This window comes from Embiotoca jacksoni, unplaced genomic scaffold, assembly GCF_022577435.1.
Source record: "Embiotoca jacksoni isolate LCO1_2020_lvr unplaced genomic scaffold, fEmbJac1.0.p SCAF_113, whole genome shotgun sequence".
Lineage (NCBI taxonomy): Eukaryota > Metazoa > Chordata > Actinopteri > Embiotocidae > Embiotoca > Embiotoca jacksoni.
In genome coordinates this window covers 48,045-176,707 of record NW_027185245.1, presented here as the reverse complement: position 1 = coordinate 176,707, position 128,663 = coordinate 48,045, and the positions used below count along the sequence as shown (strand labels likewise).

The 128,663-nt window shown below is 42.0% G+C and overlaps 16 protein-coding genes and 1 pseudogene across 23 annotated transcripts in view; 7 read left to right on the top strand and 10 right to left on the bottom strand.

The window, feature by feature from the left end:
* LOC138194742 (heparan sulfate glucosamine 3-O-sulfotransferase 6-like) overlaps positions 1-1,903 on the bottom strand; it is a 13,556-nt gene extending 11,653 nt beyond the window's left edge. Inside the window, exon 1 of the mRNA XM_069143699.1 lies at positions 1,072-1,903. Coding sequence (XP_068999800.1) covers positions 1,072-1,601 — 530 coding nt within the window. The 5' untranslated portion in view covers positions 1,602-1,903. The remainder of the gene's footprint in view (positions 1-1,071) is intronic.
* A 9,228-nt stretch (positions 1,904-11,131) lies between these two features.
* LOC138194761 (methionine-R-sulfoxide reductase B1-A-like) lies at positions 11,132-16,369 on the bottom strand (annotated as a pseudogene).
* A 63-nt stretch (positions 16,370-16,432) lies between these two features.
* LOC138194762 (methionine-R-sulfoxide reductase B1-A-like) lies at positions 16,433-19,145 on the bottom strand. Its single transcript, XM_069143727.1, has 4 exons — positions 19,018-19,145; positions 18,231-18,373; positions 17,904-18,018; positions 16,433-17,020 (listed from the first exon to the last, which is right to left on the bottom strand). The coding sequence occupies exons 1-4, from the start codon at positions 19,070-19,072 to the stop codon at positions 17,001-17,003; spliced, it is 333 nt and encodes a 110-aa protein (XP_068999828.1). The 5' UTR covers positions 19,073-19,145; the 3' UTR covers positions 16,433-17,000.
* A 227-nt stretch (positions 19,146-19,372) lies between these two features.
* LOC138194760 (zinc finger protein ZFP2-like) lies at positions 19,373-22,713 on the top strand. Its single transcript, XM_069143725.1, has 2 exons — positions 19,373-19,789; positions 20,294-22,713. The coding sequence occupies exons 1-2, from the start codon at positions 19,606-19,608 to the stop codon at positions 21,490-21,492; spliced, it is 1,383 nt and encodes a 460-aa protein (XP_068999826.1). The 5' UTR covers positions 19,373-19,605; the 3' UTR covers positions 21,493-22,713.
* Positions 22,714-24,262: 1,549 nt separating this feature from the next.
* LOC138194759 (oocyte zinc finger protein XlCOF29) lies at positions 24,263-28,892 on the top strand. Its single transcript, XM_069143724.1, has 3 exons — positions 24,263-24,567; positions 24,893-25,399; positions 26,681-28,892. The coding sequence occupies exons 1-3, from the start codon at positions 24,387-24,389 to the stop codon at positions 27,535-27,537; spliced, it is 1,545 nt and encodes a 514-aa protein (XP_068999825.1). The 5' UTR covers positions 24,263-24,386; the 3' UTR covers positions 27,538-28,892.
* Positions 28,893-30,500: 1,608 nt separating this feature from the next.
* LOC138194754 (testis-expressed protein 2-like) lies at positions 30,501-42,696 on the top strand. The gene is made up of 12 exons (XM_069143720.1): positions 30,501-30,951; positions 34,485-35,819; positions 36,945-37,145; positions 37,575-37,854; positions 38,041-38,222; positions 38,818-39,012; positions 39,670-39,769; positions 40,228-40,360; positions 40,474-40,611; positions 41,388-41,597; positions 41,733-41,853; positions 42,037-42,696. Exons 2-12 carry the CDS (start codon positions 34,611-34,613, stop codon positions 42,181-42,183), a joined length of 2,916 nt encoding a protein of 971 aa, XP_068999821.1. The 5' UTR covers positions 30,501-30,951; positions 34,485-34,610; the 3' UTR covers positions 42,184-42,696.
* A 142-nt stretch (positions 42,697-42,838) lies between these two features.
* On the bottom strand, positions 42,839-47,026 carry LOC138194755 (large ribosomal subunit protein uL3-like). Its single transcript, XM_069143721.1, has 10 exons — positions 46,931-47,026; positions 45,990-46,182; positions 45,403-45,571; positions 45,153-45,288; positions 44,368-44,554; positions 44,109-44,269; positions 43,823-43,924; positions 43,360-43,455; positions 43,106-43,225; positions 42,839-42,947 (listed from the first exon to the last, which is right to left on the bottom strand). Exons 1-10 carry the CDS (start codon positions 46,931-46,933, stop codon positions 42,888-42,890), a joined length of 1,227 nt encoding a protein of 408 aa, XP_068999822.1. The 5' UTR covers positions 46,934-47,026; the 3' UTR covers positions 42,839-42,887.
* A 975-nt stretch (positions 47,027-48,001) lies between these two features.
* ndufb10 (NADH:ubiquinone oxidoreductase subunit B10) lies at positions 48,002-50,549 on the top strand. The gene is made up of 4 exons (XM_069143723.1): positions 48,002-48,241; positions 48,483-48,621; positions 49,781-49,920; positions 50,399-50,549. Exons 1-4 carry the CDS (start codon positions 48,094-48,096, stop codon positions 50,485-50,487), a joined length of 516 nt encoding a protein of 171 aa, XP_068999824.1. The 5' UTR covers positions 48,002-48,093; the 3' UTR covers positions 50,488-50,549.
* A 436-nt stretch (positions 50,550-50,985) lies between these two features.
* rps2 (ribosomal protein S2) lies at positions 50,986-53,261 on the bottom strand. The gene is made up of 7 exons (XM_069143722.1): positions 53,229-53,261; positions 52,801-52,938; positions 52,597-52,686; positions 51,957-52,064; positions 51,523-51,856; positions 51,201-51,292; positions 50,986-51,110 (listed from the first exon to the last, which is right to left on the bottom strand). The coding sequence occupies exons 2-7, from the start codon at positions 52,933-52,935 to the stop codon at positions 51,030-51,032; spliced, it is 840 nt and encodes a 279-aa protein (XP_068999823.1). The 5' UTR covers positions 52,936-52,938; positions 53,229-53,261; the 3' UTR covers positions 50,986-51,029.
* A 1,070-nt stretch (positions 53,262-54,331) lies between these two features.
* rnf151 (ring finger protein 151) lies at positions 54,332-56,710 on the bottom strand. Its single transcript, XM_069143698.1, has 4 exons — positions 56,295-56,710; positions 55,580-55,749; positions 55,401-55,497; positions 54,332-54,924 (listed from the first exon to the last, which is right to left on the bottom strand). Exons 1-4 carry the CDS (start codon positions 56,295-56,297, stop codon positions 54,457-54,459), a joined length of 738 nt encoding a protein of 245 aa, XP_068999799.1. The 5' UTR covers positions 56,298-56,710; the 3' UTR covers positions 54,332-54,456.
* A 165-nt stretch (positions 56,711-56,875) lies between these two features.
* tbl3 (transducin beta like 3) lies at positions 56,876-70,814 on the top strand. Its single transcript, XM_069143719.1, has 23 exons — positions 56,876-57,024; positions 57,148-57,199; positions 57,439-57,534; positions 58,355-58,402; positions 58,541-58,682; positions 58,781-58,865; positions 59,469-59,639; positions 59,773-59,848; positions 59,986-60,082; positions 60,194-60,432; positions 61,313-61,454; positions 61,822-61,880; positions 62,030-62,136; positions 62,290-62,425; positions 64,216-64,455; positions 64,639-64,709; positions 65,005-65,161; positions 66,027-66,085; positions 67,004-67,107; positions 67,776-67,847; positions 68,196-68,354; positions 68,527-68,620; positions 69,320-70,814. Exons 1-23 carry the CDS (start codon positions 56,993-56,995, stop codon positions 69,882-69,884), a joined length of 3,003 nt encoding a protein of 1,000 aa, XP_068999820.1. The 5' UTR covers positions 56,876-56,992; the 3' UTR covers positions 69,885-70,814.
* Positions 70,815-71,040: 226 nt separating this feature from the next.
* On the bottom strand, positions 71,041-74,914 carry noxo1a (NADPH oxidase organizer 1a). The gene is made up of 8 exons (XM_069143716.1): positions 74,802-74,914; positions 74,600-74,680; positions 74,445-74,517; positions 74,177-74,360; positions 73,302-73,477; positions 73,087-73,206; positions 72,807-72,924; positions 71,041-72,153 (listed from the first exon to the last, which is right to left on the bottom strand). The coding sequence occupies exons 1-8, from the start codon at positions 74,865-74,867 to the stop codon at positions 71,481-71,483; spliced, it is 1,491 nt and encodes a 496-aa protein (XP_068999817.1). The 5' UTR covers positions 74,868-74,914; the 3' UTR covers positions 71,041-71,480.
* Positions 74,915-79,313: 4,399 nt separating this feature from the next.
* On the bottom strand, positions 79,314-82,585 carry gid4 (GID complex subunit 4 homolog). 2 transcript variants are annotated; one of them, XM_069143717.1, is made up of 6 exons: positions 81,929-82,585; positions 81,357-81,416; positions 80,434-80,541; positions 79,821-79,922; positions 79,598-79,728; positions 79,314-79,498 (listed from the first exon to the last, which is right to left on the bottom strand). In XM_069143717.1, exons 1-6 carry the CDS (start codon positions 82,151-82,153, stop codon positions 79,435-79,437), a joined length of 690 nt encoding a protein of 229 aa, XP_068999818.1. In that variant the 5' UTR covers positions 82,154-82,585; the 3' UTR covers positions 79,314-79,434. The 2 variants fall into 2 exon arrangements, with proteins under 2 accessions (XP_068999818.1, XP_068999819.1); XM_069143718.1 differs by lacking the exon at positions 81,357-81,416.
* drc3 (dynein regulatory complex subunit 3) lies at positions 82,586-86,925 on the bottom strand. Its single transcript, XM_069143697.1, has 13 exons — positions 86,898-86,925; positions 86,477-86,657; positions 86,263-86,379; positions 85,966-86,132; positions 85,686-85,832; positions 85,381-85,500; positions 85,185-85,297; positions 84,940-85,093; positions 84,676-84,786; positions 84,364-84,449; positions 83,952-84,075; positions 83,258-83,389; positions 82,586-83,140 (listed from the first exon to the last, which is right to left on the bottom strand). Exons 2-13 carry the CDS (start codon positions 86,619-86,621, stop codon positions 83,048-83,050), a joined length of 1,509 nt encoding a protein of 502 aa, XP_068999798.1. The 5' UTR covers positions 86,622-86,657; positions 86,898-86,925; the 3' UTR covers positions 82,586-83,047.
* Positions 86,926-87,437: 512 nt separating this feature from the next.
* On the top strand, positions 87,438-107,455 carry LOC138194749 (target of myb1 like 2 membrane trafficking protein). 5 transcript variants are annotated; one of them, XM_069143710.1, is made up of 16 exons: positions 87,438-87,514; positions 91,866-91,950; positions 93,714-93,792; positions 94,248-94,397; positions 95,357-95,491; positions 95,612-95,773; positions 96,037-96,153; positions 97,028-97,161; positions 97,661-97,703; positions 98,562-98,733; positions 99,331-99,445; positions 100,011-100,086; positions 101,002-101,076; positions 103,881-103,940; positions 104,493-104,529; positions 104,673-107,455. In XM_069143710.1, the coding sequence occupies exons 1-16, from the start codon at positions 87,463-87,465 to the stop codon at positions 104,816-104,818; spliced, it is 1,638 nt and encodes a 545-aa protein (XP_068999811.1). In that variant the 5' UTR covers positions 87,438-87,462; the 3' UTR covers positions 104,819-107,455. The 5 variants fall into 5 exon arrangements, with proteins under 5 accessions (XP_068999811.1, XP_068999813.1, XP_068999812.1 ...); XM_069143712.1 differs by lacking the exon at positions 101,002-101,076; XM_069143711.1 differs by lacking the exon at positions 103,881-103,940.
* Positions 107,456-108,890: 1,435 nt separating this feature from the next.
* On the top strand, positions 108,891-126,347 carry srebf1 (sterol regulatory element binding transcription factor 1). Of its 2 annotated transcripts, none has more exons than XM_069143708.1 (19): positions 108,891-109,333; positions 111,288-111,965; positions 113,364-113,539; positions 113,643-113,780; positions 113,893-114,111; positions 114,330-114,444; positions 114,698-114,855; positions 115,885-116,101; positions 116,281-116,465; positions 117,016-117,277; positions 117,762-117,928; positions 118,755-118,950; positions 119,062-119,170; positions 119,641-119,750; positions 120,606-120,738; positions 120,934-121,099; positions 122,095-122,313; positions 122,988-123,099; positions 124,140-126,347. In XM_069143708.1, the coding sequence occupies exons 1-19, from the start codon at positions 109,228-109,230 to the stop codon at positions 124,358-124,360; spliced, it is 3,687 nt and encodes a 1,228-aa protein (XP_068999809.1). In that variant the 5' UTR covers positions 108,891-109,227; the 3' UTR covers positions 124,361-126,347. The 2 variants fall into 2 exon arrangements, with proteins under 2 accessions (XP_068999809.1, XP_068999810.1); XM_069143709.1 differs by having other exon boundaries at positions 108,892-109,333; positions 118,755-118,923.
* Positions 126,348-126,898: 551 nt separating this feature from the next.
* Positions 126,899-128,663, bottom strand: part of LOC138194747 (retinoic acid-induced protein 1) — a 12,784-nt gene continuing 11,019 nt past the window's right edge. The window contains exon 3 of one of the 2 annotated variants that reach the window (XM_069143707.1): positions 126,899-128,663. This exon is cut by the window's right edge and continues 77 nt beyond it. In XM_069143707.1, the coding sequence (XP_068999808.1) occupies positions 128,632-128,663 (32 nt within the window). In that variant the 3' untranslated portion in view covers positions 126,899-128,631. The other variant, XM_069143706.1, reaches the window with a different exon arrangement.

Genomic DNA, 128,663 nt, shown 5'->3' with positions numbered 1-128,663 from the left:
GTGTCCTTATGTTCCCAGTTAAAACACAGTGAAGAAGGTTACAAAAAAAAAAAAAAAGCCAAGAGAAGATTAAATTACACCTTCGAGGCCATGAAGGATCATCTTGTGATCAAAGTGCTTGTTTATCACTGCTCTTCACCCTGTCAAACCTTCTTCTTTCCCTATGGCATCTTACTTGCTCACCTGGTCCCATAATACTATTGTCTTGTCACACTGCTGGGAGCTCAACTGGGACCATATCCAGAAGCTTGTAGAACATCTGGAGATGATCAGGATCAGCTTCATCCAGAACTAAATCCTTCTTTAGGGCCTGAACTATACCCAAATGATTGCTCTGGTCAGCCTGGTCATCCCAAATCAGCTGCTGTCACTGCAACAGTAGCTGATCAATATTATATTCATGACCTGCAGTCAAGGTCATTATGATCTAACTGTACCACTCAGGTTTATGTCCTTTATATCAACATAATAGTTTAATACATTTGGTCACTATGATGTTTGCACGGCTTCTCCTGCAGAACCATTTACAACAAAGTGGAATTGCTAATACAGGATGTCATGTTGAAGTGTATAAATGGTGTTTAGATGACTGTCAAGATGATGAACTGCTCCTCTGGGACCTCACCGGCCCTTTGATCCACTGCAGCACACAGGGAGAATATTGTCTTATAGCTGATCTGAATACATCAACCAACCAGTGAATGACTTTCCCATTTATTGACAGGAGACATAAGCACATCTGTACTAGGGTGTCAGCAGGGACCCTTTAGCCTGACATCATTTATCATCCTGTATTGGCTGAAATGGCATCCAAAGCTAATTTGCAAAAAAACGTTTCAACTTTTCATATTCCTAGAAGGACTCAAAGCATGTCTGGGGCATTCACCTGTGAATTTATAGGGAGCACATCTGTGTTTATAACAGGTTACAGCTCAAACTGTTGGATTTGTGTGTCTTTTTAAAGTTTAAGCTGTAGAAATCTTTGAAAAGTTTTCATTTTGCTGCCAAAACTTAGCTAAAATCCAACCTTAGTCTGTATGCGTGTCTGTGTGTCTGTGTGTTAGTGTTTACCTGTACCAGTCCAGCCCTTTGTCGTAAAACCTGTCGAAGAAGTGCGGCTCCGCGCCGAACGCCCTCACGTCGGGGTGGATGCGGAGAAACTCCAGCAGTGCGCGAGTTCCTCCTTTCTTCACGCCGATTATAATCGCCTGCGGTAACCTTTTGGTCCCGAAAGTGTTGGACACGGGGATGCCGCTGCTCTGGGCGCTCTCCTTTTCGCTGTCCAGCATTTGCTCAGGCAGCTGTCTCGCTGTGTCCACCTGCTGTGCGTCCGCGGAGGATGTGCCGTTCCGGTGAGACGGTGCGTCGGGGAAGAGACGCGGCGATGGTCGCAGGTCCTCCAGTATGCGGCGACGATCGTCCAAAATGTCATAGTCCCTGTCTACAGCTTGTTGACTGTATAAAGTTCTCGCAGCCGAACCACAGAACCCGGTGAGGCAGTAGAAGAAGTAGGTGAAGATCAGGACCATGGTAAAAAACACCGACACTTTGGATAGCACCTTTCCAAAGTTGAACCTGACTCTGCATCCACCACATCCCATGAGTTGATCTCCTGCTCGATGGCAAAGGGCCAACACGGTGACAGCATGCTTCTTTTTCCTACATGGGTCGAAATCAATACGGTTTAATGTATCCAGAAAAACCTGTTGCGCAAAGGTGAGGCATCACATGGAAAGCTTCTGTCAGCGGCGGGATGACACAGTGGATTTGTCAAAATTGATCTTCATAGTATTTGTCTGAATCTTTCTCAACCAAAAATGTTCTGTAATTATTCTTCATCTAAAAGATTCTGTCATTTAATGTGACTCGTTTTCATGCAGTCAGCTGAGACTTTACAGCCTGTTGTATCTGTGCGCTCTGGGGTCCTTTAATCTCTCACTCAAGGTTTCTCCTCTGCTTCTCCTACGCCCCCTCTTTTCCTTTTTACAAGTCTCCACCCTTCCCTCCTCGTGCTATATGATAAACATGTTTAGTTTCATGTAGTAAAAAAAAAAAATTCAAATAATGTATTTTATTAAGCTTTATGCATTAGCTTAAGAAAACAATTGCTGCCTGTTAAAATTATTTAAAAAAAATATATATATATTTTTGGGGGGCTTTTCTGTGATTTTTAAATTGTGTAAAGAGATTTATTAAAAAAATATAACTACCTTTTGGTGTTTTTTTTGTAACAACACACAAGCTCAGTGACATGAATAACATGGAAAAATACGAGCATTTTATTCTGGAGGGAGTACATCAGTGTTTTACAAATGTAAACTGACTCCACAGAGGAAAATCCTCCTTGCCCCTTTGAACCCATATGATAGATGTCTCAGTCAGCCTATGTGAATAACAGAAGCCCTGAGGACGTCTATCTAAATCCTCTTGTACTCTCCCCGCACCCTGAGAGTCAACACTAAACCTACACGTAGACGACAAGTTTCCCGACACAAACTTGCCAAACAATAGGCCCAAAATCAGAAGGGGTCCCTGCAACTGCCCTGTTTCTGTTCCCATAAATACAGTATCCGAGGTTGAGTGTGTCACCTTCGGGGTTGCACAGGAAGGATCAGTGAAGGGATGTTCCCCCGACTCTGTGAAGCCAGAGCAGGTATAGAGTTTCCTCTGGCACTGAGATGAAGTTCAGACTTTGAACATGACTAACACACCAGGGGTGTCTGTTTGAATGGATGAGAGGATAGAAAAAGAGGGAGGAGAGGTAAAGGGTAGATTATCTGTCTGAAAGAAAGGTGCACACAGTCACACACACTTGCACACTCAGTCCCGGAGCACAGTGTTTCAGACGCAGATAATGAATGCACTTGGCAAACTCACTGTATTGGTGAATTGAGTTTTTTTTTCCATGTCTATTCAGCTCTGTTCCTTAATATCTCCAGAGAAAAATAAGATTGCTAAAAAATACTAAAGGAAAAGTTTGAAAGTTTTTTGAATTATACTTATTTGATATTTGCCAAAAACTCAGAAGAGACTCCCATTACAGAAAAAACACACGAGTTTCCCATGTTTTCCACAAATCAGATGTATAACACATGTTTACCACATGTTGCCACATATGATAACACGGGGAAAATATGTTGAAAAGTTACATGGGCTTCACACATGACATGGGCAAAATACATGTGGACTATCACAAGTGTTGTGGTCACATTTGATCGTATGAGTTTTTGCACATGTGAAATCCATGTTGTTTTTCTATAAGGGTCTTATTTGTGTGGTAAATACGAAGACAGACAACAGACAGCTAGCTTAACACGAGGGCAGGAAAAAGTGGGCTTTGTCCAAAGGTAAAAAAAAAAAAAATCTACCTGCTCGCACTTATTAACTTATGTGTTAAAGTTCCAAATGACATTTCACTGCCAAACATGTCCCAAGCAACAAGTAGTCCTGTACAAATCCCAACTGTGAAATTAGTGTTTATACTCACCAGTTTTAACACATATAGGACTAAAGATGTTAATTAGTGAGCTTTACAGATCTCGAAAGGAGGATTATTGTTGCGTTCACATTGAACTCATTGAGCTCCTGTATACAACCCTATAAGTCGTGCTCACCGTATGCTTGGCGTTCACATTGTTAAGTCGTAAAAACGCAGTTGCTGGGAGAGTGTCGAGAAGCCACGCAGGTTAACAATTTAGCGAGCTGACAGGGGGATAAGTAGTGCAGGACATGCAAAGAGCACAGAGGGAAAAGATGAGACCGTTAGGAAGATCAACATTTTTCCTCAGACGTAGGCTGTTACCTGAGTTATGAAGACAAGCTCTACATTACCGGAATAAGAATATATTAGCTCAACAACCAACTAAAAATGAATTTTCATGGCCTGCACGATTTCCGTAAACGTCAGCAAACACGTCAGTACTTGTGAACTCTGGGCTTGGAGAGAAATTCGGAATGAATACCACACGAGGGGCCCGCTCATACGGACGTAAAGACGACCCCATCTGAACGCAGCATATGTTCCCTTTGGAGAAATTCAGGGTGGCTGCTTCCCCATTTTCAGTCCTTACACTAAGTTAGCTGATCGTTAGGAGCGGCTTTAGCACACTGGAATCCATCTTTTCATCTCTGTGAATGCGCCTATGTCCCAAAAACTTTTCCTTTAAGGAACTTTTTCGCATTACAAAACCTGTGATTGCAGTTTCTGCCGTCTGCTCGTACAAAGGTCTCCATGGCTTCTTACATGACCCAGGCAAATATAGAATAATTACATGTTTAGAAACACAAACAGCTATTGTAAGCTATACCCATTGAAAAAAGAAACCAGCTTGGGATTGAGTTATTCACAGCTCTGGAGATGGCTGTCTGCTGGCTGGCGTCAGATTCAGTCAGAGTGAGGTCAGGATCCAGACTTTGCTTTCATCAGACATTTTATTTGCTTTTTCCCTCATGCTAATTGCTCTAGTTGGAGTTACACTGACAGGTTTGGACCCCGAAATATAAACACGGAGATTAAAGAAACAAACAGTGTTGAGGAAACAAATACGACATGCAAGTTGTGAACTGTGTCTGTATATAGAGGATTGAGGTTGGATAGTATGTCTGTCTATTGATGTGTCTGTGTGCACACATCTCTATCTTTGCTGTGTGCTTAGATTCATGTGTAGGCACTTGTCTATATGCATGTGTGCAGTCCGGACTATATTTCCAACTGTTGTGCCCACAGGTGTGTTCTGGTGCTGCATCCCTGCGTGTACCACAGATAGACATGTCCATAGCCAGAGGCCTGCTGGTGGCGTTTACATGTGTCCGCCATTACAGCAAATTACCAATTCTCCACGGCAGAAGCTGAATGTTCCACTCTCTTTTGGTAATTTCCACTATGAGAAAGAAGCTGTCGCCCATTTGCGATACCCAGCAGAACCCCTTAAAGCCATGACAGATCCAGATGAAACCACCGCACAGGAGATACTCATTAAGCAGCGCAGAGGAATGACTGTAGTTTCCTACAAATGGAGCCTGATGCTTTTTACTGAGTCTGGAATGAATATCAATGAGATATTTACTTACTGCAGATTAAAGATGTACATCAGAGTATTTTCTTACTTAACCTGGATTGGATATGACTGCTAACAAATTCACTTCTCATCTGGATTTCTACGCCTTGATGTATAGACTAAAGGGGCTTATACCAAAAACAAGTCTGATTTTTATATAGTGTTGGCTGAATTGCGGCTCTTTGAAGAAATAACAGATGCCATGCACACTCTTTCCTACATGTAAAATGCTCTGAGCCCTCAGGTAGTGAGGATCACAGAATACAAAAGCAGACAACAAAGCGACTGTGAAGCCCCACCTTCCCAACTTTCATCTGCAAAGCAGGAGTAAAGTCGCTAAGAATGACTGATGGACAAGCAGATGGAACAAAATCGCCCTGATCTCCCCATCCTCACACAATTTTCTGCCCCCACATCTTCCTTTTCTCCGCCCATCCTCCATCCCTAACGTCCCACCGCCTTCACACAGGTGCGTCGGGACTTTTTAGCCTCCAGCAAGAACTTTCAGACTCCCAGACTTGCCCTGCAGCTTTATAGAGACATCACTGAATGGACAAAAAAAAAATCGGAGAGATGTTCGGAGCTTACGCAACACTCTCGACAGCCTTGAAAGCATTAAATAGACCCACATTGTGCCTCGAGTTCAACATGGGAGTACTTTTTATCAGAGGAAGATTTCACTGGTTTTTTATTCCAACTTCAGGGGGATTAGATTTGGACAGTATATAAAACCAGGAGGTTCAATTATGCCACTCATACAAATGTATGGAGATGTGAGGCCACAAATAGCTTTTACATAAACAAAAATGCACGCAAGCCTTCTTGACTTACTGGAAACCAGCTGCACAGAACAATTTTCAATATGTCTTTCATCTTGACAATACAAACTAAAATGCCTTTCCAGGGAGCAAGTCTGTACAAGAACCAGCTTCTTTTTTTTTCTAACTGCTATTTACCTTCTCACTGTGCTCTACTGTAGCAGCAGAATCAGGCAAGCGGGACTCTAAAGAGTACAGAGGGAATTAAACTGAATGACAATCATGTCATCACATAAGCCGCACACCATTTGGGAAATGCCTTCTTTTCTAATCCACAGCTCTGTGGTGAAAAGTGGGATCTGGTGGTTGGCTCCTAAGCAATTTCGGGTGTGTTAGGAAGGGTGGAGGAGCAGGGAGATGGGGGTGTGAGGGTTGCCTGTATGTGTTTGTGTCTAGGAAAGAGAGAGAGAGACAGAAGCAGAGTTAGAAAAGAGATGTTAAAAAAGAGACACGTGTGATTAGTTGAGTGTACAGTTTCATGCCTCCCAGCTCAGTTTGGGGGATTCACAAAATCGTGTGGCTGCAAACCTGACAGATTGTGAACTGCAGCATTTGCCTGAGTGTACAATCTGTTACAGCAAGTGTGTGGACATGCATGCGGAGACTACTGTGCCTTCAGGTTCAAATATATACACATACAGATGTGTGCCTGTGGAGGCCTATTGTCTCAGTGTGCGTGCACATGTACAGCTTGTGGTACCCGACCTCAGCCTGTTGCTTGGTGAAATGCTTGTGGGCTGCTCTGTGTGGCTTCCTTTCACTGAAAGGCCTCGTCGTCTTAAATGTTGATTGCCATGACGTCAGCCCCAAACCTCAGCTCTGCCTTTTATGTGTCTCTGTCACCATCTATATCCGCCCAGTGTGTGAAAAACAACTTTCTTTCCATCGCTGCAATCCACTGACACGGACAGTTGGATTGAACACTGGGCTACTGTTAACAGGCCAGAACCGCCACCCAAATGGAGGCGCTTGCTCATTTTCGCACTCACTCGGCTTGTCCAAAACAATCGAAGGGACTAAAAATGCATGTGAACGAGCAACTGGGTGGATGTGTCGTGATTTAACTGGTGGCTGTGTGTTCATTTATGTTAACAAGTCAACTGTAAATAAAAACACAAACAGTCATCAGATGGGTGTCAACTGACTGTAATTACTGGTGTAAAGCCACAGCAGTTTTTCTCCCTGCTTTCTGGAGTTTCCCATCTTTTTAAAATTCCAAGCTGTCACAGCAACTGTGAGAAAAGAGAGCTGTCATCCTCAAAAAATAAAAATCTTCTGCCCATTGCCTCACTGTCGAGTCAGGTCTGCTGAAATAGTATCACCTGTCCTGTGAGATTGTGAGATCCTGCAGGCCAGAGGGAGTGTGTGTGTGTGTGTGTGTGTGTGTGTGTGTGTGTGTGTGTGTGTGTGTGTGTGTGTGTGTGTGTGTGTGTGTGTGTGTGTCAAAACGTTTCATGCTGCAGAAACAGGAGATAGGCTTCTACCCTGTAGGGCCTGTCTGCGTTTCACAGGAATGCAAAATTGTGCGCGACACAAACAAGCAAACCATCAGCTAGGTGCTGACGGTTGTTTTGGCCAAAGGGGACAGGAGTGTACCAAATATGTGACCCACGGGGGGGGGAGAAGCAGATGGGAGATATGGGGTGTAAAAAAAAAAAAAATGGATATTTAACTTAATAGACTGACATCTTTTTTTTTTTTAGTTGGACTCATTTGGAATCAAATTTTGATTTTTTTTTTGATTTTTTTTTTTTTAATTGCTTTGAAGCACACAGGACTGCAATATTTTTCCACAGTGCAATTTTATCACTAAATCTTTACTTAAAACAAATATATAGAAAATGGCCAAGGAAAAAGATTTAAGACAGCAGTTTAATATTGGGAAATAAGGTTGTTCATTTTCTTCCCAAGACGTACTGTAAATGGACATCACTATTGTGTACGCCAAGTAGCTATACTGTCAGCAGCCAACATAAAGGGGGGAAAATGGACTTCATTTACCTACCAGCCTCAAGTTAGTAAGTAAATAAATACAATTTATTTGTACAGTGCTTTTCACAGACAAACTCACAAAGTGCTTCCCAAAAGAAAACAACATACAACAGAAGAGGTAAGGAAGATTAGGTACCCGACCCAGATTAAAAAGGGTGAAACTAAAAACACAATACACAAAGAAATACTTCAAGTACAGAAGTTCAGCCCCCTAACTCTCACTAAATAATGCACTGTAACTAACTTGTACAAGAGCAGTAAATTCTCAGTTTTACATTTTGGTTTCAAAGATATATTGAGGTTCAGAGGTGGGAGTGGATTTTGTTACCTTTGGACGGAACCGGGTCAGCTTTTTCTCCTTTTCCAGTCTTCATGCTAAGCTGAGCTAACTGTGTGTAGCCCAGAGTCTATCTTAAAGACATGCGAGAGGTATCGATCTCTTTAACTAACTCCAAAATGTTGTGTCACATCAAAATGTCATTTCACAAACAAGCACAGGTTCATAATTTGAAGTCGCCAGTCGAGCAGTCTTCTGTCTTTAACACGCCGCCGCCACACCCACACTTTGTTGTAAAGCTGATAATCACATTGGGTTGTCTGTGAGCCTCATTCCTGTGGGAATGTATTCTGAGACTTTGACCTCTTCTTTTTTAAACCCCCATACCAACACACACACAGAAACCTTCCTCTCCTGCCTGGAGCTCTCATCTGGTCTCACTTTAGGTTTTGAGGTTTGTGTTTTTGGGGACACTACAGAGCTGCTGGTTCAAACGACAGCAGGAAGGCCTTTCTGCGGACTTCCCCAAAATACATTTAAAATTAATTTGGATTCTGTTTTGACCGAGCAATCATTCACTTCCCGCAATAATTATTACAGATACGAACGGAGGAAAACACAGAGTCCTCTCTGTCTCCAGTGTCTGTAGTATTGGCATAACACGGTGTTCTGTGCACACATCCAGGACCCCGACAAGCCAATAAGGAATAAACAATTACTGCAGACGGACGGGCAGGAGAGATTATGGGGGTATTTGTTTTTCTGGCACGAAACTAAGTGCAAATGTGGATAATCGAAGTTCGCCTGTGCCGAATGTTGATTGTGAAGAGATATCAATGATGTATTAAATGATTGTTTTCTGATAAAGCAAGTGATGAATGATAACTCTAGAAAAGTAGTTGGCTCTGATGTTGAGGGCTTTAAGGACTTGCAGTGAAAAGGTAATTGTGTGTCGGTGCGCGTTGCACAACAGATGCTGACGGGCATAAAGCTGGAGAGGTGTGTGGAATTCCCCCCGTTCGTGACACAAAGAGGTTACAGACATGATCCCGCAAACAATCACACACGGTAAACTCTTTTGAAAAGCACAATAATTATTCTTTGGAGTTCAGTACTTCAGAAGCTAGATGAGCTTTAAAGGGAGATATTCGCTTTATGGTGAGTTAAAGGAAGATCAATACGAGTCTCATGTGTGAGCAGAAAATATGAAGCTAAGCCTGTTAGCTTTGCCTCGCACAAAGAGCGTAAACAAGAAAACCTTTCAAACCCAATCCCGCTACATCTAAAGGTCACTCGTTAAATCTTATTTGTTTCTTATTTAACAAAATTAAGAGGAAAAATAAACAACATTTTGCTGTTTTTCTGTGGTTTATGTGCTGAATGACTTTTTTTTTTTTTTTTTGTAAAAAGTTATTTGCTACCTGGCAGTAAATATATAACACCAAGTAAAATGGCAAAGTGGATCTTTTACACTCCGCTTAGATTAAACACACAGATAAAACGTGTTAATTTGTGATCTTTAGATGTGCTGGTTGCTGGATTTAAAAAAAAAATATTGAACAGAAGTAGGCCGTCTCCCCCTGTTTCCAGTTTTTATGGTAAACTAAGCTAAGCTGACTGTTGGTTCATATTCAACAGACCGATATTTCACGGCTCCATTCGTCTCATCTAACTCACTGCCCGAAAGCAAACACGTATTTTTCCCCGAAATGTCAAACTATTGTTTCAGCGCTCACTGCAACACAAAGCCTGCTCTGGCAGATCATCTCTCCCTACAGGCATTTCGTTCTCCTCTCCTTGTTGATCTTTAGTGAAAATATGTATCCTCCTACTTCCTTCAACTTTCACAATATGTACCGAGAAAAGCCGAAGCCAGGACACCTCCTTAACTGTCTCATAATACCGGGAGTGATGCAGATTGTAGGTTTCTGATTGGGTCATAATCACCGAGGAGAATAAAGAGCTCAGGCACCTCTGAATCATTTCTGTGCAGAAGTTAGCAATCAGTATGACCAAGGGAGCAATTTTGACTATTAGGGCCACCCATCTGGGGTCTGCGGGGGAGTTACAGGGTTCACAAGTTCTACACAGACCCACATGTGCGTGAACATTGCAAGCACACACAGATGCTAAGAGAAAAATGTAGGATCAAACAAGGACGGCGTGTGTACAAACATGCTGGCAGTCTTCTTTAACACACACACACACACACACACACGCACGCACACGCACGTATGATCTGGATCTCATGTGAAGCATGCTTGGATTACTAACCAAGATGACAGAGGATGAGCAGCCACAAATTGCAGGGAGCTTGGGATGGTGGGGTGGGTGGGTCGGTGTAGTTTGGGTGGGGGGGTCGGGAGGAAAACTGTCCGTGGCACCGTACGCAGGGAAAGACTGAGGTAATTACTTTCTCCTCCACACTATTCTTCAGCCCCAAAAGATGTTTTTAGCGTGCCATTAAGCTCTCCAGACGTCAAAGGCCTCTGACATTTCTGGACATGCGCTGACACAAAGACGGCATTTTCCACAGTTCATCATTGCTCTGACTATCTGCGAGCCGAGCCTTCTTTTAAATCATTCAGCTTGGAATCCTAAACCCTCCTGATATTTCCATACTCCGAAGACAGAGCGTTTGATAAATGTTTCCTGGCCTCTGGCGCACTTTTATCTCGGGATCCATTTGATCATTTTTACCAGCCTCTGACGCTGAATCTCATACGGCAGGCACAAAGTAGAAGAGAATATCTGTGTGACATGATGAGCGCAGCATTTCCACAATTTCTCCCTGGATTTCTGTGCCCACCTTTGAAGCCCTTCAAAACCCCCCTTGTCGTCTCCGATTGAGGCCAGATAAGAGATGACATGTGGGCGCACAATCAGCCGGTCTTATTCTCCTCTTTTAAACTTTTGCTCTTATCCCTCAGTCAGTCCAGCAAAAAGAAAAAAAAAAAAAAAAAAAAAAAAAAAAGGGACCCCTCTCCCTGATCTGTGCGAACAATACCAGTGCCACACACCTCAAGCATTCCTTTGAAGCTGTAAGCGCAGCCTGTGCTGCTGTCTCGGGGTCCTATCTCCCTGAAACAGATCAGATAGTGAGTGAGTGATGTTTGCAAACACATACACGGCCAGAACCCCTCTGTGTTTTTTTGAAGCTGGCGGTGCTCCGAATCAGGAATGTGATCATGTGATAAAGATGACAATAAAGTGGCAGAAGCTATTGAGATTTCCCGTGTTGTTTATTTTGTCAATGGGAGCCCTCACAGTTGGGATTGCACGGGGCGCTTTTTTAGCTTAAATCCACATTCATTACAATCTCTCACATCTTTACACTGTTGACATTTTGTTGGAGAGAACAGAAGTTTGAGGTTTCCCATTGTTTCTTCCTTAATGTAATTGCATTTTTTTATCACTCCTCATTCCCCTTTTACAGTGTTTATAGCCAATAAGACCCGTCAAAATACGAATTTCAGGCACTCACTCCACATAAAATCTGTTTATACGCTCTGTAAACTTCACATCATTTCATGTTGTGGCGCACTGCCGGGCCTTTCAGGGAGGATGAGTAAAACTATTCTCATTTTGGTTTTCATAAGCCCCGTCTCTCTCAAACACATGCTGTTCTCGCTGAGTTACAACAATGCCCGACCTGGAAAGTCTTGAGTTTCCAAAAGATTCCTTTGATCCATAGCGGAAATCACATTCCTGTGTCATGTATAAAAGCGTTGTTTATTCTTTCATTCATTACACAGAAGGAGACCGACGTTTGGCCAACACATGTACTATACATCTGAAACATGTGGAGAGCAGCCCCTCGGTGTTTGGACGGAGACGTCTTATATAGCGGGCTAACTCGCATACTGCAGATATTACTCCCTGATGAAAGGAAATTTCGATATTTTAGTTAACGTTAAGCATTCAAGAGCTTTATTCCCCTCCAACAAAGCGATCGCAGCTTCTGTGGTGTGTGAAGCGGGGAAACTGGATCACAGATGTTTGCGTGAAGAACCACCTTGATGAACTTGGATATAATGCCATGGCGTGTGGACGCCGAGTGAGACAGGTTTTCCTGTGGCTCAAAACAGAAGCAGGTGCAGCGCCCTTAAACATCCACATCTAAGCAACGGGCTCGTATATGTTACAATTAAAGCAAGATGTCCTCTGAATGAGTCAATGGCACACGCATATGTTTGGTTGAACCTCGAGGCTTGGCCTTCGGAGATGGCAAAGACTTTGGAGTAGTGGTGGTTTTATGTAATTAAGGATCCTGTTTTCTTACAAGTAGGATGAGCCCCAGAGGTCAGTGGAAGAAAAGTCTGTCTCGCGATTCTATCAGCGGATTACCACCTCCTCCTTCCTGTTTGCTTCCTCTCGGCCGTTCAGCTGTGCTCAGATGCCAGCCAGAGAGACTGTTCTCACAGATAGCAAATGTTAATTACAGTCCTATGTTTGGAACAATTTCCCTTTCCTCCCCATCTCTCAGTCTCACATCTGGTTAATCTTTTTGTTTTTGACTCTCTGCTGTTGGGGGATGTCACTCTTCCGCTTATCCTCTTTCCGCCTCTCCCTTTCCCACTTCCGAGGACAGTGTAGGCCAGTCTGTGTGCCAGCTGTGTATTTTTTTTACATTACAGGGAATCAGTGGGGGAAAGTAACTCATTATATTTACTCAAATACTGTTCTTATGTGCAATTTTGAGGTACCTATACTAAACCTGAGTATTTCCATCTGATGTTACTTTCTACTTCCTTTCAGAAAGGAATGCTGCCCTTTCTTCTTCACTTCATTTATTTGATGGCTTTCGTTACTTTTCAGATAAAGAATTGACACAATGGATAATATAACAAGCTTTTAAAATACAACACATTGTTCCAGTGGTTTGGCTTTTGATGTCCTTCAAAAATGAATGTGTAGTCGGGTCACATTTCCCAACTGAGTTGTTAAAAGCTCAATTAAATAGTCATTTTCTCACATGGTTTCATTTCAATGAATGTTCACGAGACAATATCTCACCAAAAATCAAAAACTAAAAAAAAAAAAGTCCAAAAACTTTTTTTTAAATTCTTCTGACAGTAAAACACTTTGAATTGCATAGAGTTCCTCAGTGGTATTGCAGTTTCAGGCACATTGGCCTTATCTTTCCGACCCAGACGCTACGTCCACTTTTATTCACAGTCTATGGTACATACGTGCAGATAGAGGTCTATTTCATTATAGTATAGATTGTGAATATGATAATAAAACCATATCAGTCAGAGGGACCAAACCAGAACTTTTACTTTAATATTTTAACTACATTTTGCTGCTAATATGTAGTTTTACTGAAATAAAATTTGTCATGCAGGACTTTTACATGAAAGGTATTAGTTATCAATGGAGGGCCTCAGGTGAGATCAGAAGAGCATTTGGATTGGACCTGGCAGTTTGAGGGATTTAGACCAGTGAAGTTTGAGCTTGATGATCTACGGTATATAAAGAAACTAAACATCAGTTTGGACAAAACACTGAAAAGAAAAACAACCGTACTATTCTCTAAATACAAGGGGACAATAGCATATTATACCTGCATATCTGCAGCAGCTGCGGCCTCGGATGTGAATTGAGGAGTTTTGATCATACCTTACATACAAAAGCCTCATCACATCAATTCAACAAAATAGTCTTTGCTTTAAATACTTCCGCATTACAATCTATGAATGTTTGCACTTCCTTTCTTAATCCTCTGGCTGACACTGAAGCTTTCATCTCCCCCTCTGATCTTCCAGCCTTTGAAATGAGCAGCTCCACACCTGCTCATCCCAGACACTTAAACAGCATGAGAGCTGTTGAACGTAACCCGCATCCTCGCTTTGTTTAAAATTCCACCACTCAACCGGCCAAGGAGCGCTGCTTATTGAGATATATGGAAAACACAGGACCCCCTAGGTGTGAGCTTTAGTTAGCAGCGTTAGCACATAACCGCCTATGCAGGATCAACTGCTTAAAACGGGCTGTAAACACGAGAGAGACATTTACTGTACTCTTTTTTTCGCAACAATGTCAACTTAATGAAGAAACAAACCAGACATTTCTGTGATAAAACAGACATTTTTTTTGTAGACAGTATTGAATTCAATTACTCAAATAAATCTAATTGAAATTTGATCAACAGCATCAATAGAAATGATCTGTTGTTGTTGGTCATAGGGAGTGAACATTATCTGAATGTAGGGACCTCTGATTCACTCTTATCTGTCCATTCAAAGCAATTAATTATATATTGTGATAATGTACCGTGCGAAGGTTTTAGGCTGTACATGTAAAGTAAGGATTCTTTCAAACGATACCATTAATACTTTTTTAAATTCTCAGTTAACTTCATACAAACCTAAATCAAATCAATATTTTATGTGTCCATCTTTAAAACCGGATCACTGCTCCTCGGTACACTTGCACAGTTTTTTGGAGGAACTTGGCAGGTAGATTGTTTAGAGCATCCGGAAAGACTCATCATCACGGTATTACATGAACCTGAGATCGGGACGAATTTGAGGCCATATCATCTGTTGCAGTGCTCCTTCTTCTGAGGAGAGGTCTTTATGATCCTGGGAGTGCGTTTTGGGTCGTTGTCGTACTGCTAAATGAATTTCGGGACCAATCAGATGCCTCTCCGAACAACAGATACAAATTTAAACAACAAAAAGTGTGTAAAACATTTAGCACGGTGATGTCAATCTCTACTGTCTGCGCAGAGAACAAACTACTTCCACAGTAAAGCAACAGGAGGGCTGCAAATGCAGTTCATGCAAGATTGTTTAAGAGACACAGCACCATCAACTGATGGAATCGTGTAATTACAGATTTGAGGAAGGGCATGAAGTCAGCTGTACAGGATATTTTCCCAGAGGTGGGTTCATTTGACCGTTGTTGTTTGTGTGTGTGTTTATGCTCATCATTTTAAAAAAAAAACCTGTTCAGACCAGTCCTTCCTTCTTGCTGCCCAGCGTGGCCACCGTACATCAGTGCGCGGGAGATCCATTGGGCTTTGTCCCAGAGCACTTCATTCACTGAGGACACCTTTAGCAGCAGGACAGTTTTCCTCTCACGGCTCACTTTCCTGTCCATCGACTCTTTCTGTGGAGAGACGAGAAGCCAAACGGTGGGTTTCAGGTGTGTGATAAGGGTGTAATCTGTCAGCACAGCTGTGTGACGTCCGTTATGCCGGACATACAGAAACCATTCACCTTTAGGGACAAACATCAGTGAGCCGCTGAAGATTCAGAAGCGTGACAGCCCTTCTTTCGGTCCATCGTACAAGAACTCATGGCCCAAACCGTTGCCACACTTCCCGCAACAAACCTGATGAATTTAAACCCAGAAGGTACAGATCAAAACTTTATGCCTAAACATCACATGATCGATAACAAGTTTAGTGTTTAAATTAATCCTGTTTCGTCCAGCTAAATATGTCCTGGCTTATTATAACAAACATACTCACACACTTCCTTCACTACCTTTAAGGGTCCCCATGCTTCAGGGTGTTTAGAGACACTGTCCTCATGGATCGTCTCTGAGAAGGCTGGCCAAGGAGAGGAGTGCTGGAACTTGGACGTGCTGGAAAATAACTCGTGGCCACATTCAGAACACACGTATATACCTGAGGACAAGTAAAGAGACGTGGCCTTTCATTCTAGTGACAGTGTGGGTCTTGTTTTCTACTTCACGTGCAGCCTCTCGCTTTGTTTGCCACTCACCAGGCGCAAAATGATTCATATATTCCTCTCCACCAGAAAAAGAGCAGTATGACATTTCGTCCATGTCAGACGTTTCGTAGAAGTAGGTTTGCTTTGGTTCGTTTGGAAACGTATGTTTACAAAGAGTGAACCCCGGCTTAAGCTGGAAATAACCTGCATGCCCAGATCAAGTGTCAGCAGCTCTGTTGCTCTTGTGTAATGCCTGATCTCATTCCCATTACTTCCACCTAATGGCAGGAATTCACTGAGCAGTACTGTTAATACAATGTCAACTTTCTCACAAGAATATTTGTCAAGCACATTTCACTATAGCATGCACGTCTGCTAACAGTTTTATTAGTTAATATAACTACATAAGGAGCTGTTCTTCTACTGCTTAACATATTCCATTGATATTTTTTTAGGACTTTAGTTCCCTTTACTGAGCCAACAGGCAAAACCTGCCAGCTCAGCGGTAAAAGAAGCTATTATATAAATTCATAAATATTGGGACTGAAATACACATTTTAAACGTTGGCTAATTTAATCAAAATATATGGAGAGAGCACTGAATTTTTTATTTCAAATATATTTATTTGATTCTTAGCGTACCGGTTAATAGGATACATTTACATAAAGCTTTTCAAGAGAGCTGTATATCATATCAGCTTGTTTTTATTTAACAAAAACAGCATATTATAGCCACTTATTTTCGGCATCCAGCACATTAAACCCTGCAGTTCGAGACAATACGTAGTTAAAAACCATAATAATCACTTTTGGAAAAGGTTAATTTATTTTTTTGATTTTGTTGCTGCTTCTTTCTGACGGACTCTCAGTAAGAAAAAGCTCACAGAATCATGAGCAGACAATCTCATATCTCATCATTATTTAGTGTCAATCTGCGTAAAAGTGATAAGAGTGATTGTTGATCAATGAGGTAAAACTGGTCATGGACTATTATTGCATAATAAAGCTGTTGAGACCAGTCGTCCGTTCTTGCTGTCCGGTGAGGCCACCATTCGTCAGAGCCCTGGTGCTCCCACACTGGGCTTTTCCCCAGAACACTTCATTGACTGTCCGCACCTTCAGCAACACAAGAGACTTCTAGTCCAGCAGCACTTCCTCCTGACAGCTCACCTTACTGTCCATCGACCTTACCTGTGGAGAGGGGACAGAGAGAAGGACATGTACAGCAGTTTATATCAAACAAGTGTTTAACATTTGGAACAACCTTTCTGCGGGAATGTTTATATTCTGTTGAGTTCGAAGATGGTATATTCTGCAAGACGGTAATTTGTTCCCGTCTTTGAGGACTGTGGGGGACGCGTTCTTCTCTATGTTGACTGTATTAGTGTGTAGAGAAACAAAACAGAGTCAAATTTCTTTTATGCGTTCATATGTTTGGCCAATAAATCTGATTCTCATAAAACAGAAAGTTGTTGCCATGACAGTAGATGATGCTTTAAGACGTCGCTGCAACGAGAAGCTACAAATTCTGAAATGTGGATCCTTCACACACATCTTCAACCCGACAGCACAGAAGATCTAAACAATCAGGACTATTTTACGGGGGTCAAATCAGCTCATTGTTGAGTCAGAGTGACCGTTTTTTCCCCCAAATTTTAAGAAATTCCCTCGAGGCGTTCCGAAGATATCGCATTCACGACATTTGTTCCCGATTCATTGTTGGGTGAAGATAAAAATACAAGTGTTGAGAATTTTACTAACTCTTCAAATTCATTCAAAAAATATCCTTTTGGCTAATCAACTGGTATTGGCAGAACATCTCTGGAAATATGTGTTTACCCCACTCTACACTTGGCATTATAGAAGAGGGAAACTAAACGTACTGGAAGATACTTTTGTACAGTCAAGTTTTCTAAAGTTAATGGGAACGCGGTAACTGCAATCAAATTGGTATCAATACATTGCTGTGGTCCATATATACAGTACAGCAACTCCAAATATAAACTTCAACAATCTAACAGGGCAGATGCAGTTGTCGTAGCCTTGTTTTGTGATATAAACTGATTGTTTGTACCTTTAGGGATGAACTTCAGGGAGCTGCTGAATATTCAGAAGCGAGACAGCCCCTTGGTTGGTCCATCATTCACAAACTCATGGCCCAGTCCGTTTCCGCACTTCCCACACCGCACCTGGAACAACACAACATGCATCTTTCTCCGAACACAAGTCCTTCGTATAGCTAAATTGATCAACCAGCTATTAAGTTACAGTATGCGATATAAATCCCTTTCATTTGTTTAAACTGATTATTCAAGTTGTGAGCTGGCAGGTGGACAAGAAAATAAACAGCACACACACTGAGCCACACTTTTCTTTTTTTTTTTTAAACTACTGATGGTACCTTGTATGCCCCAGGTCTCTCCTCATGTTTGGACACACTGTCCTCTAGGATGGTCTCTGTGAAGGCTGGCCAGGGTGAGGAGTGCTCATACTTGGAGCAGCTGGAGAACAGCTGGTGATCACACTTGGAGCAGACATAAATCCCTAAGGAGTAAAGGGTGTCATGGTGAGGTGATGAAATACCTGTTTTCATAATTAGGTTTTTCACTATGTAAATCATTTCTGTCACTCTTCCACAGCCCGTCAGGTTAGTCTTGACAAAATATGTTGTGGATATTTTCTGTGGATTGTATTGAAGGTTTTAAAGGAATCCCACGTGTTTTTGTTGTATTATTGTTGATAGATGAATAATTGTTTGAGGATGTGTTTTTATATATATATATATATTTTTAAAGAGATAAAGTATTTGCATTAATTAAGGATTTGTTCTTAAATAGAAACCTTCTCATTTATGTAACTACATCCTGTTGTGTAACCTGAACATGGGTTTCAAAGGTTTACTAGTTAACAGGTTTGTTCATTATCTCCCCGACCGTCGATGTAGTTCTCTGCGACCTTAAGCACAACAAAATACTTTTTTTTTTTTTTTTTTAAAGATTCGTATAGCCTACAAAAGATTGAAGCGGACAATTCAGGACTATCGACATCAAGTTTGAAAAGTTATGTGCGCTCGGTAGTTAGCAAACCGCGGCTAGCCGGTTATCACCAACTTCTGCCGGACACGCGTTAAAACAGCAAAAAGTTATTCGGAAATATCAAATGGAAGCACCGAAGAGTCATATAAGTACCTAGTTTAAAATGGTCTTTGAAGGCCTCTCCACCGAAGAAGGAACAAAACGACATTTCTTTCAGGGTAAAGTGCTGAATCTGCCTCTGTTTACAGACGAGCGGAAACACTCCGCCGTGAACGGCAAGACTTCCGGTTTAAGTGTCTGAGCTTCAAAATAATATATATACATATATAATACATTTATACACATATATATACATATATATATTTAGCCAAACGTTTGACGAAGATCCCACAAATTAATACATTACCTCATCATGTAACACCAAGGTTTAGTTTAGTTTTCAAATTATTTTAGTAGAAATGTAGCTCTTTATAAAAAAAATAAAAAAATAAAAATAAAAAAATAAAAAAATTCATTTATGATATACATCCTTCTCTTTATGCTTTATTTGAGGTGGCTTGGCTGTTGTAAAATACTTGTCCCATCTCGATTCGGACTTCACGCTTTTATTCTGAACAATTCCAACCGGAAGTCGTTTTTATAGTTTCTTTTTGTTGCTGGCAGATCCCAGCTGCGTTAGCCGAGTTTTGTCTCCCCGTTATCTGGCTTTCATTGCTGATGTTTGTCCCTCTCTCCTGAGACATGGACGCCACGATGTTCCAGCTGAGGTCCTTTGTCCACCAGCGGCTGTACGCGGCAGCGGAGGAGATCCTCGGAGAGGTGGAGAAAACCATAACTTTAGCTCTGCATGAAGCCGAAGTTAGTCGATCAAAAGAGGAGGTTGAAAGTCTGCGGCAGCAACTGGGCCTCCCGCGAAATCAATCAGGTTTGTGACGCCGCTTTTACTGTGGTGCACGGTGGCATTTTGGTGTCCGTACTGGTGGCAGCTTACACGCTTTTCTCTGCGGGTGTCGGACGATTCAGCCAACTGCAGTAACTGCACGCCGATTTATTTATTTTTTACATCTATAAGTGTACACAAAACGTAGCAGGTACGCGGTGATGGTAATGTGTGCTCGATGGTCTTAATTGTTTGACATCTCATACTCACCCTGACAGCTATGGATGTTGCTCACGCATGCGCACACGCAAACAATCCCCTCGCACCAAGCAGTGGCTGCTGCAGAAGTTGCAGAGATATTTTTTAATACGTTACAGAATAGTGAGGAGCAGTTTTCCGGAACGTCTCTGAAGGATAGCTGGGACAGAGCGCCATGGTAGATTTGTATTTGTCCCATTTCATACTCGGCACTTGTATTTACTTCAATTTTCATTGGAAAATTAAACATGACAGGCTGCTGGGTAACTTTTGTGAATATCTCTTTTGTAGCTGCACAACCTCCAATGACCAGCCACAGCCTGGAGCATGAAGACAAATCTGACACTCCACCGCTGCCGGAGAACCAAGGACCATCAACACCGGAGGAGTCCAACTTCAGTCAGAGTCCTGAGGTCCCCGGACCCTCTGAATCCAGCACAGATCTGGACAATAAGAACTGGAACTATTGCTCGGGAGAGACCGATTTCAAGATGGCCCAGATAAAAGAGGAGCAGGAGGAACTTGAAGATGAGAGTCAAACACCTGAGAGTGTTGTTCCTTTCCCTGAAAATGTGAAAAGAGAGCAAGATCAGTCGGAGACACAAACACCACATGAAATGCAGCTGGTTTCCTCAGACCGCTCTGCGGCTCCAAGTGAAAACAGCGACAGTGATGGGGAGATGGGGAACAGCACAGGAGAACAGACCAATATGATGAGACGGAACGAAAACATGTTGCGTGAACAAAGTGGCGAGGACAACGAGAACGGCCAAGCAGCGTTGCCATTTGAGAATTGTTCCGTTAAAGGACAAAAGGACCGTAGTTTTTGCCATTTCTGTGGCAAGGGATTTCAGTACATTGGCTCTTTGATGAAGCACATAAAAACACATGAGAGCAAAACTGACTGTAGCTATTGTGGGATTACACACCAGTCTGCAAAGGAGCTGATAACACATTTGAAACGTTGTCACAGCAAAGCCTATTTTTGTGACATTTGCGGCAAGACATTTGCCAGTACCCGCTGTCTCCGGCTGCATGAAAGAATACACACGGGCATAAAAGAGTTTGTGTGTCAAGAATGTGGCAAAACATTTTACCGTAAAGAGCATCTCATAGTCCATGTGAGGACCCACTCTGGGGAGAAACCATATCACTGTGATATTTGTGGAAAAGCTTTCAGTCAGAGCCAAAATCTTACAATTCACAAAAGAAGCCACTCGGGGGAGAGACCGTACCATTGCGGCCTGTGTGGCAAACTTTTTAACACAAGCAGTCACCTCAAAACGCACATGAGATACCACTCTGGAGAAAAACCGTACCCATGTGACATCTGCGGTAAACGCTTTCGCCAGAGTGGACAGATGACCAGACACAGGACCACGCATACAGGAGAGAGGCCTTATGCCTGCAATGTTTGTGGGATGAGATACAGGTTTGCACCGAATCTTAAGGTGCACTTGCAAACTCATGAAAAGGCAGCAACTGAATGAAAACTTATTGTAAGTCGCTTTGGATAAAAGCATCAGCTCAATGAAATGCAATGTAAAACGGTGACATTTACCAGACAGGCCTTCTCAGAACATGTTTGCTTGAGTTAAGTTTACTTGCGTGGCAGAATTCTTCTCTGTGTCCCACCTGTTGGCCATTATTGGTTTCATCCGCAAATCATATACTGTATGTTTTAACATTGCTGAAAGTATAAGTTGTTAGGTTGATTTGATACATTTCAGGTAGCTGCTGGTGTCGGGACACACCGAGACAGTATGGAAACCATAGATTTGTGTATATTTGAGACGAGTAATCTCACAGTAAAGTTGTTCAGTTTCCTTTAAATTGAAGTTGGACAGAGCTGACATGACAATATGGTGAAGTCATTAAAGGGATAGTTTGGATTGTTTGAAGTGGAACTGCAAGTACTTAATCCATAGTGTTTATTACCTGCAGTAGATAGGGTTTGGCACATTCCCAGTTTGGAGAAGCAGCCAGCTGTACAGGCATGGAAGCACGTGGAACATTGAACAGCATGTTCCACTGTGGATGGAGTACAACTTTACTTTGCCGTCAGACAGCCTTTTTTGATGAGGAACTGAGGCCCTTATATCCGTCTGTACTCTCTTTGAAGCCACCAGACTCCTTTGACAAAAACAGTCATTTTTACTCTGCAGGACTCGGGGAGTTACTGGTCTACCGCTGCCTTGATGAGGTGGTTTGTTTGTGTTATTGTGTGACTTTGATGGTGTTTTAACGTTTTATCTCCTAATTCAAACAAAAGCTGCAGTCACGCAACAAGACAAACAAACAAACTAACCAATCAAAGCGACGGTAGACCAGCAACTCCTGTGTTCTGCAAGGTAAAATTCATGTTTCCATCATTATTGCACAAACACATCTTTGACAAAGTAAATGCCCTGTTGTAAAGTTTTTATAAGTTTCTTTTATTTTGAAGGATTGTTGGAACAGACCCTTTTTGGCTGTTATAAAAACATCCAGTCTGGATATGTTCATAAATCCATGTAAGTTTCTGTTCTATATTTTCGGCTGTGTAAGTGTGTTGGTATACACCAACTCTGTATATTTATCTCCATAGGTGCAGCATCTCTACAGCTGTTTTTAGATCTCTGTATTTTTGTATATTGCTTGTGTAACGTCTCAATGGGGTGAGACCAACTTTCCACATGGTGGACAATAAAGTTTAATCTCCTGTTATATAACATTACAGTGGTCTGCAAATGGTTTTAAGGCTGTGGCCGCCAGGTAAGAATTAAAAACACAGTCCAAACATCTCATTCATAAAGCTACTTAAGTTTATGAACGATGTGTATTTTCACAGTGCATAGGTAGTAAGAATGTGCGCTCTTCTTGCCCACGTTATGGCCTCACAAAATACCTAGAATGATGATGAATTTGGAAGGTATCAAGCCCTTTAACGATAAATTTTTTTTTTTAAACAGTGTTTTTGTTTAGTTTTTTGTTGAATAAATATTTTAAACTGAGTCTTGAAATCTTGAAATTTTGAATTTAAAATAAGTAAATACAAATTAAATGTTCTGAAAATTTAGCGAAACCAAAATTAGCATTCAACAACTATTATTCCCGTGAGGCATGGACAGTTCTTCTTCAGCTAATACTCATGGGATATGCTAAATGCTACTAAAATAAGTTTTTTTTAAATGGGATGTCATTATTTTTTACAAATATATACCGTTACCATGGATACAGTGAGACTGGCCTGTGAACAGAAATACTTCCTGTTTGAGTATCTTACCTTCAAAATAATCTGATGAAAGTGGTGTGCTGCTTTTTATATTTTAGATATTTAATCATAACATTTTACTAAATTGTCTAACGTATGGGAATATGTAGCACAGCACATGATTCCTCCAATGTCACAAATCTTAATTTTTTTTGTAACTGAACAGAAGTTCTACTCTGGCCTGTGGAGTTCCTCAAGGAGCTTTTCTTGGACCAGTTTTTATTTTCTACTTACATGTTCCTTTTAAGGCATATTTCTTGTCCGTTTGGCTGTTTCTTATCATTGCTATGCCGATGACATCCATCTGTTTGCATTAGTAACAGCTGCTAAACCTTCAAATCTGTACATTTCACAAGATCGTCTTACTGAGATTATTTCAACCATTTAAATCAGAACAAAACTAACATCTATCAGAGTTATTTCAGTGTAGTAGCAGAGAAGTCTGTGGCAGTATTGTATTACTGAAACATGAAGTTGTTAATTAAATTTAGTTCCCCCCCACACACATTGTATGTAAATAAGTACGAGAAAAGATTAGAAACACCTCTCAGTATAATGTAGTCCAGGAAACACTTCTTAACTAAATATAAATAGTTAATTGAATATAAACATTTCCTGCAATGTAAACAAAAACTGAACATTATAAACTTTGTGAAAAAAACACAGCATAAAGTACTGGCCAATGGATGTATTTTAACATATTCTATTCAGTTTAAAAAACATTTTATTACAGTATATTCATAAAATGTAATCATAATTCAGCATTTTAGATCTACAGAAACAGTGGGTTGATTTTTTTTTTGATATTGTAAAACTTGCACTTCTATTGCCCTGTTTTACCCTACTTCTGTTTGTAAGTCTTTTAGCAATAATGCAGTTTATATTTCCGCTGTTTTATTTCTAATATCCATCATTCTTTTCTTTTTTTTAAATTTCCTCCAGCTCTATGCAAATTGACACTTTTATTCTGAACGACTCAAACCGGAAGTGATATCATGGTTTCTTACGGATCGCACGCTGAGAGTATGGCAGGTTTCAGCCGAGTTCGCTGAGCTTGCCCTCACGTTCATCCACACAGACTGCGTCTAAATACAAGTGTTGTCACTGATGTCTGTCCCTCTCTCCTGAGACATGGACGCCATCATTTTGCAGCTGAGGTCGTTTGTCCACCAGCGGCTGTACGCGGCAGCAGAAGAGATCCTCGGAGAGGTGGAGAAAACCATAACATCAGCGTACCAAGCCGAAGTTAGTCGAGCTGGAGAGCAGGGTGAAAGTCTTCGACACCAGCTGGACCTCTTGCAAAATAAATCAGGTTTGTGATGATGCTTTTAATGTGTTGGACGGTGGCTGAGAAGTACCTGGAGCCTTACCTTGATGGTGCTCCCTGCTCACGCGTGCGCACACAATCCCCTACCAAGCTGTGGGGAGCTCTGCTGCTGTAGTAGTAGAACTATTTTTTAAATACTTTATAGAAAGAAGTGAGGAGCAATTTTCCAGAAACTGTCAAAAAAAAAAAAAAAGGAGCTAACACCTATGTAGATTTTGATTCATATTGCATATCCAGAATTTAAAGTTACTCCCATTTTCATTGAAAATGAAACATTACGCCGTTGGGTAACTGAATATTTATTTTGCAGCTCCACAACTTCCACTGACCGACAGCAACATGGAGCATGAAGAAGAACGTGACACCCCACTGCTGCCGGACAACCAAGAACCCTTAACATCAGTGGAGTTTAACTTCAGCCAGAGTCCTGAGGTCCAAGGACTCTCTGAATCCAGCACAGATCTGGACTATAAAAACTGGAGCTACTGCACGAGTGAAACAGATTTTAAGATGGAACAGGAGATAAAAGTGGAGCAGGAGAACTTTGGAGATGAGAGTCAAACACCTGAGAATGTTTTCCCTTCTGAAATTGTAAAAAGTGAGCAAGAGCAGCCAGAGAAACGAGAACCTTGTGAAATGCTGCCGGTTTATTCAGATTGCTCTGCAGCGGGGGAGGAGATTCTCGGAGAAGTGGAGAAAACCATAAGGTTTTGCTTGTACGAAGCCCACGGTCAGCTCGCTATAGAAAATTTAGAAAAGCCGGCCAGTCCTCATCAAACACGAAACACTCTGCATCAGATACTGGGCTTGTTTCTTGGTAAGTCTACTTTTACTATCTTGTGTGAGAAGAAGTTGAAGTGCACGTTATTTTAAAGAATAGTCACTCGTCCAGTCTCCCTAGTGACCTGGTCTAGGTCAGACTCTTTCCTTGAACTACCACCATTTTGAACTACTGTTTTAAAATGAAAACATGTTGGTGGACGTAGCCTTCGACCCTTGTCGCCTTGTGTCTGTGGTGGAAATGCACTTCGAGGAAGGAAGAGGTCCTCGACAGGTTCTTATTCTGTGGGGCACATTTCTGTAGTGAAAACACAGAAATCAGCAGATACTGTGTACAGTACCCATTACAAAAACTGTTAATTTATGTAAATATATTACCTTATAACTAGGAGAGGAAGATGTGGCGCTAAAATAATATCAAAATATTTCAGGGTACTTCTGCTATAACGATACTCTTGACAATAAAACACTGGAAAATAATTTATTATGATTTAAGAGCATATAATTGTGATGAAATAGGTTGTTTTGCTTTATGTGTCCGAACGAACATTACATTTTCCTTCACATATTCAGTAATAGCCAACATATTTTTGTAGCTCATTGCTCATCTAATCTTCTGTAACCAAACCACCTCCCCACTCGACTGATGTCACTCCCCGTTTTGGAACTAACTCCTCCATCATGGCGACTTCAGACTTGCCGTGTGTGAGTAACGCATGTCCCAATATTATCGTGAACGATACAACATAACTCCGACTTAAAGGGTCCCACATTTAAGACTTTTCCGCAGTTTTAATTTTAGCTTTGATTTCCATCAGAAGATATTTTAGTATAACATCTTGTTTCTCAAGCTTCTCTCTGGAGCATTTTTGTGTCCATGTCTTCGAGGCACATTGATATCAATGACCGTCTCTTCTGATTGGCGCATTATTTCTCTGAGTGACACTCCCCAAGGCCAACCACAGGTTTTCTTCGGCCTTGTGCGACCGCTGTGTTTGCCTCCTCATAAAACGTTGGGGAGCGAGCCGTGCTGAGGTCAGACATATGACACGAGTGACATCACAAACGGCTTATTAAAACACAGTTACTAAATACGGGCGGTGAGCTTTTTTTCCGTGGACTGAGGTTTTTTTTGACACTTTGACAGTATTTATAGAGCATCTAAACCTGCTTTTACATGACATTACATTTAACAATCATCCAAAGTGTTGGATATTGTCTTCCTGTTAAACAACTCATTTACTGATTGACTCATTGTTCCAGCGCTAGTACAAAGTCACGTATTAAGTCAAATTTGCCTCCACTTCTGTTGCTACAGAACCTCCACTGAGCAGCAGTGCTGTCACTGGAGAGCAGGTGCTGCAGGAGACCTCAACACAACCCTCAATACAAGAAGAGTCTAACTTCGGGAGTGAGGTGGAGGTCCCGGCTCCCTTTAAATCCAGTGCAGTTAATAATGGGAACTACTTTACCGACATGAAGATGATGGAGATAAAAGAGGAGCAGGATGAGAGTCAAACACGGCAGGTGATTGCTCCTTCTCCTGAAGAAGATCCGCCGGAGACACCAGTGTCTTATGAATCACATGCAGCTTCTACAGACTACTCTGTGACTCAGAGTGAAAACAATGACAGCGATAACGAGCGGGTGCCGAGTGAAGGAGCACAAATGAAAACGAGTACGCAGACAAATGAGACTGTATTGAATCCTCTGAGTGATTCTGGAATCGCTGCAAACAAACACTTTGTTTATGATGTTTGTGGCAAGAAGTTTGCCAACCTTGGTTTTCTGCAATCACACGGCAAGATTAAAGAATTTAAATGTCAAGACTGTGGAAAAATTTTCTTACGGAAACAGAATCTCAATTTGCACAAGAGGATTCATTCAGGGGAGAAACCGTATCACTGTGATGTCTGTGGAAAAGCATTCACTCAGAGGCAGAACCTGACGGTTCATAAAAGATCACACACGGGAGAGAGACCTTTCAGCTGTGATCTGTGTGGGAGGCCCTTTCAGACTCGTGGTCACCTCAAAACACACATGAAAAGGTTTTCAGGAGAAAAACCTTACTCCTGTGACATGTGCGGGGCATTTTTTTGCCTGAACAGACTGCTGATTCAACACAAAATGGCACACAGAGCAGGAATCCTGGAAAAACCCTTCACAACTTCATGAGAGTGCCGTGGACTAGACCTTCAACGCTGGATGTACAGTCACACAAAGACTACTTTTAATTGAGTCAAGCTTTAACTGGAGGCTCCAAACCAGTTTATTGTTCTTTATTTGTGATCCAAACCCATTCCACATACAGTAGATCATCCTATCGAGTCAAATAAAACAGCCCAGTGAGATGTGCACATAGATTATTTTTTTATATCTAAGATTGTAAATGGCCTTAATCATGGTCCAGCCTTCTTAAATGGATTGTTCTTTATTATGGTTGTCGTAAAAAAGTGATCGATTTTTCAGTGGCTTTTTCAAAAACTGCTATGAAATTTGTAAAGTTTTATGAGAGTTTTTCTCAGTAAAATTAAAAGAATTGGTGAAAATTGCAAGTCTACCTAATGAGGTAAAAATCATATATAATCACCTCCTGTGATAATAAGCGTATTACACATCACAGAAAATAGCTGGAAATATTTTAGTTTCTTTATTGTTGTAACTTAAAGGAAAAATAGGCTCAAATTTTCAAAAAGATTCCTGACTCATAAAAGTGACAGCTTTAGAAAACAACCACTTACTGCAGTATAGAATACATGCAATACATGGGCTATATAGTGTTTTAAATGATCTTAAATGAAAATCAAATCAGCACATAATGTATGCACAAATAGTGCCAAACTGCAAAATACAACTGTATGGGTTTGTTAAATTGCAAGAGTTTTCTCTTGCAATTTAACACATACTGAATAATTACTGATGCAGGGAAGTGCGACAATTGGTGATACCCGGTCACTTCCTGTTTTGTTGTTTTTCCCAGTCAACCGGCATGTGGTTTGTTTTGATGACGACAGGTTGAAGAGCCTTGCTGACTAGATGAGATGCTATTCTTTTTCATTAAGCATTTTTGTTTAGAAAGATGTACGTTGTGTCGTAGTGCCTTCCGCAGAGCTTCTGCTAAGTGTCTTTATTGCAGAGATATTGCGGGAATTTTGCAAAATTGCAAGTCCCGAATTTGTATTTATTTTTGTGATCATAAAATTCTGGCGATAATTTGTTTTGTGTAAGGCCAAGTGTACATTTTTTTAATATTTCACATTAAGGGAAAAAGACTTAGCTCTCTACTAGATATTGTCATTAATAAGGTAAGTAATGGACTATTAAATGTTGAATTTCATTGCTTGAATATGAACAGTATTTCATTTTCAGATGTGTATGACTCAATATTTTAGAATTGTGGAACACCAATTGAGGACCACATGTCTGGAGTGCTGTATGGTGACAATGTTAAAAAAAAAAAAAAGGTCATATTTTGTATTTGTTTCTCTTTGTAGTTCTTACATTTGTTTACCAATAAAACTTTTGAGAACCTTCAATTAAAGAGTTGGGCCATCATTGAGCCAGGGATGCTGCGAACATTAAAGAATAGTTCTAGTAATTTCAGATGAGGTTCATTATGTTGTTTATGTTTAACCTGCACAATACCTCAAGAGATCAGCTGCACTCACTCAGCAATATAAAAGGTTTTCTCCTGTATGATGACAGCATTTTCATAAAATGAAAGTTGACTCAATAGAAATTCAGTTGAGTTCCTTCACATTTAGAGCATAGCAAGGGAAGAAAAATTTGTTCTTCTGTAGTTTTTCCAACAGATGGCAGCAGACACACCAAAGTCATTTTTCACGAGTCTGAAGGGTTCAGGATGACCACAGCTGCCTCCATCATTAGCTGATACTGAAAGTCCTTTACTTCACATCCATTAACATGTATGTAACAACACTGTTACACACCTTACCACCTTCACACTAGCACCAGTCTTCAATTAGCCATCATGCTTTGGGACCCCTAATGTCAACAGTATTAAAGTAAATACTGGAGGACTCACGTGACTGAAACAGAGAAAATGGTTTATCCGTCTAGATCTGGATTACTTGTAATGGCATCAACCTCTTTAATGTAACACTAACTCGTTTTTTATCATTTGCTCTACAGGACACCTAGCACAGTGTATTAGTCTTATGTGAGAGTTGATATTTGAAACCCAAATAATAGAAACTATCAAGCTAAAATACAACTTCATCAATCTTTGTATTTAAGAATTGAAATCATGCTGGTACATTATAAAGCTAACATTTTTTGGGTTTCTTGGAATTCAAGCATATAAGCATGTTAATAACATTTTCCATGTTTGAAAGTCAGGTTATTTCCTCCATTCGATGGAGGACACAAACTAAGTACCTATATTTTCCTAAGTTTAAGTATAATTTTGAAGTAGTACTTTACTTGAGTGTTTTCGTTGAATTCTACTTTATACTTCCTCTCCACTACACACTGATGCTTCAGTATCAATAATCTAATGTGAGTGAATGGGACCAAACTGGAACTTTTACTTTAATACTTTAACCTTAATGTAGTGCTAATACTTCTGTGCTTAGGATTTTTCATGCAGGGCTTTTAGTCTACTTGGTATGGAGTATTTTTAGATTGCCATATTATACTTTTATTAAAGTAAATCAGAATATTTCTTCCACGCCTGCTTCCCTGCTGCTTTAATGGTCCTGGTTGAAAAGAGCAGGAAGCAAAAGCAATCACACTATTTATTCCTTTTTATTCTGGTACAATTGATCTTAATATGATAATAATCAAGTTATTTAGAGAACGTTAAGTGTTAATGAAGCGACACATCATGTTGATCCCTCAAGAAATGAGTAACATTTGAAAATAATTCAATGAGACTACATTTCCGTACCCTATACTTATCTCAGGTTTGAGTAGGTTATTTGCCAACAGTCTGTAAAAAATATTCCTATTTTTAAAACCGAGGCTTTTGAACAGTAGCCCTGACCTGACTTTTCCAGGTCATGAAATTACATAAGTCTGCGTAGAGGACTGCGGTGTCGGATGGGGGAGTGGAGCTCAGTCTGTATTTTGACGCTGAGCGCGCAGAGCAAAGAGGAGGAGTCGCTCCGTCAACTGTTGGCCTCTCAGATCTTAATCTGGATTAGAGTTTGGTCCAGTCTGCAACCAGGACACCAGTAATCACATTATTCTGTGGTTGTTGGATAGATGCCTTCTGACACGGGGAGAGGAAGCGGCGATGTCAAACGGTGGCGAGGTTACTGGCGCGTTTATCTCAAAGCGTAATTCTTGTTTAAAAGAAGCGATTCATATTTTTTAAGGAGTTTTTTTTGCACCGAAAACGGGATATAATTTAAAAACAGTTGAATTAAATTTTGCCGCCAGCGGTCGGTGGATGGCGTGCATCTCTGTGTGCAGCACACCACACTCTGCAGCATCCAGACTGATCACTGCAGCCTGCGCTTGAAGCACATTTCTGCAAAAACCGATGCCTTCGTTACTCTGAATCTCACCCAATCTCTGCTATTGATATCACAGATGTTTGAATCTGGTCAAACATGCCAGATTCAGGTAAGTACTGCTTCTTCTTTTTTTTTTTTGCACTTGCTGATTGCACCAAATACTCGGTTAAAGTGCATCAGTCCGTGTCGTTTCAAAAAATCTGACTTGAGAAATGTTCTACAGGTGAAGACAGAAAGATCTCAGACTGACAATTTGGTGTAGTTTGAGATGTTTTACCTCATGGGCAAAAAAGTTAAAGAACAATAAAGGGGGCTTTTTTGAGTGCTGGGAAGATGGTAAACAAACTCTGAAGATATCATCTTAAGGACTTGCTTAAATGTAGTTCAGCTCTATTAACACTGACCATGTGATCCCCAGACAAGCACACAGCCCAGTGCCAAATGTGTCAGTCATCAGGGTTAATAGTTTGAGGATTGTGCACAGGCATGCCATGGAAATAAACATCCTGCCCTTGTGTCTCTCTCTGTGTGTGTGTGTGTGTGTGTGTGTGTGTGTGTGTGTGTGTGTGTGTGTGTGTGAGAGAGAGAGAGAGAGAGAGAGAGAGATGCCAGGTTGCAGGGACAGTCCTGACATGATCCCAGACAAATAGGTTGTCATAAATGTCCTCTTACACAGAAAATAAATAACATTTTGTCTCCTTTTTTTTGTATCCAATTGTGCTCTTTAATCCGGGATTGAAAGCCCAAGAGGAGGACAGAGCAGGAAATACATGATATTTTGAAAGAATTCAAAACCGTGATGACATAAGGGATGAAAGTAGGACTTTGTTTTGTTGCATTCATTTGTCCCTCTCCATTTTAATCCATTTTAACTGATATTGTCTATAGCATAGCCATAGCAAGCAAATGCACAGGATTTGAGAGGAATGTCACTTTCCCCTGTGCCAGTTTTAGCCTTAAAATAAAGCTGACAGTTTGTCAGGAACCTTGCGTTTTGTTTAGGTCTCTAACTCCTCCAGTCATTAAAATGTCTGGTATAGGCAGCAATATCGCTAGCACACTTGTTAATTTTTTCCTTTATATAATGACCAGAAGTCATTTGTGGTGTTTCAACCAGCCATTTAGTTTTGTCTGGTATTATTAACCCACAACTTTCTCATGTAAAGCCTTGTACTTACACATGAATATCAAAAACGATGTCTCCTAGAGCTGAAGCATGTATGGAATTAATTGTTTAGCTGACTGACATAAATTATTCTGCAACTGTTTTGATAAGCCACTAATCATTTTGGTAATATTATACATAATACCCAACATTCTTTGTGTCTTTTCAAATGTGAGCATTTATCATTTTTATTCATTGTATATGATTGTAAAGTACTTCTCTCTGGGTTTTGCACCATTGGTTAACCCAAACAAGACACTTAAAAACTATACTCTGCTTTTTCCCTTTTTTTTTGTGCTATTTTCTGACATGTCATAGATGATAAATCAATTACCAGTGGAGAACATAATCAGCAAACTACTCAACAATGACATGTCCCAGTCCGAATGTGACTTTTTAGCATCGAAACGCTGTTTGAAAGTGTCAGTATTAAGTACGCTTTATTTGGATCAGATTGCACCCCTGTTTTCTGTCGATTATTTGTCTCCTACACTTTCACTGTGACTAACAGAAGGGTCTATTTTTACAGAGCCTAGTATGGAGCAAGTGTTTTAACCAATTTAAATTCTTCCATTACTAAATGTCCACTTCCAACGGACAAACATAGAGGTCCAGGCTTGTCCAGGCCTGTGTCAGTCCTCTGATGGTTACATTTCCCCCACTTACTTGTGCAGAAATTCATCCACAGTCGTGACTGGAAAGCTGCCAAACCCCTGCTGACTCCCATCTTCTACCGAGCAGTAAAGGTTTTCCTCTCCCTGTCAGCATGAACTGATCCAAATTGACTCCCAAGTATAAATTGATCAGGGTAATGCAGGGCTGTCTGGAGCAGCTTAAGCACTGGTGGAGCGGCACTTTTGATTAATTAGATTTGACAAACAGCCCAGCAGGTTGGTGCAAAAATTAATATCAATCTGTACGAACAGTGTGCAGAGCAGTGGAGCGATAAGGTTGGAGCCAAAAGCAGGTTAAATCATGTGAGCAACTTGGTAATAAATTGCTTTCAGACCCTGAAAATAGTTTTTTATCCAGGTTAACGACAAACATTTTTTATTCATTCAGGTCAATGACAAAAAAGTTCTTCCTTCTAGTTCTTCCTAATATTTGTCAGTTTGTTTATGCTGCGCTTCTCTGTCAGTGTAAACACTTTGTATTGTTACCATTCATGACCCCACATTATTTTCGTATGTGAGAGCTAGCACAAGTGAATGACATGCGTAGCCAAAAATGTATCAGAAAGTGTGTTTTAAAATGTAATTTGTGCACCAAATGTCATAATTTCCTGTCATAGAGGCTTCTTACATAGTGAGGTTTTATACAGCGAGGATTACAGGTAATCCATTCCTGTCCGGATCATTCAGAAGCTGTTTTGATTATTGATTAATTAAGCCGTGCAGTCTGTCTAACATGATACATGACTGTAAGGTGCGGTCAGGCTTGTTATAGATCTATATGCTCTGAAAGCCCTGATTTTCTGAGGGAGTATCTGTTATGCTTTTGAAGGCCTAATGGATAGCAGTTGAAAAAAAAAAGCTTGTTTTCTCTGTAACATTAACGACATAGAGAAGCTTTAGCCTTGCGTATTCTAAGAGGAGATCAAGGACTGATTCATAATTACATTTTTATTACATGTTGCTCACAATGTGTGAATGTGAAAAATAAATAAGAAAGTAATTAAAAACCAGGTTGTAAGTCTTGGTTTCAAAATAAGATCTGAGTGTTTGGAGTGATTGAAGCTGTAGAAACAATAAAGTGACAGCATGTGTTCACTTTGATTATCACACTAGCAGATGCAATCGCAGTTGTTTTCGCTTCAGTCACAGCGTTGGTAGACATGACTTTCAAAAGGGTAAGCTTGTGACTCAAGAGTTACTGTTTTAACTTCTAGAACCACTTGGGAGAATTTTGGCAGAAGATGTGAACAGTCTCCAGTGTCTGCAGGCAAGGTGGCAATTAAACTGTACAAACCACAAGAAGTGGGGACTGTTGTTGTAATGGGCATCTTTCAGGGTTCCCTAAATTAAGATTAATGTGTCCAGTTGGTATGAAACCGATCAAGATTAATGGACTGGATCATTGCATCTGATTTGGGATGAGCTGTGACAATGTGATAATGACTCCTTTCCAGAAACAAAGCACTCATCCACTCCTGCCCTATCTCAGACTAAGGCTTTATGCAAATTGGCAGCACACGAGTGAAACATAGTTCCCTGTGCGTCTGCAAAGGAGCAGTTAAAGACCAAGCAGAAGGTGCAGAGGGGATTAGAAAGAAAGGCCAAGCAGTGACAGGGGCGAGAGAATTACAAGGTTTTGAAGAAGGGAAACAGAGGATGGAAGCTGAAGGAAGGTCAGAGCATCAGAGGCTTGATGTTAAATGTTTTGCCCGCATTAAAAGTAATGTTGTTTCTATTGATTTAGTGACGGTACTAAAATAACTACATTTTAATGTATTGTTTTGTTTCTCACTGCGGTTTTAGGGTTCAACATGATGGACTACACACTACCTGACAAGGATGTTCAAGGTCTACATGCAGTTACAGAGTCCTCAGTCAGCCCCAGTCGTTTGATCAGATTCTCCTCTTAGCCCCTGGTTGACGGAAATCATGGAGGAGAGCAGGCTCATCTTCAGCCTGGACCGCCATGACGAAGGTCCCTCCGTGGCCTTTTCCAAAGACAAACCACAAACCCGGGATAGTCAGCCTGACCTCAGTTTGGGGATCAATCTGGACCTGAGCCACGGACACCGCTCCCAGCCCCCCTTCCTGCCTCACTCCCCCTCATCCCCGGGCTCTTTAGCTGATCTGTCAGCATCATCAGCAGACCTGCTCGTCACCACCAGCCTCGTCAAATCCTCCTCCACAGACCTAGAGCCGAGGGAGAGCGGCTCCCTACGAGGCAAACCTCTCCTCAGCCTGGTCAAGTCCCTGAGCACCGAGATCTCCCGCCGCGTTGAGCCCGAGGTCAACCTCTCCAAGTCGGACTCCAAGCTGCATTTGCATCCGCGGAAGCAGTTTACACATCCAAAGCTTTCAGAGGCCAGGCCTGAGGCACGGGAGCTGAAAGAGAATGACGACTGGGTATACCCTTCTTCCACAGGCAGCGTGTCTCCCACTGAACCCCGGGGCAGTTCACTGATCGCTGAGCTGGAGGACACACGGAGGAAGTTCTCGGAGGCCATGCAGGATCCCCTGAGCATGCTGAGTAAGATCATGGGGGATGAAAGCTCTGGAAGCCCCAAGCAGGGCAGAACGTCTGGTGCAGGAGACTCACCGGCCTCCCCGAGCAGCTATGGAAGAGATTGGAGCAGTGAAGATTCTGACCTAAAGTGCCGGAGGAGGACGGACATCGAGCACAGGGGGGTGTGTGACTCCCCTCTCGGAAGACTCCAAAAAGATTCACTGATAAAACCCTCCATCTCCACAGAGCTCCACATCCACAGAAGAGACAGCCATTTAGAAATCTGCTCCTACGGGGATGTGATTCAGGTGGTGGAGCTCCAGAACAGATCCAGAGGGACACATCCCAGAACTTACCCCCAGTCTCGAGTCACGGTGCCGGGCTCATCGCTGCCTCTTTACTGGCTAATCCCTGTGGGTCTTCTAGCTTATGGTTTCTTTGTACTGCCCCTTTCTCCCTATGTGACAGTTCTGTCTGTGGGGGTTGCATGTGGATTTGTATTGGGCTTGGTGGTGGTGTTCTTGTTCGCCCCGCGACGTCCAGCTGCCAGATGCAACCAGGACTTTCGTGGCAAATCCAGTACCATGAACATGGATCTGTTGGATGGAAAGTTCATAGATCCAGAAATCTTACAGGTAATAAATGAGTAGAAATTGATGTGCTGCACTTGCTACTTTGTGTCTGTTTTAATCAAATGTCACCACTAGATCTCTGTGCAGTATGCAATTGTTGCAGAGAGCAAGAGGTGTGCTGTTTTTCTGCAATAATATTAACATGCCATAAGTTCTAGTTTCAAATATTCTAATTGGCATCCACATTCTTGAAAAACATGGAAAATGATGGCTCTCACTCTGAGCTGATCTATGCTGGCAGCATAGCTACAGATGGCCGTGTTGGTTGGACCACCATTTGTTCATGACGAAACATCTGCAAATCTAATACAATTCCCATCAGCCTCAGCTGTAGTTTGTGCTAATTTGCAAATGTTAGCGTATAGTAAAATGGTGGTGTTGGTTTATATTATCCCTGTTAAACATTAGCACGTTAGCATTGCCATCGTGAACGTGTTATCATGCTGACATGAGCATTTAACTCGTGTACAGCCTTTCACAGCCATCAGTGTGGTTGTACACGGTTAAGTCTTGCTCTATATGCAGAGAAACCTCTGCAGCTGCTCTAAAGTACATCCTGTTAGCGATTTGGCTAGATGCAAATAAGCTTCAAGCTCTGATGTGGATTTTGCAGGAAGAGAGATCAATACAACAAACAAGAGCAGCCATGTGAGGCACTGGCCAGCACCAAAGAAAGATATTGCTATTAGTGGTGCTTAATGGATTAGTTTTGAGGTAATTGCTGTATAAAGAAAAACTGCCTTCGTGCACAGCAGGCTCAGCATCAAAGAGAGGGTCATTTTGATAATAGCTTTCTCAAAGCACTTCTTGACAGCTGTGCTGAGAGAGTCGGTCAGGCTGTCACAATAAAAGCAGTTTGCCAGAGCAAATAAGGCGAAGCTTAGGAGGATAGAGGAGGTACTAACTGCAGGCTGTTTAGACACTTCCACAGTGTTAAATGAGATAGATATATTCATCCATGGCTCATGTTTCCCCTCCTGCTGAGCTGTATCGTACACCACTCACCTGGATGTTAACACTTACACCCAAACACAGACTCACTACTGTCAATATAGTTAAATTCTAAGAAGAAAATGCGAGACTGTTTTGGCTGCATTTGGATTTATCTCGCTTATTATTTAATTTCAGGGCTGGATGAACGAGACCCACAGCTACAACCCCGAGACTTTCCACCCCTCCATCACACACTCTGTCTATGTCACCCTGGAGGGCAGCCGGCTGCGTCTGGCATACCCACGTGCAAACATCCCCCGGTGGGCGGCTTTCAAAGAGACACCCCATGACGCTGTGTTTCTGCATTCACAAACTTACCAGCTGGCTAACTGCAAGGTCAGTGCAGTCGCAAAAAAAAATAAAGCTCTTATTTCTTTTTCCCAGGCGAGCAGGCATGTCCCTGAGAGAGGCAGAAAAAGGAGAGAGCCAGGGTGACCTCTCACCTGAACCCTCCGCTGTCATCTCTCTGCACCCACTTTGTCATTTAACACGGAGGTGAAAGACCAGAAGGATTACGACTGAAGTGGTGATACACTGAATGAACTTGACCCCTCCTCTATCCCATTGTCACACCGAGGCCGGCTACAGTAGCTTCCAATATTGTAACAATAAAGTGAACACCCAGTCCGATCAATGTGGAAATGGCAGTGCAGTGGTACTGAACTGTCAATACAATTTATGCCAGCTCTTTTGAACGTCATGTACGATGCAAAAACAAAATGACTCGTTCTCTCTGTCATTCCTTAATGCAACCTTTTACCCCAGGTGTCTTTGGTGCCTCCTGGTTTGGCCCGTAAGAGGGTGTGGAACAAGAAGTACCCCATCTGCATCACTCTGGCTGAGGGGGAGGTAGGGGAGGAGAGCCTTGGCGAAGGGCAGGAGGGGGAAGAGAGGGCAGAGAAAGACACAATCTTCGACCACCAGCTTCCTGTCACCCTCTACCTGTTTGGCCGCACAGGAAGAGAAAAGGAGGAGTGGTTCCAGCACTTCCTGTCTGCCTCCAGGGCTGGAGCCCCGAGCAGTGTGAGCGGGGAGGAGAACGAAGGTAAGAAGATGTTGTTTTGAGTGGGAATACTCTTTGTAGACCTCCTTGTGTTAAACAGATAGTAGCTGTTACCTTGATACTGAGAAGTAATCAGTGTAATAAATGCAGAATGTTAGTATTTCTGTCCTTCTTCCTGTTATATTTACCAACTTTCTACTTCCTGACTTTATGTCTATCACATTTTAGAAACCCTAGGTGGTGGAGAGGCTGTTAAGGAAAGCACAGAGGAGCTGCCCGACTTGCCAATGAAAACAAGAACGCTATTGGACTACAGCACCTACATGATTCAACTGATTGGCTCAGAGAGTCTCAGTCCCACCCTCAGCCCCTGCCACAGTGACCAGGGAAGCCCAACAACTAGCAAGAAGGTCAATAATCAACACTGTAATACATCTTTAGATCTGGCATCACACCTCACTGAAGGGGATGTCAACTTTAAATTTGACACCATTATTTCTCTTTCCATTTTCAATTTGAGCTGATATCACAGTGTTGTTTCAGCTCTATTTATGCTCTGCATGCCCTGCTAATTCTCTACACAACTCCCATTGATCAGCACTTGTCAATATCAGCTTCTGTTCCATTGTTCTGCCCTGCGCTGAGACCAGCCTTGTCCAGAATGCTGGCTCAGCTGAACACATCCTTTCTGACTAGACCAAATGTCAATGTTCACAAATATCAGGTATCACCTGGCTGGAAGAATATTAATAGTAACTGACCGCTGCATCTGCAGCATATCTGACTGTGCTGCTAATCCTGGCTTGGTATGTTTGGGATAGGCACCATACGGAGAGACAGTCTGTCCAGGGTGTTTAGAAGAGATGGTGCAGAATCAGCATGAGAGTTCGTGAAAGTTGGGCTTGATTAGAGAAAGCAATTTGTGTCTTGCATCATAATCCCATCAAGTCATGTAATCTCTAAAAAATACTTGTTCAAATATATATGACTCTACTGTTTCTGCAGACTCACACTGAAGAGCATGGCTCTGAAAATGGAACTGATCCTGATGCAGGTACTGGACCAGAGGGATGCTCTGCGGAGGGCCAGCCCACCTGGGTAAACTCCCTGGTGGGCAGGATCTTCTGGGACTTTCTCCGTGAGAAATACTGGACCGACCAGGTGGCACACAAGATCCAGAAGAAACTCAGCAAAATCAAGGCGAGTGTGGATGAGAATGTGTGTGGATTTTGAGGTTGTATTGTCCTTCAGATGATTCACTAAATAATTTATAGCAAACACAATTTATTATTCAAGATTTATCAGATACTGAAGTTCTGCAATAACAAAACAATAATTTATGAACTGGTGTTTTTCATAATGCTCTTCACATCCATCTTCATATTCACACCATCACCATCAGCTTCCGTAGTGTCACAATAACGAATGACATGGCTCCTTTAAGAGCTGGTAACGGTGAGTAAACTGTAGGACAAAGCTCTACAAACTGAGTCTGTGGATGGAACAATACAAACATCAGAGCTGGTTTGTGCACAAGGTCAAAAGACACAACATTGTCCACATCAACACTGCTGCCCTCCTGTCCTCCTCTGTGCGTAGATGAGCACTGAAGGCACCGCAGCCTCTCATTACTCACTTCCTGCGCTGCTCTTTGACACACACCATCCTTTTTACTCTCCTTCACACACACACACACACACATTCTCACACACTGCAGGTTTCTCTGCTCATTTGTTCGAGGTAATGAGCTTCCTCTGTGGGTGTCTCTATTTTACACAGATTAAAGTTGAAGGTTTTTATTACTGACATGATTGCACTGTGTTTACCAATAAAAGGCTCAATTTGTTGTTATTATAGTTGCCATACTTCATGAATGAGCTGACCTTGGCTGATCTAGACATGGGCACCTGCCTTCCCCAGGTCCTGAGCACATCCAAACCCACACTGGACTCCAGAGGTATGGTTGTATTTATATGCCTCTATATGCCGCTTAGATCCAGTTGTTTTATTTACATGGGGAGCAGTCACACGCAAGGTTTACTCAACTGTGTCTACTCATATCTGTCAGTCACACTCCTGCTTTCAGGTCAGGTCATGATCTCATTTGTTTCATTACAGAGTTTGTCATATCCGTCCTTAAAAGCTTTCCATTGTCTCTTACTGAGGCGATTAGCAATCCTCTTAGCTTGGCCTAAGCTCCACCAACAATAACTTGCCAAAGCTATCCTCCGTCAGTCCAATATCCCTTCTGCAACAACACTGTGCCAGACCAGCTCAACAAGAGGTTTTAGCTCAGCCCCTGAACCAAACTCAGGGTTTAGATCAGCATTTATTAATACATATCCTACTGCTCGCTGTTAGCTGTTAGCTTCTCCTTTCTTTCTACTGAACTCCCTCCGCCCCTTTATCTCCAAGGCCTGTGGCTGGAGCTGGAGGTGGTGTACACCGGCTGCCTCCAGATGACCCTAGAGACCAAGATGGACCTGTGTAAGTTGGGTAAAGAGGCAGAGGACGAGGCTCATAGCATTCCAGAGACCCAACAAGTGGGGTGAGGCCCTTTTTAGTTTCACGTTCCTCTGTGGATAAAGAGACACAAGCTTGTATTGGAGTAGAAATGTGTTTGCTATTTGCAGTAATATGTACAACTGATGTGTTTTTCAGCTCTAAGCCAAGGCTGTGTATACTGGCTGATAGTGACGAAGAGTCGTCCAGCGCAGGGTCGTCTGACGAAGAGGAAGTTTTGCCATCTGAGCCGCAGGGGTCTCAGGGAGATAAGAGCACTGTGGGAGCATCTGATGTGTAAATGAACAACTTAATTGGCATTTTCTATTCTATATATTATATTTTCTATGATAAATATGTCATCGATCATCCTGTTAGTGATGTGATGAAACAGCTGATGTTTATAATTTGGACTTGTCCAACACAGGTGTAACTAATGCTGTTAATTCCTGAACCACCGCAATCATGTTAGTTAAAGATGCTTTACTGTAAAGTTTACAGTCAGAACTCCTTTTTGTATTGTCTGGGCCACGGGTTAACATCCGTTTTTATTTTCTGTTTTTTTTGAGAATGAAAAGAAATGTACAGCTAATGTGCCTGATGTCATGTCAATAACATCAAACACAGCTCTTTGAAAGTTTCTCCAGTTACTGGTCACATCTGATGTTACATCACTCATAGGAACACAAAGAACATGCCTGGAAGTTTTATACGTGTGAAAACCAAGGTCTCTCTCAACTGATTTTCAGCAGAAGTATTTCAACTGTCATTGTGAAGGTGTGATGATTTGAGTCTCTATACTTTTTCCAAGTGTACAAAACTGGATGAAACATAATGACCATGCATTTTTACATCTAAACATAATGTATTTTTTTCTTGAACTAGTCTTACATCTGTGAGAACTGGGCATGTAAAGAATTTTAACCAGGGTTGTAGTCACCATACGCTCAATTAACACAGTCCACCATTCGAAATTACAGTGTTTAAAAAAATAACTCACTGCCAGTAACAGCTTGATTTGCAAGCGACAGGCATCTATAATACACGTGATCCCTTGTCCTTGTCCTCCACAGGCACAGTGGAGGCAGCACAAGCAGGAAAATCCTCAGATTTGTGGATAAGATAGCAAAATCTAAATACTTCCAGAAGGCCACAGAGAATGAGTACATCAAGAAGAAGATAGCTGAGGTCTCCAACATGCCGCTGATGCTCAGCGTTGAGGTCCTGGAGCTCTCTGGTACTTTGGCCATCAACATCCCTCCTCCCCCTACAGATAGGATATGGTACAGACCTCCCTTGCTTTCTTTGGTTTTTAATTTCACGCCACTTCTGTCCATGAATTCAGTGCTAATGGAACAGCTTTTTTTCTTCAATTATCTGTTTGTTTTTTTTCTTCACTACCACTCGTTCTCTCTCAGGTACAGTTTCCGGGTGCCTCCTAGGTTAGACCTCCATGTGCGTCCCATGCTGGGGGAGCGAGAGGTCACCTTCACCCATGTCACCGAGTGGATCGAGAAGAAACTGCAGTGCGAGTTCCAGGTCAGTCCACCTGTTTTTCCATATCGCACAGGCATGATGCTCTTGCTCTGAGATGAATAATTCATATATACATACTTTGACAGAGGAGAGGAGTATTGAAAGTGCCATTTTGTATAATTTGAGTGAGATATTACTTTTAATCGTTGCACTAAATAAGTTTTGTTGTCCTTTGCTTTTTAACAGAAAGTATTTGTCATGCCCAACATGGACGATCTATATCTTCCCCTGATGACATCTGGCCTGGAAAACCCGCCTCCCTCCCACCAGTCCTCAATCCATTCCTCATCCCAACAGTCCTCCATGGAGTCTCAGGAGTACTTGTCAGAGTAGTGCCCCCTTGAGGCCACAGATGGGATTGTATTGATGCAAAATAGCCATTTCACAGCTATTATCCTGAATCTCTAAAGAATTCTGCTGCTGCTGCAGCTGGGTACTGGCCTGGTGTTTGTCCTGAGTGTGGACACTTTAACCCTTTGTAGGACAGATGCCTCCTGACGCAACGCTGCACTCAGCAGTGACTTAAAGACTGTGAGAGTGGTGCTCCACCCCCCTACTGTGAAGTTCGATACTTACAGCAGAACTTTTTTTAAATGCTGAAATACTGAAGATGCAAGACTGCAAAACTGCAAAAAAAAATAATGTGAAGTTGATGTCCACTCCGTTTAAGAGAATGCTGTTGGAACAATCTATCCGTCCATTTTTTAATCCGCTGTGCAGGGTTAAAGAAATCAGAAGCTGCAAAACATGGAGATGATAGTATGATGAGCAGTCACATCTGTTCAACGAGTCTCCCATGGTGCATGTTATTTCTGAACTGTGTAAATAACCACATGGATTTTCAGTGGAGAAATAAAACTTGTTTAAAACTTTAAACGTGTTGAATGTAATCTCTAAGCAAACAGGTAGATGATGTAGTTAAAACACAAATCCATAGTTATAGCAATTAAGTATCACCAAAACTAATTTACAGTGAACAACTAGACAGTGTATTTCAAACTTAGTTTAATTATTTTGTAGGAATATAATCCATTCTTTCAGGGCTCCTCTGGCAGAGGCTCTGGCAGTGTCTTCTGGGCATCCTTCTTCAAAGGCCCCTGCAAATAAACCACAGGTCTGAGGTTAACATACTGCAGAATAGCTGCACACTGTGTATGTCAGCACTGGATACATGTAAAATCATATGTATCAGTCATTCTACTTCTCAGTTCCTGGTCATTTTTGTGTAGGCAAACCCAGCTTTTCTCACACTCACCATAAATGCCCTCTTCTCCTGGATAGTTTGGAAGCGGCCATAACCGAATTTGGAAGTGGTGTCGATGAACTTGAGCTCAATGGGCTCCATGGACTTGCGCGATGTGTGCGTGAGCAAAGACTGCAGGGAGGAACACACAAAGAGGCACAAATACACTTCCTACAACTGTGGATTTCACTTTAACAGTAGATCAGATGAGTTGTTAACTCACCACCAACACTCTCTAAAACTAGACTTTCAAAAGGAAAGCGTACCTTTCGAAGGGTGAGGACACGTTTCTTAGTACCGATAACGCAACCTTTCACCATAACAAAGTCGTTGTTCACGTGCCCATAGTGAGGAAAGCCTCCCTACAGGGACAAAACCAAGACAAAAACAATGTAAACAAATAACAATTATGTTATTTCTTTTTATGCAGCCCTTACCTATAATGCATTATACGCGACTTAATACGTTATTGCACAGGTAATAACCACACTTATCTCTGTATTTCTATACAGTAAAAGACAGCACCATGTTGTTAACAACATTATACTAAATTGCTCAAACAACAATGAGTCCAATGTATGTTATAACACTTAATTATGCATTATGAAGGATTAACTCTTAACATGCAAACATTGTGTGTTTTACACTGTCACTGATACATTATAAATATGAGCTTCATAGAAAACATTACTGGAATGTTATGATTTTGTCACATAAAGATGGGAATACCATGGGGGTAATGGTTTTCTGGCTGGTGTCGTAGTTTGTGGTGGCATTGTTCCGGATCACCTTTCCATCTTGGATGTGAACACCCCTACCAATACGGTAGATCTAAAGACACAAGTGGACATGAGACATTGACTTGTAGTTCTATTGAGACCCATAATATTTAGGATAACGATGCTTAAAACCATTTAGGGTACCATTTAAACAACCGAGGAACATTTCTTTCGAAATTTGATCAGATGTACTTTAAAAAAAAAAAAAAAAAAGGTTCTTTTAATTATCAGCTAACCTTCTTGTTGAGCTCAGTGCAGTGGTGATAGCCCTTCTGACCAGCACGAGCTATCGTGTAGGAAACACGTGCAGGATGCCAGGCTCCAATACAAGCCACCTTCCTCAGACCCTTGTGAGTCTTTCTGGGGAGTTTCTTTGTGTGCCAGCGGCTTGTGACACCTATCGGCCCCAAGAACAAAAACAGCCTCAAATGACTGGTTGATATGGTCTGGTTATGCCACAAGTCATTTTTTACAAGCTAGCAGCACATCCCCTACCTTTGAAGCCATGACCCTTGGTGATCCCAATGACGTCAATCATCTCATCCTGGTAGAAGACTGCAGACACGGGCACAGCCTGCTCCAGATGCTCCTTTGCCCAGTCCACCTTGTCTGAGACGCTGCCCCCATTCAGCTGCACCTCCATGATGTGAGCTTTTTTCTGCTTTATGGGCAACAGATGCATCTGCAAACAGACGACAGAAAGAAGTCAACTGAAAGAAATCGAGAAAAACTATGTTGTTTGTTACTGAGGTTCATTTGTATCTTATTTTGGACTCACTATATTTAGATTTATGATTCAGCATGTGATCATGTTTAAACTTTCAATCGTAACATTAGGAAATTGCACAACTCAAATTTTTAAAGGCACATTTTGATGTTGTCTCCTCTGCACAGAGGAAGTCTGATCTTAGCAGCCTGCTAAGACTTCATTTAGTCTCATGCCAACATAAAGGTTTTCCCTTGGCAAAGTCCGGGTGAGCAGCCAGGTTCTGCCCTGAAAATTATTTTTAAACTGCTATTTGAAACTGCCCCCTCCGTGCTCCCCACAGACTGCTGTGGTCACAGTTGTTTGGATATTGGCAGCTAAGAGGTCTGATATTTGAAAGCTTTTCTTTCTGTTGCATGTGGTCAGGTGGATAATTCTGACACCTCTGCCCTTTTGCAAGGGAGGACTCCAGGGAAGGAGATGTGGTGAACAGCTGTCACTCATTAGAGCTGGATTGTGCTTTTTGATGGTGCTTTTATTGTGATTTCACACAGTTAGTGAAATACTGGCCTACCTGGGAGTGAACTATAACCCTGATGACTGAACAGTATTTCTTTATCAGCACAAACTCTTTGTCCAGCTGTTTCTTTCCTGTCTCATGCTGCCACTTCTTACTGTACTTAGTGAAGGCTTTCTTCTTGCTCTTGTACCTGAAACCAAGAAAAACTCGGTTTAAAAATAAGAAACACCGTTGTCAGTACAGCAAAACTGTGAGGGGCTCATTTGGCTGTATATGCAGGAGAACAATGAATAATCACACACACCAATTTTTGTAAAATCTGCGTTTGCACTCATCACTGAGATGCTCAGCAAAGATGGTTTTCAGGGAACGCAAGCCAGAGACAGTTTGAATGTATCCCACAATCCCCACCACGATGACAGGCGGAGTCTCAATAATGGTAACTGCCTCAACTTCTTCTCGCTTTGATTGTTCTGTGGGAGAAAATATGAATCTGCTGAGATAAATGTCAGTATTCTGCACAGCTCAGTGAGGTATAACATTTTAACAGTAGATATGTGTGGCATTGAAACAACACACAGCAGAGAAGGGAAGAAATAGGCAAAAGAAAAAAAAGAGGTGAGAGCAAAGTATATGAGGTTTTAAATTCGAAACATCATGATATTGTTAAGTAATTTCAAATGTGCTTTCGGAAGTTAAACTGCATAAAATTTATACAGAACAGGAGCTATGTAACATCTGACCTCCTAAGACCCCCACAAATCCTTGTATCATTCTCTTTTTATACTTGGTTTAAAGAAATAATGATTACCAAACTGCCACTGAAACACCAAGTAAAAGATTCCCTAAAGCCTCCCATGTATTCATGGGGTAAAGTCCAGTTGTACATACTGAGACCAACGCGGTGCACCTCCCTCAGCGTGTGGGTCATGCCAGCCTTGTATCCCAGGAAGCCTGCGAGGTGGACGGGTTTGCTGGGGTTGTCTTTGGGCCACGTACGAACCCTCCCCCTTTGCTTTTTGCTTCGCTTGTGGGGCAGGAATCCCATGTGCCCATGGCGGGGTGCGTGGAATTTACGGTGAGACTGAAAAAAACACGAGACCCACAGAGTCAGTGAATATTAATGACATTCACGCAATCACGCAGATGTTTCACTGTGGTACATTAATGTCACAAGAACATCCACAGACCATTTGTTTTGGTAGACGGCATAGGTCAACACCTGTCATGAACACGGTGCAGGTGTACATCATGGACCGACAGAGGAGTAGGTAACACAATACATGATGTTCAGATGTGTATACTTTAATACTTTAAAGCAACATGCTTTACACTAACAATGTAAATCTACAGAGACAAATACTTTGTTCCTCAGTGCATGATATGTTGTCATCCATATGGTTTTTGAGCAACTATTCCGAATATTATTTGTCTATTCAAATTCCTCTCATGTTAAAGGTGTAAAGTGAAACAGAAAATTAAAAGGATATGAAGCAGTCAAGTCCCATAATCTTCAGATCTGTTGCCTTCCTTCCCAGGCCATGCCTTTTTACTTTCTTCTTTGATTTCTGTCAGTTTGAACACGATTAGTCCAAATAACAAAAAGGAACGTTGTATAAAGATGGCGTCGCTATTTCGGTATTCCACGTGCTCCCTTTGAAGGCAGCCATTACAAGATTTCAACATGCTTCATTTACTTTTACAAATCCAAATGTCCATATAAAGTGATAAATTACACACGTGCACACATGTAGAAGACAGAAATACACTAAAAGTACACAACGCTGCATCCTTTAAAGCAGAAAAGAACCAAAAACACAAGGATCACTGACCATGTCTGTGCACTGTCCTGGCGAGGGAAAGGAAGAGAGAGGAACCAGTGCTGATGTAGGGGTCAGGCATAAGATGATACACAGAGTAAGGGCTCTAATTTGGTGTTTGGCCCTGTTGAGGAAACGTATTCGCTTTCAAACATGGCAATCGCTGCCAAGTCCTGACAGAAGGTAGGAGGAGGGAAGAGGGTAAAGACAGATGTCTGAGGTGGTGGGGAGGCCCAGCAGAAAGGAACCACACAACCAAGAAAGGAGAGAGAAAGGAGGAAGAAAAGTTTTCATTGCCATGTGGCCAATGTTCACCTGGACTGATATAGTCTTCTCTCTTATAACTCAGACTGGGGCCACACCGTGTTGACGTATTATTACTCTCTGCCACTGTTGTGTGTGTGTGTGTGTGTGTGTGTGTGTGTGTGTGTGTATTTGTGGGTGAACGTTGCTGAATATATCTGCTCTAAATGTATCGGTCATTTTTGAAGTCCCTGTGAAATAAACATCACAGCTGCACCCAAGCCATACCATGGAAATTTGGGATTTCATATTATATGCCAGTTATGTTGTTTCCACATACTGTTGGAGTCATGTGGGGGACTGCTGCTGTTGAACTGTATTTGGTATCACTGAGTGGGAGGGGTTAAATTATAGGAACACCTATCAGTATTACCCTGTACAGTTCAACAGCACCACAAATTACTGGGTCTAAAATGACCATTAAAAAAAAAAAAAAAAAAAAAAAAAATCAACACTATTCAATCAGACTGAATGATGACTAAACAATTTGAATCCTCATGAAGTCTATATTTATTGTGTGCTAAAAAAAAAAAAAAAAAAAAAAAAAACCTCTACGTTACCCCCTACAGCATTTAAATGATATAACAGTTCAACCTATGACCTTTACACTTTCACCTTCCTATTTAAAAACCACCGCATTGGATTAGTTCCGAGTTCCTTGTTAAACGTAATGTTTGTATATAAAGCTCATTTTAAAATAAAGTAAAGAGTTTCTTGAAAAAAAAAATATAATATATATATAAACATAAAATTCGCTGACCTCTAATTCGCCATTGCGCTCTGTGTTCTCTGCGCATGCGCCACCTCGAAAGGAGAGCTGCCGAGGACGAATTGTCGCATTTCTAAACAACTTCAGTCAAAACGAGGCAAACATGCCTGCGGACTACGATAAAGGAGCATACCCGGAGCCTCCCCGGCAGACTCCAGCTGTGGAAAAACAAACCGCACTGCCAAACCCAGCGCTGATTCTGTCTAAAGTCTTCTATTACACCGTGGACCTGCCCGTCACCACATTTAGAGGTAACCCGAGCTAAGCTAGCTCAACAACACGGCTACCAGAAACCGAGGCGGTTATTTAAGCTGCTGCTTCCGCGGGGAGAAAACAAATAAAATAATATGCCATTAAATCAATGACGTAGCTTTGTTTTGTGTCAATAAGTGAGCTGCGTGACTGCTTAGCGAGCTGCTGCTGCAGCCTTTTGAATGGGCTTTTAACCGGGTTGATCTGAGCTCTGAACTTCATGTTTCCTGCTTCTTCCAGATGTTATTGACAGCTTTCGGGTTAACAACAAGATGGTCTACTACCACCAGAAGTTCCGTCGTGTTCCTGACCTGACAGACTGCCAGGAGGGAGATTACCTGTGCTACTACGAGGCAGAGATGCAGTGGAGGAGAGACTAGTGAGTGCGGCGCAAAGACGTGTTCATTCAAACATCTGTGCGCCCAACACACACACACACACACACACACACACACACACACACACACATACATTTCACATACAGTAAATTTAAAACAAAAGCTTCGTGAATTTTGGTGACTGAATTCCCCAAAATCCTAAAAAAAAAATGGGTTTTGTAAGTTTGAACATTTCAGTCAACCCGAACAAGAAAATTAAACTGAATTATTGCCACGAAGTGTTCAAATGTGTTAAAACAACTTCGATCCAAACAACGGGTCAAAAAAAATGTTTCAAACAAATCAAACAAAGAGGAAGAAAAACACAACCGACATAAACAAACATCCTGAACTGTGTAAGTGTACATTTCTGCTGGGGAATAAAACCCGCACAATACAGTGTGTGAAACAGTTTATCCAGACACAGGATGAACTGCCGCAAATCACTGTCAAATAACCTAATGAGACCCGTCTGCTACCGGGAAAAAGTATGACATTTGCAAATTTAATTCACAATACGAGGCCAGCGGTATGTACAAAGTAAACAGTGTTGAAAAAAAAAATCAGTCCATCATAGCGATGCGGTTTAAGTTTTAAAAAAAAGTGAAAACACAAATTTCTTACAATAAATAAAAAAAACAACTGAGATCCATCATTTCCAAAAGGGTTCAGGTCCTTTCCTGCTTCAGTCCACGTTGTAGAGGTGGATCCTGTTCAGGTCTGCAACAATAAGTCGATTTGTCAATTAGTTGACTATATTGAATAATGTGAATTATTTGTTTTAAGGTTGTTGTTGTTTTTTTTTTTGTATAAGCAATTGCAAAAATTGTTTGATTGCAGTTTCTTAATTGTGAATTGCTGCTGGTTCCCTTTGTCCCCTAAGAAAGTGGTTCTCAACTGGATTAGCCTCAGGACCAAGCAGCAGCCAACAGTGACGTCACCCATTCGTTTGTGAACTGACGTTTTAAAGCCTCCAGTTCTTTTTTTTTCCTGCCGCGTGCCTTGTACCCGTCTTTTATTTAAACATCGGTTAGGCGTCAAGCTGACGGTAAAAAAGTCTGTTCTTTAAGGCCTCTGTCTCTCCGATAATAAAAAAAATAAATAAATAAATCTCTCCTTCACAGCTGAGTGTGTCACCCTGTGTTGTCGTCTCCACCTCAGTAAAGTAGATCAGGAGATCGTGAAGGTGATTCAGGAGCGTCTGAGGGCCTGCCAGCAGAGAGAAGGAGCCAGCTACCAGCAGAACTGTGACAAGGACATACAGCAGTTCAGCGAGGTGGCCAAGAACTTCCAGTCGCGCTGTGAGTACTTTGCTGTTTGAAATTGGCCGTGTATCGTGTATTGGCAGTAACGAGTATGTTTTTTTTTTGTTTGTTTTCCAAATCACTTTCATTGATTCGCTCACTAAATGCAGCAGTGTCACAAATTCCTTCTTAGGCTCAAGATCCGTGTCAGTCTGTAGATGTGCATTATTTTACAAATGTAAATCATGCAACAAACTTAATTTGTTGTCGTTGTAATATTAGATACGTATTTTGTATTCAAGTAATAATTTACTAATTGTACATGTAGTTTGTTACGCAAAAACTCAGTGAATGTATCACTTTGAGCCGTTTTCATATAGCAAAAGTATAAACTAGTATGAAGGCAGCAGCTTTGGTTCTGGCAAATCATGATGGGCAATTTTCTGACCTTTTTATACCATTATTTTTTCTACTTCTAATTTAGTTGAACTTTACTTGTGCTCGTCTACCACTAATTGTGTTTCCTTTATTTCAGATGGAGACCTGGGAGCGTACGCCAATGGGAGGAAGTGTTTAGCTAAGCAAAAGGAACGAATGATGGCAGCTCAGGCTCAGAGTGCATGAGAACAGCTCTCCCTATATCCCATGTAATAATTGTAAAATAAAAATGTATGTGTTAAATAGAATCTTTTCCCCCTTTGTTCAGTCACCTCAACCAACCCATCGAAGATGAGTATATGAATGCCCCAAACAACTTCATACTGCAATTTCACCCTCAAGCTAACTTCTAAAGTCACTGATGGATAAATATTTCTGACAATGTACTTAAGATTCTTACCATCTATAAAGTGGTAGTTCTCCCATTAGTGGACAAAGCTGAAAAATTATTTTGTAGGACCCACTCACCAGACAGTTAATTTTTGTATTTATTTATCGTCACTCAATACTGATAAATTAGTGTAACGGGGATTTTACAGTAAACTATATTTTGCCTATTGTAGTCAGTCACAGGGCAAAGCACTCTAATGCCAAGTTATTACTGGAGCTCATCTTAGGCACGTAAACCACAAACGAGTTCCGTCGCGACATTAACACGCGTAACATACTTCAATAGACGGGAGGTGATGTTTCAGAACGTTTATTCAGCGGTTCTCTGTACAAAAGGTTTAGGTGGTAGCGGTCTGGACAGCCTGGCCTCTCTGCACAGACACCCTGGTGTGAGTCTTGGCCAGATGGTCAGTGAACTCCTGGAAGAAGAGCGAGCAGAAAGCCTCGTTACATATATAAAACTTTACATGTTAGAAATCATGACAAACGAGTCCAGGGTTCGTGCTGACCTGGTAGGGAGACTTTGTGAAGACGGTCTCCTTCCACAGATCAGGGGTCAAGTAGCTGTAAGTCTTGGAGATTGCATCGAAGGTGGCCTTGGCTGAGGAGGGAATAAAGAAACATGAGTAGATGCTCTACACGGAGCTTAGCAATGTTGGGCAATGAAAAGGGGAACACGGAAGACCGTATCTGTCGTGCGACACTCGTTTCTTTTTCTCTCCTGATAACGACCACTGCAGAGGTGAAGCTGAGCAGAGCGAGGAGAAAACTAGAGACAGCATTCGGACTGAGAACCCAAGAAGAAAATAATAATAAAAATAAAAAACATACCAAAGTTGCCAAGAGTGGCTGTGCAGCCTCTGGCAGAGGTGTAGCAGTCATCGATACCGGCCATCATGAGCAGCTTCTTGGGCACAGGAGCAGACACGATGCCTGTACCACGGGGGGCCGGGATGAGACGCACCAGGACAGAACCGCAGCGGCCCGTCACCTTGCAGGGCACGGTGTGGGGTTTGCCGATCTTGTTGCCCCAATAGCCCCTCCTGACGGGGACGATGGACAGCTTGGCCAAGATGATGGCACCACGAATGGCAGTAGCCACCTCCTTGGAGCACTTCACGCCCAGACCAACGTGGCCATTGTAGTCACCAATGGCAACAAAGGCCTGCAAACAAAAAAGGTGGAAGCCAATACAGTTAGAACTTAGACATCAGCAGTGCGACAGGATGACGACCAAAAGACCTGTACAGTTAAATCACACTCGCCTTGAACCTGGTGCGCTGACCAGCCCTGGTCTGCTTCTGGACGGGCATGATCTTCAGCACCTCGTCTTTCAGACCAGAACCCAGGAAGAAGTCAATGATCTCAGACTCCTACAGAAAAAACACAAAACAGGTTTGAGCATTTCATTGTTTCGATCAGGGCTGACATTGGCGGGAGACAACAAAACATGTGGCATTATAACATAACGGCAGCACTGGTTGATACAAATTCATGCAGTTTGTACTACACAGGTGTACAAACCTCAGTTTGTCCCTTAAATGCATTCGGATGTGATTCAAATCAGAGACAAAAGGTCTGTTTCTAGCATTGAAAAGCCTAAATTTTGAAGTCAAAGTGTTTGTATTTGTTCTGTCCAACATATTGTTCCTATCAATACCTTCAAAGCCAATAACAATTGTGTCATGCACACTAATATATATATATATATATATATATATATATATATATATATATATAAAAAGGCAACACTTGTCTTCCAAAAAAAATAAAAAATAAAATAAAAAGCCATCTATGCACACAGATGTATTTCTCTCCAACTTTGCTCTCATAAAAAAAAAATTTTTAAACAAGTTTGAGCCTCTTTATATTGTGACCAGTCCAAACAGTCAACAGGCTGCTTACCTTGATGGGCAGAGAGTACAGATAGATCTCCTCCAGGGACTTGATCTTCACGTCCTTAACCAGGCGGCCCAGCTTGGTGACCGGCACCCACTGACAAGAGGAAAGACCATCTCGGTTAAACGCAAAACAAACAAAACAAACAAAAAAAAGCGTTTTATATCAACAATGAGTTACGTTGTTAACACCTGGGAGACGTGAACTCACCTCCTTGTCCTCGGACTTGCCGCCCCGGGCACCACGGCCCCTACCCCGGCCTCTGCCGCGTCCACGGCCCCGGCCGCGGCCGCCAGCACCGAAACCTCCGCGGAAACCTCCTCTACCACCGGCGTCGTCCGCCATTTGCTGCCGGACAAAAACACACGTCAAATTTAAGCGTCAATTTAAAACAAAAGGCTTAAAAATGGCAAACATCCGTTTCACTTGTCTCTCAGGACACGAGCATCGCCGCCATGTTCATTCATATTTTCCTACAATATTGACATTTACATCCATATTTGGGATCAAATGCATGCATAACTTTAAAATATAATGTTTCCCTGCTGTTTCATAAGTAAAACAAATGTGTTCGGCGGTACGATGCTTGAGATAACGAAGGATTTAAAGCGAAGCGAAAACTTCAGCATTCAACTTACGTGATCGATTAAACAGGAAGAAGAACCATGAGCGGTTCCGGCGGAATTTATATGGATGCGGTATCGCGAGACTTCCGCCCCACCACCGAGAAAACACTGCTCACTACTGCCCCTACCGGCAACCTTCTCAATAGAGACCTGTTGGCAAATGTTTACTTTATCTTATGTTTTGATGGACATGCAACATTTATTCTCACGATAAGTTCTAAAAACAAAGAGGTAAACAAAACAATTAATAAAAGACACGAGAAACAGATTTTTTTTTTATTTTATTTTATTTTACCTTGTCACCGATACATTTTGTAATTATATAGCTGCTATGTATTTATTCTGTGTGCAGTCACAGACATACTTGCAGCTCACAGATATATGTCCCTGTTTTGTATCAATTAATAAAATATCTTAAATTTAAGATTAAAAAAAAAACCTTCCCTGCATGGAGGAAGTGGAGAAAAGCACGGAGCATCCTCACTGACCAACATCATCCAGCTCACTTTGTTCAAGTGGAAGATACAACCTGAGACGCCACAGGACAGAGAGCTTCACCACAAAAGGCACACTTCCACAACAGCTTCTTTCCAGCCAACGTCAGACTGCAAATTACATTAAGGCTGGAAGAAAAGACCATATCCCCACTTCAATTACACTACGGACACATCACAACACTTACATTCCTTACAGACTGTTACTTTCGGCTCTTTTTCTGTCTCACTCCCTCATTCATCAGGACTACATTTATCTTTATCATACAGAGTCCCTGTCCACTGTTTTGTGCAATAATTCATTGTAAAATAATTCATTTCTATGTAATATTTATAATATACATGTATTTGTTTTCTTTATGCTGCTGCTCCATAATTTCTTTTCTTTGTCTTTTATTCTTACAAAGCTGACCCAGAGAGACACGTACAAGAATTCCAATCTACTGGTACTGACTCGTACCTGCACGACTGGCGATACATTTTTTGTACCTTAATGTGTTCATCGTCATCATCCATCACTTCCCAGTGAAGATTCACTCTCCACTATCTTCTATTAAGACCAGGTGCCGATATCATATAATGTTAAATGTTTGATTACAAAAGAGATGAAACTGCAGCAAAAATTGTTACAAATTCAATCTTTTTTTATGGAGATACATCTTCAAAACACACACCTTCAAAGAAATGAACACATGCAGAAATTATACACAGCAGTAGCCAAGCAGCACCAGCAACTGACTCCTCGTTCAGCAGTTGCTGTTGCTGCTTGGAGTCCCACTGGAGCTTGCACTGCTCTCCACAAGGTCCTCCTCTTCCACCTCGTGCAGATCGTCCATCACCTCCAGGCTCTCGCAGATGAGTCCTATCTGCCTCTTCATGTGGGCCATGGTGCTCTGCATCCTCCTCATCTTCCTCTGCAGGGCGGTGGCGATAGCCCTGTGGTTCCTCTGTCTGGCTTCGTAGTCCTGCCTCAGCTGCTTGTAGCAGTTGTGCTGAGCCTGGGTGCGGTGGGAGAGGATGGTCCCACAGCCCATATGGCAGGGCTGGCGCCAGTGCTCACAGTGGCGCGCATGGGTCTCCAGGTCCCTGCGGAGGAGCTGCGCCCTGCAGCCCTGGTACGGACAGGGGATGAGTTCGTACAGACAGCTCATGCTGTGGCAATACTGCTCTGAGAGGGGGAAGGTCTCTGCACAACCCCGGATCTCATTCTTACACTGTCAGAGACCATAAAGAGAAAAATTAAGGAATTACATCATTCACATAGATACCAGCAAGGATGGATAGAGTACTGGCAGATTTTTCTCCAGTTAGTTTATTCGAAGTATGAACAAGATTATTTAAGTCATTTATCAAGAAAAATGCCAAATAATTAACTGGGTAGTTAATTAGTTTTAATTGTAGTTTGGGGTTTTGAACTGTTTGCGAAAATATGTAGTCTTCGGTTCTGAGAATATAGTGGTAGGTGTTTTTTTTAATTATTATTTTCCCATGATGTACAGATTAAATGATTAATCAATTAAAAAAGTAATCAATCTGCAAATTAAACATGAAAATACCATTAGCACCCTTTGTTACAAATAGTCACCATGGAAAGGCCGAAGCAACACGACTGTAATTCTTCTAGAGTATCACAGTTAACAAATAAAAGTCTAAGTGAAGACCCAGTTCCAGCTCTATGTCTGTTTCTTACCTTGATCTTCATGCGTCCGATAGATTTGCTCAGCTTGAACATGAGAAAGATCAAGCTCGGGTTAACCGGCTTCCTGCAGCAGGGGCAGGTCTCCTGTCTATAGAGAGCAGTTAACAGTCAGTCTCTAGTCTTTAATTGGAGTGGAGTTTTGTTTATACAGTCACGTTGATCAGAGGTACCTTTTTAGCCACTGCAAGATGCATTTCTTGCAGAAGATGTGGTGGCATGCTGCTCTTACTGGACACCTGAGGACCCCTTGGCATATGGTGCAGATCAGATCATAGTCTGGAGTGTCCACAAACAGCTCCACGTCATAGCCCCCACTCTGTGTCGACACCTCTGGGTCCGCCTGGATGTGGCCAAAATAAAAAACGACTTCATTCTGTTTTTTCATCATCTTGTATTTCACAAGGCCACTATGGATGTGGCAGCAAAGGAGAACAGGCTGTGACCCTTCATGTGCTTAAGTGTGAGCAGTAAATCATTCCTCTACAGCTGCCTACAACCCCTCCACAGTATTTTCAACATAAAGGAAAGACACAACAAAACAGAATTGTTCTGGAAAGTCATATGACCGATCACACGATTACAAAAAGTAGAAACAATCTCTTTGCCAAAATTATTTTTCCACAGAAAAAAACACGAGATAATTACAAAATGTTTACACATGTTTGGCATTATCCTTAATGGCATGTTATTTAATCCAAATATATAATACAAAATACCATGATATTCATATAGAAATATGACCTACTTCAAAGTCCAAGTCAGTTACGCCAAAGATATTAGGTAAATAGCTGTTCACACGTCAAAAATGTATGTTTTTAGTTTGATTACCCGTCCATAAAATTGAAAAATAAACAAACAAATAAAGAGAAGCTGCCGTCTGCTCACCATGTCAATATTCTTTCGTCACCGTGTTTCCATTCCCGGCGCTGCTTTGCTCCATATCGATCCTCTCACATGTCACACACGGAACACACACCCGTGTTATCAATACAACACACACATGAACATTCCTGACAAAACATGAAGGAGGGATCGCGTTTGTGTGTGCGTCAGCCCGGACAAAATGTAAATTATATAAACGCAGGTAAAGAATGGCGCTCATTATGGAGAGCGTCGTTTCCCTGTTGTTCTAGCATCAAACTCAGGCTCCACGGGTCAGACACGGCCTTTTATTCGTGAATAGTTCAAGCAAACCATATTGTTGTGAGCTCTCAGAAAACTTAAAAAAAATAAAATAATAATGCATAGGATTCACTCATTTTACTGAAATAAATTACATTTCTCTAGCATTTTAAATCCCCATAAACTACTCGTTAAAGGGTGTTATTTAATGTCAGTCTATCTGTTTACATGTTGACAATTGAGGTGGGACTGTCCAGTTTTACGCATCGAAAAAAAAAAAAAAAAAACACCCGGCCAATCACAGCTCCGTGCGTTCAGATGACGTAGAATATGTGCGACTCGGCTATCAACATGCGGGGATGGACGTGTTGACCGTAGCCAACGTGTGAGATGAGAAATAAGTAGTTTATATAGCCTGTTGGTGATCAAATATTTAGGTTCCGGCATTTTTAGTGAGCAAGATGGCAAATACTAATCTTCAGTTCAAAACCAAGTGAGTTTGGCAAAGCGCACATGTGGGGCTGCAGCTCTTTGCTAGCTGGCTAACTCAAGCTGGGCTACGGTGTCGTGATGAGGTTTCCCCCAATTAATCGTCATATTTCTCTTCTCTCCTCAGTTATGATGTTCACAGCAAGATCGAGCCGTTTTACAAAGGAGGGAAAGTGCAGGTGCGTTGACGCGTCGGTGTGTCCGCGGAGATTTTCTGCTGTATTGACATAAAATAACGAGATTTGCGAGAAGCAAAATGCCCCTAATTTATTTTTTTTGTCCTGTGCAAGCTCCAAAAACCTACTGGACAAGATCACAGACGACGTCATACATCTGTTTTCACAGACGGAGCGGCACCGACCAACACAACAACTCTCCTCACTTGTCCTTTAACCTCGATATCTGTCTTGTTTTTCAGATCAGCAAAGATGAGAAGTACATCTTTTGCACATGTGGATCTCGTGTCAATGTTTTGGAGATCAGCACGGGGAAGATCGTCCACTGTGTTGAGCACGTGAGTCCCAGAGTTTTATAAAGACTACTTTCCTACAGTTGGATAAAGTTGTGCCCACTGTTTGCTGGATGCGGTGTTAGAAATTGGAATAGTTTATCTTTGCACGTCCAAAGATAAATAACTACCGTGTGCAATATTTTTTAAAGGTCAAATTATAGCTTGTTTGAAACCTAAAAGTTTAAAATTCTGTTTATAACTTGTGATTGTTATTTATTTTTTGCTGTTTGATGTTGAATTTTGTCATTGATGGTAATGTCTGTTTTTATTTTTCATATTTGTGGGTAATGGTGTCACTTACTGCATCTTTACTCTCTTTAAATGAAGAACCGTAAAGGAAATAAATCCTGTACTTTATTGTGCCATGAGCAGTTATTTGATTTTGGTATTCTTCCTGTCCTAATGTAAATAAACTATACTCATATTTATGCTGACTAGGGCTGTCAACGGTCCTTACATTTGAGTTGACAGACTGTAATTGCCATCCAGATAATTGTGATTTACAATTTAATTGTCTTTCTCTGTTATAAACCTAATCATAGTTTAATAATACACTATATGAGGAAGAAGAGCTATTTATTGGTGTTAAAAATTTACATATACAAGTAAAAACGGTATGTTTGCCCTTTAGGCCTCGTAAACAAATATTTCACGTAAAATATGATATTTCTGTTAGTTTCATCAATCTGTTTTTTTTATACAGATAAGTGAAAACTATTCTAACAAATATGCAAAAGGATTGTGATCAGCTCAAATAATCCCAATCAAGTGATTATCTAATAATTGTGTGAAAAATTCATTTTTCCCCAAACTCTGGCTGTAGGATGATCAAGAGGACATCACATCGTTTGCACTCAGCTGTGATGATGAGGTAAGAAAACTCTTGTGGTGACTTCACTCAAACCCTCTTGTGTAACCACAGATGAGCAAACACCAGCATGGTTTCAGTATTTTCAATTATCAGCCTTTGAAACAGCATTCATTGTCTTGGCTTTGTGTCCGTCCACAGATGCTGGTCACAGCCAGCAGAGCTCTGCTGTTGAAGCAGTGGGACTGGAGGCAAGCCAGCTGCACTCGTTCCTGGAGGGCCATTCACACGGTCCCTGTGGCCAGCATGACCTTTGACTCCACCTCTACGCTCCTAGCCACAGGTCAGCTGTGACATGATCAGTATCAGTCAGCATCTACCTGACCTCTGCTACATAGGCATCCTGTGGTTCACAGTGTTTCTCCTCATGTTGTCCTGCAGGTGGTTGTGATGGCACAATAAAGCTCTGGGATGTGGTAAAGCAGTACTGCACTCACAACCTTAAAGGCTCATCTGGTGTTGTACAGTAAGTTCTTGTGTCTCGGAACTACACACAGATTGGAGCTTAAAATCCTTTGTTTCTACATTTCATTTAGCTGATGCTTTTATCCAAAGCGACTTGCAACACACCGATGGTACACCGTCGGTAGCAACTTAGGGTTCAGTGTCTTGCTCAAGGACACTTAGGCATGTGGACGGGAGGAGCTGGGGATTGAACCACCAACCTTCCAATTAGTGTGCAACCCACTCTACCAACTGAGCTACAGCCTCCCTACTTACTTACTAACTAATTAACTAACTACAGTACTTGGTTCTTGGTTTAAAACTTTATACACTCAGCCAGCTACTAAAGTTAGTGAGTCATTCCCGAAAGTGAGGAAAACCAGAGAGACATAAAAATGATGTCTTTAAATTATATGATATAATAGTTTAACAAGCAGACATGTTACAGAACATTTGCAGAGTTTCACATACACTACAAACACCTATATAAAGCACAGACAACGGTATACTTGCCAACAATACTGGTTTTACAGGCAACCAACATCTCAAGTTGATGAAGAAACTGCAGATTTTGTCGTTGAATTTAGTAACAAGGAAGCAAAATAAAGTATTTTTCCTTGTGCAGCTTGGTCCAGTTCCACCCAGACATCAAGCGGCTGCAGCTCTTCTCCTCTTCTCTGGACTGTGGCATTCGGTTGTGGGACCTGCGCTCCAGCCAGTGTGTGTGTGTGCTGCGGAGCCACTACAGCGCGGTCACCTCCCTCAGCTTCAGTCGAGACGGAGGCACCATGGTCAGGTACTGTGAACCCGGCTTCTCGGTAGTGTTTCCAATCAAACTGCTGAAATAGCATTCAGGGTGTATTAGACTTTGTGGTGCTGCGTGATAAAGCTGTGTGTAACTTTGTCCTGATCTTATCTTTTATTTGTAGTTCTGGTAGAGACAAGATCTGTACAGTGTGGGACCTGAAAAGTCGTGAGGCCAAGAGAACTGTTCCGGTCTTCGAGGTGAGACTGTGAAAACTGGAAGATATTGTTGTTGTTGGTTCATGGAAAAACTAAGAATTGTAACATAAATTATTTTTGTAATCTTCATGCGGTATCATCACTGCAGCTTGATTTATGTGTGTGTTGTCTATCTGCAGGCTGTAGAGGGGGTTATTGTTCTGCCTGAGAATAAAGCCTTATCTCAGATTGGAGTGAAGAGCAAGGACTTGCATTTCATCACAGCTGGCAGCAAAGGTTCGACTTTCCCATCGCCTCAAAGATCTAATCTGCGTTGCTGTGCATGAGTTGACTTTGTGGACACCTTTTCGGTATCTCTGTTACTCACATATTCGTCCTTCCCTGTAGGAGTATTGAGGGTGTGGGAGGCCAGCACGGCTCGTTGCATCTACACCCACACCCCCCCCTCCACTCTCAACTCTGTCTCTGAGGACGAGGAGGAGGAGAAAGAGAAAGAGAAGGACGACGACAATCCCCGCACTCTGACTTATCTTTTTCACCTGCCCGCCTCTGCCAGACTGGCCACAGTCACGGCAGAACACAACATACTGCTCTACCAGCTGCCTGGTTTCACCACACAGCAGCAGGTGGGCACCGGAACCAGACATCAGTGCAGTATTTAATAGAGTTAGACTGAAACTGGATGTGTAATGGCGGCAGGATGTTTTAAAGTTGGACAATTCCCTTTCTTATCCAAAAGGACATCAGTGCACTGAAACAGTGAACTTCAGTGGGAATGTAACAATAATTATAAATCATCATTGAACTTGCTGCCGAGGCAAAAAATATGGGGCAGCCTAACATAAGATTTTAGCTCACCTGCCTCAGTTTTTGTACGAACAGAATCAGAGTCCGCTATTCCCCAGGTATATATTGCCCAGACATATATAGACATATAAGACATTAGTAGACATACACACACCTAAAGACATATAGGAGGTACTTCTGAACATTTACAGCTGATGTGCATTTTTGTGTTTTTCATATCGGACAACGTATACGCCGATACTGATATATCTGATGGACCAATGTCGGTCTGGCTCCAATATTTATATCCAGTGCTGATATTTGGAAATGACTTGTTAGACACCTGATAGTATATTCTTCACATGAATTTACATGAAGTATTAATGAGGGAATCTAATTTAAAGCTAACGGTAAATACCCACCTATGTTTTATGCAAGTTTTTTTTTTTTTATGAGGTATGCCTTTATCACCAATGCTCCCTTTGCTGGTGAATTGTAGCTTAATTATCTGGTTAGCAGTTAGCGTTTACTTTAGATTAAAAGTTTTTGATCGAGACATCAGATATGGTACAAGTTGTGACTCTTACATGGGCTTAATCAAATAGAACATTAAGGTCTTTCTCTGCTGGTTGTCCTAAGCTGACGCTCATGTCACTTTGCCGTGTGTACTTATCAGACTTAATGGTCTCTCTCCTCTCGGCTGCTTCTTTTGTCCTCCAGTTTGTGGGCTACAGTGACGAGGTGCTGGACGTGAAGTTCCTGGGTAAAGGCGACAGTCACATCGTGGTGGCCACCAACAGCTGCCAGCTGAAGGTGTTCGAGCTGCTCACCAACAGCTGCCAGATCCTCTACGGACACACGGGTCAGTCACCAGCAGGCGGCAGCACGTGCACGCCTGCACCTTTGTTCATTCATTAAACTGCAGGAAGTTTCTGTGTATTACAATGAGTGTGTGTTTCCCCACGTAGGCAAACATAGAGAATCAAGAGATCAGTCCGTTTTAATAAAATGTATATTAATATTTAACATTACATATTTACATTTACATTTTCAAGTGAAAGTGTAAAGACAGTGTCCATACACCACGGTTGGATCAGGGGAAATGACAGCTTTGAGTCGGGTCTTAGACCACCTGGTTGAGCCAGCTTTGTGTTGTTTAAACGTGCCTTACTGAGCAGGTTGGATCGATGTTTATCTCTGCTATTTTTTTATATGCTTATCTTCCTCAGATACTGTCCTCACACTGGATGTGTTCCAAAAAGGCTCTTTGTTTGCAAGCTGTGCAAAGGTAAGCATTGGAACTGAAAGAGACAGTGTCTATTCATGTAGAGCCGTGGCATGTGGTGCGTCCCAGTGTCAACACATCTATACGATCAAGTATATAAACTGTTAAGACACATTGAAGCCAACAGTAATGTTTGAATGTTGTGTCCACAGGACAGGTCGGTGCGTGTGTGGCAGATGGACAGTGACAGTGGTCAGGCGCGATGTGTGGCGCGGGGCTCCAGCCACACCAATGCTGTGGGCTCCATCTCCTGCTCAAGGTAACACGTCACATTCCTGTAACACACAGGTAAAGGGTTAGGTGGTAAATATGTTTGACGAAAACAGGGGAATTGTTCTTTAGTAAACGGATATTAATAGGTTTGTGTGATTGTGCCCGACTAATGCCTCCCCATGTTTGTGTTTGTGTCCAGGATGAAAGCGTCTTTCCTTGTGACTGGTAGTCAGGACTGTACAGTGAAGGTGTGGGATCTCCCAGAAGACTTTTCCACAACAGGGTCGGACATACACCATCTGACTGCACGTGCCACAGAGAAAGCTCACGATAAGGTACCTGGAAACAAGTTTTTAAATCGATAGCCATTTGAGAAGAGAAGAGTCCAGCACAAAACATTCAATACAATGCAACAGACACAATCAAATAGAACATTTATAAAGGCCCTCATTTACCATCCTTCCCACACATTGTTCCCATTAACCCACAACACCGACACAAAATAAGTAGAATGTAGCTACCACAAAACATATAGTCCATTATTAATAGTAGTAAGACCAATGATTACAGAGATTACAAACAAGCACATTCCTCACACTATTGAAGGGCAGGAAGACATTACAATTAAAAGCAGCAGCACAGTGTTTTAGTAAAAATATGAATACATTATTTAAGGCCTCTTAAGGTGGAATGAATTAATTGTTCTTATGTTAGTGAGCAGATTGTTCCAATTGGAATTTGAAAAATATGAATTTTGGGAACAGAAAAGAAAGGTTGCTGAGTATGTCTGAGAGTATGAGGATATGTATGGTGTTAGATATTCTAATATCAAGATATTCTGGTCACAGTTTAGAAAGAAAGAAGAAACATGCTGCCATTTGTAGCTGATAGCATGCAAGACATGCATATGCATAGTGCGCAAACATATATGCAAACACAAAAATATCTCATGATAGTTGTCGACTGTTCATTAGTGCAGACAATGAGTCGAAGAGCAATTTTTAAATTCCTGCTGAATTGAATTTGCAGTTAAATACAATGAAATATGACAGTAGTTTTTGTCCAAATTTGAGCCCAGAACATCGAGATTGCATGATTGACAGCTTCCTCCTCTTTAAAATCTTGCATGACAAGTTTTTGTGTGACACCCTGATTTGATGAATGGGCTTTGGTCATGCACACTTGTAGCATAAACATTCAAACAAGTAAAACACAGCAGCTAATTGAACACATTTAATCTCTGAAAGCACTTCTACTTAAATTCAAGACACTGCTCTGGAAATCTGCCAGCAAAGAAACAAGTTTTCCTCATCACCAAAAATAGAACGGGAAAAACTGAACTTCTGTTGACACTGGATGAATTTGTTAACCTTCAACGTTTAAAGGAACATCAGGTGTGTTTCAGCTTTTTATCAAATGTTTGTGGTTGCCTCGGTTGTTTTCTTAGATAAAATACAATTCAAAAATTCGGTAAACAAACCGTCAGCTCAAACGGTTTTAGGGAGGATTCTCGCACTCTGACACGCACACAGATACACACACACGCACGCACACACACACGCACACACGCACACACACACGCACACACACACACACACACACACACACACACACACACACACACACACAGGTGAGTCAAGTCTCTGGTGATGTAATTTCTGTGCAATGCGACACTTCTCATAAGGAAGTACATTAAAACTCAGGCCTCTTCTCAGTAAAGGAGCTATTTAAAGTTATAGAGATGATGGGAAGTTACATTTTTACACAGGATTCTTTTCTTTTACACTCACACACTAAATCACACTCACTCACAATGGAACAATTGTCAGTCTGTTCATCAGTAGGTCCTGGTTGCTTAACCTTTTATTTGCTTTATGTTAAACATTCTTTCATCATTTATTTGATGAAACACAATGTAAAGCGTCAGTCACCGCCACGTCAGGTGAGGTGATGCTGGGGGCAGCGTCGTCATTCTCTTGTTACAAATGTGATTTAGATCCTCTCCATCCATCTTTTCTTCATCTCAGTTCTCACTACAATCTCTTTTACTATTGAACGTACTATATTGTGTTAAACTTAAGATTTACTAAAATCTTGCCATCTCCCTCCCCTGCCATTTCTCCAGGATGTAAACAGCGTTGCAGTATCACCCAATGACAAGCTGCTGGCTTCAGGCTCCCAGGACCGCACGGCCAAGCTGTGGTCCCTGACTGGGGAGGGAACCGTGGGCCTGCTGGGGGTGTTTCGGGGCCACCGTCGCGGTGTCTGGGCCGTCTGCTTCTCCCCCGTCGACCAGGTGCTGGCCACCTCCTCAGCAGACGGCACAACCAGGCTGTGGAGCCTGCAAGACTTCAGCTGCCTCAAGGTGGGACACAGGGTTCAGTGTGCATCAGAGTAATGTCTCTCATCAGTTGTGAATTTTGTCTTAACCTGCAGGGGATTTTCTTTGGTGTTGCATACAAATAATTATGTTGAAATGACAACAGAGTAGAAAGGGTTGTTTGTTAAGTTTTTTTTTTCTTTTCTTTTCTTTTCTTCTTCTTTTAAGACGTTCGAGGGCCATGATGCATCAGTTCTAAAGGTCATCTTTGTTAGCCGAGGAACTCAGCTGCTCACCAGGTAACCACAGTTCCTCCTCACGCAAAGCATTTCTCCACAAAGAGAACCGCAAGGACCTATTCCATTCCCACACCATTGCAGATACATTTGAATGCACAAACAGCAGCCTCAAATTGTTTCTTCATCATGTTATCTCAGATGTCTGACTACCATGACACGTTCCTGTGGACTATCACTTGTCTCGCCAGCTCACCAGTATCTAAGATCTACCTACTTCTGACTTTCCGCTCGTGAGTCGCGTGGTGTGTTTAAATAGAACTGTTGTAATTCAACATTTCTTTATCATTTACCTCAGTGGCTCAGACGGTTTAGTGAAGCTGTGGACCATAAAGTCCAACGAGTGCGTGAAGACGCTGGACGCCCACCAGGACAAAGTGTGGGGACTCCACGCCAATCGCAAAGACGACAAGATGGTGACTGGCTCAGCAGACTCGCACATCTCTCTGTGGGTGGTAAGTAGGATCTGAATGATCGTCACCAGTTAAACAGAGCAAATGGTGAGAGGCTTAAGTGGATCAATTAATAATCAATCTACTAAATAGAAAAAAGAAAAAAAATTGCAAAGATATTTTCTTGTCTCGCCATTAGTCTTGCATTCTTTCCTCTTTAACTTGACATAAATGTCCCGGTAGGCTGCAACGAACTCACAAGTTCTCTTTTGATACACGACAGTAAAAATGCTATTCTGGGAAACCAGTCACAAAATCAAAGTCATAAAGGCAAAGTCTATTTGTATTGCACCTTTACGTAATGCAAAAAAAACAAGTGACAAAAACTCGAAACGCAAAGCACAGTCAAAAGCACTCAATAAAAACAGTGAACGCAAACAATTAAAACAGAGAAATCCACTAAAACTGTTAAAGGATTAATGAACAAGCAGTAGGATTTTGATGTTGAAATATTTAATAAAGATTGAAAAAGACCCCAAAAATTGCTGTGACAGGTTAAGGTTGTTTTAAAAGAACTCGACTGGACATTCTGTACACGAGGACACGTACGGTTTTGTTGGCGAACAGCTCAGAGATATTTCACAAACACTGTTGCATCGTCACCTTGGTCAGTATTTGCATCAAATAATTCAGGAAGTCGCGTCAGCTAAATGTTTTTGCTGTCGTGACAGCAAGTGTTGTACCTGCTGAAGTGTCCTTTAGCAAGCTATTTAGTCCAACTGGCTGGTTATTTTTAGCTGACCTTTCACTCTTATTTTTAGCTGACCTCTCACTCTGTTTTTGGTTTAAAAAAAAAAAAAGATTTTTGTCCCTGCGGGGTTCAGTAGATTATCACAGCTAAAGCATGTTGTCTGTTGTGCCCCACTAGGATGTGACTGGAGTGGAGCTGGCAGAGGAGCAGGCCAAACAGGAGGATCAGATACTCAAGTAAGTTACACACAGCATTATCTTATGGATTACAAAGCTTGTTCTAAAGTCACAGAGCAGGCTGCCGTCACTACTCCCTGCATCCTCTATCCTTAGCGTTGGGCTCATAACGCTGCTCGACACGGGAATTGTTACAAGCTGCTAGAATAATACCTTCCCTCTTGTGCAGATAGGCAGTAGTATCATTATAAAATGCAGAATTTAACTGCACAGCAGCTGCTAGTATAAACGACAAAGTCAGCAATTTTGTAACACGTTATCCATGTTGCATTAATCACTCGTGGTCAAGGCTGATGTTGTTGCTTGTTTTCGTCTGGAGATTTTGTCGAAAACATACCGAGTGACAACTTCCATCCCGATGCTGACTCACCAAAACAGTTGGGTGCATTTTTTTGTAGTGTGTGTTAGTGATGACACTGTGGTGTATCAAACAAAAACTCGTTGACATGTTCAATAACATGTTTGTGAAAAATAAAAGATGATGTACATTTCACTTTGTGAAGTCAAAATGCACATAATTGAGTGAAGTTCCGCCGTTGGCCGGCCGAATGAATGCAGCGATTTCCGGTTTAGGTTTCAAATTAAAAGCTCTCTCGCGTTTCATACACAGTCCAGCCATATACTAGGTTTTAACCTGGCCTTTATTTAAAGAAAAAGTCATAGTGCCCCACCGCTGAACTACTTGGAGGCTCTTACAGTTCCTATGATTTATGTAATATTTTGTCAGACCTTATAAACGTGTTGGTATCCAGTTTGGAAACATCATCGAGGACCTACATTTTTATTTGTAATGATTTTGGTCGACTATCCTTTGAGCTAATGAGCAGTAAACACTGATGATTGCTATTTAAATGTTCAACAAGGCATACAGGTGCATGTGTCTGTCTGTGTGTTCACATGTGTCTGTTGTGTCTGAAGGCAGCAGGAGTTGTCCAACCTGCTCCACGAGAAGAAATATCTGAAGGCGCTGGGTCTCGCCATCTCGCTGGACCAGCCTCACACCGTGCTCACTGTTATCAAAGGTACTTTTCACTTGTGGTTATCGTGACTGTCGCCTTGTAAATGTGCCGTCTCTTATTTTGAACGGCTGCTCAAACGAGCATTGATGGATGCACAGGACGGACCCGCAAACAAAAACAAACCCCTGGATTCCACAGTCATGCCCTTTTGTTCACTATGTTTTGTCTTGTTACTGCAAGATGTAAACCATCATAACACAGTGCACTGGGTGGGTCAACACGCATTCAGTCCACAAGTGTCCAACAAAAGGCTGACGCATTCTGGTTTTGTAATACATAATGGAGTGCATTATGCAATGCGAAATGGAATTGATCTCACCCATTCATACTTGCGCTGAATACACTGAAGGCGTGCACACGGGAAGTTCTGCACCCATATCCATTGTAATCCTCATAGACTTGGAAAAGTGATATCAAGGAAAAGCAACTCCTTTGTTTTGGCAGACTATTGCTGGACACTAAAGGTGGATGTTCCTGAGGCCTGATACACTTGTATATTGTAAAATTAAATTTGAAGAGTAACAACAGGCTTGTTTACCAGTAGGTAATACACACTAACACTTAAAAAACAAAGCTGACGTAACAGTTCAAATAGGAGATTTAAATTTGCGGAGTCACTATTACAAGCTTAACATGAACTACTACTGTCCGTCTTGTCTTGTCGCTTCCAGCGATCCGTCAGAGGGAGAACAGCAGCGATCTGTTGGAAAAGACTGTGCTGAAACTGCGACTGGATCAGAAAGGTACCATGTTAAAAAAAAAAAAAAGTCTTGATGTGTGCTCGGTAATCCAAGTGGAAAAAGTTCATCTCATTTATTGGGAAAAATATGTTTCATCCTTGTATATACAACCATAGTTGTATAACAACCAAAACCAGTGTGGCTTAATAACAATGGAACCGGCTATTGATTTCACTCGGAAACACAATATTAGCATCCTCCCCACACAACCCTACGGAAAGAATGTCTGTCAGTGGAGAAATTAAATTGTCTTCTTCCTTCTTTTTCTTTTTCTTTTTCTTTCTTTCTCCCAACCGTTTCCACTATCTGCTGCTCGATAATGGACCCTGTCACGGTTGCGATCCCACACAGAGTCGCTTCTGCGCTACTGTGTCGTGTGGAACACCAACGCCAGGAACTGTCAGGATGCCCAGGCCGTGCTGCAGGTGCTGCTCACACACCTGCCGCCTGAGGAGCTGCTGCAGTACCAGGGAGCCCGGACACACCTGGAGGGACTCATCCCATACACGGGTCAGCCGAGGGCGCGTGTCTGTCAAACTGAGACCAAGAGGACACAGCGTCTCGATATAGCTTTAACTCAAGATTATATGGCCAAATTACACATTGTAAAGGGGCTATTGTGGGGACATGCAAACTGAAGTTTTAACTGATTAAGTGTTTATTCATTGTCTTCTTCCCACAGAGAGACACATGCAGAGGATTGGTCATCTGCTGCAGTCATCCATGTTCCTGAACTACATGTGGCAGAAGATGAGAGTGGCTGGGGCGTCATCTGGGTGAGAGAGCTTAAGCTGCCTCAATACATAAACTGTTTGGTCAACAGCGAGCCACAAAACCACTTCATGGTCAAGTGAGAAAAGTGCAGACGTTCCGCTGTTTAGCTCCCAACGGAAGGATCCGACGGAGATGATGTTATGACAGTTTCGTGTGTTGCTATGGCAATGATGCCACAGAAACAAACTGGTGTGGTTCAATTGTGAACTGTTTAGGGCTGTATATATATGCATAACCTTTATTATCCATAATAAATATATGCAAGATAGCTCTTAAGAGTCTTACACTTGTTTTGGCCTGATTGTTCAAAACCCTGAGCTCAACGAGTGCTGCATTTCCAGTCAGAATCTGTGTGCACTGGTGTCGTGAACAGTAAAACTGATCAATACCTCTTATTGTCTTGCAGTCCTTCAATATCTATGCAGGTGAAACATGACATAAAAAGAATGAGATTACATCACAAAGACTGCAGTTGGATTTCTGTCTCATGGGAATGTACAGTATCGTACATACACAGTTTGACAATGAGCAGCTTTGTCAGCCACATTTTTCCTTCTCTGAATGAAGCGTTGACAGATTACAAAACATTTGACTGTGCAGGTGAAACTGATGCAATGCACAATACTATAATTGATGCCTGGAAACATTCTGTATACACTGTTCAGTTTATGTATCTAATCCATGTTGTCTGTCCTGTTCAGCATGGACCAAGATGAAGAAATGGATACTACACCTCTCGCACACACCCAACCTTTCTTTGTGATTGCCAAGGAGGAAGTAAAGGGCAGCGGTGATGAAAGACGGGACGAAGGCGATGACAGTGATAGCGGACAAGATGAAGATCCAAATCTCTCTGTGAAAGACGAGGAGATCGACGAGGTCAGCGCCTCGAACAAAGTCTCCACCAATGGCAGACGAGCAGAAAACGGGGCGAGCACCAAAACCAACGGCAACCGCCACTCTGACAGCGAGGAGAGTTCGGAAGAGGAAGACCTGGACGAAGACGAGAAGGGTCAAACAACAGTAAAAGTGATGAAACGGCTGCTGGGTTACAATGTCAGAGTTTCGCCAGCTGACAAGGATCAACACACTGAACACAGACGACTGGCGTCTGGAGATAAACACCCAGGAGGGTTTACATTCCTCGGACCATTAGCTGGAGTGACCCTGAGCATGCAGCAGGAGACAGACAGACAGCTGGGAAATGGTGATAATAAGGACAACAGCCGTCTCTGTGAATACCAACTCTCTGCAGCTCAGTACTGAGGACTCAGTACATACCTAAACCAGTTCTTCCATACAGATTTTTGCATAACCATCCTGGTTTCTTCATTCGTTCCCTGGGAAGAAGCTGATAGGAGGGACAGACAGGAGGAAGTAATCGCTGCATATAAATTAGAGCTATGAGTCAAGGCTATCCTCACTCACAACACATGCCACTGTGTAGTTCTGCAATGTCGCCTTGTCCTGATCTACCGGCTCGACCACAACAACGCAGTTTCCTTATGTCATCCCCAAGTTTCCTTGAATAACCATGGAATTCTTTTTCTTATTTTTTATAAATGTTTATGAAATAAAAAAAAACTGTTTGTAATTTAAAAGAGAAGAAGTCTCTTTTTTTTTATAGTGATATGCAGCATTTTTAAATATGAGGTCAAAGCAAGAGTCTTTAAAATGTGACCCATTACTTATTTACAGACTGAGTGGAAACACTGGAAAATTTCCATGTTGGCTGAATGAAGGTTTTGGTCTTTTGATTTCCTCAAACTGTAGGTTAGTAACGCTTCGGTAGGGCACGTGACATGGATTCATTTTCTCAATCCAACCATAGATTGCGGTCATTATAGCAGATGATTCAAAACTTTCCCGTGTCACGCATGCAGGCCCTAGCAGAGGAATTTAGGTAATATATGTATAAACAATATTTTCAGACAAATCAACCAACTTTTTTGTTTTTAAATATCCATCTGCTTTTAACTGGGTAAATTCACACTGCTGTAGACCTGAAACAGCTAATTGATTGATGTAAAATTAATCACTTCTTTTCATAGTCAATTGTAATTTATTATTAATTATTTTCTAGTAAAAATGCCACCCATTACCTCAGCACCAGCTTCTCATTTGCCACAATTTGCTGCCTTACTTTGTCTTCTGTGATTCCAAACTGAGAATTATTAAAGACATTTGAAGATAAAATCTTGGACTCAAGTGAGACAAAATGAGTATTTTTTTTCTGGTATTTTATAGACTTAAAAAAAAGTCACTGACTCATTGAAAACATATTTGCTAAATTTATTGATATAGAAAATAACTCACCTCCTCATAGGATTCCTTATTTCATGACTGAGTGAAAACTAAATTGCTGCATTATTCTTCTAACTTTAGACACGTAAAATAACATTTAGGTGTGAAACAGATGAAATCATTTTGAAAAGTGCTTTTATTTGTTCTCAGATCTTCAGTAACACATCAAGGATTTAAATGTTCAGATTCTGAAGAGTGTACTGTTTATTATACACGTCATATTCTTCAAGTACAGTTCACTGTACATATGTTTTGTCAGGAAATATAACATTCCTAGGATTTACTGTTTCTGCTGTCAAAAGAACAGATGACTCACTCCACGCAGTCTTAAATGCATGCAAGGCACAATACAAGGTTTCCAGTATGGAAAATAACACCAGTTGTAAAGAGGTAAGTTACACATGTCAAGTGTTTCTTGATTAATCAGTGCTACAATCATCAAAAGGGCTACAGTCATCAAAAGGCCTGTACAATGTGTTAATTATAATCTTTGATTTTTTTAAATTTTTTTTTTAATCTTTAATTAAAATAAAGTTATCTTTGTTACTTATAGAAACGTCACCGGCTGGGACGCTGCTCTCTGGCTGCGTTCTTGCGGGTGATAGTGGTACAGCGGCTTAAGATGTCCTGGGTCTGAGGTCTGGGCGGAACCCTGGGTGCCGCGGGCATTTTGAACAGGTTGGGATCGGAGACGCTGTGGATTAGTTTCCCCTCCAGCAGGCTTGTTGGGCTGAGGTGGTTGCTCGCCATGGGCGGAGGCGTGCGGCTGAGGCGCAGCTGCTCGTCGTTGGCGCCGCGGCTCAGGTTGAGGAAGGAGCTCGCCGAGGAGGAGCTGAGGTCATCACTGAAGCTGACGTCGGAGCTGTCGCTTCCGAAGCTTCCCTCGCTGTCCTCTGGCGGGCTCCCGGCGCGTGGTTCCTCCTTTCCATCCATCTCCACCATGATCGTGGGCGGAGGAGCACGCTTTGCGGCGGGAGACGTGGTGACGACGGGCGCAGCAGAGAAAGTGGTCCTCGCAGCAGGGGGGTTGGGTGAGAACGACCTGGCAGGTGCAGCTGCCAATAGGTTTCCTTGGGAGCGGCTGAATTTGGACTGCTGCACCAGATTGGAGGGGGGGGAGATGAGGGGGGATGAGACGCGCCTGTCCTGGTGGTGGGGTGTCAGGTGGCTATGAGGGTAGTTGTGGGGCTGCAGGTACATGGTAGGGATGTAACCTACTTCCCCTTTGTATCTGTTACAAGACAAGAGCAGAGGCGGCTCAGATATTTAGCCTACTAAAGTAAAAGTACCAATATAGCAATGTAAAAATAGGTGTAGCCAGTTTGAACTACTATAAACAGTTTTATTTACAAGTACAGCAGATAAATCGGATGGGTCGTCAGATGACTACCGGGAGAGAAAGGAAGAAAAAACCAAGTTCTGATCCACAAATCTCTCCGTCTTTGGTCTTCTTTAATCTTTGGATCGCCGGAACGTTTATTGAAATGAAACCACTTACTTAGTGGAGCTGTTAACAACTCATAGACATCTGAAATGTGACCCTGACTACAAACGACTGTTTATAAGACGTCAGAAGACAAACCACTGGTTTGATCTTTAACGATGTGTTGAATTTTAAAAGCTTGTTATATTATCCATCATGTCAAGTCTTCATCTTATAAGTAACTAAAGCTGTCAGATAAATGGAGTGGAGTAAGTACAAGATTTCCTTCTGAAATGTGTTAGACTGGAACTATAAAGTAACACGAGTCAATGCACATCCTTTAATTACATCCACAAACTGGCTTTTTTGGCTCTTTGACAGTTACAGAAGCTCAGTGGCCCCACAAGCTCATCCCGGTTAAACAATATAGTAGCCAGATGTAAAAGTTTCAGTTGAACTACCTTATGAGCCACCAGCCATTGTCAGACTTCTGCAGGACCTCCACCACCGCGCCGATGTTGACGTTGATCTCGTCATCTTTGGTGGCCTTGTAGGTCTTCACTGCACTGTAAAGCATTCCTGGGGGTGAAATGAATGACTTTAAATGTGTCATGTTGTATCCTGGCTGACAATTCACTCACTATGGTAATAATAATAAAAAAAAAAAGTATGCTTTCTGTCAAGTAGGCAAATAATCTAAGTGTCTTTTAAGGGTAGGCTACAGCAAAAACATGGGCGTACCTCTTTCGGGAATACTGTCTATCTCATCATCATCATCACCATCATCATCATCTATCTTCTCCAGGTACGGCGCAGGAAACCAGGCCATTTGCTTGTTCTCCTTCTCCACAAGCCACCACCCTAAACCAACACAAACTCGCATCAGACTGGTCCCCGAGTGCGTTTGCGGCCCCTACAAATGTTGTTGAGAAACTGACTGAGGCCTGTTTGCTCACCTGCTTTGTCTTTAATCAGTACGTCCACATTTTCATCCACAACCACTTTGAAAGGTTTGTTCTTGGTGTCTTTGGTCTCATATGGGGCCACACATCTGTATGTCTCCGTGACAAATGGCTGGGTTACGTTGCCTCCATCGTTCCTGATTTCATTTTCTGAGGGCATGATCATGATGCTGAGGAGATGAGACAAGAGATTAGCACTGAGGTAAATACACCGCAGACAAAACAGAGATAGTGTATGTCTCTCAAGTCAGTTTCATGTATCTATCTTCTAGTTTATATCCAGTTCGTTGTGCAGTCACAAGGCTGCACCTTTCATAGTTATGACGTCATGTGGTTTTATCTGCGCTGGCTGCAGGGGAAGGTGAATGAGGCAAACATAAATTCATCTTTGAGTCTCTTTGTATTTTACACCCTCTCATCTGCAGGATGTGTGTTATTCATTTCTTGTACATATTTTTGCTAAAAAAAAAAAAATCTACCATATTCATGTAAATAGACATTTTAAAATGGTTGAGGAAGATTTTCTCAGTCTTTCTTCGTCATTTTGAAAACTTAGAAGCCAGTCTCAAAGCCCCCTGAATTTAGGAATCATATCAAAATGATAAGATAATTGGAAAATATATGAAAAGTGTTACCGGTAACCTTTGATTCAAGCAAAATGGATATAGAAGAAGGTGCGGTGTTTGTATCTCCCCGTTATCATGGAAGTTTTGTTGAATCAGCTTTGATGGATGATTCATGCTATTTTCTTTTTGGCTGCTATTTTCAGTTTTTGGTTAGAATGACAATTTACTTCGCTGCGGAGCTCACGCAGGAACGGAGGTCAAAATGATGTTGTTGTAATTGTTAGTAATAAATCATTAGCCCACCTGTTCTTGGCAAACTCCGGCTGCATGTCCTGGTCGCTAGGGTGGAAGAACCGGATGAGGTCTGCGGACTGAGAGACTCGTGGGTCGCAGCTCAGAAGCTCATTACAATATTTCTGCAAATTCTTTAAGCGCACCAGTGACTTGGTGGGGCCCTTCTTCCGACCGATTGGCTTTATCTTTTTGTCTGAAAGCACACAGGACATGTTCAGTCATCAGACCACCAGCCTGTTCCTGAATATTAGTATTTAGCTGTAAATAACACACAAACCTTGAAATGTGGGGATGATTCTGTCTGATTTTTTCAGTTTACTTGCAGGTGGGAATGCGTTCTTCATTTGTTTCTGGAATAAACAATTTGAGTTACAAATGTGTTGTTGAAATGCAAAAGCCAAAGTGTAAGGCATCACAGTGTTTTATACTCACGTGCATTTTCTTGAAATCCTGAAGGCTTCTATAAACTAAAATGTCATTCTGGTCTGACCAAAGCACAGAGGTCAAGTACATCTGGGAAAGGAAATGCAGAATTCATTATGTTGCAAAAGTTAAGCGTCAGTTGTAATTGTCTCCTCTCCTAAAAATGAGACACTCTTTAAGAAAAGAAGGGGAAAGCGCCATCTGTGCTTACTTTGATCTTCTCCTTGTGCATGACTCCAACTAAACGGACGCTGATAGGATACCGCTCGACCTCCATGGTCAAAGGACAGACGGGCAGTTGTGAGCAACAACACAAAGCCTCTCAGCCTCAGCCAGGTTTGGGAATGAGGCAGGGAGGCTCTGCAGGTGAATTTATAATGCATTCACCAGAGCAGGTGTGGCTGTGAGTCACGTAGAACACCCACAGGTGGGAAATCTCTCATTGTCTACCTGCTGGAAATTCCTGCATTGCTCTAAAACGGTGTGTGTGGCATTTAACATTACAGCCTGCGTCAAAGTGATAAAGTGTCACTGGTTGGTGAAATCTTTGTTCTAAATTAGGGCTCCGGTGTGGGACAATATGCAACCAATCTGGACCAAAGGCGCACGCACACACACACACACACACACGCACACACGCACGCACGCACACACACACACACACACACACACACACACACACACACACACAACACACTCACTCACTCACTCACTCATTAAACCCGCTCTCAGTCCATCTCCCAGCAACAGAGGGAGATTACGTAATTCTTGTTTTTCTCTTAACGCCTCTGTTCTTTTATTCAGGCCTGCCACATCATAAGGTGTCAGATTTCAGATTCCTTTTTTTTTTTTTTTTTTTTATTAGTTGGTGGTTCATTTCTTGCTAGATAGAAAATAGAAGAAACACGCTTTTGCTTCATGGTGAAATGTAATAAAAGTACAAACAGACAAGAAATAAGAGCAGGAAAAAAATGAAAGAGACAATGGACAAAGGAATAGATATTCAATGAAAGCAAAGAATAACAGGATCTTTTCCTGTCCCCTGCAGTCACAAGTGCGCTTAACGGAATAAAAGTGGTAAAAATGTGTTCCCAACATTGTGCTTGGAATTACAGTTTGTATGCCATGCCATACAGATGGATTGATGTGATTGAAGGTTGATTTTGTTTTTTTCCTTTCAAAATGTAACAAATATTCCAATTTGCAGCCACTGAAGCAAAACAAATAAAGTGATGAAATCAATCAAATGTTTTAAAACAAGTAGGGCATTACACTATATTAAACAATTTTGGGACTGTGTTTTTTATGGGTTTTTGTTTACTATTTTACACATTGAAATGCATTGTAAGCACTGATCACATTTGTTCTCAAGAAAGCCACGATCGTCAAAGCCTGATGAGGAAGTTGCTGCGCACATTTTATTTAGATATCTCCTTCCATCTGTTGTCCCTTTCTTCAGCCTCCACTACCTTAGCAGCGGCACGTACACCAAACACGAGTCACATTTATCATTTATTGATCATTGACAAATATGTGCTGTATGCGCAGCCTGCTGGTTACCATATAACAGAATTCCCCCCCCCCCATTTTTTTTTTTTTTTCAAAGTTTCACAGCACATGTCTTTGACGAAATAAAATAAATAAATAAATTTTAAAAAAGCAACATTGTTAATGTAACACTGCCTTTGGTCTCTAATAATTTAAAGTACATCTCACTTTAGGTGCACTCGTAACATTTGACACTAAAACTACAAGTATAAAAATGACCTCAGAATTTTTAACCCCGGCATTTGAAACTTGTGTTTAATCTGACCTGATAAAAGAAGACCATAGTTCACAGGCATTTATTGGAAATATGCTGACAATGTTTTTTTTTTTTTTACATTGATGTGTGTAGGTCCTCTAACCAGCGGTGCTGTGGCTACATCTTTTGGTTGAGACCTTGGCACGTGTAAAAGCAACTGTTAGGAAAAATAGTAACTCATTGTCAGTGTGTAAATTAAGTTACTGCTACTTGTGCAAAGTTTCCGTTAGTCTATGCATAAAACTTGAGATGAAATGTCTCGTACTGCATACACATTCCACGAGTTCCTCTCTTGCAGTATATGGCCCCTCCGGGGAGGAGGAACTGGCTTATTTAGTTTAGCACACACATAGGTTAAAAGCAAACATACCCATATAGGGTGCACAGAGCATTGAACCCCGAAGCACTCACGTTACACAACATGTGCACTTATCTATAGGAATGTAATCACGTGCTGTTTTATAACCCCATGTATACAATAAAAGGAGCAAAGAGGGAAGTCTGAGTTGGAGTTGGCTGATGCCAGGTGAACAGCTTACAACTCTAAGACCCTGCACGGACTTCCCTCGCTGCAAGTAAAACTCAAGCCTCGTGTTTGTCTGACTGTGGGTTTGATTCCTTATTCTATCAGCGCTATGTTATAGTTCTGAACCTAACAGCAACAAAGGTTTTCCATGGTCCTCTACTGACATCTAGTGCCGGCTGCTATGATGTCTGTCATCTAAACTACTACACTAAAGCATACTGTACTATTTTATTCATTCAACCATTCCGATGAAAAGTCACTCATAAAAATACCACCGAAAGTGCACAAAAAAATGTATGAAAGTTAGCTTTATTTCTCCTCACGGCAGAATTATAATACAGCACCTTCTTTAAACTGACTATTTTAAATCAGGGTTCCTCAGTCAAGACTTTAATAGACGCCCATCGAAATAAACATTTGCTTCTTACATTGCACATGTTTCTGTTTACTCTGACATGATTAATAAAAAAAAAAAAAAAAAAAGGAAGAAATTATTTTTGAACTCTTTGGGATTGAACTGTAGGCAATCCACTTGCTTGGGTTAAAAAAAAAAAAAAAGGAAAAAAAAATTGTACCAAGAATATTGCCATTACAACCCATCAAATGCAGTTGTCACTCTACAGGCAACCAGCTGAACGTCTATAAGCGACAAGATAGGCAGCGGGAGTACATGCACTCTCTTGGACAAATCTTTTACATCAACCCTATTCAGAAAAACTTGAAGAATCCCCAGAAGTTGATGAAAAACTTGGTTGTTGTTTTTGCACAATTCCTCTCAAAACACAGAATATACATGTATATACATGTATATATACATGTATATACATATATGTATATATTATATATATATATATATATATACACACATATATACATATACACACACACACATATATACACATATATATATACACATATACATCTACATGTATACATAGATTTTCTTGATTTCTTTCAAATAAAACAATTCTAAGCTAATCTTTAAAAAAAGGAGCATTACAAACATTTAAAATGGTAAGGCAGCAGGTTATTTTCCTAAAGCATCACAGGTTATATTTTTCTCCGTCACCGTTTCATTTAACAAACCACGAGTCCCGCAAGGTGCTTTTTTTTTTTTTCTTTCTCCCAACATTATATTCTCTACTACGGAATCAACACATAACTTGACTCTCTATGTGTTATATTATATTGTAGTAAAATAAACTCTGAAAACAAAAACAAAAAAAGGGTTTTAATTGTATCCACTGACTGAACGATCGCTCGCACATTCATAACACTGCATTGCTTTTGTTGCATTACATCTCAGATTTTCCTCCTGCCATGTCTGCTGTTTGAGAAACAACCTTTACATGACAGAAACTCTGACAGATCCTACGTTTTCCAACTGGTCGAGTCAGAAATGTACTGTGACACATCTGTGCTTATCAATGCTGACCAAGATAATTAAATAAGCCGCTTCCTTTTTTCACTCCTGATTTAAAATGAATAAATCACCTTTAAAAAGAAGTCCTCTGAAAATAAGATTAAAAAAAATTTAGGTGGTGTAAGAAATTCTACCTACTTGTGATCTTTGGCTTGCATAGACAAAATCTGAAGTGAAGCCGTTTGCAGATTTTTTTTTTTTTTTTTGGTAGAGTTGTTGAGACAACTGTGTTTCTCGAGGGGGGGGGGGGGGGGTATTTCAGCTTGGCCAAAAACTGATTGTTGGTCAATAATCTGTCCTTTCCAGTCAGTTCCAGCTTTCATCACCTTTAGCTGTTGGGTTTCAGTCACTAAACATACATTGCCTGAAAATAACAAAACTAACTCATCATCCCTGATCGACTGACCAAAACATACAGCCTTACTGATCTTGCATAAAAAGTAGACTTCCTACTCATTCTCGCTTCCGTGTCAACCTTTTGGCAATAAACCCACCACTAATCCCACGTGGCATCAAACCAATCTCACAAAGATGTTGTGCATTTTAAGAGAAATAAATTGCGCTTTACTGAACAAAATTCTCATCACGACTTTATAAGTTCTACACTCTTCCATTTCTCTTCCGACGCTTTACTGAAAGGCAATCATGTTTAGTGTCTTCACTGAGGAAAAATAGGGAGCTATTTTGATGTCCAACGACAGGGAGCCAGATTCTGTAAGAGTGCAAAGAATAAAAAACACAAGTTAAAAAAAGACAGGCAAAAAAAAAAAAAAAAAAAAAAAAAAAAAAAAAAAAAGACAAATACAAATACAAATTTCACTCAAAACACCAGCTTTGCAGCAACTGTGAAAACTGTCCATGCCTCACGGACCGTCGTCCGCTTTACTCTTCTTCATCTGTGCCTTCTTTCTTTCAGTCCAGCAGAGGAGTGTCAGACCACTTGTTAATTCTCCCCCCCCTCCCCCCCACAGTGAGGAAAACAGGTCACCTCCATTCTTGGCATTAAGGGGCTCTCCGTAGTTCCCATCCCAATTCAGCACAGGGCAGCGTGAACCGTCCCTTCCTTCGCTCAGTGCTCCTGTGCATTTATGTCAGCGAAATTCATAAATAGGCATACTATGCTCTCGAATATGGTTTAGGCTTAGAGACTGATACCTGCAAAAGTAAGTAAACGCATTAGAAACACGTATTTAAATGCAGATAAAAAAAAAAAAAAAACACTTGAAAGAGTTTGGTTCTAATTCCGGTAGTTACCACTCTGAGCTCCGATGGTAATAGTAGCCCTCAATAGTGGCTGTGGACTTCTGGAAGCAGATGTAGTAGAAGCCGGCGAACGAGGCACCGCTGATGTCTTTGATGGTGTGGTCCGGAACCAGGAACTGCTCCTGAGCGGGAAAGAAGGGCCGAGGTCAGTGCTCCAACGCCGAGTCGAGGAGGGAGAAAAAAATGAACGTTTGCAGCTTGATGATGTACCAACCTTCCACCTCATGAAGATATAATCACCGTTTTCCAGCGCCCGGTAGTCAAAGTCATCGGAGTTGAAGTTTTTGGCATATTTGTAAAAAGCCTGGAACTTGCCCTGATAACAACAACAACAAAAAAAAAAAAAGGAAACTTCAACTAAAGTATGGCAAATATCGTTTCCTTAAGTGATCATTTTGATTATTCCGGTCGATCATTGCACGCCGAGACGTGCGTCGGTCCTCGGCGTAGATTTCGTTTTGACATTTGCCAGATGTTCCACAATTTACAGGCTTTTTCCGGGAGGTACGAGCGTACGCGGGGGTTCGGGGGCAGGCGAAGGGCCGCAGGTGCTTAGCGCAGTTTGGGTCAACTTGCGTTCCCAACGCGTCTTCGCCGAAGCAAACGGTTACCTTTAACGGCGACCTTTCCATCGCACCGAGAGCGACCTCGGCGTCGAACCTCTCGCAGAAATTCGCCAAAACGACTTTGCGAATGCCAAACTGGCGACCTCGCCAAATTTGCTCGACATGCTTTACGCGGAACATTTTGAATTCTTTGGTCGCGGCCGTCACCGTCGACAGGCCCTCCCGCAGCAGAGTAACAGGAGAAAGATCGGCAGAACGTACCCAGTGCTTCCTGTCCACGTCCTCATCCGCGTCCCACTTCCTGGTTAAAAAAGGCCTCTTTCGGCTGATAATTTCACCAGCAAAGAAAGTCGTGAGAGTCGGATACTCCTGGCACACAAACAAAACGAGAGAAAAAAAAGGACACAGACGAGTGGGAACGTGCGTCCGAAGCCAATAGCCGCTTGTCTACATGCGCTGCGTAAATCCACCGCTGTGCGACACAAAAGCTTTCCTGTGACTTATAGCTTTGATCAGCTGGTCATGAAGCACCAGCAGGAAAATGCATTACGGCGAGTGTGACGCAACCCTTGTGACAAACGTAACAAGTCAATTTTCACGTAACCTGCGTGTCTTTGGATATCAGGATGTGCTTGAACTACTTGTGCTGCAACTCCCAACGGGGCTGCGGAGTCCAAAATCGGTTTGCAATTTCATTTACCGCCCTTCGTACAGATTAACTACAAATTAGTGTCCTTATAGACGCGCGGTTAAATGCGAGAGAATACGTATTTGCCCTCTCGGCCTAATTTTCTCATCAACGCCTTGGCGAGTTTAAATTTGACTCGCAACCTCTATCGAGAGACACACACACACACACACGCGTGCACGCACGCACGCACGCACGCACGCACACACACACACACACACACACACACACACACACACACACACCTACACCTACTCATCTTTCACTCCAGGATCCCGCTGACCTTTTTCCTTGCATATGTTGCATAATGTAACACTTTGTGCTTTAAGCGTGGGTAGGTAGACCCGGCGTGGCCTCGCGTTAGTCTTCACCTACTGTCACACTGCATCCAGCTAGTGAGAACCAGTTTGTGCCAAGTCATTGAAGGAATAAAAAGGTGATAAAAAAAAAAAAAAAAGGTCAGTCCTACTACACCTGACCTAGTTTCGAGGCTTACCTCAGTCAGGCCTTTGATCTTCAGGTATCCACACAAATATGAATCCTCTACAGTCACATGCTGTCCAAAAACAAACAAGAGTGATGATAATTATATCTCTCTGGTCTGAAATCAAAAAAAAAAAAATGTCAGCAGGAGAGGCGTGAGCAGAGGTAAAAACTTCACCAAGTGGGCAAACCTGGCAGAGTGATATATTTGACGCGAGGTTTGCTGATATGTCTGTTTAAATTAACATAAGCAGCTCCGATTCAGTCTGCTCAGTAGCTTTTGTTGCTCAAAAATGCTAACGTGTGTGGAAAGTATGCAAGTTAAGCCGCACGCTACAGGTGAGGAAAAACGTTTCATATTGGGAGGTAAATTACAAATGCCGGAGCGTAGCACCGTCGCCTAGGGCTGGTTCGCAATGAGGTCAACGTGTTAAAAGTGTCGTAGCGCAAGAAAATAACAGCTGAAGCAGCTCACGGCTGGTTTTGTTAGCGACTAGGGCTACAAATGTGCTGACTTTGCATTTAATAACAAACAAAACTAATGACAGCACCCGACGGGACCGGAGCACGTCAGATGCAAATTACCTGCAAAACAACCTCGACGTCGTACGAGTTGCCCTTGCTTTTCTGGTAACCCCGAAACTGTGAGCCGCTGTACAGCAGCGAGGTGGCCACCCCCGGCTGGTAGGTGTTGATCGGGGCGGGGGGGACAAGCGAGGCCGAGGATGTGCAGGCCGAGCCGGTTGTACTGCAGCACTCTGCTCGGACAGGCATGATGAGCGCTAAGGTGTCACCGTCAGCAACCGTCATGAACTTTGTGACTGAGCGCACCGCCGCTGGAGAGAGACAGGGTACTGACAGACGAGGGCCCGCCGGCTGCACAAAATCCCCGAGGTCCAAAACTTTGCTCGAATTTGTAAGCTGCCCATGAACCGACTGCTGAGGAGGGACACTGCAACGGCTGATTTGAGAATCAAATTTCCCTGAATTTCATTGGCTGGAAACTGGAGCTGGGCTCGAGCTGGACTCTTATTGGATCATGTGCCGAAAGTCATTCTGGGAGTTGTAGTCGGTGGTCCTACAACGATCAGCAGATGAAAATCAAGTCAAGTCAATTTTATTTGTATGAGAGCACGTTTCATAAACCGGTGAACTCAGCGTGCTTTCCGCAACAACATTAAACTAAGGAGACAGAAAACGTGAATAGTTACATAAATAAAAAACACATTTCAACCATCCATATGATGCACACAAAATATACAATGTTTATTTGAACTCATATCCTGTTTCTACCACACTCAACCCTTGTGTATGTCACATTTTAAAAACACATTTTGGAATTATTTTCAGAGCATTTGTATGGTTTTTTTTTTCTTTTAATATTGATGTCACTGAATTGATAAGTATAAATGTGCTTATATGTATTATCTATTGCAAATTTTTTCAGTTTAAAATAAAATCTGCTCTTCGTGCACTGGGAAGACAGTAAAGAAACCCAAATGATATATTGTTTCTAAGTTATCCTTTTTTATTTTAAAACAAGCAGCAAGAAATAGATGCACAGGGGCAATTGTAAGTTAAATTTTTAGTGCATATGAAAAAAGATATATTTTTACTTTCACACTGTGACATTTTACAATCCTCCAGGCAGGTTGTGAAAATACAAAATACATTCGCCAAAACCATCTTTTACCGATTATGCTACTAAAGCTTCACAACCTGCTCCTTCAAATAGTCTCCATATCTGTGGATTTCTGAGATGCGCATGCGGTGCCGCGCAAGTTCTGTGCTTTGAATCTGTAATAACCCACAAAGGCAAACAGGGAAAAAGAACAAGACTGTGAGACAAGGAGAAGAGGCTTTTCAATCCAAATCAAAATATGCAGTACATTAGGGTGTCTGCTATGTCCCTACCCCTTTGAAGAGGTTCACTTTCCAGGAAGTGAAACGTGTAACCAACTCAGTCTCTCGGTCATTGATCCTCACCAGGTGGTTGTCATGGCTGGTGACCAGTGCATCCATCACAATGTCTTTGTCGGCAAACAGCTACACGTAAAAACATAGGAGGTAAAGAATTAGAGCACTGATACTGTTAATAAACCCCATTTTAACTACACATGATCCATTCGGATGTCACGTGACCCATTCGGATGTCACGTGACCCATTCAGATGTCACATGATCCATTCAGATGTCTTTCATCAGCATTTAGACCACTATTATTCTGCTACGGCTGAATTCATTTTTGCATGTTATTTTCTTTTACATATATATGCTAAATTGTGCATCGAGCTGACTTTTAAACCTTTATAAATGCAGGTTGGAATGGCACACTGGAGTGTAAACATGGCAGAGTTTGCAGACAATATGCAACATGACATGTTGAATTGTCTCAGAGACGGAAAAAAACAGATATTTTTCTATTCTGTATATTTTTATATATCGTAATGCCTTCATGCCTTATGTAGAGCACTTTTTTTGCCTTGTTGCTGGAAACTGCTATACAAATAAATTTGCCTTGCTTATGACAATCCCAATAATTCCACAGTCACATTATTGTAAGCCTGTATTTTGTATAGTTGGTTTGGTCTAAAAAGGATAACACTTACCATTGTGACATCAACTGGCATATTCTCCACCTCGGTTTCCATGGCCACTTTCTCCAGAGTTGCAATAGCAACTTGTCGCACCTTCTGATTATATTCATCCTCCAGATCTCGACATTGGGCAAATGTGTGATTGTGTCAAAGACGTCTTTTGTATAGAAGTGGATTACTCAAAATCGGCAGAAATCTGACCTGGGACTTAAATGTAACCCATTTCAAATTCAACTGAGAGAAAGTAATAAAGTTAAGTTACAATCTTGTTCAAAAGTAAAGGTAGTTTTTGCCCTGATACTCTGGTTGGTTGATCTGGCACTGCATCAAGCATCAAAATATTACGTATGCAGTAAACAGTTCAGTTAGAACAGTAATGAATCTGTGTGACTGGAAATGATTCAAGGCTGTGATGCTGACTCACATTAAAAAAGGATATGTCGCGTGCACAGTTTTGCTAAAATTGTCAGCCATGTCTGACAAACTGGTGTTCAACTTTTGGATCTCATCCTGAAATGAACAGCAGGCGTCCGTGTGGGTAAATGTGAAACAAAAGTACATGATCAAATTGTCAGACATATGGGAGTAAAGTAAATGATTCAATCTACATCTATAGAATCTGGGATAATTTATGTACACTAACATAAGAAGTGGCTCCAATTCAAACGTTTTCAGAACAAACTAGTCTTTGTAGATTGGAAGTTTTACAAAGTACAGAAGGTGTGCACATACTCACCTCCAGCTGGCTGAAAAGCTCCACCTCCAGCTTCAAGATACTGCTACAGAGCCGCTCGATCCTGACCTCTCGTATATCTTCGTCTAATACCTCCCTCAAATCCTCTGTCCCCTATAATGGTGAAAACATAATCGTATATGAATCACTAACACCAGACATTACTGAGTTACTGTAACTATACTGTAAGTCTGCTGGAAAACCCAGAGCAGATAGATTTACAACATGATGGTCCTCCCAGCTTCCCTCTTGGTGTTGCTGACCAACCTTGTCCAACATCTGTGATGATTTCTGCTGGCAGTCTCTTTCAGCCTTATTCTGGTGACTGAAGAAAGAGTTCACCTCTGCCTCTCTCTGTTTATGGTCAGCCATGCCTGTTTCAAATAACTGTATACACAGCTCCACCATTTGGTGCTCAAACGTAAGTGCAAGGTTAAGAAATCCAAGGAATGATTTGCTCAGCTTGTACGCTGTCAATACACCTGCATAAAAACAAGGGCAGCAAAGGATATGTCTCAATCAGAGAGTCCACTCCTGGAACAGAGTGTAGTGTCTCTGCCTCTGGATCATCTTGGAACATGCTCTTAAACAGACTGGGCCCATTGAGGAACTCCACAAAGGCATCCTGAAAAAAAACAAAGAAAAACTAAGTGACACATCGACACTTCCAAAGCGGGATCAATAAACATGAACTTTCTGTTAGCTTACATTGTGTAATTTTAGTTGAGCTTCCCGTCTTTGCTGAACCTCATTGGCTTGTTGTATCTGCAGCTCTTCTCGTCTCATTTTATCAGAGGCAATCGCGTATCTGATAGATGCTCCATTTTTCTGCATACATAGAGACATTTGATTTATTTGTACAGTATCAAAATGTCGACGAGGAAGGTTTTCAAACTAACTTGCATATAGTCACGAAAATGAAAAGACAATTATGTATAAAAATGCTGTTTTAAAACGACTACAGTAGTTTGCAACTTGGGTTTGTGTCTAAATGCACCACTGGTTATACTTACCGTGTCCTCGTCAATTACTTTGAAGTCTATGCGCCTCAAGTTCGGAAAATGGGCAGCAATGAAAAAATCGTAACCCTCCTCCTCAGGGAGAGGATTTCCAAATAGGCTGACGTCGTACAGGAACTTAAACTTCTTGAGGTAGAGTACCTTTTAAACGCATTAGATGTGCATTAAGTTATGTTCTGAAACACCAGTATATGACGGTAACATTTATTTCAATACAAATGCAGTATGTCACTTTTATTAATTTATTTTTTATTTTATAATTAAATATTGTTACATTGTCTAACTGTCCGAGGAGGTTGTTTGCAAGGTAGAAATGAGTGAGGTTCTCAAGTGTATCCATGTTTTCAATGACAGAGATCCTGTTGTCTGACAAATTCAGCATTTCAAGCTTCTGCAGAGACTCCAGGCCCTCAATTTTCTCGATTTTGTTGAATGACAGATCTAAAAGACACATTCAGTAATGATTATTACTGGTTAGTGTCTGAGCCGATCACATAAGATGTTGTCCACATCTTTGCCAATGGTTGATAAGAAAACGTGAGCATAATATAAATACAAAGTCTGATCTTACCAAGCCATGTCAGATTAATCAGACCACCCAAGCCCTGGATTTTCTCTATGAGGTTGCAGTTCAAGTCAAGCCTGACCAGAGACAGGAAATCCCATATTTGCGCGATCTTCTCGATGTCTGAAAACAAACAACCACTCACGTGAATAAACTCATCACACATGCGGACACTGATTAGTCATTTTATAATATATATATATATATGTTTTTATCTCACTTTTGTAACACAGACGTAAGTGGAGGACTTCACTAAATTCGGGAACAGGCCAACGCTGGTGTTGAGTCGCACTCTCATGGACGACACCCTCCTGCAGCATCTCCTTAGTTATCAAAAGGGGCTGTTGGTCAGGCGAGGGGTTCATGCTGCTGTTACTGGGTGGGGAGCAGGTTTGCAATCGCTACAACAACAGGAAACATTTTTGTTAATGAAGATAGTTCAATGACTAAATCAGCCAACGTTAATAACCACCAACGATCACAGCAAAATCCGGCTTCTGTTGTTTTTGTCAATGCAAAAGTAGCTTAATTTAAAAACACACAAGACCGGTTTTAAATATGAAATACGTAAAATCACTAAATAGCAGTTTTACTACAAGTATACAGTACTTAAAAAAAACACACAATAGCAGTTTTAGCACCTTGATAAAGTCCGTATGTAACCGCTTTCCTCGGTGTATAAACACTGTTGCATAGCAACAGGCTCATTTCAAGCTGCGTTCAAGTACGCTCAAATGATTAGGTGTTTTACAAAATATTGTCACCCTCAAAATGCAATCTTTTGAGCTTGACTTCCCAAAGCAGTTATATATGAACAACACAAATCAAAATTAATGATTAGTTATAATTATAAATATTTTGTCCGCAGTTTCTTTTGGTTAAACATCTTTTTCAAAAGTGCAGCATCAGCTGTGTTCATTTTATATTTCAGATGATTAATGCTCAGGCGCATTGTCATCATTATTTGAATATTTTCCTGCGTGTGTATACAATTAATTGTGCTTTAGCAAATGAAATACACGTAAACGTGTTTGTTGAGCACAGCTTCAGTTTCTAAATATGACTGACATGAATTCCAGCCACACGCGTCGAACGATCTGTTTTATTTTTCCACCAATAGGATGCCGCAGTGGGTGGGACTTCGTAGTACCGCCCCCCCCCGGGCCGCATCCTCTGTCATTCCCGAGCGGACCGTTTGTTGTCAAAATGGAGTTCTTACTCGGAAACCCATACAGCACTCCCGTGGGACAGTGTATAGGTACGTTTGCCTTGAAATTAACCATTAGAGATGTGATACTTCTTCCCCCATACAGGATTTGAAAGCAGACTAACATCTGGTTGTTTTTTTTTTGTTTTTTTACCAGCAAAGATAGCAGGCACCAGCGTAGCGAACGTCATCCACTTGGAATGAGCTTTCAGCTAATGTTAGCCCGCTAACCTACTTATGTAGTCCGCTATAATCGCAAGTGCATTACGCTCAATCGCCCTGCTTTTGTGTTGACAATGCAATGCGGTTTTCAAGGCTTTGAAATCAGCACGAACCGGTGTTGCTGATACGGCTGAAAATGGCTTGAAGGGCTCGAGTTCAAATTTCCCTTAATTTGTGAGCTGTAGTTGACAAAACTGCCAAGTCAGCCGAGTTGTTTTTGTTTATTTTTTTTAAAAGGTCGATGTCGATGCACTGTGGTGCTCAGTCGTCCTCCAGAGGAGAAGAAAGACACGCGGCCTACCGCACATCCCTTTGGTGTGGTTGAAGCTTCGCATCTTGTGTGCCAAGTGACTTCAAACCTCCTCAGATCCAGAGCAGTCGTCTCCAAGGCTTTGCTTTGCCTTCATTAGAGTAAACCGGCACCAGTGACAAGAAGAGCTCTTCTGTGAGATCTGCAGATAAGAATATGGTTCAGTTTAATCGTGTAAAAAGTGTAGTCCGGGTGGCACAATTTCCCTTTCTTTTGCTTTGTTTAACTTATCATTTTAAGGAAATCCAGTGATGACGAAGAATCCATTTTGGTTTGGTTGAACATCACTCACAACACACTGGTTTTACGACAACATCGTTACTGCTCTCTTATTGTTTATAGTAAGACCACCAGCTTTAGGTTGACTTTTCCCTACTGTTTTCCTTCTTCATTTGTAAACTGTTTTTGTTCGATTTTTAATATCGGCGTTCACGAAGCGGTGTAAACGGTCCTGAAGATTTTAATGCAGTAGGCGTGTTTAGTTTAACTGAGATGTGGACAAAACACTTAATTCCTCACAGTGTTCGTTTATGTTTACTGTTCGAGTAAATACAACATCTGTCAAAGCAGCCTTATTTTTTTTTTTTTGACAGGCACACTGCAGTAAACTGCTCTTTCAAAGTAAGAGCAATGTCAGAGTTGCTCCAAGCTTTTTCACTTTCTAGATAACTTAAGAACAACGCAGTGCTGTAATGAAGCTCCGGGTTCAAACAGTCTGGTGGAAGAACGTTTTCAGGATCATCCAGATAGCATTTTACTCTACAGATCTCCTTCTAGGTCCCCCAGTGGCTTGGATTTCCCCATTTTCACAGACATGGCCGTAGCTCCAGCCAGGTCTCTCCGGCTGAATTGCTGCACTGTGCCGAGCTGTAGCCAGCTGCCTGCTGCAGCGGTAGCGATCTGTACACCTCAGCAGAAGGGCAGAGGATCAACTTACCTGACACAAAAGAAAGCGAGAGAGACCTACAGAGGATATGAGTGGGAATTTTATGCTAAAGTGCCCGGTGCATAACCAGAATTTGCAGCCGTATTCAGCATTTGTTTGTTGTGCAGTTTCCCCATTTCAGAGGCATGTGTAAAGGAAGAGGAAGTGGGAAAATGAAATAAAGATAAAAGATGGGGGACAAGTGCGAGAGCAGAGAAAGTTCACATCATGGAGAGATTGGTCAGAGAGGGACTTTGTGGCTTTGTTGGCAAGTGCATGGCACCGCTTGCCTCTGTTAAAGCCATGTGATCCACTGGCTTCACTGGTGTGGTGTCCAGTCCCAGGACCGGGGCGGGGGAGGGGGGCTCGGGGAGGTTTGACCCAACACCATGGATTAATGCACTCAGTGGTCCATTAGCAAGGATCTGATTGTTTCTGTCTTTCGAACGCGTTGGCGGTCAGAATTTGTTTTTCCTCCCTCTTTTCTGTCCTCCTCGTGATCTGCCTTGCCTCGTCATGACAATCCACTTGAGGAGATTACATAGGATAGCACGGAGGAAGAGGCTGGTTAATTCTTCCAAACTCATGCTCTATATGCTGGACAGTCTAATACCCAGAAGTCACGCACAGCAGTGTTTTTAAATGCAGCCCTTGTTGGAATTTGTTGTAGAGTGTTTGTAGATGGAGGGGGGATATGATCCCCGTCCCTTGGTGGTTTCCTAGTCTGTGACAAGTTGATCAGAGTAAGAGGGGAGTAAGAGCATGAATAAGTCACGGGCTGGCATAGCTTCCCAACAGGTAGGCACCATGGCCCAGTGAGAGGCCCTTGTCCTGGGCAGTGACGGCCTGCTCGGGGCCTCTGAGGTTCAGGGAGACCAGCTCCCCCCGTCCAAGCTGAAGAATCGTCTAATGAGAGTCTATTGAGTGTCAGTCACAGAAATTCGGTCGCGGCATGCTTCAGCAGAAAACTTTCTTTCCTCTGTTTTACCGCGAGTCCCGCCCAAATGATCCTGAAAGACCGCAGCATCCACGGACATGATGGATGGATTTGGGAGACGGGAGAGGAAGAAAGAGACGGAGCGAGGAATAGTGACGACCGCAGTGCCAGTTCATCACTGGAGCCTCTCGCAGTCTGGATCATGTTATTTCCTGCCCGTAGCCAAAATGCTATTAAATGGTAGGGTGGAGTGTGAAGGGGTGAACAGGTCACCGTGGCTTCTGTTTTTTTTTTTTTTTTTTTTTTTTTTTTTTGGTGGGTGTTATAGCAGTTACGGCTGAGTACACAGCTGCATCACAGCCGCCGTCGGTGTCACTTCCCCCCCCCGAGATGTTGACTCTCCACTTTCCAGCTGACTGTTTGGTCTTTTCAGTTAATTTACTAGAGTTGGAGGCGGCGGAGGAACAGGTGGTGGGCGGTATTTTATAGCACATGAGCACTTTTTTTTTTTTGGTGAGACTCGAAGACGGCAATGTTGTGATAATGACACCGAATTAAAAATGGTCACCTGTCTCCTGATCCCACACCTACGAGTTCATCCCAACACCTCAGGCAGAGATTAGTTTGCTGTTAGGCTATTAACGGATCGTCTTTGTACGAGCTAACCACACCTCAAAACGGGATTGTAAAAAAACAAAACATAAAGCATGTTCGCCTGAATTTATAATTGCAATGACAAAACACTGGAGTTGCTTTTTTTTTTTTTTGTTGCAGGTTTCTTATCATGTTATAGCTATTTAAATATTTTATGAGCCAGTTTTATTGTATTTATTTCTCGGAACAACAAACTACATCCGGGCCAAGACAGTAAAGGCCCTGTCTGACAACTTTTATCTCCATCAGCTTCTCCTATGTGAATCCAGTTTTGGTTATTTCGCTAGATATGTCTGTATTTCTGTCTGCTTGCCTCACCGGTTTGAAGTTGCCGCATGTGCATCAGAAAAAAATGTAACGTCACTGTGTGCACCAATCCGAATGTAGCGACCTTTGAACGACAATATGATAAACGTTTGTGGGTCGTTTGGTCACGGTCTATCCCCGAAAGAAAAAAACAAATTCATTTGTGCAAAAACTCACGTGATCACATGGGACCACATACACATGTGATTGTGCACACGTGAAAGATTTTGCCCACCTGAAACATGTGGTTTTGAAACACTCTTAAGACTTTAACGTGTGAAGCTCGTGTAGACTCCCACGTGAAAACCTTTCCACGTATTTTCCCCGCGTCATCATATGATGCAACGTGTGTACCAAGATGTGTTTTTTTAATTTATTTAATATGATTCAGTTCGAAATATACGTTACAGAGAAATACAGAAGATTTTTAACCCAAGTTGTCGGTGGTTTTAAACAATCTATTCCACTGAATGATTAAGGTTATAACCTCTGATTTATTCATTTATTCATGCTGCTCTTACCCACATCGCATTGAACTGAATAGAAAGAACTATGGAAGAGACAAAAAGCACTAAAGACTGCCACCACATGCTGATTTGCTTCCACAACGGTTGTACTCTAGATATTATGTAAACCAGGCGTTGCTTTAATTAGTGAGCATCGACTTAAGGCGGCAACTGAGCCCGGCTGAAGTGCAGCACCATGCCTACTCGTTGAGAGACAGCTGGCAGATTGCAAACAGTGGATTCGGGTGTTAAAACTACAATTTCCTCTGGTGGTTGTTTATGTTGTCGGCAGCAACGCGTTTCTCTCCACGAGTGGTGCTGACTTTGAACTGATATTGTATTGGGTGATAAACAATGTGGATCTGTGTAGAAATCCACCGCTTCCTACATCACAGGACCAAATATTAGAGTCCAATAAAAGCGGTTGTAATGTAAATGTGTGCCTCTCAAACCTTATCTTTGCAGAGTAAACAAACAGTGGAGCCTACAATGCAGTACAACGTCACTAACGCTCCCTACGAACTCTTTGTGTTTCCCTCCAGAGAGGGCCACAGATGGAGGCCTGCAGAACGAGGACTGGACCCTCAACATGGAGATCTGCGATATCATCAATGAAACGGACGAGGGGTGAGCTGCTGCAACGTCAGGAAATGAATTAACGTTGGGTTACGATTTGCCTTATCTGGCGCTCTGTAGCATTAGGGAGGATATTTGCGACCCCCCCCCCCCCCCCCCCAAAAAAAAAAAAAAAAAAAAAAAACAACAACAAAAAAAAAACTTGTGTTCACACAGCGGTTTGTAATGGAACTTTTATTGTTTTATCACACACTGGCTGATGGAGTGACTCAAGCAAATCATACACTGACCGCTGTTCTTCGCCAAAACAGACAACGCACTACACAAAGCCCTCTGTTTTCCTTAGGTGTCACTGACTGACTTGAATGAATGCAAATCTTACGTCAGGCTCTGACTCTGAGAAACGCTCAGCCCCGAGTGGTGCATAGGGCACTGTGGAGAATCTTGTGCAGATCATAAAACCACAAGATTTACATGTTCCATTGCTCTTTTTGTAAATCTGTGCTGAAGAAAGCTTTTTTTGAGCATTTAGAAATTAAATGTAATACCTTGAGACATAAATAAGTAGATATAAATTATATAAACCTTTTAGTTTTGTAAGAGTACAAACAAATCAAGATTGGGTTTGGCATTGCAGCATATGATGATGATCTAAATTTGTCATGCAATAAAACATAAATCTTTCCTCCACAACACCAGTTGAATTCAATTGTGGTTCATGTATGTTATGTTTTTAGGTTAACATAAAGTAAGTATACTAATCAAACAGTTTCCTAGTCTGGTTAAATGTGGCTGTCAAAGAACCTGGCTGATATCAGCTTTTCCTTCTTTTTTTTTTTTTTTTTTTTTTAGAAGAAGAAGAATATTTCAAATGGTTTTCTGGAATCTATTTCCATCTTCCCTTCTCTGTTTTTCCACATTCTTCATGCCTACACACTCATTGTCTTGACATGCGACATGGGGCCCTCTCAAACACACCCTGTCACCTCAAACACACACACACACACACACACACACACACACACACACACACACACACACACACACACACACACACACACACACACACAGAGCACCACGGAAGGAGAGAGGGAGGGAGTGCAGCTTCGCAGAACACAGAACTACTTGTCTTCAAGATGTTCAGCGAGACAGACGGTTCCGCTGAACTCCAGAGTTTCAGATTCAGGACATTCAGCGGCTGAAAAGGACGTTTGTGAGACGTCGTATTAACACGTGCTATATTGTGCTTTCAAATGATCTGCAAACTAATTTTACACGTTTGGTAACGCATGGTAAGGACTGAAACGAGATATAACACAATAGATATACCACCCACAATAAAAGAGGAAAGAATTAGAAACGTGCTGGGGACACAATATTCACGAAGCACCGAGTGCTGTCCGGGGACGCTGTATATCACACTTTATGCTCCGCTTCCATCCGTTTCTATCGGTTACAGCTCCCTCGCTCCGTAAATGTACCGTAGCTCATGAAGGAGTTCATAAAATCTTATTACGTCTCATCTGCGGTGAAGAGACGGGGAGTATTAGGCAGAGAGCCAGCCCGAACTCTTCGTGCATGGGCAGCTTTGATCTTGCCTTGAGAGAGACATGTAGTCATGCAGAAAGACAAGAGAGAGACAGATGGTGCGACGGTCCCTCTCTGTCTTAGTCAAGCAGTTCCGCTGACAGACTGACTCGCATCTGTTATTGTGGCACAGAGAGGAGTTTATTCCAACAAAGGCAGTGATGTTCTGCTCACTCTCAGCGGGGTTGCTGTACGCAGCTGTAACTTTTCGGCTTGTTTCTCTCCAGGCCAAAAGATGCCATGCGGGCGCTGAAGAAGCGACTGAGTGGCAACAAGAACTACAGAGAAGTGATGCTGGGACTAACAGTAAGAAGTTCATAGTTCTAAAACTTCCCCCAACATCGCCGTATGTTGCAGGTATTATTGGTCAGGAGGCCCTGGCCATGCTGCTGTTGCTCCGCGGTGTGTCGGCCTGCATTAAACTTGACTTCTCCCGCTCTTGTGTTCTTGGTAACTTTATTCCGCTGTGTCTCTTCTCCCAGTCACCGTCAGAGCTGTTTTCACCTTCCTGATATTGCTCTTCTTTCATTTTGCCTACAGCAGCTTTACCTTTTGAGCTGTGATCACATCCACCCACGTCTTTTCATCGTTCTACTCGTTAAAAGCCAGAGCGTCTGGCAGGAGCATCCTGACTCAGATGTTTTGTGAACACCAGAGAGAGTCTACCTTTTCTCTGCTGCACACAAACGTCTCTCTTTGTTTTGTTTTTTAAAATTTATTTTATTATATGTATTTGTGTTGACTCTTCTCCCTGTCTGCAGGTATTGGAGACATGTGTGAAGAACTGTGGTCACAGGTTTCATGTCCAGGTGGCCAACAGAGATTTCATTGATGGCGTTCTGGTCAAAGTCATCTCCCCCAAAACCAATCCTCCAACTATCGTTCAAGACAAAGTGCTGGCTCTCATACAGGTCCGATGGCTTCCTCTGTTTTTGCTGTTTTTTTTAATTGCCTAAAAGATGCCTCAAAATGTGTAATTTGTAAGATGAGTTACGCTGCATCATAAAATGATCTCGTTGAACATAAACAGACAGTAACACACAATCCCAATCAAACAGGTCAGCTGTGGTCTCCGGGAAGTCAGATGGTCTCTGTATGCTCCACTTTCCAGGTGTTGCTCCACAGACTTCAGCCTCTGGTGCTGCGATTCAGTTACCTGAGGTCACCACAGTCAACAGATGGTGTTCTCCATGTCTCCTTCTGCTTTAAATATTTATAGAACTTTGCTGAAGGACACCCAGGGGAGATTCCCCTTTTAGAGAGTTTACAGAGTTTACCGTTACAGTCCCTCTAGGAAAACGCAAACTTGCAATTGCAGCCATTAATGCAAATTCAAGCAATGTCCGCAATATTTGAGCGAGCTTGCAATCTTGACGAAAATTCTGTGAATTTTGAGGGGAAAAAAGAACTTAATAGAAGCTCTGCTGAACAAAACTGGCTTCATCAACAAAAACAACTCCTCATTTACAGTCAGCAAGGATCTGCAACAAACTACATGCTGGCTGACCATAAAAACTGTTGAACCAGAACTGATTGGGTTTCTTGGAAATGTGGTCTTAAAATTGAAATAAGGAAAAAGTTAGCTTTTGCTAGTTTTTAAAAAGCATTTAAAGCCCTTATTTTCACAGAAGGTCTATTAAGGGGACGTAAGAGGCCCTTGACTGTTAATTTAGCTTGTATTATTTCTCACGGAGTATAGAAAGAAAAACATCTTTTTTTTCCTCATACTGTGATGTACAAATGTTATTTTGCATTTTATTCCGTGTTTTTAAAGGTTTTAATGATATTGAGCATCAACAGCGTTCGAAAACGTTTGCCTGTTTTACTAGTTAAATGTTTATTGGATGTGTTTGTGTGCATGTTGTGACAGGCCTGGGCTGACGCCTTCAGGAGCAGCCCTGATCTCACTGGGGTGGTCCACATTTATGAGGAACTGAAGAGGAAAGGCATCGAGTTCCCAATGGCAGACCTGGATGCACTGTCTCCCATTCACACACCACAGAGAGTAAGAACCAACACACAAACAAACACACAAACACACACACTGGATGTGTTGTGTTACTGTATGCGTTTGCACCGAACATCCTATAAAGTTACTTTTTTTGTTGTTTTTCTCCCCCCACAGGGTACACCAGAGGTGGACCCGGCCATGATCAAGTACCTCGCCCCTGTCTCGCCCGCTGCAGGGATTCCTAAACCTGCACCAGCACCAGCACCAGCACCAGCCTCTCCGTCTGCCACGCAGGCCTCACACATGCCCGGCCCCATCATAGCTACACCGGAACAGGTGCGGGGCATCAACAGCAAACTTTTACCAGTGATCTTACCTCTTTGCTATTAAACTGGAGTCAAATTCATTCACTTATATAGTCCACTTAAAAAAAAAAAAAAAAAATGTCTGTTAATCAAAGCAGTGTTATCCAGTGCTGGGCATTTATAGAGGATTACGAGATGTTAGTTTCATATCGTGACCGACTCGGTCTGATGTGTTGCTGATCCTGAATACATCCGGATGTTTTTCAGTCCCCCTTTGATCATGTGTGCTTTCAGATTGCCCGGCTGCGCAGTGAGCTGGACATAGTGAGAGGGAACATCAAAGTCATGTCAGAGATGCTGACTGAGATGGTTCCCGGCCAGGAGGACGTCTCTGACCTAGAACTGCTTCAGGTGAGGTTCATACACCATTAGGTTCATTTGATAATGCATTCAGCTCAACAAATTGTTGCTTATATTGTGTCTTTCTTGACTTTACATTTTTTGGCTAACAACAGCTTAAGTAAATATAACGGGACATCATTTTTTTTGTAATTTTTTTTTTTTTTTGTAATGTGGTTTTGAAGTATGTCAATGAATCAAAGTAACCACAAATAATAAGGCGATTTGAAGTGAACAGATTAGATTTGTTTTGTGTTATTTCTGTGAAAGGGTCTGTCATTTAGGATCATACTTGCAACCTTACCTTAAAACAACCGAATAGAGGCTCATACAGACATTTCTTCATTTTTCCCTTCATCCCTTCCACACTGTTCATTCAGTAAACCAAAAGCTGTCCAACAAAGCATGTGTAGTGTTCTAACTGTGTGCCGCCACCAGGGGGAGTCATGTATTTGTTTTTTTGTTTTGCTCACGACTTAACAAGATCCACTTGACTGTGGTAAAATTCCTGGAACTGGCAAATAACCAGAGTTATAGAAACTGATGTGGAGTTTAATCTCCTAAAGCCAAATCCACTCAGGTATTTGTGTCGGCTCCCAGGATCTGACACCGTTGTAAGGAACCTGTGCCAGTTGTAGAGGTGAGGTGAGGTGGGGCCTTTTCTCCCTTTTAACTTTTACGGAATTGGATTGAGCATTTCTGACACGCTCAACACCAAATCCTCGTGAAAATTTACTCATTTATTAGTCATAATTAAACAGGATAACTTTGTCCATATCTCTGTTGCTCACTCTTCCTCCATCTCTCTTTCTATCGATTGATTTCTCACGTAATATGTTGATGGATTTTGTTGTTGTTGTTGTTGTTGTGCCATCTGTCTGTGCAGGAGCTGAACAGAACGTGCAGGGCGATGCAGCAGAGAGTGGTTGAGCTGATTTCACGTGTCTCTAATGAGGAAGTGACCGAGGAGCTTTTACATGTCAACGATGACCTTAACAACATTTTCCTTCGATATGAGAGGTGCGTTCAACCAAACAATCGGCAAAACAAGGGATGACAAGACATGCTTTTTTTTGTTACAGACCTTTTTCACGGAAGACACGTCATTATTTCACCCGTGCATACATTTTGTAACAAGTAAATACGTCTGCTGTGAAAAAGGTCCGTAGTGATTTGAATGGTCAGAAAAATCCACATCAAGTTAGACATTTCTTACCAAGATAACAGTTACTTTTTAGGACTGATTTGAAAGATGAAGCGCTAGATGTGGTCTTATGTGAGCATATACAAGAATAATAAAATTGAATTACAACTATAGATTCTACTCTAAGCACGTCCAAACATCACATAGTGAAGCCTTGTGCAGAACTCCCTCTTTTTAAGGATTCTGCAGCTTCTAACTGCCAAAATGTCTCTTTCATAAGGTTTTTTGAAGATGAAAGATGTGTAAGCATTTGAACCTCCCAAAGCACGAGGTAAAACATTTACAGTTTTTTTTTTTTTTTTATGTTGCTCACAGGTATGAGAGGTACAGGTCGGGTAGAGCTGCACAGAACAACGGGGTGAGTACCATCAAGGGAGAAGTCAAAAGCCCCTAAATCCTCTCCGTGCGTGGCTTGTTTTCTGTTCAATGTTAGCATGTTTTCAGAAAAATCCTTATCTATTTTTTTTTTTACATTTCAGTACATCTACATTAAGAATGCTTAAAGAGATATTTCAAACACAAATTAGCCCGTGTTCATATCGGAATCACTGACTAATGATGTGTAAGCAGGTGGAATGCACGTTAGGTTTAGTAAACTGGATGAGGAAAGCTCTTCCAATCTGCCAATCAAAGTGTAAATTTGCCAGTAGCAGCCATTTGCCAGAGGACTGGGGCATCTTTCACCACATCCCACGTCCCTGTTTGCATCTTGTTGATCTCTCTGTGTGCTCTGTCTGTTTGTGTTGTGGCTAGCTGATGGAGGCAAGTATGACATCAGTACCACGTTCAATCCAAGCCGGTGTGCTGGGAAGAGCAGGTTGATGAATGTTAACACGTCTGCTATGTGCAGCTAACGCTTTTACACCCAATGACGTGTCAACATCAGTGCCACTGTGTGAAATTACATAGTGTATGACCTTCCCTTCCTCCATTATGGCTTCCTTTCTCACACGTTTGTAATCTTTAGCACCTGTTTGTTCAGCTCTTTAGTATTGTTCCTTTGCAAAGGTGTCTTAAATTGTGTAGTCGGTCCTGTAGAAGTTGTGTAGCTACAAACTGTTCCTTCTTTATACCAAGAGTAAACACCCTGTGATCTTATTTCCTTCTGAACTTCCCTCTTCATTTGCTGGCAGAACTTGAAACCGCACTGCATCTCGGCGCAGCTTTATATCTGTTGATGAAGGCAATCTCTCTTTTCATCGCTTTCCCATTTCAGATGTTAACCGAAGCCACAGAGGACAACCTGATAGACCTGGGCCCAGGCTCGCCTGCTGTGGTCACACCCAAGGTCACATCCAGCCCTCCACCCAGCTCCACCCCAGGGGCCACAGCTTCCCCGGCCCGCAACCCCACCACAGCCTCGCTGTCCTCTGCAATAGCTGGTCTTGGTAAGAAACTTGTATTTTTTTTTTTCAGTTTGGTAAAATGATACTCGGCACAGGAAAAAGCAGTTCGGCACATACAGTCATTTCAAAATGTATTCATATCACTTGACATTTTGCACACTTTATTGTCTTGTAAATTTCATTTTTTAAATGAATAACTGGGTTTTTTTTTTTTTTACCATCGATAGTTACTCAATAACTCATAACGACAAAATGAAAGCATGATTTTTGAATTTTTTTTCAAATTTAAGAAAAGTTGAAAACTGAAATCTCCTATTTATAAAAGTATTTAGACCAGCAGTCTTCCACGTGTAGCTCCCATGTTGATCTCAAAGAATGATCCACACCTTAAAATAGTGTGGCTCAAGCTTAGATGTATTGCTGCTTTGATTTTGAATAGAACAGGTAGCCGCCCTGTACTGCATAGGAGTACCGTAAAGAAGAACCGGTCAGTCATTTTGAAGACTATAAACCTTCACTGCATTTATTTATTGTCTCAGTTTATCGTTTTGTGTCTTTTGATCCTTTCGTTCAAATAAGTCCTCCTTCCCGTCTTTCTTCCCCCTCTCTCTGCTCTCTTCTTCCGCCCTCTCGCTCCAGATGTAGGTTCGGGCGGCGTGAGCGGCACCCTGTCGTCTCTGTCGGGTCCCAACCAGGATGACTTTGACATGTTTGCCCAGACCAGGACCAGCTCTCTGGCTGAGCAGCGCAAAAAGTAGGTCAAGATTTCATTTTGCTTCCGGGGTATTCCACATCCTCTCGTTTTCTTATTTAAGTTGTAACGCGTCTTAATTAAAAAGCTGTTGATAACCACCTTTAATATTTAAACCAAAATTCACCTTCTGGCTCTTTTGCTCTGTTTATTCCGTTATGTTCACTGCATGAACGTTTTTGTACGATAGTTGTATAGTAAACTTTTGAATGTGTCCACTGTCTTTTAACCTAAGATTACTGCGCTATATCTTTTAATTATTTAATCTTGCATTTCCTAGAATGATTTTTTTTAAATTTTTTTAAATTCCTGCAGGTTATGCATGTTAAACTGGCCTTTTATTTGCCAATAACATTTTGTCTTCTGCTGCAGATTTAGCATCTAGATGGACATTTGATCCTTATTTTTCTCAAGAGATTTCCTGTTTTTCTTTTCTTTGGCTAAAAATAACACAACAAAACACATTGTGCTTCTCACGCACTGTTTTTAGTTCTTTATTCTGCTTAATGCTTCTAGTTTTGCTTCAGCGCTGTATCTTAACTACCATTGTATATGTGTTTGTGCCCAGTGTAAAGTATGAAGACCCTCAGGCTCTGGGTGGCCTGGTGTCTGCTTTGGACGTTAGACAACAGAACACAGGAGGGGTGAGTACAATGAGGCATTAAGTTGAATGCTGCTTCCACCAAGAGTGTGGGAGCTGTGTTATTTACATGGCCGACAAGCCTTTTTGTCCCAGTTTGTCCTCAGCCCCAGGTCACTCCCTGCATGTGATGATCTGTAACACTGTATGTTCCACAGTGAACTCAGTCCTGTGTGCCGTGATACTTGAACTTTGACCAGACAGAATAAGGTGTGGCTTTGTGTATTGACTATTTTTTTACCTCTGAAAAGCTACAACGCAGTGGTGGTGTTCCACTAATCCATGGAAATTCGTTTGAATTCAGTACTGAAAATGGCTACAAAATGTCAAACTATTTCCACTTTTTGAATTTGTAGTTATATTAGTATTTAAAAAAAACAAAACATGGGTTGAGGTGTCTCATCTTAAATGTGGATATCAGTTCTTTCTTAAGCCAGTCTCTGTTCATCTTCATGATCAGCTCTCACTGAAACGCAAAGGCTCAGGTTACTTTTAAGAGTCAATGTTTGAGCACACATTGCAATATATTTGCATGGTTATCATTAGATATACAGATAACTATGAAACCTGAACCACCACACACACACACGCACGCAGACACACACACACACAGTGCTGATAGTGCACAACATGTTGTAGTTACCTCAGGGCACTTCCAGTATTTTTTATACAGTACTTTTACCAGACAGTTTGAAGTTTCTTCCTTTTCCCTCTTTGTTTTCCTCATTTTCATCTTTATGGAATGATTCTTTGCCATTTTCTTACCTTCTCTTGTTTATTTTTTTTATCTTCCTTTTTCAATGACAGTCGTCTCTTGCACATTTGACTTCTCCTCTGTCTCTCTCTCTCTGCACTGTGTGCTATGCTGTGGTGGGGCCTTTCTTCTCTTGTGTAAGGTGTTATTCTGTTGTTGATTCAGCTGAGGGTAAAAGGGGATGATAACCCAGCAGATCAGGAGCTGCCCATAGACAGCTGGCTTATTACCCAAGGAATGGTGAGGACTCTATCCACAGTGTGTCCTCCTACCCCTTCCTCATGTCCACTGTCACCCTCGCTGTTAACCTCCTCCGGCATCGTCCATCATCCTCATAAAGCTGCTCTTCATTTTCCGCCTCATCTCACTGCGCTGTCCCAGAATCCTCAAACATGTCTAATACAGATGTTTTACTTTAGTCCTGGGCAATATGATAATATCTTTAAACCTCAGCAACATTTAAACGGATGCTAATTTTGCAATGCTGTTTCTTCTGAGATAGCCATCTCTTAAATATCCCTTGAATTTGTTTTTTAGGCCGTTGCAAGCAGTGCTGCGAACCAATAATCAAGACTGCTTCATGGCAACATTGATACTGGATTTGTGCATGATGCTCTATCTTGATGTGTTCAATATTTATTTGATCAGCCAAAAAACAAACACTCCTCTCTATTTATTTTATCCGCAAACAGTTTTTACAATTGAATATCCAGAAAATGCCATGTTTAACTGCAGTCATCTAAAAATGACATGCACTGTTATGTAAGGGATTATCCATATTGCCCACCTCTATTGCACTCCTTTGGAGTGAGTCTAAACACTGTACTCCTTAGTAGAGCCGACCGATACTGGATGTTTATGGCCATTGCAGAATACTGATATTAGATATTTAAAAAATTTCTGAAATCAATATATCAGCTGATATTCTTGATGTATATCTATATATTGCGTGTACAATACATATAAACACACTTTATCATACACTTTTGACATTTGTGACAATGGTCTGTAATGGCGGTTGGATATTTTACAGTTGATTGTTTCATACTGAAACAGTGAACTTCATTGGGAATTTAATCATCATAAATAACTATTGGAAAAAACAAATAGAGCAATTTCTAATTTACCCGGAGCATCGTTTTCTGCATTATGTTCTGGAAAAGATTTTTATATATCGGCACATATTGACCAACATGTACGCCCATTTTAATATATCTGTGGTTGGCCAATATTGGCTGATAAAACCGGTTGGGCTCTACTTCTTACTGATGCTCACCTTAATGCCACCCCTTCATGGACATAATAATGGGATCAGCTCCATCAGCTCATAACAGTCATTCACTAAAACAACGGGGGAGTGCAGATACTTCCGCTGCGCAGCAACATCAAATCAACAACCATGAGCAGTGTTTTAGTCCCGATAAGATATTCTCAAAGCATTAAAACAATGAATTGATGGTGATTTTAAGGATTATTTGCTGCGTAGTGGTAAGTATTTTGTCAGTTGTCCCCTAATGCTCTGTGGATATTAGATAATATACTAGTAATTAACAACAACCTCACATTCTAACCAGTAAAAAAAAAAAATCATCTGACTAACAGACAAAACACTAGATGTTATATTTACGAAGATGTAATAACACTAGATGTTATAATTAATAAGATGTAATAACACTAGATGTAACCATCCAAATTTATTTATTTATATTGAATGTTTCAATGTAATGGATTACACTCTGAATTTGCTGTGAGTCACGACAGAATTCTTTTTAAGGACTTTTCTGCGCCATTTTTCCAATGCTTGTACTATTTTTTTTTCCTGTGAATGACTCTCACTGCCCCACTGCCTTTCACTTATCTTTTGATATGCTCCTTCTCTACATAAACTGTGATCTCACGAGGAAACCCCACCGGTGTTTTTGTAGTGTTTAATGGGGCCTCAGGAAAAGGCTTTTTGTCCTCCGTAATTATCTTTGATATCAGGCCGACATCAAATGCGGACCTCATCACGCAGGGAAAAAAAAAAGTATCATTCATGAACCTGTTTCAACTTCCGTGAGCAGAGAGCATGCAAGTAACTTTTCCAATTTCCCCGTTCAGTCCTCAGAAAAGTTTCTTGAGCCACGGTAAAAGTTCAGTGTTTTTCAGTGACGTATTCACTGTGATCGTTTGGTGCTCACACACACACACACACACACACACACACACACACACACACACACACACACACACACACACACACACACACACACACACACACACACACACACACACACACACACACGACCACAAACGCACAGCAGCCACTCTGACATGGCTTCCATCATCACAATCATTGCACGCCATGCAGCGAAGCTCATGCTCCGTGCTCTCTTTGTGGTGTGTGTGTGTGTGTGCGTGCATGCGTGCGTGTGTGTGTGTGTGCGTGTGTGTGTGCGTGCGTGCGTGCGTGTGTGTGTGCATGTGTGCGTGTGTGTGTGTGTGTGCTCCCAAGTTTTGGTATGCTATGGGATTGCCCTGCCTCTCGACAAGTCTCTGTGCTTTCAGCTTTTCCCATTCAATCAATCTCTTAATCACGTTCAAGCGATTTGCTAATTAACTAATGATGTGGAATAATTAACGCTGCTGTGTGACATTAGTCGGCAGCTGTTAAGCCATGTCAGCACTACAGAACTAATGAGAACAATACACAAACTGGGAACCCCTGTTCTCACGTAGAAGACTGCTGAGCAGTGGAACGTTGCACATGATAAAGCAGTAATAGCACAGAGTCGAGAGAGGTTAAGTGTGTCGTATGAGCAAGTTTTCTTTTTATTTTCATGTTTTTATTCGTTTTATTTTTTATCATCTTCTCTGAGCCCTTGGTGATTCCTCTTCTTGTTTTGTGTGTGTGTGTGTGTGTGTGTGTGTGTGTGTGTGTGTGTGTGTGTGTGTGTGTGTGTGTGTGTGTGTGTTACAACCTGTTTGTATGGTTGGGGTTGGGTGTCTTTCTGTTGTGTGGCTTTGGTGCTACCCCTTGGTTTGTCCATGGCTTTGCTCCATAGATCCCCGTATCGCAGTCCTCTGTCATGGATGACATAGAGGAGTGGCTCTGTACTGATGTGGTGAGACTTCTTTTACCTTGATTTATATCTTCTTCTTTTTTTTCTTCTTTCTCTCTTTTCTACCCTTATTTTATTTTTCTTTGATAGCACATTTCATCCATTATCCGTCTCTTATAACTCCATACATTCAACTTTAGTTTCCTTTAACTTCACATCCTTTCTTTTACTTCAATCTAATTTTTTCCACCGATGACGGACATAACAGTTTACTGTGAGGTCTGACTTACATGTGCTAACACAGTGCTAATGATAAACGACTTAAAACAGCTGCAATGATCTTTCTCAACTTGTGCATGTGGAGGGGCTCGGGAATGTTCCTTGTTTCCACCTGGGAAAGATGTGGAAGGTTGCATGATGGACGGATCCTTCATGAGCCACTTTGTATGGATTTGCCTTGACTTATGTGACTGTTCTGTGTACTGTATCAGCTTATTGTGCTGCTGGCTGTACACTGAAGGTTTATTTCTGTCTTTTGAAACAAAGAAAACTCCCATTACTGATCGTTTCTGCCAAAGTGTGTCTATTATCTTATGACATTTTTCTTCTTCACAGAAAGGGGATGCTGCTGAGGAAGGGGTGACCAGTGAAGGTACAGACTCTGATCACAGTTAATACAAACAATTATGCCATTTGTTCAGATGTTTTGTGAAACTTCTCCTTTTTACAAATTCAGAAAATAACAATGACCCTCAAACCCACCAAGTTTCAGCTAAATCAATTTGTTTCTTTCAGAGTTTGATAAGTTCCTGGAGGAGCGAGCTAAGGCATCAGACTCTCTGCCGTCTCCCCCCGGAACCGACCCCGCTCACCCTGCTCGTGTCCCCAGCGGCTCCCATAAGAAGGCTGAACGGACGGAAGATGCCCTCTTTGCCTTGTAGACTGTTCTCAGAGAACCTCAGTCTCTCTCCCGGGCATCTAAAAGGTCTTCGCCCTGAATGATTCCTCCCCAAACAGTCCTTCTAGTCCCATTTCATCGCTGACTGGCAGTGGTGTAGCAAGTGATCTCCACCACCTACTTGTTGTTCTCTTGCCACAGTGTCGCTCTGACGTACAGAGGTTCAACATGTTTACTACGCACTGCTGAATTGCGATTTACTATACATGGATGTATTAATCTGTTAGTGTGGGATGTGCTACTCGCAGCGCTGCATCTCATTTGTTCTCGACACTCCACCAAAGGAAGACAACCTAACTTGTCTCACGTGGTTTCAAATGTGCTATATTACTGCGAGATTAATGGGAAATTTCACTGCAGATCCATGCAGAGAAAGAGTCAGTGTGGAAGCATACAATTAGGGTTATATTGTATTATTTTACTACTTCCAGCTAATTGCTAATTTATGCATTTATTGTTTAATGGTTGGTTCTGCACCATGTACTCGCGCTGCAGTTTTGGTCAATCAATGCATTGTTGTTTTTTTCTGCAAATACTCCAGTTAAGAGTTGTAGTTATGCTTTTAATACAGAGATACGCGTGGAATGGCAACTCTTATTCATACCCAGTTTGCTGAAAACACCAGACTCATGTTAGCAGGCTAACTTTGCTAACTAGGAATATAAATAGCAAAATCAGAGCTAATCTTGACAAACTGTGTATGTCAGCATTCCTCTAACCAAAGGGAATTAAACAACAAGAAATCTAAAAAGTCCTAGTTAGGATTCTCTCCTATGTATTTGAAATGGCGAAGGGGAAGGAACATGCCGACGGAAAAGTTCCCATCAGTCAGATTTCGGTCCTCTGGAAAGCTACAACAAAATAATGAAGAAAAAGTTGCTCTTAAACAACATGAACACTTTTATTCATTCCAAAGAATACGAAGGCTTTTAATGACCAACACATACTTAATTTTCCTTGTCAAACAATTATGACATTCCTGTGCCATCAACATAAAGGGATCGTGAACATTTTCCTTCCCCCACCACATTAATGTCTGTGCACTTTGAAGCAAAAACAAATCTGTATTTTGTCCTTTGTGTTTACAAGATGGTTACTATTTTTCTAGGGGACGGGGAATGATCTTTAGAATGACTTCGTTTTGCACATAACTTTTCTAACTGTGTAATTGCAGTGCTTGTTCGCATTGAAGTGTAATGGATGAACTGTCAAACTCGTGAATGCAAAAACTTTTAAGGCTCTTGGAGATTGGATAAAAATGCAAGTCAAAAATATTAGATTCAAATGATCAGTATAGCATAGCACTGGCATCATAACAGACTAAAACACAAAACATTTAGCTTACACTAATGTGCTCTCAAATAGGCAGATCTTCACATACTCAATACTTATTAATCTATATACCTCAAAAGACAGGAATTATAGTTTCTGTATTTGGTTAGAAATGTACTGGTTCACAAATATATCTGGAAAGTAGAGAGGTTCATGTAATGTTTGATCCCCCTGATTGTATTTTTATAGATCAAGTAAAACAAGAAAACATGTTTGAACCCTTCATCACTGTTCCTGAAGCCGAAGCATGCAGCAAACAAACACAATAGGCTTCCTTTGATTCGTTCAGTCAAAGGCATATTTTCATTCTCGGTGTGTTTTCATTTTAGTATGATTCATCTGCTCTTGTTGGAGCTGCTGCCAAGCATTTCTGTGATTGACTGATTCCAGCAGAGTACTTCTGACTGACTGGAGTTTGTCTTTGGTGTGCACAAGATCACACCTTGAGGTAAAAAGGAATTCTGTTTCCATTCCAGCTCGGTTCACTTCATTTCAGCGTTACCTTGCACTTAAAAGATTTGTTTTTCTTTCACTCCATTTAAGACCAAAAGCCTTGTTAATCAGAGGCAGCACATTTGAGTCTCCACTCAAGTCGTAAAAGTTGTATCAAACTTGTTGAATTATCCGTTGTCAGTCTAGGCCTTCCACTTGTGGGAAATATTCATTGTTAGTCTTGTCGAAATAGATGCAAAAGTGACATTTAAAACATATTTGTCTCTATGTGAGCATTATGATTAAATATTTAAATGTATTTTAATAGAAAAAAATGCATTATTACTGAGCTTTAATTTTCTTTAATGCTATATGGTTCCATATGGTTATGTAGGTTTGATATGGTTGCCAGGTAACTGATATATTAAATTTAGAATCAGCCAGTGTCATTTTCGAGAAACTTTTACCACTCAGGCTGAATGAAGACAATTACTAAAAATGTAACAGGGGATCCTTTAAGAGGGAACTTCAGCAGTTTTCTGTGTTCGTGTGTTACGTATCTTAATTTTGGATCTGTAACAGAGTGTTTTGTGTTACTTGCTTTTATGAAGCTTAAGTCCTGAGTGCAACATGTATTCCTCGAAATGCAAAAAGTGGTTACTGAATGTCGTTGATACTGATGAGACAGGATGTTTAATTGTTCTGTGGACATGGGATAGAGGCTTGTTTTCTGTTGGTGGGTGCTCCATGTCTGTTTGGTTATGCCGTCTGCTGACATTACTAATGGTCAGATTTGTATTTGACCTGCTGCACGTATGTAACTGCCCAATAAAACACTAGCAATGTGTGACCTCTACCTCACAACTGTTTATTGTTATTTTATAGTTAAGGGTTGTGTGCGACATATTCAGTGTATGGTTGTGTGACTTTATCCCCTGCGTCTTCATGCACATGCTGATGCAACCCGGGCTCAATCTTGCACTGTACTGGTCATTCATTGTCACATGAGTCTTTCTCTCCCTCCCATATGGTTGTTCATGAACAGTTTACTCATTTTACTCCAGATTAACACTCATAAATTGTAAAAAAAAAAAAAAAAAAAATCCTCTTCACAGGTTTTTTTTAAATATTTTTTATAAGATATTGTTTTTTTTTTGCTTTTCTCAGTCACCTGAGGAGCACCACTGGCAAGGTTTTCAAAATTGAGTGAGCAAATTAACAAGATGTTTACTTTTGTACTAACACACACTATCACAAACAATACCAGGTTTTCAATGTTACACCGCTCCCCTACTGACAATAACTTTACAGTGCCACTGTAGGTCACTGACCTATTTCCAAACCAGGCCTTTGTGTGCCTCTCCCTTTGTGTTCATATCACACAAATTTATAGTTTTATTTTAGCTGATGAGAAAAGAGGTTTGCATTGCCTGTTTCCATTAAGTTTAAGTGTTGTTTATTGGGAAAATGCTTACTTCTTGAGGTTAAATTAAATGTAAAAACCACAATTAAACTGCTGAGGGTATTGATTACTTTATTTACTTTTTTTTTTTTTTATTAGATTTAAATCACATTTGGGTTAATTTTTTTTTTTATTATTATTTTTGGTCACATGTATCCCTCCAGTTTATTTCCCTGCTGCTGCCACCAGCATTGCAGGAGAGTAACACATGATGTAATCACTAGACCCAGGGATGTGACGTCAGATCACCCCACTCGGTTTCTTAGCTTCCTATTGGACGATTTCACTGGTTCTACAGGAGGAGCCGCTGATTCGAGTCAAACTAACTTGGCTGTCAGTGGCTCACGCCCAAAACGGCTCTGATTGGCTGTTGGGGGCAAAGCCCACAATAAACATATCCATGCTGTCTCAAAATCCACAATTAGGTGAAACATAATACTTGACATTAAAGAGGTTGTGTAGGTTTGGGATATATAGCGCTGGCATTAGCACTTCATATCCTTGATTATTTCTCAGTAGATACCCCTATGATAACTCTTCAAATGTCCATTTGAAAAGAGTTCCATATATAAATATATATATATATTTTTTACATATATATATATATATATATATATATTTATATATATAATATATGTGTGTGTATTGTGGAGCCATTATATCAGCTTGTTACGTTAATAAGCATGTCTCTGTGTGCTGTCGTATAAAATCGTCGCCATACAATCATACCACTCACGCTGTCACCTCCGTCTAACAATCAAAACAACTCAGAGAAACAGGGACGTGGGAATCCGATTCGAAAGGCTGTGATTGGCTGGCGTATCTGTCAATCACGATGGGTTGGAGGGGTTCCTCCGGCTACGGCTGTAAGCACGTTAGTACTGACAGAGCATCACTGTTTTGTCTCGGTTTGACAAGTTTCCCCGGACGATCATGGGGGTAGGAGCGAGCGGTTAAAGTTGACAAACCAGAAGAAAGTTGCGGCTCATTTTTTTTTTTTAATTTTTTTTTTTTTTGCGTCGCTTTGTCAAATGTAGGGACGAAGAGAAGTTTTCAGTTTTTTTTTTTTTTCTTCCCCTCTTCAGTCTGAGCGCGCTCTAGTCAAAGTCTACAGTGGAGAAAAAACCAAACAACAAAAAAAAAAAAACCCCGAGACACGAGCAGAGATGAACGGCTTATCGTTTGACGACCCTTCGCTGGATAACCTGGATCCGACGCTGTCGCTAAATGACCCCAGCGACATTGACACGGCGCTGTTAAGCGACATCGACGGTAAGAAGAAATAACGGTGTCCGTTGGCTTCAGACGAGACAGCCGCGTCCAAAACGCTTTTGTGTTTTAACGGTTAAACGCTCGCGACTCACTCCCCGCGTGCCTCGGCTGGTAGTCGTTCGTAACGTTATTTATTATTATTATTATTATTATTTTTGTGGTAATATCAAAAGTTTACTGCCGTAATGTTTTATTGTGGCAGTAAAACTGAGCGGGTTAGCCGGGGGGGGTGGCTAATATGTGAAGCTAACGTGGTGCTGAAGCGGTCGTGTGCGGAGCGCCCCGCCCCCAGCACGCTGCACACACTCAGAGGTTACTGTCGGTCATTCCTCTCCGCTGGGTTCACGGCGCCTCGGTTGACCACATTAACACACACACACATGTACGTGTCCCTTACATGTCAAACCGATGGTTAAAATAACGGATGAGTATGACCCTCACGCTCTGTTGACAATTCATATTTTTCAGTTTTTTGTTGTTGTTGCAAACACATGATGCTTTATATTTGCATTGTGCACTTTTTAAAAAAAATTTTTTTTTAAAATTTATTTATAGCCTGTGCGTTTGTAAAATGGAGCCGCGGTGCACTTTGTAGCTATAATTTTATGATCACTCCTGCAAAAAGAAGAAGCGTTATATCTTCTGCTTTCTACAGATTTCCCCTGTTATGGACCAAAATGTGCTTTCACGATAATAGCGTGGAAATGTAAATGTATTAAACGGTACGAGGCGGTGGACATCCAAGCGGCCGTGCTATCCATCTTCCTAAATTTGCCCGATAGTAAACCCCGGGTGACGCTGCTCGATGGTAACCTCGAACCACAGACGGTTCTCCCTCCTTCCTGTCTTGGGCTGCCTGGCAATGGCAAAGCAGCCTCCGAGACGCGCTCTGATTGGTCGAGAGCGATCACCTCATCCACAACACTGCTTTACGAATCCGGCCTACTGCGTTTCACTGCAGACGCAACATACACTCAGGAGCCACTTATTCTTACACTGTATTCCTGATGAACTTCATCCAGTAATTAGTTACTATTTTTGCTTTATTCCCGCAGCAGCGTTTAACAGTGCTTTGAGCATTCAATTTTACACGTCATTTAAAAAAAAAAAAAAAAAACATAAACACTGTAGTTCTTTTTTTTTTTTTTTTAAAGATGGATTTGGGAAATATTCTCCTGTTGTAAAGTTGAGATCACGCCACTGACAGCCCCACGAGTCAATAGCTGCAAGGCCACAGTTGAGTTTCATGGCATTTTAATAAATGTTTGTCATCGTTGTACTTTGGGCCCACAGCTACAAGAACACTGTAAATATTGCCTGACTGCACATCATGGGCCGACAAACATTCATTGTACAGTGAACAACGAGCACCTGGTGCTTAGTGGATTTTCCATAACAGTCAGCTTTCAATCTTGAATAATTTTTAGTCCTGGCTCGAATTCATGCCATATATGTTTTTTTAAAATGCAATCAAACTTGATCGTGTTTAAAGCAAAAAGTAGCTTTATTTTTTTTTTTGGACAGTTTTAAGCTGCCATAGTCATTTATCATGCAGCTGTACATTATAAAGATATGTTGGGGCTATTTCAGGAAAAATAATTGCAAAATGACATTTCCTTCTCATCCCAACCTGCAATAAAATCTTTGTTCGATGTAGCGTATTCCCTTTACTTTCATATTTATTTATGCTTAGTCTGGAACGCTCTCTGTGTGTTTGACCATCAACGCTGCACATGGTTAACTTGCAATGTAGATGAGAACGCAGTTTGCTACTAAGAAGCTTTTTTCCATAATAGGCCAAATTAAAAACTCAAGAAATGCCCAGCTCATATAAATGTAGACCGGGTCCTCAGTTACCATGGTTTACCCGGTGAAGTAATCTCGACCGTTTCTTATATTTTTTTCTACTTTGTAAATAACATTGATGATGTTTTTGATGTCGCTTCATCTTCAGATATGCTACAGCTCATCAACAACCAGGACATGGAGTTTGGAGGACTCTTTGATGCCCCTCTATATGCAGGGGCTCCTCCCACCCAAGAGATTCCTGGTTTGACCCAGACCCTTCCCTCAGCTGCCCCTCCAACCACCACTACCACACCTTCACCTACATCTTCCTCTTCCTCTTCCATCCTAAGCAGTAGCCCCCACCTGGATGCACTCCTGGGGCCTCCCATCACCCGTAGCTCCTCCACCCCGGACAAGGCCTTCCAGCCGCCTACCTTCCAGCAGTCTCCCCTGGCCCAGGTATCCAGCTCCACCCAGAGGACGCAGCCAGCCTCCCCACAACAAGCTCAGAGCCTCAGACAGCTCCAGGTGGAACAGCCGCAACCCATCGTCAGCCCGTCTGCCCCTGTCCATGCCCCTGCCCCCACCATGGCCCCGGCCCCAGTCCTGACCCCTGCCCCTGCCCTGGCCCCCGCCCCCGCCCCTGCCCTGGCCCCTGCCCTGGCCCCTGCCCCGGCCCTGGCCCCGGCCCCCGTCCCGGCCCAGGCAGCTTCTCCTCACAGCTCACCTGGACCAAACCCAGCGTTCAGCTCCACGCCTCAGGCTCTCTTCACCGCTCCTGCACCTCAGCCGCAGACACAAGTTCAGGCCCGGCCCAACTTCAGCAGCCAAAACAGCTTCATAGGTAAGCACTGCTTAAAGGTGGCGAGAGTTTATTCTGGTGTTATAGAGTAGTGAATACAGGGCTTAAAAAAATCTTATATTTTCCTCATGTAGTGACTGGTTTCTTGGCTTTGCATGTCGGTTATTGGATCCATCCAGTATCCATCACTTATTCTGCTTCACTGAATCAGCTTTTTCTCTTTATTCTTTTCACGTATTCTTTAACAACTTTCACTAGCAGAGTTTAAACAGAAATTAAATAAAAAGGACACGTTCATTTTGATATTTAGGTTGTTTGAAATTTAATTACAGCAAACAAAGTCAGTAATTGACTTTTTTTTTGTTCGATTCAAGAAAGGAGAGGAAATACTAGAAACCAGGAACAAAATGAATATGTTCTGATTTACTGTGTAAATGTCTGTTGTGTAATACGACGTAAAAAAAACGAGTCTACCGTATGTGTTTATTCATTTGTTGATAGGGGCTAAGTGTTAAAGTTCTGACCGCTACATTAGTTTGGACTGGATTACAAAACCATGGCCAGTGAAGCACATTTGTGTTTCCCGTGCTCATCTGGCTTTCACTCAATTGAAACTGCAGTGCCCGGGGAGACGTCTCTTCACGTGTATTGCATTCATCAAGCTAAGACACAAGGTTACTCAACTTCAGCTGATCACACATCCAAGTCGTAATCTCATAGAGAGCTCAGCAGAGTTTAAGTCTGTGAGCTAATTGTCAGCGTTGAGTTTTTTTTTTTTTTTACAGAACGAGAAGTAGTAAAGTGCCCATTTGTTATCTCGTAAAGCTGGGGCTGATAAGTAATACCAGACGACGCGCTGAACGTTATCGCACATTTCTAATCCGATAACATTTCACCTATTTCCAAAATACAAACCCATAAACACTGTAAAAGTCTTTATACCAATTTAGTCATAATGAAAATGTTGATGCAAACATGATCAGTGTGTTGCCTTTATGTTAAAAGTTCCTTTGAAAATGTGTGTTATAACAAATGGCAATACAGTGTATTGGGTAGTTTGCAGTTTGTTGTGTGCAGCTGCATTATTTTTTTCTGATGTTTCAAGTCTCCTAACATATTCATGCACACTCTGGTGTTTGCGTTTGTCACGTTAATGGTTTGTGCTGGAATATGATATCACCCAAATTCTTTTTTTTTTGTCTGGTTATGAGAACAGTCTTTCTGGTTTATGATAATAATTACATGTTAGGAAACCAGTATAGCAATCACTTCCTGCACTGCACTGTTGAACTTGTTTGCTGAATATTAGAAATTGTATTGTGAAATAGTAAAAAAAAATAAATAAATAAAGAAGCGGGTAAAGAGATGGATGATTGCCGTGGGTGTTTCATACGGTTTTACACGCTCGATGTAAGGCTGATGAAATCTCTGTTTTTCCAGCTATCAGTACGGCCAGTGTGAGCGCACCCGTCACCAGCTTGTCGTCATCACCTCCAAGCGTTCAGCCAGTGGCCATTCAGACTCCGCTACAAGGGCTGACCACGGCCTCGCCTCTCCTGGCCACATCGACAAGCCCTCCAGCTCAGACCATCGCCCCCCACATGCAACAAGTACCTGTAAGTGTGTATTGGAAGCAGGGGTCTGAGTGAGTCGGTACTCCTGTTGTCCTTGTTTGTGTTTCTGAATATTTGTCCCGGTGTGTGTGTGTGCGTTTCTTAGGTGCTGCTGCAGCCCCAGTTCATCAAGGCAGAGTCTCTGCTGCTGACCACTCTGAAGCACGACCCCTGTCTGGTCACTACTATGGCCTCAACCACATCTCTGGCTACCACCACCCCAGTACAGACCACTTCACTGCAGGTAGATACATCATGTGAACTCGAACTCTTGAGGCCATCCAGGGAACTTGGTTGATGGCCTCACCACTGGGGTTACACTTGAGCTGTTTAACCCACCGTGTTTACCTCGTCAGGCCTTTATGGGCGGGGGCACCATCCTGACCACCGTCCCTGTCATGGTGGATGCTGAAAAGCTGCCGATCAACCGCATCGCCATCAGTGGTAAGCCGATGGGCCAGCCACACAAGGGGGAGAAGCGCACAGCGCACAACGCCATCGAGAAGCGCTACCGCTCCTCCATCAACGATAAAATAGTGGAGCTCAAAGACCTGGTGGCAGGCACTGAAGCCAAGGTAAGACCAAGATCATTTAAAAGCATATTTAAATTGATTGCATTCTCTTTTTTTTTTTTTTTTTTTTTTATACCCGACATGAGATGAATAATGTTTTATGCAGTCTACTTTCCTTCGGTTGTATTTTTTTTACTATTTGTAATACAAGTCCAATATTTACACTTCAGAATTACGCATCTAGTATTTGTTTTCAGTCAATCTTTTTCTTTTTTTGTCAGCTCAACAAGTCCGCGGTGCTGAGGAAAGCCATCGATTACATTCGTTACCTGCAGCAGGCTAACCAGAAGCTCAAACAGGAGAACATGGCTCTTAAAATGGCAGCCCAGAAAAACAGTATGCACTTTAAATCTTCTCTTTTCTGTATTCCACAACTGCTTCACGGCAATTTATATAAATTCCTTCAAAGTAAGTCAGTCAGTTGACCTGTTTTGAAGAGGTCAATTGATAGCACCTGAAAAGACAAAAGTAAAAATGGCTTTTTATAGTCTCTAAGTGAGTGGATTGTAAGGTTGGAGCTTTCTCTGCTTTTGTACTGTTGATTGACCCTGTAACCGCTCTCTTCGGCGTTCCTTTCCTCTTTCTTCAGAGTCTCTCAAGGACCTGGTTGCCATGGAGGTGGACGGACCGGCTGATGTGAAGAACGAGCTGCCAACCCCGCCTGCCTCTGACGTGGGCTCCCCGACTTCTTTCTCACACTGTAGCAGTGACTCAGAGCCTGACAGTCCAATGGTGGAGGACACCAAGGTATGCAGCCCTCATTTGAACCGCTGAACAACGGTAATTCTAACAGTGGAGGTTTCTCGTTCGGTGAGGGTTCAGGATACACAACCCAGGAGATTTAAAGACTGTCGGCCTGACAACAGGTTCATGTTTGGAAAAAAAGCAAACGTTTTGTAGCCTGTTGAAGTATCCTGAAGAAAGACATCGAAGCTGCTCTTGCTCATGTATTTAAAGATCACTTAATTACCTAAATGACATAATCTGCTTTGCTTAAAGGCGGCTTTATGCCTCTGCAATTAAATGTTAATTTATCTTTGCGAAGCCCTGCTATGATTTGCATCCTCAAAAAAAAGGAATAAACACAGGGTCTATGTCGACAAAGCAAAAGCTGCAGTTGCGGCGCTTTGTTTTTTACCTCCATGTTTCCGGTATCCTCAGTATTTTGTTGATGGTGACGGCATGAAGCAGGTTGACGAAGGACTCAGGGAAATCTTTGCAGTAATGACAGATGCATCTTGGAATCTAGCAAAACTGCTTCCAATAGAAACCTTGTCCACTAAACCTCTTAGAAAATGAAAAATGTGATGACTCACAACAGTCGACAGCTTACACAATAATGTTAAACTATAAATCAATTGGGTGGCACGGTGGTGCAGTGGTTAGCATTGTCGCCTCACAGCAAAAAGGTTCCGGGTTCGAATCCGGTCCTGGGCCTTTCTGTGCGGAGTTTGCATGTTCTCCCTGTGCTTGCGTGGGTTCTCTCCGGGTTCTCTGGCTTCCTCCCATCACCCAAAAACATGCACCTCAGCTTGGTTGGTTGGCGCCGCGGTCGTGGCAGCCTGTTGCAGCAGCTCCCCCTCGGGAGGCTGCTGGAGCGAAATAATTTCCCCTCGGGGAGTAATAAAGTACAATAAAATAAAAATAACCTCAACAAAGAAAGTACTTTCTGTCTCTGTTTATACTTGTGTCAAACTGACACTGCTTTATAAAGGAATGTTCTCTGTATCTCTCCAAACATAAAATGATCTTTCTGGTCTCTCTTCCCTGTGCCAGCCTACTGTGGGCACGTTGGACCAATCGGCAGCAGGCGGCAGCGCTGGCGGCATGCTGGACCGATCCCGCATGGCGTTGTGCGCCTTCACCTTTCTCTTCCTCTCCCTCAACCCTCTGGCTGCTCTGCTCTGCTCCTCCGGTAGCAGCTCGGCTGGAAGCGCTGCAGCCATCACCACCCACCACGCAGGCAGGAGCGTCCTGGGTCTGGATATCGCAGGTAGGGGGTGCAGAAATAAATGCAGCAAGAGAGACCGATGATGATGATGATGATGTCGCCACTGTTAGTATGTTAAATACAGCTCTGATTTAATGTGATGTGTTCTATAGAAAGATGCTCTTACACTAAATGAATAAGTGCTTTTTGCACTTATACGACACCATGTTTTTTGTCTGTAGCTGACTCATGGGGCTGGATGGATTGGATGCTCCCAACTATACTGGTTTGGCTACTGAATGGTGTTCTGGTGTCTGGGGTTCTGATCCGACTGTTGGTGTATGGAGAACCTGTAACCAGACCCCACTCTGGATCCTCTGTTTTGTTCTGGAGGCACCGCAAACAGGCCGACCTGGACCTCGCAAGAGTATGTTATTGTTTATTTATTTATTTATTTATTTTACTTAATACAAACAAATCATATTTAATGATCCTTAAAATGCCCATGTTTTTTTATTTTTTTAAATATACAAACAAAGCAGACCAGTACTCAATATAATATCACACAGAAAAACAAGAATGTGGATTAAAATAAACAAGTAAAATAATACATAACAAAAATACAGGTAAAATGATTGGGATACATATATTCCATTAATGTAAAATTATGATGAGAGAATAAAAAAACAACCTCCCCCCATATTTATTTCTCCTTAATAAGTTCATCATACAGTTGGACACTTTTTTTCTTTAGTGTGTTTATAAATTTATCATGTCTATACATTTTCTTTCAGATTTGACCTTTGTTAACTTGGGTTAGGTTAGGTAGTTACTTTATTAATCCCCAAGGGGAAATCTTTTCGCTACAGGGGCATACAGGAAAGCAACAAAGTAATAATAAAATAATAAAAAGCAATAAAATAACAGTAAAAAAAATATTCAAGATCACCCTCTTACCTGTTCTTTACACTCCCCAGGGGGATTTTGCCCAGGCCAGTCACAACCTGTGGACCTGTCTGAAGGCTCTCGGTCGTCCCTTACCCACCTCCCAGTTGGACCTGGCCTGCGCTGCACTCTGGTCTCTGCTTAGATTCTGCCTCCAGCGCCTCTGGGTGGGCCGCTGGCTGGCTGCCAGAGCTGGAGGGCTGCGATTGGATCGCCCCCTGCAGGAGGACGCCTGCAAAAGCAGCCGAGATGCTGCCCTGGTTTACCACCGCCTGCACCAGCTTCACATGACAGGTTAGTCGGTGGGGAAAAAAATAAATAAATCCTGTTTCTAGATGATATCAGTGTGACGTCAAACAATGTCATATCGACGTTATTAATGATTAAAGAGCATCTGATCTCATGCTGATTTGAATGACAATAAAATGTTACAAAATCTTTGCAACCTTTGCAATGCAGACTTACTGGACTTCCTTTTACTAGCTGCGGTTGTTATATAATGTGTTTTCTGGTGCCTTTCTCACTGTTTCTCTCATGGTTTTCGTCACAAGTGACAATGGAAAACCATTATGTTGGCTTAATATGTGTACTTGTGTTTATTTATGTATGTATTGTATTTTTACTGTTGCTGTTTGCGCAAATTTTCCATAAAATTGTTTGTTTCTTTCTTTTTTTGTGCGCGCAATTTTTTAAATGTTTTTTGCATCACTGTTGTTCTCTGTAAAATGCTATATTTAAAGATGGTAATTATTGTCTTGTCTTCTATCTGTGCATACAGGTAAGCTGAATGGTAGCCACCTGTCGGCAGTGCACATGGCTTTAAGTGCAGTGAACCTGGCGGAGTGTGCTGGCTCATGTCTGCCTGTAGCCACTCTGGCAGAGGTCTACGTCTCTGCAGCTCTACGAGTCAAAGCCAGTCTGCCACGGATCCTGCATTTCACCTCTGTAAGTCCCTTTTGTTTGCACATGCACAAGCGTCTTGCTCAGTCTTTTATAATGGGCAAATTTGTGGGGGGTTTTTTTCTTTCTTGGATGCTGTCAGAATCAACTACTGTTTATTGTTTAGAGTTCAGGTGGTGTGTATTTTAGCAGCAGGGATCTTTGAATTGACATTCAGTTAATTGGTCTTTTGAGGTTAATAGACCTAAACTGCATTGGTAATGACCTGGGACTAGGCCTGTCACTGCTACTATTACATAATCACCTCATCATGATGAAATAACTTCCATTTGTATAAAAACAGCTAGATGAAACTAGCATATTTCCATCACTATTTCCGCGTAGTTTTCCCCTGTTTGAGGTTTGACTATTGCTCTATTAATGATGTCATCTCTTTGCGCCCCCCCCCCCCCCCCCTTCTTTGCTGTTGTTTGATGGCACATGACTGCAGAACTAACGCCCGCATCATATACTGTTTATTTTGATTGTTGGTTCACGTCATTTTCAGAAATTTCATTGTATATTTCCGTAATGGTTTAGTATTTAAGTTCATGTAAAAGCTGCCCTGTGTGATTAAAAGCAGACAGAAATGTAATTTTTAATTATATGTTCCGATGTTAAATGCCAATAAATGACTCTTCTTTATAAGGTGTATAATTCAACTATGATTAGGCTTACTGTATACCATACTGTATATTCGGGTCATAAAATGACCAGAAAAAAACAAATCGTTAATTGCAGTTATTTGTATAACAACGAATTGTCAACTATAGTTACACGATCCTGACCATGATCTAAATTATCCTTTTTTTCTTTTGTTTCCCCCTTATAGCGTGTGTTCCTGAGCAGTGCCCGCCAAGCGTGCCTATCGTCCAGCGGCAGTGTGCCTCCAGCCATGCAGTGGCTCTGTCACCCACTCGGCCACCGCTTCTTCGTGGATGGGGACTGGGCTATTCGCAGCACCCCGAAAGAAAGCATCTACAGCCAGGCGGGGAACACTGGTCAGTGTGCGCAAAAGTTTCCTCTCGGTGTGCAGCCGCATTAATTTTTTTTTCCGATGTTTAAAGTCTACTAACATATTCATGCACACTCTGGTGTTTGTGTTTGTCACGCTAATGGTTTGTTTGTACTCTTTACAGTGGATCCTCTGGCCCAGGTGACTCAGGCATTTAGAGAGCACCTCCTGGAAAAGGCTCTGTACTGTGTGGCCCAGCCTCGTGAAGAGAAAAGTCCTAACCAGGGCGAAGGGTGAGCAAACCAAACACACTTCCAAACAACTCATTATTGTTAAAAGGCCTGGAAGATAGGGACAAAATGTCAATATCATGGTATTTTTGACCAAATACCTCGATATAGATATTATAGGAATGCCTTTTGGTGCCTTCACAAAATATTTACACAGAGATTTTTGATAAAAAAAAAAAAAAAAATATCAGTCATGTGGATATAATGTCTAATTGGGTAAAGGGAAATAATAGAGCAGCTCGTACAAGCTGCATCGCTTAAATGTAATACAGCCTTTCAAATCCAATAAAAGATAAGAGTTATGCCACATCATAATATTATATCCGGCAAATTGTGGTTTCAATTTTTAACACAGCCGAGGTCCTGCTACTGTGGCACAACTGAAACGTAAAAATAAGCCGATGATAGTGATGGTTTTGAAGTTAATAATTCATGTGGATGTACAGAAAAAGAACCACTATGTGTGTCCTCAGAGAATATGCTGATGCTCTGGAGTACCTCCAGCTGCTGATCAGTGCGTCAGATGCGGCTGGTGCCACCTCGCAGTCCTTTGCTATCGGCTCCAACATGGCTACTGTGACAGGTAGGTTTCTACGGCAGCTGTCCTTTCTGTCAGTCATCCGTTTGTTTGTCTTCCTGGCGACTTGGCTGAAACTTCTTTCGGTTGCCCGAGTTCACATTAACACGTTCAAGTGTTGATATGAACTCCTTACATTGCGCTTACATATCTTTTATTTTTTTGTTGTTTTGGAAGAATTGTGTTTGCTTTTTCAGCACTTTTGTTCTCGCCTGCATTAACTGTTCGATTTCCTTAACAAGCGAGTAAAATAAGAAGCTGAGAGACGAGGTTCATTTTTACTATTGAGAGTCACACTTGACTTCCCCCTCCTCCCACCACTTTCTTTTGTCCTCACTGATCACCGATCTGAGTGAAAGGGGGCTCGGTGAAAGGGAGGCATCCGCTAGATTGCTTCATCTATCTTCAGCGCTGTCAAATCGGTGATCACCTTGAGAGGTGGGAGGGAAGCGAGACTGTGCGGGGATTTTAATAGGAGACTTTTCTTGGCAGAGCCTCGTGTTGCCCACAGTGTTAAAAGTCTATATATGTGCGTGTGCGCGTGTGCGTGTGTGTGTGTGTGTGTGTGTGTGTGTGTGTGTGTGTGTTGCCTCGTGTTAAATGGAGTAGTTTTCCCTCATGAGGGAGTCGTCAAAATGGCTGCTTCCTCTCAGCTCCTACTGTGACTGTGCCAGAGGGAAGAAACAGATTGATTCAGAGGTCAAAATACAGACAGCAGCTGTCTGCGTGTGTGAACCATCATGCATGCTAAATGGGAAAGTGGGCAGTTGGGGATTTGTATATTTGCACGCCTGTTTGTCAGGGGGGGGGGGGGGTTTCTCACCTTTGACTGTTTTTTTTTTTTTCTTCTCCCATTTCCAGGCTGCGACCCCCACTCCAAGTGGTGGTCCTCAGTCGCCGTGGTGATCATCAACTGGTTGCAAGGAGATGACGCTGCAGCGGAGAGACTGTATCCGACTGTTGAGCACCTGCCCCGCAGTCTGCAGAGCGCAGAGTAAGTTAGAAATACACACACCGGAACTTTCTCCAGCCAGCGAAAGAGTGTGTTGCGTAACTTTGGTGCGCTAATGCCGAGCTGAGGGGAGACGCGCGCACACACACACACACGCACACACACACACACACACACACACTCACTTCCACCACTTTAACCTGTGTCCTCTGTATGTTTTCCCCTCCGTTCTGTCAGGAGTCTTCTGCCCAAAGCGTGTCTGAACACATTCAGGGCAGTGCGGGCTTTGCTGTCCAAGCCAGAAAACTGCCAGCTGAGTCTGACCAACAGTGACAAGGCCAGCGCCCTGCTCCGAGACAGCCTCAACCTAGGACCACACTGCCACAGCTCCAGTTTAGACAAGGTACAGACGGACACACACACACACACACACACACACACACACACACACACACACACACACACACACACACACACACACACACACACACACAGAGAGAAGGAAAGCGCAAGCTCTTGCGGCTTCGTGCACATAAGTCAAGTTGATGTTTATTATTCCTACGAGGGGAATTTTGTGACGTCGACAGCATCTGCATAAAAAAACACACGCATGAATACACACAGTGGCAGATGTGCCCACACACACACACACGTGTGGATAAAACTGTAAACACAGGAAATGACCCACACATACACGTAATCAGTGGAGTATAGACACACACACGCACACGCACACACACACACACACACACACACACACACACACACACACACACACACACTTACACACTTTTCACAAGACAACGCCACACACTTTACCAGACAGTGAATCGCCCGCAGCAACTCCACTCTGTGATACCGCAGTGTCCTACCCTCTGGCATTCAGCAGATGGTGATGCTGGTGGATAGGTAGCTCACAGTGTGTGTATGTCCACGGCCAGAGCTGCAGTGCATTGTAGTTGCATTGCATGTGTCTCAGCGGAGTGCAATGTACCTGCAGTGCAACACAGAGCTGGGCCACTGACAGCAGAACACACACACACACACACACACACGGGAGGGGTGGAAAGTGTCCTTTGACTTTGACTGAAGATGTGGTTTCGTTAGCGCGGCCCAATATGACCTGTGTGCGTTATGCGTCATATCTATTGTTCTAATATTTCAGTGTTTGATTTTTACTGGTATAAAGCTTTATTGTGTGAATTAACACGGAAAATTCTGTTTCCAATCAGGTTTTCCCAGAAATACTTGAGAGATGAAATTTTTTGACTTACCGTCACCATAGCGTTCTGTTCAGCATGGCAAATATCAAGTATAACTATTAACTAATTGCATTTCCCTTGATTTGAGGTCCGTTCTGTTTCAGTCCATATGCTAATCCTGATCGCCTCTCCTTAGGTGGTCCAGTTGCTGTTGTGTGATCTGCTGTTGGTTATGAGGACCAATGTGTGGCGTCTGCAGCAGCAGCAAGGGGCCAGTCCTGCGGGGCCCGGGCCGGTGGGTACCAGCGGCCCCGCGGGCGTCCACCAGGCGTCCCCACCGGAGCTCCAGGGCTTTCAGCAAGATCTCAGCTCCCTACGCAAGTTGGCACACAGTTTCAGGCCTGCAATGCGAAGAGTATGTAAATTCGCCGCATTTTATTTGTACGTCTCGGTCGTTCATGAGAGTTCATGGTTACTTTTATTGTCACGCCAGTTTGGAGAATTCGATGTCTTGCCGACATACAATCAAACGTTTATTTTGTCTGGACCGTTTTCCTCTCGGTCCGACGCACGAGTCGAACACGCAGACACAACGCGAATGCTGGTCGACGGGCACACACTCTCGACTAGAACAAGATGATTCACCCGACGCAGCTCCTGCGTTGGCGAAGTCGTCTTCTGAGGCACATTTAAACCGGAACTCATCAGAATGAGTTCTAAGAGGCTCCGTTTAAGATTGAAATCACACGCGTAATAATTCACCTTAAGAGAGGCACATTGCATCGAGGCATAGAAATGCTTCCTGTTTAAATATTTGCAGGCAGTCTATGGTGCAGTTCTCTGTGGAAATTAGCTGGGAGGAGTTGCAACACACACACACACACACACACACACACACACACACACACACACACACACACACACACCCTGAGGCAAGTGTTTAGCAGCGTTGTTCACAGCGCTTCAAAGTCTCTCTGAGGTAGAGCTGAACGTTGTGTGAGTCATCATCACTCACTCTCGTCCCTCCCCCACCCCTCCTCCTCCTCCTCCTCCTCCTCTCTGATTTCCCTCCCCTCCACCTCTTTCCAGTTGTTTCTTCATGAAGCTACAGCCCGGCTGATGGCCGGTGCCAGTCCCACCCGCACACATCAGCTCCTTGACCGCTCACTGCGACGCAGAGCAACACCCGGAGCCAAGACAGGTGTGTGTGCGCGCGCGCATATGACTGTCGCTTTTATATTTCATTCACTCGGCACAAGACATTCTTTTGTAGGCAGCTTTGGGGTTTTTTTTCAGCTCCTGTTGATGTTTAGAATTTGAATGGCGTCGAATATTATTTGTTCGCCCACAGAGAGAAACCTTAATGTTTGTGCGCGTGTCCTAATTAGAACTGTAGTCATCATGTAATTATACAAATTTGATTATTAATTAATCGTGTAAGTCGATTTAAAAAAAAAAAAAAAAAAAAAAAAATTTAAGCAAAACTGCCAAATATGATGTGGTTACAGCTTCTACAGCGGGAGGATTTGATGTCTTTCCTTAAATGTAGCGTCTTTGTGTTTGAGACTGTTTTTTTTTTTTTTTTTTTTTAAAACAAAAGAAGACATTTGAAGACATCCCATGTGTGGCTTAAAAATGACATTTTAAATACAATTTTACAATAAAATGTTCTGATGTTCGCAGGCCAGATGATTAATAGATGAATTAAGAAAATATAGGGCACATTAATTGATAATGAAAATAATCTTTGCATCCTTCGTCTAAGTTACTGCTCTATTTGCGATGCTTTTGTGGCAGCACGAGAAGCCCTGATACCATCATAAATTTTACATTGTTTTTTTAAAAGTAATATTAGTGTGGCACCAGTAGAATTAAAGTTGGAAGCTGATAAAAAAAAAAGAAAAAGAAAAAATACAGATTAAAAGATTTAAATACAGCTCATCTGTGGATGCTGGTATTTTCCAAGATTTTTTTTTTTCTTTTTTCTTTTTCAAAATAAAAGTTTTAGGGAGCTTTGAGGCAATTAATCTCAGTGATTAGTGGTTCTAATCAGCCTCTTGAGTATTTTTCCCATTTCTTCGTTGTAAATCACATCAATTATTACACAAGAAGCTGCTGAAGTCTGGTTGGCTGCTGGTGGCTGATGACATCAAAAAGCTTCGCCCGAAATACCACGGTAACAAGCCTCCCTCTCTCTCTCTCTCTCTCTGTGTGTGTGTGTGTGTGTGTGTGTGCGCGCAGAGGAGTGCGAGACGCGTCCCGGCCAGCGTGAGCAGGCAGAGGCCGTGATGCTGGCGTGCCGCTACCTCCCTCCCTCCTTCCTGTCGGCTCCGGGCCAAAGGGTGGGTATGCTGGCCGACGCAGCCCGCACCCTGGAGAAGCTCGGAGACAAGAGGACCCTGCACGACTGCCAGCAGATGATCATAAAACTGGGCAGCGGCACCACCGTCACCAACAGCTAGAGCGGAGCGGGAGGGGGAGGGGGAGGGGCCGAGAGACATGCACGGACACTGTACATAGAAACTCTGACGTACAAAAAAAAACAACAAAAAAAAAACGCTCTCGGTCAGAAAAAGAAACGTACTTCCACAGACACGGAACCACGCGGTCTCTTTTTGCGGCTTGCAGCTATCATATACATTTATTAAACTGTACAGATTCATATCAAACTGGATTTTCTTCATGGCTTGTCCCTCCCGCCACCCCCCCAACCCCCCCGGCCCCACATCAAAAGGCACTTGTAGAGCTTTGAACCTTTGTTGCTATGAATTGTTATCCGAATGTAGGAAGCACTTACTGCTCTCGGGCCGAAATGAATCCCCTCGTGAGAATGCATTGCAGCGGCACCGGTCTGACCACGAACAGGAGCCATCATGTCCTTCGGGTGGACAGTCCCAACGTGAAGCGCGCGCGCGAGAGAAGCAATGAAAGAGATATTTGCCCTGCGTTTACACCTTCGGTCTGTTTTTTTTTGTTTGTTTTGTTTTTTACATGGATGCGCCTTTCTGCTGGCAGGACAGCTTTAGTGGGTTACAGTGGCGGACTGCTCTGATTGGCTGCAGAGTGAGGCGTGTCGTCGTTCGAGGGGGGGGGGTAGGAAAAACAACAACAACAACAACAAAAAAAACGACCAAACTCGGCTCGGTCTGGCCGTGGGCTCGCACAGCGGGAAGCCGCGCCGCAGGTTCTTCAGATACCGCTGAAGTTCATTCGAATCGTACTTCCTTGGCGGCGATCTGCGGCGAGGTGCTCCAGCTGCCCCCATCGTCCTCGGTCTCTATCTGCACTAGGCCCGTGAGGCTGATTTCAATGAGATAAGTAATAACATAGCTTTATGAGGTTATTTTCATAGAGGACGTGTTTTTGTTTTTGCTGTGTACATATTTTAAACATGTATTTATAATCTGTATGAACTTTTAATTAAGCAGTATTTTTGCATAAGCGGAGCGATAAATGCTCATTTTCTTCCCTTAATTCTGTTCTTTTTGGTAATAGACCAGGCCAAGATAATAGAGTTACTGTACTGCCATCAGATGAGTGTCAAGTTATCAAGGTGACATTGTTTGACTCGGTCGACCTTTTGCACTGTTGCGCACACGCGCTTGTGTGTGTGTGTTTGTGTGTGTGTTTGTGTGTGTGTGTGTGTGTAAGTGTAACTCCAGCTGCTTTCGCACATGTTACTGCAACCCTGAAACTACCGGAGACATTACCCAGAGGAGCCGTATCGGTGCGACCGGATATTACAAGGACTCCCGATACAGAGTCTGTGTAACGTGCGGTCGAGCCCGTGCGTGAATAAGAGCAGGTGATTTGTCTGGAGGGATTCACAGCGAGCGAGCGGGCGTGTTGACGATGTTCGTATCTCGCGCTCCCGCTCGCTCCCCCCTCCCTTAAACCAAACGCGATATTTCAAGTAGGCGAGAACACGTCTGACGTGGACGATGTCCTGTCGTGTGCTTCGTGCGTGAAAGGGCAACTTGTGAGGAAACGGTTTATGACATCAGAAGTTGTCGGCAGCGTTTCGATTCCTGCATCGCAAACCCACGACTCGAAACTACAAACGTGAACCTTTTTTTTTTTTTTTTTTTTTTTCCAAAAGAGGGCCCGCTTTGATTCTGTTCCTGTTTTTTCTTCTTTGTCGCCTCAAAATAAGTCATTATAGTTTCATGTCCCCCAGAGAATCACCTGTTTTTTTTTTGTGTTTTTTTTCATTTCGTAAGGACTGTAAAAAGTTGGAGAGAAAAAAAACATCGGCATGTGTTTTTGTCCCAGGACCAGTATGTTTCTTTTGTTGTGTGTCACTAATGTGAAAGACTGAAAAAAAGACAGGATAGAGATGACTGACGCGACCGTGTCTAAAGGTATTGTTCATGTGTCCTTTTAACTGACACCCTTTCATCTCTTTCTCCTTCCTTTTATCATGTAAATATTAAAACATTTTGTAAAGAAGACAGTATGGCGGCGCTCTGGTTATTGACGACGTGGTGTGGGTTGATATCAAACGATAATAAAAGCAGTCCTCTTTCCACTAACCTTAAAATAGGCAAGTAGGTCATGGCTCACATGTAAACAATGCTGAAACTTTTGCCAGATGTAAAGCGGCGATGGAAGTGGGAAAGAGGGTCAATATAATTTAAAAAAAAAAAAACCAATAGTTTGAAAAACACTTATTTCTGCAAGCGAGGGCCAAACTAAATTTGATTATCTCTAATAGTTTCCCATAATGAGCTGTCTGAAATGCCGGTTTTTAGAATTTATTTTTCAAATTTCCAATTATAATCATTAATATTTCAGACTGGAAGCTTTTTTTTTAAATGCGACAGTAATAAATCCTAAATATAATTATGATCATATTAGTCTTTCAACCTTATCTTTACGGCTACATTTGATTTTTGACCTCCTGTCGGCACAGAAGCACGATTTAAAACGTGCTGATTGGAACGGTGTCTCCGGTGTGTTGATGTCAAGTGCATGTTCAGTGAAGACAAAAAGAGCAGGCATTGGTCATAGCAGCATTGAAAGGTGCTGGTATATTTAACATTGGCGTTACAAAAACATTTCGAACAAAGTGATGCTGTCATCAATTCCCAACAAATGGACATAAAAATCAATAAAACGGCATGCTCCCACTTAAGACAAGTGACATTCCCAAAAAAGGTCGTTATTTTATTATTTTTTTTTCATCAATGGATTCTTTTAATAACATTTTATAAGCAATAACATATTCCATTTTATAGAAAATAAACATCTCTAGGAAATACTATACACAATTATATTAGTACATCACATCTTACATTTAAACAGCATCAAATACTTATATACACCATTAAATAATGAGCTTCATAAAAGAGAAAGTTTGGTGTGGCGTTTTTGCACTTTTTTTTTTTTCTTTTTTTTTTTTTTGAATGCTCTTAATACTTAAATATGTCTCCTTTTGATATGACCAGCACTTGAACTGGCGCCCTGCACGGGGCATTGTTATATAGCATAACGGAGTGAAAAGAGGCTACATTTTAGATACACAAACAGACAGGTGTGTTAATGGAGTCTGAGCTGAGTGTACGTCTTTCTTGCACGGCTGTGTTGTTTGAAATAATCATACGTGATGGAAATGTTGAACAGTTAATACTTCTGAACTGTACAAAGATATGAAGTGGGATGGCCTGACCCCCCCTTCCCCCCCATCCCCCCCGTTGGGTCCTCGGAGCCTTCGTCTGCGATCTGTCGAGCGATGATGGCGGCGTCTACTGTACATATTGAATGTGCACACAGTTGAATCGAACTCTTAAAAAACAAAATAAACAAAAAAAAAAAAAGTTCTTTTTTTTTCTTTTCTTTTTTTCCCTGTTTTCATATCTATATATTTATTTTTTTTTTAAATTTCTGAATAACACAGCCTGACATATACCAAGGGTGACGCAATGATGTTGTTTAGTCATAATTGCACATCAAAATACATCTCCGAAGATAAGAGCGTTATATTAAAATACTGCGTCCATTGTTTTCTTACCTCTTCAATATCAGAATATTTAGAACCTGTAGAGCACATCATCATGTACAGTTTCCTTAGTTGTATCATTTTGTCTGTTGTTTTCAACACAAACGCGCACATTGAGAGAGTACATCCAGTGGTTGGCTGCAGCTGCTTTTTTTTTGATGCATGACATCTTGAATTGGAGATGCACTTCTTCACATTCACGCAGACGCAAACACACTGATGATGTGATTGTAGGATGACTATGGTTATCGCACACACTCACACACACACACACACACGCGCGCACACACGCACACACACACGCACAGGGACACTCACGCATGCGCGTATGCACGTCTTGGCGCACAGACAAGGTGGCCAGAAGGATGTTCCTGTCCAATCAGTGTCCGCCAGGTGTCTGAATATGATAGCAGCCCATCCGAAGGCAGAACACACACACATTCCTCGCTCTGCATTTCAAACAGCCCCCGTGTGCACCGGGCCCTGGGCCCATAGTCTCTAAAGAGCAGCCGATCCTCCTGTTAAACAGTGTCACTGCCTTCTGTCTTGCAGTAAGGGGCTCAGTTGAGAAAACACATTTCTAGGCCGGGTTCTGGGACCAGCTGCTCTCTGCAGAGATATTCTCCGGGGTTTGTATTGCTCCGAGCTCCACCTCAGTGCAGCCTCTTACCCTCCCCCCCCCCCCCGGCCCCGCCGGCCGACACGCCGGTCCGGCGTCAGTTAACCACCGTGTTTTTAGGTGTAGGTGGCTGGTAGGACGGGATTTT

Excerpts from the sequence above, each read along its gene's own strand:
- gid4 (XM_069143717.1), bottom strand. The coding sequence starts at position 82,153 with ATGACGGTTGCTGACGGTGACACCTTAGCGCTCATCATGCCTGTCCGA. Across the intron at positions 80,542-81,356 it reads AGATCAAAGGCCTGACTGAG|GAGTATCCGACTCTCACGAC; the intron begins GTAAGCCTCGAA and ends TTTGTGTGCCAG. Across the intron at positions 79,499-79,597 it reads TACCATCGGAGCTCAGAGTG|GTATCAGTCTCTAAGCCTAA; the intron begins GTAACTACCGGA and ends TTACTTTTGCAG.
- LOC138194749 (XM_069143710.1), top strand. The coding sequence starts at position 87,463 with ATGGAGTTCTTACTCGGAAACCCATACAGCACTCCCGTGGGACAGTGT. Across the intron at positions 95,492-95,611 it reads CCATTCACACACCACAGAGA|GGTACACCAGAGGTGGACCC; the intron begins GTAAGAACCAAC and ends CTCCCCCCACAG. Across the intron at positions 101,077-103,880 it reads GGCTTATTACCCAAGGAATG|ATCCCCGTATCGCAGTCCTC; the intron begins GTGAGGACTCTA and ends TTTGCTCCATAG.
- ndufb10 (XM_069143723.1), top strand. The coding sequence starts at position 48,094 with ATGCCTGCGGACTACGATAAAGGAGCATACCCGGAGCCTCCCCGGCAG. Across the intron at positions 48,242-48,482 it reads GCCCGTCACCACATTTAGAG|ATGTTATTGACAGCTTTCGG; the intron begins GTAACCCGAGCT and ends TGCTTCTTCCAG. Across the intron at positions 48,622-49,780 it reads ATGCAGTGGAGGAGAGACTA|TAAAGTAGATCAGGAGATCG; the intron begins GTGAGTGCGGCG and ends TCTCCACCTCAG.
- rps2 (XM_069143722.1), bottom strand. The coding sequence starts at position 52,935 with ATGGCGGACGACGCCGGTGGTAGAGGAGGTTTCCGCGGAGGTTTCGGT. Across the intron at positions 52,687-52,800 it reads GCAAGTCCGAGGACAAGGAG|TGGGTGCCGGTCACCAAGCT; the intron begins GTGAGTTCACGT and ends TCCTCTTGTCAG. Across the intron at positions 52,065-52,596 it reads TGTACTCTCTGCCCATCAAG|GAGTCTGAGATCATTGACTT; the intron begins GTAAGCAGCCTG and ends TTTTTTCTGTAG.
- srebf1 (XM_069143708.1), top strand. The coding sequence starts at position 109,228 with ATGAACGGCTTATCGTTTGACGACCCTTCGCTGGATAACCTGGATCCG. Across the intron at positions 111,966-113,363 it reads CAGCCAAAACAGCTTCATAG|CTATCAGTACGGCCAGTGTG; the intron begins GTAAGCACTGCT and ends CTGTTTTTCCAG. Across the intron at positions 113,540-113,642 it reads CCCACATGCAACAAGTACCT|GTGCTGCTGCAGCCCCAGTT; the intron begins GTAAGTGTGTAT and ends TGCGTTTCTTAG.
- noxo1a (XM_069143716.1), bottom strand. The coding sequence starts at position 74,867 with ATGGAGGTCGAGCGGTATCCTATCAGCGTCCGTTTAGTTGGAGTCATG. Across the intron at positions 73,478-74,176 it reads CCGGAGTTTGCCAAGAACAG|CATCATGATCATGCCCTCAG; the intron begins GTGGGCTAATGA and ends TCATCTCCTCAG. Across the intron at positions 72,154-72,806 it reads AATGGCTGGTGGCTCATAAG|ATACAAAGGGGAAGTAGGTT; the intron begins GTAGTTCAACTG and ends GTCTTGTAACAG.
- LOC138194754 (XM_069143720.1), top strand. The coding sequence starts at position 34,611 with ATGGAGGAGAGCAGGCTCATCTTCAGCCTGGACCGCCATGACGAAGGT. Across the intron at positions 38,223-38,817 it reads GCCCAACAACTAGCAAGAAG|ACTCACACTGAAGAGCATGG; the intron begins GTCAATAATCAA and ends CTGTTTCTGCAG. Across the intron at positions 41,854-42,036 it reads AACTGCAGTGCGAGTTCCAG|AAAGTATTTGTCATGCCCAA; the intron begins GTCAGTCCACCT and ends GCTTTTTAACAG.
- tbl3 (XM_069143719.1), top strand. The coding sequence starts at position 56,993 with ATGGCAAATACTAATCTTCAGTTCAAAACCAA. Across the intron at positions 57,535-58,354 it reads TCGTCCACTGTGTTGAGCAC|GATGATCAAGAGGACATCAC; the intron begins GTGAGTCCCAGA and ends CTCTGGCTGTAG. Across the intron at positions 62,137-62,289 it reads GGCTCCATCTCCTGCTCAAG|GATGAAAGCGTCTTTCCTTG; the intron begins GTAACACGTCAC and ends GTTTGTGTCCAG.
- drc3 (XM_069143697.1), bottom strand. The coding sequence starts at position 86,621 with ATGAACCCCTCGCCTGACCAACAGCCCCTTTTGATAACTAAGGAGATG. Across the intron at positions 85,094-85,184 it reads GTGGACTCTCTGATTGAGAC|GTTTGAGCACCAAATGGTGG; the intron begins ATATCCTTTGCT and ends CCTTGCACTTAC. Across the intron at positions 83,390-83,951 it reads TGCCAGTTGATGTCACAATG|CTGTTTGCCGACAAAGACAT; the intron begins GTAAGTGTTATC and ends TTTTACGTGTAG.
- rnf151 (XM_069143698.1), bottom strand. Across the intron at positions 55,498-55,579 it reads ATCTTGCAGTGGCTAAAAAG|ACAGGAGACCTGCCCCTGCT; the intron begins GTACCTCTGATC and ends TGCTCTCTATAG. Across the intron at positions 54,925-55,400 it reads TCGGACGCATGAAGATCAAG|TGTAAGAATGAGATCCGGGG; the intron begins GTAAGAAACAGA and ends GGTCTCTGACAG.
- LOC138194755 (XM_069143721.1), bottom strand. Across the intron at positions 43,456-43,822 it reads AGAAAACCATTACCCCCATG|GGAGGCTTTCCTCACTATGG; the intron begins GTATTCCCATCT and ends TTGTCCCTGTAG. Across the intron at positions 43,226-43,359 it reads GTGTCCTCACCCTTCGAAAG|TCTTTGCTCACGCACACATC; the intron begins GTACGCTTTCCT and ends TCCTCCCTGCAG.
- LOC138194760 (XM_069143725.1), top strand. The coding sequence starts at position 19,606 with ATGGACGCCACGATGTTCCAGCTGAGGTCCTTTGTCCACCAGCGGCTG. Across the intron at positions 19,790-20,293 it reads CCTCCCGCGAAATCAATCAG|CTGCACAACCTCCAATGACC; the intron begins GTTTGTGACGCC and ends TCTCTTTTGTAG.
- LOC138194759 (XM_069143724.1), top strand. The coding sequence starts at position 24,387 with ATGGACGCCATCATTTTGCAGCTGAGGTCGTTTGTCCACCAGCGGCTG. Across the intron at positions 24,568-24,892 it reads CCTCTTGCAAAATAAATCAG|CTCCACAACTTCCACTGACC; the intron begins GTTTGTGATGAT and ends TTTATTTTGCAG. Across the intron at positions 25,400-26,680 it reads GATACTGGGCTTGTTTCTTG|AACCTCCACTGAGCAGCAGT; the intron begins GTAAGTCTACTT and ends CTGTTGCTACAG.